The following is a 144,179-nucleotide window of genomic DNA, read 5'->3' as shown; positions in this document are numbered from 1 at the left end:
ATTCCCCAGTGTGAAAATCCCCCTAGTGTGAAACTCCCCCCAGTGTGAAACTCCCCCCAGTGTGAAACTCCTCCCCAGTGCGAAACTCACCCCGTGTGAAATTCCTCCCAGTGTGAAACTCGCCCACCTGTGTGAAACTCCCCCAGTGTGTGAAACTACCCCCAGTGTGAAACTCCCCCAAGTGTGAAACTCCCCCAAGTGTGAAACTCCCCCCAGTGTGAAACTACCCTGTGTGAATCTCCCCCAGTGTGAAACACCCCCCAGTGTGAAACTACCCTGTGTGAATCTCCCCCAGTGTGAAACTCCCCCCAGTGTGAAACTACCCTGTGTGAATCTCCCCCAGTGTGAAACTACCCCTTGTGTGAAAAACCCCGCCAGTGTGAATCTCCCACACCGTGTGAAACTCCCCCGCAGTGTGAAACTCCCCCCTCAGCGTGAATCTACCCCCCGTGTGAAACTGCCCCCCGTGTGAAACTGCCCCCCGTGTGAAACTCCCCCCCAGTGTGAAACTCTCACACTGGGGGGGAGTTTAACAGTGGGGGGGGGAGTTTCACACTGGGGGGAACTGCCCCCCAGTGTGAAACTCCACCCCCAGTGTGAAACCCCCCCACAGTGTGAAACTGCCCCCAATGTGAAACTCACCTCCAGTGTGAAACTCACCCACAGTGTGAAACTCCCCACAGTGTGAAACTCCCCGCAGTGTGGAACTCCACCCCTCAGTGTGAAACTCCCCGAGTGTGAAACTCCCCGCGTGTGAAACTCCACCCCAGGGAGAAACTCATGCACAATGTGAAACTCACCCCCAGTGTGAAACTCCCCGCAGTGTGAAACTCCCCGCAGTGTGGAACTCCACCCCCCAGTGTGAAACTCCTCGAATGTGAAACTCACCCCCCAGTGTGAAACTGCCCGAGTGTGAAACTCCCCCCCAGTGTGAAACTCCCCCCCCAGTGTGAAACTCCCCCCCAAGTGTGAAACTCAACCCCAGTGTGAAACTCCCCGAGTGTGAAACTCCCCCGCAGTGTGAAACTCCCCGACTGTGAAACTCAAACCCAGTGTGAAACATCCCCCATGTGAAAAACCCCGCCAGTTTGATATTCCCCCGTGTGAAACTCCCCCTCAGTGTGAAACTCCCCCTCAGTGTGAATCTCGCACCCCCAGTGTGAAACTCGCCCCCCCAGTGTGAAATTCCCCCTCAGTGTGAAACGCCCTCTCAGTGTGAAACTCCCCCCCAGTGTGCAACTCCCCTCCAGTGTGAAAGCCCCCCCATGTGAAACTTCCCCCAATGTGTGAAAGCCCCACTGTGTGGAACTCCCCACTCAGTGTGAAACACCCACCTCATTGTGAAATCCCCCCCAGTGAGAAACACCCCCCGAGTGTGAAACTACCCCTCAATGCGAAACTCTCCCGTCAGTGTGAAATGCCCCCAGTGTGAAACTCCCCCACAGTGTGAAGCTCACCCCGTGTTAAATGCCCCCCTCAGTGTGAAAATCCCCCACAGTGTGAAAATCCTCGAGTGTGAAACTCAACCCTCAGTGTGAAACTTTCCCCAGTGTGAAAATCCCCCACCAGTGTAAATCTCCCGCCATGTGAAACTCCCCCAGTGTGAAACTCCCCCCCAGTGTGAAACTCCCCCCCAGTGTGAAACTCGCCCCCAGTGTGAAACTCCCCCCCAGTGTGCAATTCCCTCCAGTGTGAAACTCACCCCCCAGTGTGAAACTCCCCCCAGTGTGAAACTCCCCCCAGTGTGAAATTCCCCACTGAGTGTGAACTTCCCACCGTGCGAAACTCCACCCCAGTGTGAAACTCCCCCTAGTGCGAAACTCCCCCCCACTGTGAAATGCCGCCTCAGTGTGAAACTCCCCCCCGTGTGAAACTCCCCCACCGTGTGAAACTCCCCCCAACTGTGAAACTCCCCCCCCAGTTTGAAACACCCCCCCAGTGTGAAACTCCCCCCAGTGTGAAACTCCCCCCAGTGTGAAACTCCACGAAGTGTGAAACTCCTCCCCAGTGCGAAACTCCCCCCGTGTGAAATTCCGCCCATTGTGAAACTCGCCCACCTGTGTGAAACTCCCCCACTGTGTGAAACTACCCCCAGTGTGAAACTCCCCCAAGTGTGAAACTCCCCCCAGTGTGAAACTCCCCCCAGTGTGAAGCTCCCCCCAGTGTGAAACTACCCCCAGTGTGAAACTCCCCCAGTGTGAAACTACCCCTTGTGTGAAAAACCCCGCCAGTGTGAATCTCCACCACCGTGTGTAACTCCCCCCCAGTGTGAAACTACCCCCCAGTGTGAAACTCCCCCGCAGTGTGAAACTCCCCAACACTGTGAAATGCCTCCTCAGTGAGAAACTCCCCCCGCAGTGTGAAACACCCCCCAGTGTGAAATTCACCCCGAGTGTGAAACTCACACCGAGTGTGAAACTCCCCGAGTGTGAATCTCCCCCCCAGTGTGAAACTCACCCCCAGTGTGAAACTCACCCGCAGTGTGAAACTCCCCGCAGTGTGGAACTCCACCCCAGTGTGAAACTCCTCGAGTGTGAAACTCCCCACCAGTGTGAAACTCCCCGAGTGTGAAACTCCCCCAGTGTGAAACTCCCCCCAGTGTGAAACTCCCCGAGTGTGAAACTCCCCCCCAGTGTGAAACTCTCACCCAGTGTGAAACTCCCCCAGTGTGAAACTCCCCCAGTGTGAAACTCACCCCCAGTGTGAAACTCACCCCCAGTGTGAAACTCCACCTCAGTGTGAAACTCCCCGCGTGTGAAACTCCACCCCAGTGTGAAACTCATGCACAATGTGAAACTCACCCCCAGTGTGAAACTCCCCGCAGTGTGAAACTCCCCGCAGTGTGGAACTCCACCCCCCAGTGTGAAACTCCTCGAATGTGAAACTCACCCCCCAGTGTGAAACTGCCCGAGTGTGAAACTCCCCCCCAGTGTTAAACTCCCCGAGTGTGAAACTCCCCCCCAGTGTGAAACTCCCCCCCCAGTGTGAAACTCCCCCCCAAGTGTGAAACTCACCCCCAGTGTGAAACTCCCCCCCCAGTGTGAAACTCCCCCCCAAGTGTGAAACTCCCCCCCCAGTGTGAAACTCCCCGAGTGTGAAACTCCCCCGCAGTGTGAAACTCCCCGCAGTGTGAAACTCCCCGACTGTGAAACTCAAACCCAGTGTGAAACATCCCCCATGTGAAAAACCCCGCCAGTTTGATATTCCCCCGTGTGAAACTCCCCCTCAGTGTGAAACTCCCCCTCAGTGTGAATCTCGCACCCCCAGTGTGAAACTCGCCCCCCCAGTGTGAAATTCCCCCTCAGTGTGAAACGCCCACTCAGTGTGAAACTCCCCCCCAGTGTGCAACTCCCCTCCAGTGTGAAAGCCCCCCCATGTGAAACTTCCCCCAATGTGTGAAAGCCCCACTGTGTGGAACTCCCCACTCAGTGTGAAACACCCACCTCATTGTGAAATCCCCCCCAGTGAGAAACACCCCCCGAGTGTGAAACTACCCCTCAATGCGAAACTCTCCCGTCAGTGTGAAATGCCCCCAGTGTGAAACTCCCCCACAGTGTGAAGCTCACCCCGTGTTAAATGCCCCCCTCAGTGTGAAAATCCCCCACAGTGTGAAAATCCTCGAGTGTGAAACTCAACCCTCAGTGTGAAACTTTCCCCAGTGTGAAAATCCCCCACCAGTGTAAATCTCCCGCCATGTGAAACTCCCCCAGTGTGAAACTCCCCCCCAGTGTGAAACTCCCCCCCAGTGTGAAACTCGCCCCCAGTGTGAAACTCCCCCCCAGTGTGCAATTCCCTCCAGTGTGAAACTCACCCCCCAGTGTGAAACTCCCCCCAGTGTGAAACTCCCCCCAGTGTGAAATTCCCCACTGAGTGTGAACTTCCCACCGTGCGAAACTCCACCCCAGTGTGAAACTCCCCCTAGTGCGAAACTCCTCCCCACTGTGAAATGCCGCCTCAGTGTGAAACTCCCCCCCGTGTGAAACTCCCCCACCGTGTGAAACTCCCCCCAACTGTGAAACTCCCCCCCCAGTTTGAAACACCCCCCCAGTGTGAAACTCCCCCCAGTGTGAAACTCCCCCCAGTGTGAAACTCCACGAAGTGTGAAACTCCTCCCCAGTGCGAAACTCCCCCCGTGTGAAATTCCGCCCATTGTGAAACTCGCCCACCTGTGTGAAACTCCCCCACTGTGTGAAACTACCCCCAGTGTGAAACTCCCCCAAGTGTGAAACTCCCCCCAGTGTGAAACTCCCCCCAGTGTGAAGCTCCCCCCAGTGTGAAACTACCCCCAGTGTGAAACTCCCCCAGTGTGAAACTACCCCTTGTGTGAAAAACCCCGCCAGTGTGAATCTCCACCACCGTGTGTAACTCCCCCCCAGTGTGAAACTACCCCCCAGTGTGAAACTCCCCCGCAGTGTGAAACTCCCCAACACTGTGAAATGCCTCCTCAGTGAGAAACTCCCCCCGCAGTGTGAAACACCCCCCAGTGTGAAATTCACCCCGAGTGTGAAACTCACACCGAGTGTGAAACTCCCCGAGTGTGAATCTCCCCCCCAGTGTGAAACTCACCCCCAGTGTGAAACTCACCCGCAGTGTGAAACTCCCCGCAGTGTGGAACTCCACCCCAGTGTGAAACTCCTCGAGTGTGAAACTCCCCACCAGTGTGAAACTCCCCGAGTGTGAAACTCCCCCAGTGTGAAACTCCCCCCAGTGTGAAACTCCCCGAGTGTGAAACTCCCCCCCAGTGTGAAACTCTCACCCAGTGTGAAACTCCCCCAGTGTGAAACTCCCCCAGTGTGAAACTCACCCCCAGTGTGAAACTCACCCCCAGTGTGAAACTCCACCTCAGTGTGAAACTCCCCGCGTGTGAAACTCCACCCCAGTGTGAAACTCATGCACAATGTGAAACTCACCCCCAGTGTGAAACTCCCCGCAGTGTGAAACTCCCCGCAGTGTGGAACTCCACCCCCCAGTGTGAAACTCCTCGAATGTGAAACTCACCCCCCAGTGTGAAACTGCCCGAGTGTGAAACTCCCCCCCAGTGTTAAACTCCCCGAGTGTGAAACTCCCCCCCAGTGTGAAACTCCCCCCCCAGTGTGAAACTCCCCCCCAAGTGTGAAACTCACCCCCAGTGTGAAACTCCCCGAGTGTGAAACTCCCCCGCAGTGTGAAACTCCCCGCAGTGTGAAACTCCCCGACTGTGAAACTCAAACCCAGTGTGAAACATCCCCCATGTGAAAAACCCCGCCAGTTTGATATTCCCCCGTGTGAAACTCCCCCTCAGTGTGAAACTCCCCCTCAGTGTGAATCTCGCACCCCCAGTGTGAAACTCGCCCCCCCAGTGTGAAATTCCCCCTCAGTGTGAAACGCCCTCTCAGTGTGAAACTCCCCCCCAGTGTGCAACTCCCCTCCAGTGTGAAAGCCCCCCCATGTGAAACTTCCCCCAATGTGTGAAAGCCCCACTGTGTGGAACTCCCCACTCAGTGTGAAACACCCACCTCATTGTGAAATCCCCCCCAGTGAGAAACACCCCCCGAGTGTGAAACTACCCCTCAATGCGAAACTCTCCCATCAGTGTGAAATGCCCCCAGTGTGAAACTCCCCCACAGTGTGAAGCTCACCCCGTGTTAAATGCCCCCCTCAGTGTGAAAATCCCCCACAGTGTGAAAATCCTCGAGTGTGAAACTCAACCCTCAGTGTGAAACTTTCCCCAGTGTGAAAATCCCCCACCAGTGTAAATCTCCCGCCATGTGAAACTCCCCAGTGTGAAACTCCCCCCCAGTGTGAAACTCCCCCCCAGTGTGAAACTCGCCCCCAGTGTGAAACTCCCCCCCAGTGTGCAATTCCCTCCAGTGTGAAACTCACCCCCCAGTGTGAAACTCCCCCCAGTGTGAAACTCCCCCCAGTGTGAAATTCCCCACTGAGTGTGAACTTCCCACCGTGCGAAACTCCACCCCAGTGTGAAACTCCCCCTAGTGCGAAACTCCCCCCCACTGTGAAATGCCGCCTCAGTGTGAAACTCCCCCCCGTGTGAAACTCCCCCCCCGTGTGAAACTCCCCCCCACTGTGAAACTCCCCCCCCAGTTTGAAACACCCCCCCAGTGTGAAACTCCCCCCAGTGTGAAACTCCCCCCAGTGTGAAACTCCACGAAGTGCGAAACTCCCCCCGTGTGAAATTCCGCCCATTGTGAAACTCGCCCACCTGTGTGAAACTCCCCCACTGTGTGAAACTACCCCCAGTGTGAAACTCCCCCAAGTGTGAAACTCCCCCCAGTGTGAAACTCCCCCCAGTGTGAAACTACCCCCAGTGTGAAACTCCCCCAGTGTGAAACTACCCCTTGTGTGAAAAACCCCGCCAGTGTGAATCTCCACCACCGTGTGTAACTCCCCACCAGTGTGAAACTACCCCCCAGTGTGAAACTCCCCCGCAGTGTGAAACTCCCCAACACTGTGAAATGCCTCCTCAGTGTGAAACTCACCCCAGTGTGAAACACCCCCCAGTGTGAAACTCTCACACTGGGGGGGAGTTTCACAGTGGGGGGGAGTTTCACACTGGGGGGAACTCACCCCCAGTGTGAAACTTCCCCGCAGTGAGAAACTCCCCCCGCAGTGTGAAACACCCCCCAGTGTGAAATTCACCCCGAGTGTGAAACTCACACCGAGTGTGAAACTCCCCGAGTGTGAATCTCCCCCCCAGTGTGAAACTCACCCCCAGTGTGAAACTCACCCGCAGTGTGAAACTCCCCGCAGTGTGGAACTCCACCCCAGTGTGAAACTCCTCGAGTGTGAAACTCCCCACCAGTGTGAAACTCCCCGAGTGTGAAACTCCCCCAGTGTGAAACTCCACCCCAGTGTGAAACTCCTCGAGTGTGAAACTCCCCACCAGTGTGAAACTCCCCGAGTGTGAAACTCCCCCAGTGTGAAACTCCCCCAGTGTGAAACTCCCCCCAGTGTGAAACTCCCCGAGTGTGAAACTCCCCCCCCAGTGTGAAACTCTCACCCAGTGTGAAACTCCCCCAGTGTGAAACTCCCCCAGTGTGAAACTCACCCCCAGTGTGAAACTCACCCCCAGTGTGAAACTCCACCTCAGTGTGAAACTCACCCCCAGTGTGAAACTCCCCCCAGTTTGAAACTCACCCCCAGTGTGAAACTCCACCTCAGTGTGAAACTCACCCCCAGTGTGAAACTCCACCTCAGTGTGAAACTCACCCCCAGTGTGAAACTCCACCTCAGTGTGAAACTCACCCTCAGTGTGAAACTCCCCGCAGTGTGAAACTCCCCGCAGTGTGAAACTCCCCGCAGTGTGAAACTCCCCGCAGTGTGAAACTCCCCGCAGTGTGAAACTCCCCGCAGTTTGAAACTCCCCCAGTGTGAAACTCCCCGAGTGTGAATCTCCCCCCCAGTGTGAAACTCCCCGCAGTGTGGAACTCCCCGACTGTGAAACTCTCCCCCAGTGTGAAACATCCCCCATGTGAAAAACCCCGCCAGTGTGAAATTCCCCCGTGTGAAACTCCCCCTCAGTGTGAAACTCCCCGTCAGTGTGAAAGTCGCCCCCCCAGTGTGAAACTCGCCCCCCCAGTGTGAAACTCGCCCCCCCAGTGTGAAACTCGCCCCCCCAGTGTGAAACTCGCCCCCCAGTGTGAAACGCCCCCTCAGTGTTAAACGCCCCCTCAGTGTTAAACGCCCCCCCAGTGTGAAACTCCCCCCCATTGTGAAACACCCGCCCAGTGTGAAACTCTCACACTGGGGGGGAGTTTCACAGAGGTGGGGAATTTCACACTGGGGGGAACTCCCCCCGACTGTGAAACGCCCCCCCAGTGTGAAACTCCCCCCCAGTGTGCAACTCCCCTCCAGTGTGCAACTCCCCTCCAGTGTGCAACTCCCCTCCAGTGGGCAACTCCCCCCCAATGTGAAACTACCCCCGTGTGAAACTCCCCCTCAGTGAGAAACTACCTCCCCAGTGTGAAAGCCCCCCGTGTGAAACTCCCCCCAGTGTGAAAGCCCCACTGTGTGAAACGCCCCACTCAGTGTGAATCACCCACCTCAGTGTGAAATCCCCCCCAGTGAGAAACTCCCCCCGAGTGTGAAACTCCGCCTCAATGCGAAACTCTCCCATCAGTGTGAAATGCCCCCAGTGTGTAACTCCCCCATAGTGTGAAACTCACCCCGTGTTAAATGCCCCCCCTCAGTGTGAAAATCCCCCCCGTGTGAAAATCCTCGAGTGTGAAACTCAACCCTCAGTGTGAAACTCCCCCCAGTGTGAAAATCCCCCACCAGTGTGAATCTCCTGCCATGTGAATCTCCCCCAGTGTGAAACTCCCCAGTGTGAAAATCTCCCTAGTGTGAAACTCCCCTTAGTGTGAAACTCACCCCACAGTGTGAAACTCTCCCTCAGTGTGAAAATCCCCCCAGGATGAAACTCCCCCCCCATGTGAAAATACCCCCCGTGTGAAATTCCCCCCAGTGTGAAACTCCCCCCCAGTGTGAAACTACCCCTTGTGTGAAAAACCCCGCCAGTGCGAAACTCCCCCGTGTGAAATTCCACCCAGTGTGAAACTCCCCACAATGTGAACTGTTGTGTATGTAATATGTGTGCTACTTGAACCTATGGACAGGACTGCACTACTTGTAGGGCGTAGTGATACGCAGTACCACTCCTGGCCATAGGGGTATAAATAGTACTGTGGGTACTGATCTCCCCTCAGTTCCCGCCTGTGGGCATGAAGTAAAGACCTACGTGCAGTCCCTACCTCCAACCAGTAAAGGCCTGTTTGAGTTATACGTTTAAGTCTTTGTGTTAATTGTTCAATACAATACACACACTTAACACTGGCGACGAGTCGGTTCGAACCCTGCGGCAGTTATTCCACGGCGGCTTCGTCCAAAGACAGGACGTTGAAGAGAGGTTTCAATCCTCAACACCCCACTCAAAACTGAAGGGCAGCAGAAATCCTGACAGCTTCCAGCGACTGGAAGCGACAGGCATTAGGACCCTGAAGCCTCCATAACCTCGTGGGTAAGCCAGAGCCCGGGAGGGAGCGAGCAAGAGCCGCGCGAGCGGGTGAGCCAGAGGCCGGGAGCCGCTTCAAGTGCGAGGCGCAGCGCGGGCCAGCGATCGGGACCAAAGATAAGGGCCGCACTCGGACTGAAAGGCGCGGCGGCTGCAGAAGCTCAAGGTGCGAGAGCCGCTTCGGTCGGGAGCCACTTCACGATCCAGCGATCGCACCCGCTGATAAGGGCCGCACTCGGGGGCTGAAGGGAGACAGCGTCGGGGGACGGGTGAAAACCGCCAAGCACGGGAAAACCGCCATTTTGTGGGCGGAGGACGACGGCAAGAGCGGGAAGCCGCCATCTTTGATAACAAGTAAAGAAAAGAAAATCTGAGAAATTGCAAATCTACAATGCCTAAACACGGGAATATTAGCACCTTTGATAGTGATCTCGAAGATTGGGCCATATATGTTGAAAGAGTAAAAAATTATTGTAAGGCCAATAAAATTCGTGACCAAGATAAAGCTCTAACATTATTAAATTTAATGGGTGCGAAGACATACGGGCAATTGAAACACCTGTTATCACCAGATGAATCGGCGGATAAGGCGTTCGATGAGATTGTTACTGTCCTGAAAGATCATCTAAACCCCACGCCGCTGATGCTAGCGGAACGATTTAAATTTTACGACAGAAGGCAGCTACAGCATGAAAGCAATGCTGAATATTTGCTGGAATTGCGTAAATTAGCGAAATATTGCCAGTTTGGAACGGGAATGACAGATGCACTACGAGACAATTTTGTGTGTGGTTTATTGAAACAGGATACACAAAAGCGACTGCTCGAGGAGAATGAGCTGACGCTTGAGAAGGCGGTCACTATGGCAGCAGCACACGAAGCCGCAGCGAGAGGCACGGCAGTAATGCAGCTACGGTCACCGGAGCTCAGTGCACACAAATTGGGTGTGAGTTCTGGCAAATGTTATCGTTGTGGAAAGACAACGCATGATCAGAACCAGTGTTGGTTTAAAAACCAAGAATGTAGAACTTGTGGTAGGCTTGGACATATAGCTAGAGTATGCAGGTCAGGGAAGAAGACCAGCAACAAGAAGTCACCGCAAGGAAAATACGCAAAGGTACACAAGGTGACCGAACAGGAGTCCGATTCAGACGCTAGCAGTAATGAACTGGCTAGCTTAAGCTGTAATGAACTGGCTAGCTTAAGAGTACTCAACGCTGGTAAGGGTGCAGACCTCCAGACAATTTGGGTCACTCTTCAGATAGAAGGAGTCCAAGTAAAACTGGAATTGGACACTGGATCGGCATTGACGGTCATAAATAAGAAAGATTACGGAAAGTTATTCCAACATATTCCCCTACAGGATACGGGGATTATATTGAAAACATACACGGGGCAAAGAGTGTACCCCATCGGGAAAATAGAGGTTGCAGTGGTCCACAAGGGCGAAGACAGTCAAATAATGGACTTATATGTGATATCTGAAGGAGGTCCTCCACTACTAGGACGGGAGTGGATTAGGAAAATGAATATGGACTGGCATTTCCTACAAACAATAACGAGTGAGAACTCGGTGAAGATAGTCGGCCCAGACTCTGGAACGGATGATGGTAAGCCCAACTCAGGTGCAAAAGACAAAGTTTCAGCACAGAATTCCACTGAGCAACAACAACATAGTTTAACTGTGGATTCTGAGTCTGGCAAGTCTACTGATGTGCCCATTTCTGAGGGACACCGGGCTCGAACTCAACTCCATTTCAAACTACAACAGCAATTAGAACAAATGCTTCGCCGTTTTGAGCAAGAGTTGAATGCAACGAAAGAGTTCTTTGATATAGAGTTGGAGAACCTGGAAAGACAACAGAAGCAGCTGATGGAGAAAATGGAGCAGGAGCACACAAAACGTCTGATGTCAGAGGAGTTAACGGTCAGCCAACTCCTGCATATGCTGAAGGACAGGACTCTGAAATGGGAAAAACTTGAACACGAACTTCAATATTCAAACGAAAGGGGTTTGGAGCTCTCAAAGGTTATTGGAAGAGCTGAGGTGGCAACACAGACTGAGATGACTGCAACAGAGCAGCCCTTGGATGCCAAAAGTACGCTGACTCACGTCAACGTAGAACAACAGACCGCTGAAACAGCTGCTCCGGTAGAGGGATTGAATAGTCCGATCAATCAATCTCCAAAAGAAGTTGAAGTAGTAAAATCTCAAATGAGGTCATTAGTAAACGACTTGCTGAAAGCCCAGAAAAAGCTGGATGCAGAGGTACACATGAAGAAGTCTCTTCAGGAAAGATGTCTGGATTTGGAACAAGAGCTGGCTAACGTCCAGCTGGGTATGGAGGAAATAGACGACCCTCTCGCTGGTCTAGCTCAGGACGACACCGAATATTACCATGATCTGGTGGACGACACCGAATATTACGATGTCCTGTCCTGCCCAGCTTGTAACTTCGACTCCCAAAGTGCAGAAATCATGGAGGAGCACCAAAAGTCTACGGAACATCGGGAGAAGCTGGCTCTACGACGGAAACAGGAGGAAGAGAAGGAGGAACTGCGCATGCAGCTGGCAGCTGTGGCAGCTGACAATGGAGCCCAGAGAGTCTCCAAGAAGCAGAAAAGGAAAAGTCGAAACAGAAGATGACCCATCTGAACCATTATTACCTCTACCAGATCACACACGTGGTCCCTCCGAACGGAGCCAATTCAGTTCGGAAGTTCAAACTGTTAAATCCATGGAAGGACTATTGAATGAGTCACTCCAGCAACGTGAACCGACTACACCACAGAGATTGAATCTGTGAACTGTTTCCCGCAGAGACTGAATCTGTGATCTGTTTTGACATGAAGTTATCTATGTATCTATGTTATTCTGTTATGTAAACCTGAAGTTATATATGTATATATGTTATTACGTTATGTTAAATGGGGAGATGACTGTAAAGCTAAGAAGGGAGGAATGTTGTGTATGTAATATGTGTGCTACTTGAACCTATGGACAGGACTGCACTACTTGTAGGGCGTAGTGATACGCAGTACCACTCCTGGCCATAGGGGTATAAATAGTACTGTGGGTACTGATCTCCCCTCAGTTCCCGCCTGTGGGCATGAAGTAAAGACCTACGTGCAGTCCCTACCTCCAACCAGTAAAGGCCTGTTTGAGTTATACGTTTAAGTCTTTGTGTTAATTGTTCAATACAATACACATACTTAACACGAACCACCCCTATGTGAAATTCCCCAGTGTCAAAACCCCCCCAGTGTGAAACTCCCCCCAGTGTGACACTCCACCTAGTGTGAAACTCCTCCCCAGTGCGAAACTCCCCCCGTGTGAAATTCCTCCCAGTGTGAAACTCACCCACCTGTGAGAAACTCCCCCACTGTGTGAAACTACCCCCAGTGTGAAACTCCAACACAGTGTGAAACTACCCCCAATGTGAAACTACCCCTTGTGTGAAAAACCACGCCAGTGTGAATCTCCCCCCGTGTGAAACTCCACCCAGTGTGAAACTCCCGCCCAGTGTGAAACTCCCCCCCCAGTGTGAAACTCCCCCCAAGTGTGAAATTCCCCGCAGTGTGAAATTTCCACTTCTGTGTGAAACACCCCCGCAGTGTGAATCTCCCCCTCAGTGTGAAACTCGCCCCCCCAGTGTGAAATATGAGTGTGAAACACCCCCTAGTGTGAAACTCCCCCCCAGTGTGAAACTCCCCCCAGTGTGTAACTCCCCCACCAGTGTGAAAACCCCCCCGTGTGAAACTCCCCCCTCAGTGTGAAACACCCACCTCAGTGCGAAACTCTCCCATCAGTGTGAAATGCCCCCAGTGTGAAAATCCCCCCCAGTGTGAAAATCCTTGAGAGTGAAACTCAACCCTCAGTGTGGAACTGCCCCCAGTGTGATAATCCTCCACCAGCGTGAATCTCCCGCCATGTGAAACTCCCCCAGTGTGACACTCACCACAATGTGAACCACCCGTGTGATATTCACCAGTGTGAAAATCCTCCTAGTGTGAAACTACTCCCCAGTGCGAAACTCCCCTCAGTGTGAAACTACCCCCAGTGTGAAATTACCCCCCCACAGTGTGAAACTCCCCCCATGTGAATCTACCCCAGTGTGAAACTCCCCCATGTGAAACTACCCCCAGTGTGAAACTACCCCCCCACAGTGTGAAACTACCCCCAGTGTGAAACTACCCCCAGTGTGAAACTCCCCCACAGTATGAAACTCCCCCACAGTGTGAAACTCCCCCACAGTGTGAAACGATCCCCAATGTGAAACTACCCTCACATTGTGAAACTCCCTCACAGTGTGAAAATACCCCCAATGTGAAATCTCCCCAAGTGTGAACCTACCCCCAGTGCGAAACTACCCCCAGTGTGAAACTCCCCCCACAGTGTGAAAATCCCCCAATGTGAAATCCCCCGCAGTGTGAAACTACCCCCCAGTGTGAAACTCCCCCCACAGTGTGAAACTACCCCCAACGTGAAATCTCCCCAAGTGTGAAACTCCCCCAAGTGTGAAACTCCCCAAAGTGTGAAACTACCCCCAGTGTGAAACTCCCCCCCAGTGTGAAGCTCCTATCCCAGTGTGAAACTCCCCCAACCAGTGTGAAACTCACCCCAAGTGTGAAACTCCAGCCCAGTGTGAAACACCACACCGTGTGAAGCTCCTAGCCCAGTGTGAAACTCCCCCAGCCAGTGTGAAACTCACCCCAAGTGTGAAACTCCCCCCAAGGTGAAACTCCTCCCCAGCGTGAAACTCCCCACAGTGTCAAACTCCACCAGTGTGAATCTCCACCCAGTGAGAAACTGCCTCCCAATGTGAAACTCCCACTTCAGTTTGAAAATTCCCCAGAATGAAACTCACCCCCAGTGTTAAATCCCCCTCGGTGTGGAAACTCCCGGAGAGTGAAACTCCCACCCAGTGTGAAACTCCCCCTCAGTGTGAAACTCCCCCTCAGTGTGAAACTTTCTGCAGTGTGTAAACACCCCCCAGTGTGAAACATCCCCCCCAGTGTGAAACTCCCCCCAGTGTGAAACACCCCCAGTGCGAAACTCCCCACAATGTGAACCACCCCGCTGTGTGAAATTCCCCAGTGTGAAAATCCCCCCAGTGTGAAACTCCCACTGCATGTGAAAATACCCACCGTGTGATGTTCCCCCCAGTGTGATACTCCTCCCCAGTGGGAAACTCCCTCCCCAGTGTGAAGCTCCTACCCCAGTGTGAAACTTTACCCAGAATGAAAATCTTCCCCAGCGTGAAACTCAGCCCAGTGTGAAATTCCCCCCATGTGAAACTCCCCCCAGTGTGAAATTCACCCCCAGTGTGGAAACTCCCCCACCAGTGTGAAACTCCACCCCCAGTGTGAATCTACTCCCCAGTGTGAATCTCCTCCCCAGTGTGAAACTCCCCCCTCAGTGTGAAACTCCCCCAATGTGAAACTCCTCCCCAGTGTGAAACTCTCCAAAGTTTCAAACAAACCCCCCTCAGAGCGAAACTGCCCCACGGTGTGAAACTCCACCCAGTGTGAATCTCCACCCAGTGTGAATCTCCACCCCAGTGTGAATCTCCCCCTCAGTGAGAAACTGCCCCTCAGTGAGAAACTGCCCCTCGGTGTGAAATCCCCCCGCAGTGTGGAAACTCCACCCCAGTGTGAAACTCCCCCACAGTGTGAAACTCCCCCTCAGTGTGAAATCCCCCCAGTGTGAAACTCCGCCCAGTGTGAAACTCCGCCCAGTGTGAAACTCCCCATCAGTGTGAAACTCCCCCCAGTGTGAAACTCCCCCCAGTGTGAAACTCCGCCCAGTGTGAAACTCCCCCATCAGTGTGAAACTCCCCGCAGTGTGAAACTCCCCCCAGTGTGAAACTCCGCCCAGTGTGAAACTCCCCCATCAGTGTGAAACTCCCCGCAGTGTGAAACTCCCCCACAGTGTGAAACTCCCCCTCAGTGTGAAATCCCCCCAGTGTGAAACTCCGCCCAGTGTGAAACTCCGCCCAGTGTGAAACTCCCCATCAGTGTGAAACTCCCCCCAGTGTGAAACTCCCCCCAGTGTGAAACTCCGCCCAGTGTGAAACTCCCCCATCAGTGTGAAACTCCCCGCAGTGTGAAACTCCCCCCAGTGTGAAACTCCGCCCAGTGTGAAACTCCCCCATCAGTGTGAAACTCCCCGCAGTGTGAAACTCCCCCCCAGTGTGAAACTCCCCGCAGTGTGAAACTCCCCCCAGTGTGAAACTCCCCCATCAGTGTGAAACTCCCCGCAGTGTGAAACTCCCCCATCAGTGTGAAACTCCCCGCAGTGTGAAACTCCCACATCAGTGTGAAACTCCCCGCAGTGTGAAACTCCTCCCAGTGTGAAACTCCCCCCAGTGTGAAACTCCCCCATCAGTGTGAAACTCCCCCCAGTGTGAAACTCCCCGCAGTGTGAAACTCCCCCCAGTGTGAAACTCCCCCATCAGTGTGAAACTCCCCCATCAGTGTGAAACTCCCCCCAGTGTGAAACTCCCCCCAGTGTGAAAATCCCCCATCAGTGTGAAACTCCCCCCAGTGTGAAACTCCCCCCAGTGTGAAAATCCCCCGCAGTGTGAAACTCCCCCATCAGTGTGAAACTCCCCCATCAGTGTGAAACTCCCCCCAGTGTGAAACTCCCCCCAGTGTGAAAATCCCCCGCAGTGTGAAACTCCCCGCAGTGTGAAACTCCTCCCAGTGTGAAACTCCCCCATCAGTGTGAAACTCCCCCATCAGTGTGAAACTCCCCCCAGTGTGAAACTCCCCCCAGTGGGAAAATCCCCCGCAGTGTGAAACTCCCCGCAGTGTGAAACTCCTCCCAGTGTGAAAGTCCCCCCAGTGTGAAACTCCCCCCTCAGTGTGAAACTCCCCCTCAGTGTGAAACTACCCCTCAGTGTGAAACTACCCCCCCAGTGTGAAACCCCCCGCCGTATGAAACTACCACTCAGTGTGAATCTACACCCCAATGTGAAACCCCCACCGTGTGAAACATCCACCTCAGTGTGAAACTACTCACCCAGTGTGAAATCCACCACAGTGTGAAACTACTCACCCAGTGTGAAATCCACCACAGTGTGAAACTCCCCCCAGCGTGAAACACCCCGCAGTGCGAAACACCTCCGTGTGAAACTCCCCCAGTGTGAAAACCCCACAGTGTTAAACGCCCCCCTCAGTGTGACACCCACCGCCCAGTGTGAAACTTGCCCCTCAGTGTGAAAATCCCCCCCAGTGTGAATATCCTCCACCATTGTGAATCTCCCGCCGTGTGAAATTCCCCACAATGTGAACCACCCCACAGTGAGAAATTCCCCAGTGAGAAAATCCCCCTAGTGTGAAAATCCCCCCAGTGTGAAACTCACCCACCCAGTGTGAAACTCCCTCCCCAGTGTGAAGCTCCTACCCCAGTGTGAAACTTTACCCAGAATGAAAATCCTCCCCAGCGTGAAACTCCCCGCAGTGTGAAATTCCCCCCGTGTGAAATTCCCCCCGTGTGAAATTCCCCCCGTGTGAAATTCCCCCCGTGTGAAACTCCCCCAGTGTGAAACTCCAGCCCAGTGTGAAACTCCAGCCCAGTGTGAAACTCCAACCCGTATGAAACTCACCCCCCAGTGTGAAACTCCCTCCCAGTGTGAAACTCCCCCTCAGTGTGAAACTCCCCAAGTGTGAAACTCCCCCACAGTGTGAAACTCACCCCCAGTGTGAAACTCACCCCCAGTGTGAAACTCCCCCTCAGTGTGAAACTCCCCGCAGTGTGAAACTCCCCCTCAGTGTGAAACTCACCCCCAGTGTGAAACTCCCCTCCAGTGTGAAACTCCCCCAGTGTGAAACTCCCCGCAGTGTGAAACTCCCCCAGTGTGAAACTCCCCGCAGTGTGAAACTCCCCGCAGTGTGAAACTCCCCGCAGTGTGAAACTCCCCGCAGTGTGAAACTCCCCGCAGTGTGAAACTCCCCGAGTGTGAAACTCGCCCTCCCAGTGGGAAATTCCCCTGTGTGAAACGCCCCCCCAGTGTGAAACGCCCCCCCAGTGTGAAACTCCCCGCAGTGTGAAACTCCCCCCCAGTGTGAAACTCTCACACTGGGGGGGAGTTTCACAGAGGTGGGGAATTTCACACTGGGGGGAACTCCCCCCCCAGTGTGAAACTCCCCCCCCCAGTGTGAAACTCCCCCCCACAGTGTGAAATTCACCCCGAGTGTGAAACTCCCCGAGTGTGAAACTCCCCCCCAGTGTGAAACTCCCCGCAGTGTGGAACTCCCCCCCCAGTGTGAAACTCCTCCAGTGTGAAACTCCCCCCAGTGTGAAACTCCCCGACTGTGAAACTCGCAACCAGTGTGAAACATCCCCCATGTGAAAAACCCCGCCAGTGTGAAATTCCCCCGTGTGAAACTCCCCCTCAGTGTAAAACTCCCCCCCGTGTGAAACTCGCCCCCCAGTGTGAAATTCGCCCCCCCAGTGTGAAACTCGCCCCCCCAGTGTGAAACTCCTCCCAGTGTGAAACTCCCCCCTCAGTGTGAAACGCCCCCTCAGTGTTAAACGCCCCCCCAGTGTGAAACGCCCCCCAGTGTGAAACTCCCCCCCAGTGTGCAACTCCCCTCCAGTGTGCAACTCCCCTCCAGTGAGCAACTCCCCCCAGTGTGAAACTCCCCCCATTGTGAAACTCCCCCCAGTGCGAAACTCCCCCCAGTGCGAAACTCCCCCCAGTGTGAAACTCCCCCGTGTGAAACTCCCGCCCCACTGTGAAACTCCCCCTCAGTGTGACACGCCCCCCCGTGTGAAACTCGCCCCCCCAGTGTGAAACTCCCCCTCAGTGTGAAACTCCCCCCCCAGTGTGAAATTCCCCCCCTCGCTTTAAAATCCCCATAGTGTGAAACTCCCCCCATTGTGAAACTCCCCCATCAGTGTGAAACTCCCCCCTGTGTGAAACTCCTCCCAGTGTGAAAATCCCCCCCAGTGTGAAACTCCTCCCAGTGTAAACATCCCCCCCAGTTTGAAACACCCCCAATATGAAAGTCCACCATCTGTGTGAAGCGCTGCAGTGTGAAACTCCCCCTCAGTGTGAAACTCCCCCTCAGTGTGAAACTCCCCCCAGTGTGAAACTCCCCCCAGTGTGAAACTCCACCTCAGTGTGAAACTCCCCCCAGTGTGAAACTCCCCCCAGTGTGAAACTCCCCCTCAGTGTGAAACTCCCCCCAGTGTGAAACTCCCCCCAGTGTGAAACTCCCCCTCAGTGTGAAACTCCCCCCCAGTGTGATACTCCCCCCCAGTGTGAAACTCCCCCGCAGGATGAAACTCCCCTCCAGTGTGAAACTCCCCGAGTTTGAAACTTACCCCCAGTGTGAAACTCCCCTCAGTGTGAAACTCCCCCCCGTGTGAAACTCCCCCAGTGTGAAACTCCCCCATCAGTGTGTAACTCCCCCCAGTGTGAAAATCCCCCCCAGTGTGAAAATCCCCCCCAGTGTGAAACTCCCCCCCGTGTGAAACTCCCCCAGTGTGGAACACCCCCATCAGTGTGAAACTCTTCCCAGTTTGAAAATCCCCCCCAGTGTGAAACACCCCCTCCGTGTGATACTCCCCCCGAGTTTGAAACTCCCCCCAGTTTGAAACTCCCACCAAGTGTGAAACACCACCCAGTGTGAAACTCCCCCCAGTGTGAAACTCCCCCAGTGTGAAACTCCCCCCAGTGTGAAACTCCCCCCCGTGTGAAACTCCCCCTCAGTGTGAAACTACCCCAGTGTGAAACCCCCCCATGTGAAATTCCCCCCTCAGTGTGAAACTCCCCCAGTGTGAAACTCCCCCCCAGTGTGAAATAACCCCCCAGTGTGAACCCCACCGTGTGAAACACCCACCTCAGTGTGAAACTACCCACCCAGTTTGAAAATCCTCCACCAGTGTGAATCTCCCGCCGTGTGAAAGTCCCCCAGTGTGAAACTCCCCACAATGTGAACCACTCCCCAGTGTGAAATTCCCCAGTGTGAAAATCCCCCTAGTGTAAAAATCCCACCAGTGTGAAACTCCCCCCATGTGAAAATACCCCCCGTGTGAAATTCCCCCAAGTGTGAAACGCCCCCAGTGTGAAACTCCCCCCGTGTAAACCCCCCCCAGTGCAAAACTCCCCCCCGTGTGAAACTCCTCCCCTCAGTGTGAAACTCCCCTCCGTGTGAATCTCCTCCCCTCAGTGTGAAACTCCACGCAGTGTGAAACTCCCCCCAGTGTGAAACTCCTCCCCCCAGTGTGAAACTCCCCCCAGTGTGAAACTCCCCCCAGTGTGAAACTCCCCTCAGTGTGAAACTCCCCTCAGTGTGAAACCCACCCCCGTGTGAAACTCCCCCCCTGTGTGAAACTCCCCCCCCAATGTGAAACTCCCCCACCAGTGTGAAACTCCCCCCAGTGTGAAACTCCCCCATCAGCGTGAAACTCCCCCATCAGTGTGAAACTCCCCCCAGTGTGAAACACCTCCCAGTGTGAAAATCCCCCCCAGTGTGAAAATCCCCCCAGTGTGAAACTGCAACCCCCCGTGTGAAACTCCCCCAGTGTAAAATTCCCCCCAGTGTGAAACTCCGCCCGCCGTGTGAAACTCCCCCAGTGTGAAACTCCCCCATCAGTGTGAAACTGCTCCCAGTGTGAAAATCCCCCCCCCCGAGTGTGATACTCCCCCCAGTGTGAAACTCCCCCCAGTGTGAAACTCCCCCTCTGTGTGATACTCCCCCCGAGTGTGAAACTCCCCCCAGTTTGAAACTCCCCCCAGTGTGAAACACCACCCAGTGTGAAACTCCCCCCAGAGTCCATTATTAAGGAGACAGTAACAGGACATTTGGATAATCATGATTTAATAGGACAAAGTCAGCATGATTTTTTGAAGGGGATGTCATGTTTGACAAATTTGCTGGAGTTCTTTGAGGAAGTAAGATATAGGGTGGATAAAGGGGAACCAGTGGACGTAGTGTATTTAGACTTCCAAAAGGCATTTGACAAGGTGCCACACAAAAGATTATTGCTTAAGATAAAAATCACGGGATTGGGGGTAATATTCTGGCATGGATAGAGGATTGGCTATCTAACAGAAGGCAGAGAGTTGGGATAAATGGTTCATTCTCAGACTGGCAATCAGTAACTAGTGGTGTTCCGCAGGGGTCAGTGCTGGGTCCCCAACTCTTTACAATCTATATTAACGATTTGGAGGAGGGGACCGAGTGTAACATATCAAAGTTTGCAGATGATACTAAGATGGGAGGGAAAGTAGTGAGTGAGGAGGACATAAAAAACCTGCAAGGGGACATAGACAGGCTAAGTAAGTTGGCAGAGATTTGGCAGATGGAATACAATTCTGGAAAGTGTGAGGTTATGCACTTTGGCAGGAAAAATCGTAGAGCAAGTTATTGGGCCAGAAATTCCAGGCCAGAAGCGTGAGTGCGCTCGGGGTACTCACGCTTCTGGCCGTTGGAAATGCCGGCGTTCAGCAGGAACAGCGCATGCGGGGAACGCCGGCATTTCCAGACCTCGAGCGCGTGCGACTGCACAGGCAGCGCTTGCGCAGTGAACTTCGTGGATTTCATTCATGAAATCCGTGAGGGTAAGTCCTCAGAACTTACACTGAAAAAAAGCAAGTGTAAAGTGGTTCATTGGCTGCGGAGGAAGATATATTTTATCGTGGAGCTTTTGAAATGCAATATTTTTGTTTGGGAAAGGGAGGGAAGTTATTTTAAGAAATTTTAAGTAAGTTTTAAAGTTAAAATTTTTTTTTTTTTTTAAAGGGTTTTCAGAACGGTAGGTAGAAGGAGCAATTGTGGCTGTGTGAATGGAATGTGAGAATGAGTTATGTATGTATGTCCACATATATTCCTTTACGTATATGTATGTATGTTTTATATTCCTTTACTATGAATGTATGTTTTTAATTATGATTTTCCAATAAGTTACTTTCTCTGAAAGTCATAATTAAATAATACATTCATACACATAAGTAAAGGAATATATACATAACACGCAAAGGAATATATACAGACATACATACTTTCAGAAGCTCCACGATAAGAAATATCTTCCTCCGCAGCCTCTGTAGCAACTGTACCCATGCTTTTTTCATGTGTAAGTTGTAATGACTGGACCTCACTGAAAGCATTAATGAAAGCGGCGAATTATACTGCGCACGCGCTGCATGTGCAGTCGTACGCGTTCTGCCTCTGAACCCCTTCGTTCAGAGGACAGGAAATGCCGGTTTTCCCCACATGCACTGTGCATGCTGAAAACCGGCATTTCATCCGGCCAGATGTGTAAGTACCCCGACCGTACTAGAGCATTTGGAAGGGAATTATTGGGCCAACATTTTACATGTCAATAAAATAAAAAATTTAACACTTGCACCACTTGCCCCCTCGCACCTGCGACTGAGGGTCCAAGGAGGTGCATTGCGCAAGAGGTCATCATCGGACGTATCCTCACACTGTTCCCTTTGGGGAACTGTATGAAGTGGTGGAAAGATTTATGGCCGTGATTAACGCTCATTCCGTGACCGTAACCATCTTTGAACCAGCCATTAGGGTGGTTAGTCCTATGGCGGGAGGGTTTTACGGGCTCCCACATCCCATCTGAGGGTGGGGGGGGCGGCCACCAACACCCACGGACGCAAGTATCCCGCTGGATGTCCACCCAGAATTTAAAGTTGGAGCTCCGACTCCACTTGCCGGGACTGTCTGGAGTGGGGTTCAAAACCCTACTCCTTCTGGCCCAGCGGCGGGGATGCTTACTGCTACGCAAAAGGCCCACTCCGCACAAGAGGTGACACCCATACGTTTCCTGCGCCTTTTCCCTCCCCGTGACTGGAGCCCTATGCTGCCATTTCACGTTGCTAATCGGATTGTGCCTTTGTCATAGCGGTAGGATCCCTGCCGCTGGGCCAGATCAGGGTAGGGTTTCGAACCCCGCTCCAGACAGTCCCGGCAAGTGGAGTCGGAGCTCCGGCTCTAAATTCTGGGTTGACATCCAGTGGGATATTTGCGTCCGTGGGTGTGGGTGGCCCCCCCTCCTTGTATAGCTTGTGGGAGCTCGTAAAACCCTCCCGCCATAGGACTAACCGCCCTAATGGCTGGTTCAAAGATGGTTACGGTCACGGAATGAGCGTTAATCACGGCCATAAATCCTTCCACCACTTCATACAGTTCCCCAAAGGGAACAGTGTGAAGACACGTATGACGACGACTTTGCTAAATAAATAAATGGAATTTTAAAAATTCTTTTAGGGCTTTTAAAAGTCTTTAAATTGCTTTAATTCTCTTTAAAACTACTTCAGATTACTCAAAATAATGTAAACATTTTAAAAAGTTTATAAAAGTTACCAAAATCTTCAAAAAACTTCCAAAAACCTATTTAAACTGCTGCTTTGCATGTAAAAAAGCAAAGCAGCTTGACAGAAACATTGGGGGCGTGTCCAGTGAAACTGAGACCTCAAGGGGCGTGTCTCACTTACACTGCACGCTCCTGGGTCCGCGCTGGCTGCGCTCCTGGGCGGCGTGACGTCATACGCTGCCCGGGATTCTTGCTTCAGTTTCTGGAAGTGCAGGCGTCCCTGGAGCTGATCGGCAGGAGCGCGGGGTAAGTGCAAATACGGGGCTTGCACGCGCTGCAAGCCCCGTTCTGGAATTTCTGGCCCACTATCTTAATGGCAAGAAACTGGAAAGTACTGAAGTACAAAGGGATCTGGGGGTCCTGGTGCACGAAACTCAAAAGGTTAGTATGCAGGTGCAGCAAGTGATTAAGAAGGCCAATGGAATGTTGGCTTTCATTGCTAGGGGGATAGAATATAAAAATAGGGAGGTATTGCTTCAGTTGTACAAGGTATTGATGAGACCGCACCTGGAATACTGCATACAGTTTTGGTGTCCATACTTAAGAAAAGACATACTTGCTCTCGAGTCAGTACAAAGAAGGTTCACTCGGTTAATCCCGGGGATGAGGGGATGGACATATGAGGAGAGGTTGAGTAGATTGGGACTCTACACATTGGAGTTCAGAAGAATGAGAGGCGATCTTATTGAAACATATAAGATTGTGAAGGCGTTGGATCGGGTGGATGCGGGGAAGATGTTCCCGATGATGGGTGAAACAAGAACTAGGGGGCATAGTCTTAGAATAAGGGGCTGCTCTTTCAAAACTGAGATGAGGAGGAACTACTTCACTCAGAGTGTGGTAGGTCCATGGAATATGCTGCACCAAAAAGCTGTAGAAGCTACATCGTTAAATAAATTTAAAACAGAAATAGACAGTTTCCTAGAAGTAAAGGGAATTAAGGGTTACGGGGAGCGGGCAGGAATTTGGACATGAGTCTAGGTTCGGATCGGTCATGGCCCTGTGGGTAGCGGAGCGGGCCCAGGGGCCGTGTAGCCTGATCCTGCTCCTATTTTGTGGGTCTAAATCTGTTAGATTCAGGAGATGGTTCTGTGATAGTGGATTGGCGGTTAGGATCAGATCAGCCATGATCTTATTGAATGGCGGAGCAGGCTCGAGGGGACGATTGGCCTACTCCTGCTCTTATTTCTTATGTTCTTATGAAACTCCCCCCACAGTGTGAAACTCCCCCCCCGTGTGAAACTCCCCCTCAGTGTGACACTACCCCCACAGTGTGAAACCCCCTCCGTGTGAAACTCCCCCCTCAGTGTGAAACTCCCCCAGTGTGAAACTCCCCCTCAGTGTGAAACTACCCCCCCAGTGTGAAACCTCCCCCCGTGTGAAACACCCACCTCAGTGTGAAACTACCCCCCCAGTGTGAAATCCACCCGAGTCTGAAACTACCCCCGCAGTGTGAAATCCACCCCAGTGTGAAACTCCCCCCAGCGTAAAACACCCCGCAGTGAGAAACACCCCCGTGTGAAACTCCCCCAGTGTGAAAACACCAGTGTTAAACGCACCCCCTCAGTGTGACACCCACCGCCCAGTGTGAAACTCCCCTCTCAGTGTGAAAATCCCCCCAGTTTGAAAATCCTCCACCAGTGTGAATCTCCTGCCGTGTGAAACTCCCCACAATGTGAACCACCACCCAGTGTGAAATTCCCCAGTGTGAAAATCCCCCTAGTGTGAAAATCCCCCCAGTGTGAAACTCCCCCCATGTGAAAATATCCCCCGTGTGAAATTCCCCCAAGTGTGAAACTCCCCCCAGTGTGAAACTCCCCACAGTGTGAAACTCCTCCCAAGTGGGAAACACCCCCCCAGTGTGAAACACCCCCAATATGAAAGTCCACCATCTGTGTGAAGCCCCCCAGTGAGAAATTCCCCAAGTGTGATACTTCCCCCAGTGTGAAACTCCTCCCCAGTGGGAAACACCCCCCAGTGTGAAACTCCCCCCAGTGTGAAACTTCCACCCATATGAAATTCCTCCCCTCATTATGAAACCCCCCGTGTGAAACTCCTCCCTTCAGTGTGAAACTCCCCGCAGTATGAAACTCCTCCCCTCAGTGTGAAATTCGCCGCAGTGTGAAACTCCCCCCAGTGTGAAACTCCCCCCAGTGTGAAACTCTCCCCAGTGTGAAACTCTCCCCTCAGTGTGAAATTCACCCCCCAGTGTGAAATACCCCCAATATGAAAGTCCATCATCTGTGTGAAGCCCCCCAGTGTGAAACTCCCCCTGTGTGAAACTCCACCCAGTGTGAAACACCCCCTCAGTGTGAAACTCCCCCCCGTGTGAAACTCCCCCCGGGAAACTCCCCCTCAGTGTGAAACTCCCCCTCAGTGTGAAACTCCCCCCAGTGTGAAACTCCCCCATCAGTGTGAAACTCCCCCCAGTGTGAAACTCCTCCCAGTGTGAAAATCCCCCCGCCGTGTGAAACTCCCCCCCAGTGTGAAACTCCTCCCAGTGTGAAAATCCCCCCCCAGTGTGAAACTCCCCCTCCGTGTGATACTCCCCCCGAGTGTGAAACTCCCCCAGTTTGAAACTCCCCGCCAGTGTGAAACTCCACCCAGTGTGAAACTCCCCCCAGTGTGAAACTCTCCCCTCAGTGTGAAATTCACGCCCCAGTGTGAAATACCCCCAATATCAAAGTCCACCATCTGTGTGAAGCCCCCCAGTGTGAAAATCCCCTCCGTGTGTAACCCACCCCCGTGTGAAAGTCCTCCCCCCAGTGAGAAACTCCCCCCCAGTGTGAAACTCCCCCCCAGTGTGAAGCTCCCGACAGTGTGAAACTCCCCCATCAGTGTGAAACTCCCCCATCAGTGTGAAACTCCTCCCAGTGTGAAACTCCTCCCAGTGTGAAAATCCCCCCAGTGTGAAACTCCCCCCATGTGAAACTCCCCCCAGTGTGAAACTCCTCCCAGTGTAAAAATCCCCCCGTGAGAAACTCCCCCCGCCGTGTGAAACTCCCCCAGTGTGATAATCCCCCACAGTGTGAAACTCCCCCCAGTTTGAAACTCCCCCCCAGTGTGAAACACCACCCAGTGTGAAACTCCCCCACCAGTGTGAAGCTCCCAACAGTGTGAAACTCCCCCCAGTGTGAAACTCCCCCATCAGTGTGAAACACCCCGCAGTGTGAAAATCCCCCCCAGTGTGAAACTCCCCCTCCATGTGATACTCCCCCCGAGTGTGAAGCTCCCGACAGTGTGAAACTCCCCCCAGTGTGAAACTCCCCCCTCAGTTTGAAACTCCCCCCTCAGTGTGAAACTCCCCCCTCGGTGTGAAGCTCCCCCCTCAGTGTGAAACACCCCCAGTGTGAACCCCCCCCCCCGTGTGAAACCCCCACCTCAGTGTGAAACTACCCCCCCAGAGTGAAATCCACCCGAGTGTGAAACTACCCCCGCAGTGTGAAATCCATCCAAGTGTGAAACTCTCCCCAGCGTAAAACACCCCGCAGTGCGAAACACCCCCGTGTGAAACTACCCCAAATCCCCCCAGTTTGAAAATCCTCCACCAGTGTGAATCTCCTGCCGTGTGAAACTCCCCCAGTGTGAAACTCCCCACAATGTGAACCACTCCCCAGTGTGAAATTCCCTAGTGTGAAAATCCCCCTAGTGTGAAAATCCCCCCAGTGTGAAACTCCCCCCCCATGTGAAAATATCCCCCGTGTGAAAGTCCCCCCAGTGTGAAACTCCTCCCCAGTGGGAAACACACCCCAGTATGAAACTCCCCCCAGTGTAAACCCCCCCAGTGCGAAACTCCCACCCGTGTGAAACTCCTCCCCTCAGTGTGAAACTCCCCGCAGTGTGAAACTCCTCCCCTCAGTGTGAAACTCGCTGCAGTGTGAAACTCCCCCCAGTGTGAAACTCCCCCCCAGTGTGAAACTCCCCCCCAGTGTGAAACTCCTCCCCTCAGTGTGAAACTCCTCCCTTCAGTGTGAAACTCCCCCAGTGTGAAACTCCCCCAGTGTGAAACTACCCCAGTGTGAAACTACCCCAGTGTGAAACTCCCCCCAGTGTGAAACTCCCCCATCAGTGTGAAACTCCTTCCAGTGTGAAAATACCCCCCAGTGTGAAACTCCCCCCGTGTGAAACTCCCCCCGTGTGAAACTCCCCCCGTGTGAAACTCCCCCAGTTTGAAACTCCCCCCAGTGTGAAACTCCTCCCAGTGTGAAAATCCCCCCCAGTGTGAAACTCCCCCCGCCGTGTGAAGCTCCCCCAGTGTGAAACTCCTCCCAGTGTGAAACTCCCCCCAAGTGTGAAACACCACCCAGTGTGAAACTCCCCCCCATGTGAAACTCCCCCTCAGTGTGAAACTACCCCCACAGTGTGAAACCCCCCCTTGTGAAACTCCCCCCAGTGCGAAACTCCCCCAGTGTGAAACTCCCCCTCAGTGTGAAACTACACCACCAGTGTGAAACCGCCCCCCCCGTGTGAAACACCCAGCTCAGTGTGAAACTACCCACCCAGTTTGAAAATCCTCCACCAGTGTGAATCTCCCGCCGTGTGAAATTCCCCCCAGTGTGAAACTCACCCCAGTGTGAAACTCCTCCCCAGTGGGAAACAACCCCCAGTTTGAAACTCCCCCCAGTGTAAACCCCCCCAGTCCGAAACTCCCCCCCGTGTGAAACTCCTCCCCGCAGTGTGAAACTCCCCGCAGTGTGAAACTCCTCCGCTCAGTGTGAAACTCCCCGCAGTGTGAAACTCCCCCCAGTGTGAAACTCCTCCCCTCAGTGTTAAACTCCTCCCCTCAGTGTGAAACTCCCCCCAGTGTGAAACTCCCCCCCAGTGTGAAACTGCCCCACCCGTGTCCCACCAGTGTGAAACTCCCCCACCAGTGTGAAACTCCCGACAGTGTGAAAATCCCCCATCTGTGAGAAGCCCCCAAGTGTTAAACTCCCCCAGTGCGAAACTCCCCGCAGTGTGAAACACATCGCAGTGTGAAACTCCCCCCTCAGTGTGAAACTCCATCCCCCAGTGTGAAGTGCCCCCAGTGTGAAACTCTTCCCTCAGTGTGAAACTCCCCTTGGTCTGAAACTCACCCCCAGTGTGAAACTCACCCAGTGTGAAATTCCCCCCAGTGTGAAACTCCCCCCAGTGTGAAACTCCCCCCAGTCTGAAACTCCTCCCCAGTGGGAAACACCCCCGAGTGTGAAATCCCCCCAGTGTAAACCCCCTCAGCATGAAACTCTCCCCCAGTGTGAAACTCCCCCCCCAGTGTGAAACTTCCCCCCCAGTGTGGTACTCCCCCCAGTGTGAAACTCCCCCCCAGTGTGAAACTCCCCCCCCCAGTGTGAAACTCCCCCCCCAGTGTGAAGCTCCCCCCAGTGTTTAACTCCCCCCCAGTGTGAAACAACCCCCCCAGTGTGAAACTCCCCTCAGCGTGAAACTCTTCAAGTGTGAAACTCCCCCCACAGTGTGAATCTTCCCCCCCAGTGTGAAACACCCCCCAGTGTGAAACTCCCCCCAGTGTCAAACTCCCCGGGGAAGTTACAACAATGAACCGGGTAAATTTCAGTAATTTACCGGGTAAGCTCAGTAATTCACCGGGTACGTGTCAACAATTAACCGGGTAAGTAGCAGCAATTTGCCGGGTATGTGTCAGCAATTTACCAGGTAAATTTCAGCAATTTACTGGGTACGCCGCAGCAATTTACCGGGTAAGCGCCAGCAATTTACTGGGTAAATTTCAGCAATTTATTGGGTAAGTTTCACAATTTACCGGGTAGGATTCAGCAATTTACCAGGTAAGTATCAGCAATTTACCGGGGAAGTTACAACAATTAACCAGGTAATTTTCAGCAATTTACCAGGTAAGTTTCAGCAATTTACCGGGGAAGATACAACAATTAACCAGATAAATTTCAGCAACTTACTGGGTAAACTTCAGCAATTTACCGGGTAAGTTTCAGTAATGTACTCGGTAAGTTTCAGTAATTCACCGGGTAAGTTTCAGCAATTTACTGGGTAAGTTTCAGCAATTAACCTGGCAACTGTCTGCACTTTACCGGGTAAGTTTCAGTAATTCACTGGCGAAGGTACAACAATTAACTGGGTAAATTTTAGTAATTTACCGGGTAAGATCATAAATTCACTGGGTAAGTTTCAACAATTAAGCGGGTAAGTAGCAGCAATTTAACGGGTAAGTTTCAGTAATTAACCGGGTAAGTTTCAGCAATATACGGGTAAAGTTTCAGCAATTTACTGGGCAAGCTTCAATAATTTACTGGGTAAGTCTCAACATTTTACCGGGTATGTAGCAGCAATTTACCGGGTAAGTTTCAGATATTTAACGGGTATGTGTCAGCAATTTACTGGGTAAATGTCAGCAATTTACCGGGTAAGTTACAGCAATTTACCGGGTATGTGTCAGCAATTTACCGGTTAAGTTTCAGTAATTTACCGGTTAAGTTTCAGTAATTCACCGGGGAAGTTACAACAATTAACCAGGTAGGTTTTAGCAATTTACCTGTTAAACTTCAACAATTTACCAGGTAAATACCGGGTAAGCTTCAGTAACTTACCGGGTATGGTCAGTAATTCACTGGGTAAGTTTCAACAATTAACCAGGTAAGTAGCAGCATCTTACCGGGTAAATGTCAGCAATTTACCGGGTATGTTTCAGCAATCTACCGGTTAGATTTCAGCAAATTACTGGATAAGTTTCAGCAATTTACCAGGTAAGTGTCATTAATTTACCGGGTAAGTGTCATTAATTTACCGGGTATCTGTCAGCAATTTACCAGGTAAATTTCAGCAATTTACCAGGTAAGTAGCAGCAATTTATCAGCTATGAAGCATCAATTTACTGGGTAAACTTCAGCAATTTACCGGGTAAGTTTCAGTAATTTACCGGTAATGTTTCAGTAATTCACCGGGTAATTTGCAACAATTAACCAGGTAAGTTTCAGCAATTCACCGGGTAAGTTTCAGCAATATACCTGGTAAGTGGCAGCAATTTACCAGGTATGTGTCAGTAATTTACCGGGTAAATGTCAGCAATTTCCCGGGAAAATTTCACCAATTTACCGGGTAAGTTTCAGCAATTAACCTGGTAAGTGTCAGCAATTTACCGGTTAAGTTTCAGTAATTTACCGGGTAAGTTTCAGTAATTAATCGGGGAAGTTACAACAATTAATCGGGTAAATTTCAGTTATTTACCGGGTAAGCTCAGTAATTCACCGGTAAGTTTCAACATTAACTGGGCAAGTAGCAGCAATTTACTGGGTAAGTGTCAGCAATTTACTGGGTAAGGTGCAGCAATTTACCGGGTAAACTTCAGCAATTTACCAGGAAAGTTTCAGTAATTTACCAGTTATGGTCAGTAATTCACTGGGTAAGCTTCAACAATTAACTGGGTAAGTAGCAGCAAGTTACCGGGTAAGTTACAGCAATATACCGGGTAAGGTGCAGCAAATTACTGGGTAAACTTCAGCAATTTACCGGGAAAGTTTCAGCAATTTACAGGGTAAATTTCAGCAATTTACCAGGTAAATACCGGGTAGGTTTCAGTAATTTACCAGTTATGGTCAGTGATTCACTGGGTAAGCTTCAACAATTAACCGGGTAAGTAGCAGCAATTTACCGGGTAAGTTTCAGCAATTTACCAGGTAAGTAACAGCAATTTAACGGAAATGAAGCAGCAAATTACTAGGTAAATTTCAGCAATTTACCAGGTAAGATTCAGTAATTTACCGGGTATGTTTCGGTAATTCACCAGGTAAGTTTCAACATTTAACCAGGTAAGTTCCAGCAATTTACCGGGGAAGATACAACAATTAACCAGCCAAGTTTCAGCAATTTACCGGGTAAGTTTCAGCAATATACCTAGTAAGTGGCAGCAATTTACCAGGTAAGTTTCAGCTATTTACCGGGTATGTGTCAGCAATTTACTGGGTAAATTTCAGCAATTTTTCGGGTAAGAGTCAGCAATTTACCAGGTATGTGTCAGTAATTTACTGGGTTAACTTCAGTAATTTCCCGGGTAATTGTCAGCAATTTACCGGTTAAGCTTCAGTAATTTACCGGGTAAGTTTCAGTAATTCACCAGGGAAGTTACAACAATTAATCAGGTAAATTTCAGTTATTTACCGGGTAAGCTCAGTAATTCACTGGGTAAGTTTCAACAATTAACCGGGTAAATTTCAGTAATTTACCGGGTAAGCTCAGTAATTCACCGGGTACGTGTCAACAATTAACCGGGTAAGTAGCAGCAATTTGCCAGGTATGTGTCAGCAATTTACCAGGTAAATTTCAGCAATTTACTGGGTAAGTCGCAGCAATTTACCGGGTAAGCGCCAGCAATTTACTGGGTAAATTTCAGCAATTTATTGGGTAAGTTTCACAATTTACTGGGTAAGATTCAGCAATTTACCAGGTAAGTATCAGCAATTTACCGGGGAAGTTACAACAATTAACCAGGTAAGTTTCAGCTATTTAACGGGTAACATTCCGCAATTTACCAGGTAAATACCGGGTAAGTAGCAGTAACTTTCCAGGTATGGTCAGTAATTCACTGGGTAAGTTTCAACAATTAACCAAGTAAGTAGCAGCAACTTACCGAGTAAGTGTCAGTAATTTACCGGGTACGTTTCAGCAATTTACCCGGTAGGTTTCAGCAATTTACCGGGTAAGTTTCAGCAATTTACCAGGTAACTTGCAGCAATTTACCGGGCAAGTTTCAGCAAATTACCGGGTAATTTTCAACAATTTACCGGGTGAGTTTCAACAATTTACCGTGTAAGTTTCAACAATTTACTGGGTAAGTAGCAGCAATTTACCAGGTAAGTGTTAGCAATTTACCGGGTAAATTTCAGCAATTTATCGGGTAAGTTTCAGCAATTTACCAGGTAAGTTTCAACAAGTTACCGGGTAAGTTTCAGAAATTTACTGGGCAAGTGTCAGCAATTTACCGGTTATGTGTCAACAATTTACTGGGTAAACTTCAACAATTTACCGGGTAAGTAGCAGCAATTTACTGGGTAAGAAGCAGAAATTTACCGGGTAAACGTCAGCAGTTTTCCAGGTAACTTTCAGTAATTTACCAGGTAAGTTTCAGTAATTTACCAGGTAAAATTCAGCAATTGCCAGGGAAAGTTTCATCAATTTACCGGGTAAGTTTCAGTAATTCACCGGGGAAATTACAACAATTTACCGGGTAAGTAGCAGCAATTTACCGGGTAAGCGCCAGCAATTTACCGGGTAAATTTCAGCAATTTATTGGGTAAGTTTCACAATTTACCGGGTAAGATTCAGCAATTTACCAGGTAAGTATCAGCAATTTACCGGGGAAGTTACAACAATTAACCAGGTAAGTTTCAGCTATTTAACGGGTAACATTCCGCAATTTACCAGGTAAATACCGGGTAAGTAGCAGTAACTTTCCGGGTATGATCAGTAATTCACTGGGTAAGTTTCAACAATTAACCAAGTAAGTAGCAGCAACTTACCGAGTAAGTGTCAGTAATATACCGGGTACATTTCAGCAATTTACCGTGTAGGTTTCAGCAATTTACCAGGTAAGTAGCAGCAATTTACCGGGTAAGAAGCAGAAATTTACCGGGTAAACGTCAGCAATTTTCCGGGTAACTTTCAGTAATTTACCAGGTAAGTTTCAGTAATTTACCAGGTAAAATTCAGCAATTGCCAGGGAAAGTTTCAGCAATTTACCGGGTAAGTTTCAACAATTAACCAGGTATGTTGCAGCAATTTACCGGGGAAGATTCAACAATTAACCAGGTAAGTTTCAGCATTCCTGGCCAACCAAGAAAACAGCAGGGTTACAATAGATTACAATAGGAAACTATACACAGGTAGAATAAGGTATATACTTATAAGACTAATTTCACCACAGTTTCACAATTTACCGGGTAAGATTCACAATTTACCAGGTAAGTATCAGCAATTTACCGGGGAAGTAGCAGCAATTTACCGGGCAAGTTTCAGCAAATTACCGAGTAATTTTCAACAATTTACCGGGTGAGTTTCAAAAATTTACCGTGTAAGTTTCAACAATTTACTGGGTAAGTAGCAGCAATTTACGAGGTATGTGTTAGCAATTTACCAGGTAAATTTCAGCAATTTATCAGGTAAGTTTCAGCAATTTACCGGGTAAGTAGCAGCAACTTACCGAGTAAGTGTCAGTAATTTACCAAGTACGTTTCAGCAATTTACCGGGTAAATTTCAGCAATTTACCGGGTATGTAGCAGCAATTTACCGGGCAAGTTTCAGCAAATTACCGGGTAATTTTCAACAATTTACCGGGTGATTTTCAACAATTTACCGTGTAAGTTTCAACAATTTACTGGGCAAGTGTCAGCAATTTACCGGTTATGTGTCAGCAATTTACCGGGTAAACGTCAACAATTTACCGGGTAAGTAGCAGCAATTTACCGGGTAAGAAGCAGAAATTTACCGGGTAAACATCAGCAATTTCCCGGGTAACTTTCAGTAATTTACCAGGTAAGTTTCAGTAATTTACAAGGTATAATTCAGCAATTGCCAGGGAAGGTATCAGCAATTTACCGGGTAAGTTTCAACAATTAGCCAGGTATGTTGCAGCAATTTATCGGGGAAGATTCAACAATTAACCAGGTAAGTTTCAGCAATTTACCTGGTAAACTTCTGCAATTTACTGGGTAGGTTTCAGCAATTTACTGGGTATGTTTCAGCAATGTACCAGTTAAGTAGCAGCAATTTACTGGGTATGTTTCAGCAATTTACCAGGTATGTTTCAGCAAATTACAGGCTAATTTTCAACAATTTACCGGGTGAGTTTCAACAATTTACCGTGTAAGTGACAGCAAATTTACTGGGCAAGTGTCAGCAATTGACCGGATATGTGTCAGCAATTTACCGGGTAAATTTCAGCAATTTACTGGGTAAGAGTCAGCAATTTACAAGGTATGTGTCAGTAATTTACCGGGTAAACTTCAGCAATTTCCTGGGTAAGTTTCAGCAATTTATCGGGTAAGAATCAGCAATTAACCTGGTAAGTGTCAGCAATTTACCGGTTAAGTTTCAGTAATTTATTCGGTAAGTTTCAGTAATTCACCGGGGAAGTTACAACAATGAACCGGGTAAATTTCAGTAATTTACCGGGTAAGCTCAGTAATTCACCGGGTACGTGTCAATAATTAACCGGGTAAGTAGCAGCAATTTGCCGGGTATGTGTCAGCAATTTACCAGGTAAATTTCAGCAATTTACCGGGTAAGTCGCAGCAATTTACCGGGTAAGCGCCAGCAATTTACCGGGTAAATTTCAGCAATTTATTGGGTAAGTTTCACAATTTACCGGGTAAGATTCAGCAATTTACCGTGTAAGTGTCAGCAATTTACCGGCGAAGTTACAACAATTAAACAGTTAAGTTTCAGCAATTTATGGGGTAAGATTCCACAATTTACCAGGTAAATACCGGGTAAGAATCAGTGGGCTAGATTTTCAGTATAGGCAGTTTTGGGGCGCTAACCTTAGCGCCCGCCCGAAGTTAGCGCCCGCCCCAAAGTAGCGCCCCGTTGCCGGGAATTCAGTGGCTTCGCCCTAAGAGGTTGGTGGAGCGCTAAAAGATGCGTTCCACTACTCTCTTTAGGCGCTAAGCCGGCGGTCCAGAGGGATAGCGCCCAGGCGGGGCGCAGCACGGGTGCGGTCATTTTTGCACTGACAGCAGACCCCGTGGTGCCGACCAGCTCTTAAAGGGGGAAGGGACGAATTGGTCTGCTGCCACGCCCTGCACACTGCAGCCTTGCAAAGAGGCCTCAACACTACTGCTCAGCCCCAGGGAGTCATGGCAACGCCAGAGAAGGCCCGTCAGCGTGCCCTGCGCTTCTCAGAGGGTGATCTGGACATCATGGTCACAGCTCTGGAGGTGAGGCGCAAGATCTTGTTTCCAGACAGTGGGAGGAATCCAACCCACCACGACTACACCAAAGCCTGGAAGCAGATCGCCCAGAGGGTGACGTTCACCGGCGAGGCCCCCAGGACCCACACACAATGCCGTAAGAAATACAACGATCTGACCAGGATTGTGAGGGTGAGTAGCCTTTCCAGTCTCCTCCTCATTCTTGCATGTACACCTGACATGATGGGCAAAGGGACCTGAAAGTCCTTTTGGCCAGCCCTCAGCCAGCAGCATTGGGACAGTCATGAGCATCAAATGGCCATTCGGCACTCTACACTTTGGCCAAGCTATTCCACCATGGGAGGCAGTGGACAGTACATCAGGGCTTCACTCTGTCCAAGCTATTCCACCATGGGAGGCAGTGGACAGTACATCAGGGCTTCACTCTGTCCAAGCTATTCCACCATGGGAGGCAGTGCTCACTACATCAGGGCTTCACTCTGTCCAAGCTATTCCACCATGGGAGGCAGTGCACACTACATCAGGGCTTCACTCTGTCCAAGCTATTCCACCATGGGAGGCAGTGCACACTACATCAGGGCTTCACTGCGCACTTACAGCCCGTCCTTTCTCTTGCAGGCTAAAGTAGCGTTTAATCGCCAGGCCCGTGCCAGGGGTGGCCGCGCCAAGCTGCAGAAGCTCACTCAGCTGGAGGAGCGCGTGTGTGTGCTCATGGGAGCACGTGTGATTGTCCCCACAGCGTGCGGTGTATCCGACCCTCCACTGCCCGGCAATGGTAAGGACCTCGCCTTTTGGCCCTCTCGCGTCACACTGGCCCATCCGAGCTACCTCCTTTGCCACTGTCCCACCAATGCGCTGAATCCCACCAGTCCTAACTCCCTCGCTGTCGCCGTCTCCTCACTCTGAAGCTACTCTTGTGCATTCCTGCTTTCAGCTGGTGACGACCAGGACCCTGAGGCTGCCAGTGACAGCACCTCCAACCAGGAGGAGGAGGAGGAGCAAGCCGGACCTTCGGGGGAACAGTCACGTCCCGCAGGAGAGGAGGAAATGCTCGACACCTCCTCACTGGACGAGTGCCTGGAGGAACTGTCGCAGGGCAATGCAGCTTCTGGGACCAGTGGCGTCCAGCCACCCAGCAGCCGTGCGCGTGGCCCGCGGCCTTCCCCCCAAAGGGGGGAAGGATCAGAGGGGAGTGCTGCTGCTCGGCACACTCGCCGTCACCAACGCGGCAAGGGTCCCCTAGTTCGGCCCCCTCCTCCCCAGCGGGAGAGTCGCGACTCCAGTCCGGACACCTTCACTTCGGAGGAGGTGCGGAAGCTCGATCAGATGGCCGACGACTCGGACCGGCGCCACACGGAGCTCATGAGCGTGGTGGGGCGCATGCCTGAGGCCATCGAGTCGCTGGCGACCAGTGTGCGCGAGTTCGGGGCAGCAACTGCCGCGACTGGCCGCATGCTAACTGATGCCGTCAAGACCCTGGCGGATGTGATGCGCGCGCACACCAGGACCACAGGGCCACTCACTGCTGCCACACGCGCTGTCTCAGGCAGGCATCGCCAGGGCAGGCGCCGCGCTGGACCATCCCAGCAAGCCGGCCGTCGGCTGATTGCTGCGGATCCTGCAGTGCGGGCCCGGCCGAGTGCCACCGCGCCACAGCACCAGCCAGCGCATCCCAGACGCCTGCTGGCCCACATTGCGCCATCCCTCGCCGCCATTCCCCCTCTGGGCCGTCAAGGGCAAGCGGCTGCAGCTGATGGTGGCCAGGCTCAGGTGCGCCACTCAGGAGACGGCCCCTCGAGGCCCAAACGCCGTGTAGGCCGCCCCCCAGCGGCATCTGGCGGAAGGGCATCTGAGCCTCAGGCGCCTTCCCCCAGCCTCGCAGCAGCCACTGGGCAGAGCTTGCGAAGGAGCAGCAGGCAGGGCAGGGGAGGCAAAATGCTGGCCAAGGTCTCGCCCTCGCGGGCCACTCAGTAGAGGGTGTGGCCAGCTTTCCTTTAATATGGCGGTGGCCATCTTTATTTTGCCCATGGTTGTGCTTTTGGAGGGCTTTTTTTTTGCGTTAGGCCGACGTTGAGGCCCGGTTTCAATAAAGGTGGAGTGGCTCCTCCCCAGTTTGTGGGAGTGAGTCGTTTGTTGGGCTTTTTGTGGGGCCCGTTTATTGTTTTTGGGGATTCATGTGGGAAGGGCTTTTCATTTTTGTTTAATAAAAAATTATCTTTATTCATGCAGTCTCCATGGTTGTTCTTCTTAGTGTTTGTTGGCTTCGCCGGCTGAGGGCTTGCGGAGCGGCTGCATTCATCTTCCCTCATGGCCCCTGGCCATTCCCTGACAGGGGGCTTAGAAGTACCGTGTAATAAGGTGGCGTCGTGCGGCCCTTGGCCCTGGTCGCTCCCTCCTGGGAACGTACTCCTGCTCCTCCTCCTCCTCCTCCTCATGCTCCTCCTGCTCCTCCTCCTGAGGTGCTGGTCCAACGTCAGGTGGCAGTGCCTGAGTCCTGCGGATAGCCAGGTTGTGTAGCATGCAGCAAACCACCACAAATTGGGAGACCCGGTCCGGCGAATACTGGAGAGCTCCTCCGGAGCGATCAAGGCAGCGGAACCGCTGCTTGAGGACCCCAATAGTTAGCTCGATGATGTTGCGGGTGGTTTGATGGCTCTCGTTGTAGGCCTCTTCAGCAGCGGTCCTGGGCGCGCGGAGCGGGGTCATGAGCCAGGTGCACAAAGGATAGCCTTTGTCCCCGAGTAGCCATCCTCTTGGGGGAGGCTGTGCCTGGAACATGTCATGCACAGTACTCTGCCGCAGGATAAAGGCATCGTGGCTGCTGCCTGGGAAGCTGGCATTGACTGCCATGATGCGCTGCTTGTGGTCACAGACCAGCTGCACATTCAGAGAATGGTAGCCCTTCCTGTTGCGATACTGCTCGCCATGCTCCAGAGGGGCCCGCAAAGCCACATGCGTACAGTCAATGGCGCCCTGCACCAAGGGGAATTCCCCGAGTCTGGAAAATCCCAATGCGCGCTGATGCTGGCTCTCCAGGGCCATGGGGAAGGAGATGAATTGGCTTCTCCTTCTGAACAGTGCTTCGGTCACCTGGCGGATGCAGCGATGCGCGCCGTACTGGGAGATGTTTGCTATGTCCCCAGCAGCGTATTGGAAGGAGCCGGTGGCATAGAAGTTCAATGCCACTGTCACCTTCACTTCCACCGACAGAGACGTCCTGCACCTGAGCTTTGGCCGCAGATCTCGGCGAAGCAGGTGGCAGATCTCTGCAATCACCCCCTTCCGGAATCGGAGCCTTTTAACACATCGCGCGGCACTCATGTTTAGGTAGGAGCGCTGCTGGCGGTATAGCCTGACTGGGTAAGGCCTACGTGGCCGACGCCTGTAGCCCCCTCTGCCTCTAGCCAGGGCTGCCCCTCTCACAATGCGTCTGCGAGCCCTACGGACATGGAGCTGCAGCTCCGCGTTGGCACCCCATGCAACCCCCATCAAATCCTGGCAAACACTCTAATTTCCAAATGGCCACTTGCAGCGCTGTTGCCTGAGTCCAAAAATACCTGGCTCTTGCTGCTTGAAACCAGTTAGCTATCCTCCTTGTTGTGTCTCCAGAAATGCGTTGCACAAGACTGTTTTCTGAAATAATGGATGGCCTTTATACTGGAGAGGACGTTCCCTTTAATTAGCGCCCCCCGGGGCCCGCGCTGTTTGTGTTGCGTTCCTTTTTCCAAACGCTCCGGCCGCCCGCCGCACAATGGGGCGGTCCGACTGAAGTTTGCAATCGGGGCGGCCAAAGGGCGTTGCACGAGGATGTGACGTCATTTTCTGCGCGCGCATCCGGGCGGGCGCTAAACTTTGCGCCGGCGCTAACGGGCAACTTAATTTGGGGCGGGGCGCAAACTGCGCTGCGCCCGGGCGCTACACGCATAGCGCCCGGAAATCACTTCTCTTAAGGCGCTAACTGCTGGCGCAAGCAACTGAAAATCTAGCCCAGTAACTTACTGGGTATGGTCAGTAATTCACTGTGTAAGTTTCAACAATTAACCGGGTAAGTGTCAGCAACTTACCGGGTAAGTGTCAGCAATTTACCGGGTACGTTTCAGCAATTTACCGGGTAGGTTTCAGCAATTTACTGGGTAAACTTCAGCAATTTTCCGAGTAACTTTCAGTAATTTACCGGGTAAGTTTCAGTAATTCACCGGGTACGTTTCAACAATTAACCAGGTAAGTTGCAGCAATTTACCAGGGAAGATACAACAATTAACCAGGTAATTTCAGCTATTTACCGGGTAAACGTCAGCAATTTACCGGGTAAGTTTCAGTAATTTACCGGCTAAATTTCAGCAATTTACCAGGTAAGTTTCAGCAATATGCCTAGTAAGTGTCTGCAATTTACCAGGTATGTTTCAGCAATTTACCAGGTAAATTTCAGCAATTTACCGGGTAAGTCGCAGCAATTTAACGGGTAAGCGCCAGCAATTTAACGGGTAAATTTCAGCAATTTATTGGGTAAGTTTCACAATTTACCGGGTAAGATTCAGCAATTTACCAGGTAAGTATCAGCAATTTACCGGGGAAGTTACCACAATTAACCAGGTAAGTTTCAGCTATTTACCGGGTAAAATTCCGCAATTTACCAGGTAAATACCCGGTAAGTAGCAGTAACTTTCCGGGTATGGTCAGTAATTCACTGGGTAAGTTTCAACAATTAACCGAGTAAGTAGCAGCAACTTACCGAGTAAGTGTCAGTAATTTACCGGGTACGTTTCAGCAATTTACCGTGTAGGTTTCAGCAATTTACCGGGTAAGTAGCAGCAATTTACCGGGTAAGAAGCAGAAATTTACCGGGTAAACGTCAGCAATTTTCCGGGTAACTTTCAGTAATTTACCAGGTAAGTTTCAGTAATTTACCAGGTAAAATTCAGCAATTGCCAGGGAAAGTTTCAGCAATTTACCGGGTAAGTTTCAACAATTAACCAGGTATGTTGCAGCAATTTACCGGGGAAAATTCAACAATTAACCAGGTAAGTTTCAGCATTCCTGGCCAACCAAGAAAACAGCAGGGTTACAATAGGAAACTATACACAGGTAGAATAAGGTACATACTTATAAGACTTATGTAATAATAATAAATAACTTCCGGTTGAAGTTATGTGCACATCATTTCCTGTGAACTGTGAACTGTGAACTCTGTGCATACCTCACTTCCTGTGCATACGTCACTTCCTGTGTTTGGACTAGTATAAATACTGAACTGCTCAGTATGTAAAAGGGCTTCTCCTAGAGGCATGGTGAAGACCGCTCTTGTATATAGTATAATTATAAGTTGCTTAAAGCTTACTTTAAAGTTCCTTGATGTGTGAGACTTTTTATTACATCAATTTAAGCAACTTAGTATTTACACTCACAAATACTAGACCTTCGGACAAACTCGGAGTTAAGGATCCAGGGAACCACCCATCATGGAAAACATCCTTAAACCTACTCGTCTGGACTTGGACCCAAACACACCAGCAGCTGGCAGGGTATGGAAGCATTGGTACCGTACTTTTGAGAATTTTCTTGATGAATGTAAAGCGAATGCTTCTACTAAACTGAGGATATTATCAACTATGTGACCCCAACAGTGTTTGAATATGTTGATGAATGGGATAATTACAATGAGGTGATCCGGGCACTTAAACAAAACTATATGCCAAGACCGCAAATGAGGTCTATGCTAGACATCTACTGGCCACAGCCCGACAAGGGCCAGGGGAATCGATTAACGAATTCCTACAAGAACTTCGCAGGCTCAGCGTAGATTGTAACTTTCAGGCAGCCTCGGCTGAGCTGTACCGCGAAGAAATGATTCGTGATGCTTTCATCTGCGGGATTACCTCTCCATTTATACGCCAGCGTCTACTAGAAAGTAAAACACTTGAGCTACAAAAGGCTTTTGACCTGGCCTGTTCTCTGGATTTGGCAAAGAAAAATGCAGACCTCTATCAGCTGCCCCGATCTCGATCTGCTGCTGTAACTGCAACCAGACGATTCAAGTGGCCTCAGGTGAACCCTATCATGGAGGAATCTAATCCTGATGATAATTCTGATGAAGAAGAGGAGGATGACCCCACTTTAGCAGCCTCTTGGCAATCTAGGAAGGAATGCTTCTTTTGTGGAGATTCTTTTCACCCTAGGAAATTCTGCCCTGCTCGCAATGCGATCTGCAGTCATTGCGATAAAAAGGGACACTTTGCAAAAGTTTGCCAATCAAGAGCCTCTATGAGGGCCTATCCAGCTAAGGCCTACCGAACTGCCCCAATTAGGGCCTATCAAGATGCTCCGGCTAGGACCTATCAAGCTTCCTCTTGAGCTCTCTCCCGAAGAAGCACACCTAGAGTTTCAGCCACTCTCTGTGCAACCACACCAATTACAGCTGCTTGCCCACAGAACCTGTTTCATGCAGCTACAAAAGTTTCAATTAATGGGCATACCTTAGATGCCTTAATTGACTCAGGAGGTACTGATAGTTTCATTAGAGAACAGATTGTTGCGAAATTGAAACTACATATCTTCCCATCGGACCAGGCAATTGCGATGGCTCAGTCATCACTTAATACCAGAATCTCCGGCTTTTGTATTATTGATATGACACTTAATGGTCGCATGTATCCCTCCACCCGACTTTCGGTGCTCAAGGACTTATGTAGTGATCTCATCTTAGGGCTGGATTTTCAAAAACAGCATAAGAAACTCACCATTGAGTTCGGCGGATCCAAACCTGGACTTACTATTTCTAATATACTGTCTAAATTACCGTTTTGTGCATTATCAGCAGCTTCACTTGATGAACCCTCATTATTTGCCAGTATTCCTCCTCGATGCAAACCAATAATAACGAAATCGCGGCGCTTTAGTCAGGAAGATCAATCTTTTATTGAGACTGAAATCTCTCGACTTTTAGCAGAGGATATCATCGAACCATGTTCGTCGCCCTGGCGGGCTCAAATCGTCATCATCAAGAACCCTCTAAAACCTCACAAACAATGACTATGCATTGATTATTCGCAAACCATCAATCAATATACTGACTTGGACGTCTACCCATTGCCACGCATTGGTGATATGGTTAATAACCTGGCCGAATACAAAGTGTTCTCAACTTACGATTTAAAAAAGTGCCTATCATCAGGTACCCTTGAAGGTCTCAGATAAGCAGTACACGGCCTTTGAGGCTAATGGACGGCTGTACCAATTTTGTCGCCTCCCATTCGGGGTTACTAATGGAGTGGCTGTCTTCCAACGGGCAATGGATGGCCTGGTTAAGCAGGAAAACTTAAGGGACACTTTTCCCTATCTTGATAACATTACTATTGCAGGTCACGATCAACAGGAACACGACGCCAACCTCCAAAAATTTCGGGATGCTCTCCATCACCGTAACTTAACTTTGAATGAATCTAAATCTGTTGAGTTGCAACCGACCATCAATATCCTTGGCTACTGCGTAGGCAATGGTATCATTAAGCCAGACCCAGAAAGACTTCGCCCGCTCCAAGAGCTCCCGTCACCTAAGAATCCGGCTTCTTTACGTCGGGCTCTCGGTCTGTTTGCATACGACGCTAAATGGATGCCTCATTTTTCAGACAAAATCCAACCCTTGCTGCGTGCTAGATCATTTCCATTGGAAACAGCGGCTGTTGCAGCATTTAACCTTCTCAAAAAACAGTTGGAGAAAGCGGCTCTTCACTCCATCGATGAGAATCTCCCTTTCATAGTCGAATGTGATGCCTCGGAGGTGGCGATCTCGGCTACTCTAAATCAGGAAGGTCGTCCTGTAGCATTTATGTCCAGGACCTTACAAGGTGCCGAGCTACATTATCCTCCAGTTGAGAAGGAAGCCACAGCCATCATAGAGGCGGTACAGAAGTGGAACCATTTCCTAGCTCGCCAGCACTTTACATTAATCATGGACCAGCGATCACTCGCCTTCATGCTCGATAATCGAAAACGAACCAAAATTAAGATTAATAAAATACAGCTTTGGAGGATGGCGCTGGCCTCTTTTGGTTACACCATTCACTATCGACCTGGCAAGGAGAATGTGGCCCCGGATACCCTCACACGAGCATTCTGCTCCACTATGTCGTCCTCTACTCTCATAGATGTCCATAATGGATTGTGTCATCTTGGCGTTACGCTCATGCTACATTTCGTACGATCACGGAATCTCCCTTTTTCTACTGGAGATGTAAAGAAAATGTGCTCAGAATGCCGGCTTTGTGCAGAATTAAAACCTCAGTTCTTCCGCCCCTCAGATGGTATGCTCATACACGCAACCCAACCGATGCAACGACTTAGCATCGATTTTAAGGGCCCAGTGCCCTCTTCAACTCGGAACACATATTTGCTCACCATAATTGATGTATATTCATGTTTTCCGTTTGCCTTCCCCTGCTCCAATATGCTGGCGTCCACAGTAATCTGCTGCCTTGAGCAGGTATTTTCTCTCTGTGGCATGGCGGCTTACATTCACTCAGATCGGGGTCCATCCTTTATGTCAAGGGAACTCAAGGACTACCTCTCAGAACGGGGAATTGCTACAAGCAAAATGGCGCCATATCATCCCATCGGAAATGGGCAGGTAGAGAGGTATAACGGTGTCATCTGGAATTCCGTACATCTTGCTTTAAGATCTCTGGGCCTACCAAACCAGCAATGGGAAGCAGTGCTTCCGGATGCATTGCACTCTATACGGTCCCTTCTTTCTACAGCCACAAATACTACACCTCATGAGCGGTTCTTTGGATTCCAGCGTCGCTCATCTTATGGGACATCCGTCCCATCATGGCTAACTACTCCTGGACCTGTACTACTCCGAAGATACGTTCGGACGTCTAAAAATGACCCTCTCGTAGACGAGGTCGAACTAACTGATGCCAACCCCACCTATGCATACATACGATATCCCGATGGACGAGAATCTACCGTATCATTACGGGATCTGGCTCCCTGCCCACCAGGACCTAGTGGGACATCGAGTGATGGTATTTTACCAGGAGCCTCTTGGAACCTACCGGGTACCCCTCTCCAGGATCCTGATCTGACACCAACTAGCTTGGTGCCGGTAGAACCCCGTACTCAAAGTTGCGACCCTCCCAGTACTGCGCACCAAAGTACTGATCCGCCACAGACCAGCTCTGCACCTCCCTCTGAACAGAGACAGACCGACTCTGCACCTATTGGGGCTCGTACACGAAGCCATGATCTCCCCGACCCTTCACAGGGTAATCCAGGCCACACAGAATCTGACCAATGGCCAACAGCATGCAAGCGGACCAGTGACCCTCTACGACGGGAACCCAAACGGGTGCGACTCTTCCTCGTTCGGCGGCTGCGGACTAAAAGGAAGACCACAGCCTTCTAATCTCGCAGGAGGGAAGAATGTAATAATAATAAATAACTTCCGGTTGAAGTTATGTGCACATCATTTCCTGTGAACTGTGAACTCTGTGCATACCTCACTTCCTGTGCATACATCACTTCCTGTGTTTGGGCTAGTATAAATACTGAACTGCTCAGTATGTAAAAGGGCTTCTCCTAGAGGCATGGTGAAGACCGCTCTTGTATATAGTATAATTATAAGTTGCTTAAAGCTTACTTTAAAGTTCCTTGATGTGTGAGACTTTTTATTACATCAGTCAGTAATTCACTGGGTAAGTTTCAACAATTAACCGGGTAAGTAGCAGCAACTTACCGGGTAAGTGTCAGCAATTAACCAGGTAAGCTTCCGCAATTTACCGGGTAAACTTCAGCAAATTACCGGGTAAGTTTCTGCAATTTAACGGGTAAGTTTCAACAATTTACTGGGTAAGTGGCAGCAATTTACCGGGTATGTTTCAGCAATTTACCAGGTATGTGTCAGCAATTTACCGGGTAAACTTCAGCAATTTCCCGGGTAAGTTTCAGCAATTTACCGGGTAAGTTTCAGCAATTAACCTGGTAAGTGTCAGCAATCTACAGGTTAAGTTTCAGTAATTTACCGAGTAAGTTTCAGTAATTCACCGGGGAAGTTACAAGAATGAACTGGGTAAATTTCAGTAATTTACCGGGTAAGTTCAGTAATTCCCCGGGTAAGTTTCAACACTTAACCAGGTAAGTAGCAGCAATTTAATGGGTATGTTTCAGTAATTAACCGGGTAATTTTCAGCAATTTACGGGTAAAATTTCAGCTATTTACCGGGTAAGTTTCAGTAATTTACTGGGTAAGTTTCAACAATTTACCAGGTAAGTTTCAGCAGCTTACCGGGTAATTAGCAGCAATTTACCAGGTATGTTTCAGCAATTTACCGGGTAAGTTTCAGCAATTTACCAGGTCAGTAGGAGCAATTTACTGGGTAAGTGTCAGCAATTTATCAGGTAAGTTTCAACAATTTACCGGGTAAGTTTCAGCAAGTTACCGGGTAAGTTTCAGCAATTTACCGGGTAAGTGTCAGTAATTTACCGGGGATGTGTCAGCAATTTACCAGGTAAATTTCAGTAATTTACTGGGTAAGTTTCAGTAATTTACCGGGTAAGTTTCAGTAATTCACCGGGAAAGTTACAGCAATTAACCGGGTAAATTTTAGTAACTTACTGGGTAAGGTCAGTAATTCACTGGGTAAGTTTCAACAATTAACTGGGTAAGTAGCAGCAATTTAACGGGTAATTTTCAGTAATTAACCGGGTATGTTTCAGCAATTTACCGGGTAAGTTTCAGCAAATTACTGGGTAAATTTCAGCAATTTATCGGGTAAGTTTCAACAAGTTACCGGGTAAGTTTCAGCAATTTACCGGGTAAGTAGCAGCAATTTACCGGGCAAGTTTCAGCAAATTACCGGGTAATTTTCAACAATTTACCGGGTGAGTTTCAACAATTTACCGTGTAAGTTTCAGCAATTTACCAGGTAAGTGTTAGCAATTTACTGGATAAATTTCTGCAATTTATCGGGTAAGTTTCAGCAATTTACCGGGTAAGCTTCAACAAGTTACCGGGTAAGTTTCAGAAATTTACTGGGCAAGTGTCAGCAATTTACCGGTTATGTGTCAGCAATTTACCGGGTAAACTTCAACAATTTACCGCGTAAGTAGCAGCAATTTACCGGGTAAGAAGCAGAAATTTACCGGGTAAACGTCAGCAATTTTCCGGGTAACTTTCAGTAATTTACCAGGTAAAATTCAGCAATTGCCAGGGAAAGTTTCAGCAATTTACCGGGTAAGTAGCAGCAATTTACCGGGTAAACTTCAACAATTTACCGGGTAAGTAGCAGCAATTTACCGGGTAAGAAGCAGAAATTTACCGGGTAAACGTCAGCAATTTTCCAGGTAACTTTCGGTAATTTACCAGCTAAAATTCAGCAATTGCCAAGGAAAGTTTCAGCAATTTACCGGGTAAGTTCCATCAATTTACCGGGTAAGTTTCAGTAATTCACAGGGGAAATTACAACAATTAACCGGGTATGTAGCAGCAATTTACCGGCTATGTGTCAGCAATTTACCACATAAATTTCAGCAATTTACCGGGTAAGTCGCAGCAATTTACCGGGTAAGCGCCAGCAATTTACCAGGTAAGTATCAGCAATTTACCGGGGAAGTTACCACAATTAACCAGGTAAGTTTCAGCAATTTACCAGGTAAATACCCGGTAAGTAGCAGTAACTTTCCGGGTATGGTCAGTAATTCACTGGGTAAGTTTCAACAATTAACCGAGTAAGTAGCAGCAACTTACCGAGTAAGTGTCAGTAATTTACCGGGTACGTTTCAGCAATTTACCGTGTAGGTTTCAGCAATTTACCGGGTAAGTAGCAGCAATTTACCGGGTAAGAAGCAGAAATTTACCGGGTAAACGTCAGCAATTTTCCGGGTAACTTTCAGTAATTTACCAGGTAAGTTTCAGTAATTTACCAGGTAAAATTCAGCAATTGCCAGGGAAAGTTTCAGCAATTTACCGGGTAAGTTTCAACAATTAACCAGGTATGTTGCAGCAATTTACCGGGGAAAATTCAACAATTAACCAGGTAAGATTCAGCATTCCTGGCCAACCAAGAAAACAGCAGGGTTACAATAGGAAACTATACACAGGTAGAATAAGGTACATACTTATAAGACTTATGTAATAATAATAAATAACTTCCGGTTGAAGTTATGTGCACATCATTTCCTGTGAACTGTGAACTGTGAACTCTGTGCATACCTCACTTCCTGTGCATATGTCACTTCCTGTGTTTGGACTAGTATAAATACTGAACTGCTCAGTATGTAAAAGGGCTTCTCCTAGAGGCATGGTGAAGACCGCTCTTGTATATAGTATAATTATAAGTTGCTTAAAGCTTACTTTAAAGTTCCTTGATGTGTGAGACTTTTTATTACATCAATTTAAGCAACTTAGTATTTACACTCACAAATACTAGACCTTCGGACAAACTCGGAGTTAAGGATCCAGGGAACCACCCATCATGGAAAACATCCTTAAACCTACTCGTCTGGACTTGGACCCAAACACACCAGCAGCTGGCAGGGTATGGAAGCATTGGTACCGTACTTTTGAGAATTTTCTTAATGAATGTAAAGCGAATGCTTCTACTAAACTGAGGATATTATCAACTATGTGACCCCAACAGTGTTTGAATATGTTGATGAATGGGATAATTACAATGAGGTGATCCGGGCACTTAAACAAAACTATATGCCAAGACCGCAAATGAGGTCTATGCTAGACATCTACTGGCCACAGCCCGACAAGGGCCAGGGGAATCGATTAACGAATTCCTTCAAGAACTTCGCAGGCTCAGCGTAGATTGTAACTTTCAGGCAGCCTCGGCTGAGCTGTACCGCGAAGAAATGATTCGTGATGCTTTCATCTGCGGGATTGCCTCTCCATTTATACGCCAGCGTCTACTAGAAAGTAAAACACTTGGGGCTAGATTTTCAGTATAGGCAGTTTTGGGGCGCTAGCTTTAGCGCCCGCCCGAAGTTAGCGCCCGCCCCAAAGTAGCGCCCCGTTGCCGGGAATTCAGTGGCTTCGCCCTAAGAGGTTGGTGGAGCGCTAAAAGAGGCGTTCCACTACTCTCTTTAGGCGCTAAGCCGGCGGTCCAGAGGGATAGCGCCCAGGCGGGGCGCAGCACGGGTGCGGTCATTTTTGCACTGACAGCAGACCCCGTGGTGCCGACCAGCTCTTAAAGGGGGAAGGGACGAATTGGTCTGCTGCCACGCCCTGCACACTGCAGCCTTGCAAAGAGGCCTCAACACTACTGCTCAGCCCCAGGGAGTCATGGCAACGCCAGAGAAGGCCCGTCAGCGTGCCCTGCGCTTCTCAGAGGGTGATCTGGACATAATGGTCACAGCTCTGGAGGTGAGGCGCAAGATCTTGTTTCCAGAGAGTGGGAGGAATCCAACCCACCACGACTACACCAAAGCCTGGAAGCAGATCGCCCAGAGGGTGACGTTCACCGGCGAGGCCCCCAGGACCCACAAACAATGCCGTAAGAAATACAACGATCTGACCAGGATTGTGAGGGTGAGTAGCCTTTCCAGTCTCCTCCTCATTCTTGCATGTACACCTGAAAGTCCTTTTGGCCAGCCCTCAGCCAGCAGCATTGGGACAGTCATGAGCATCAAATGGCCATTCGGCACTCTACACTTTGGCCAAGCTATTCCACCATGGGAGGCAGTGGACAGTACATCAGGGCTTCACTCTGTCCAAGCTATTCCACCATGGGAGGCAGTGCACACTACATCAGGGCTTCACTCTGTCCAAGCTATTCCACCATGGGAGGCAGTGCACACTACATCAGGGCTTCACTCTGTCCAAGCTATTCCACCATGGGAGGCAGTGCACACTACATCAGGGCTTCACTCTGTCCAAGCTATTCCACCATGGGAGGCAGTGCACACTACATCAGGGCTTCACTGCGCACTTACAGCCCGTCCTTTCTCTTGCAGGCTAAAGTAGCGTTTAATCGCCAGGCCCGTGCCAGGGGTGGCCGCGCCAAGCTGCAGAAGCTCACTCGGCTGGAGGAGCGCGTGTGTGTGCTCATGGGAGCCCGTGTGATTGTCCACACAGCGTGCGGTGTATCCGACCCTCCACTGCCCGGCAATGGTAAGGACCTCGCCTTTTGGCCCTCTCGCGTCGCACTGGCCCATCCGAGCTACCTCCTTTGCCACTGTCCCACCAATGCGCTGAATCCCACCAGTCCTAACTCCCTCGCTGACGCCGTCTCCTCACTCTGAAGCTACTCTTGTGCATTCCTGCTTTCAGCTGGTGACGACCAGGACCCTGAGGCTGCCAGTGACAGCACATCCAACCAGGAGGAGGAGGAGGAGCAAGCCGGACCTTCGGGGGAACAGTCACGTCCCGCAGGAGAGGAGGAAATGCTTGACACCTCCTCACTGGACGAGTGCCTGGAGGAACTGTCGCAGGGCAATGCAGCTTCTGGGACCAGTGGCGTCCAGCCACCCAGCAGCCGTGCGCGTGGCCCGCGGCCTTCCCCCCAAAGTGGGGAAGGATCAGAGGGGAGTGCTGCTGCTCGGCACACTCGCCGTCACCAACGCGGCAAGGGTCCCCTAGTTCGGCCCCCTCCTCCCCAGCGGGAGAGTCGCGACTCCAGTCCGGACACCTTCACTTCGGAGGAGGTGCGGAAGCTCGATCAGATGGCCGACGACTCGGACCGGCGCCACACGGAGCTCATGAGCGTGGTGGGGCGCATGCCTGAGGCCATCGAGTCGCTGGCGACCAGTGTGCGCGAGTTCGGGGCAGCAACTGCCGCGACTGGCCGCATGCTAACTGATGCCGTCAAGACCCTGGCGGATGTGATGCGCGCGCACACCAGGACCACAGGGCCACTCACTGCTGCCACACGCGCTGTCTCAGGCAGGCATCGCCAGGGCAGGCGCCGCGCTGGACCATCCCAGCAAGCCGGCCGTCGGCTGATTGCTGCGGATCCTGCAGTGCGGGCCCGGCCGAGTGCCACCGCGCCACAGCACCAGCCAGCGCATCCCAGACGCCAGCTGGCCCACATTGCGCCATCCGTCGCCGCCATTCCCCCTCTGGGGCGTCAAGGGCAAGCGGCTGCAGCTGATGGTGGCCAGGCTCAGGTGCGCCACTCAGGAGACGGCCCCTCGAGGCCCAAACGCCGTGTAGGCCGCCCCCCAGCGGCATCTGGCGGAAGGGCATCTGAGCCTCAGGCGCCTTCCCCCAGCCTCGCAGCAGCCACTGGGCAGAGCTTGCGAAGGAGCAGCAGGCAGGGCAGGGGAGGCAAAATGCTGGCCAAGGTCTCGCCTGTTAAGTATGTGTATTGTATTGAACAATTAACACAAAGACTTAAACGTATAACTCAAACAGGTCTTTACTGGTTGGAGGTAGGGACTGCACATAGGTCTTTATTTCATGCCCACAGGCGGGAACTGAGGGGAATCAGTACCCACAGTACTATTTATACCCCTATGGCCAGGAGTGGTACTGCGTATCACTACGCCCAACAAGTAGTGCAGTCCTGTCCATAGGTTCAAAGTAGCACACATATTACATACACAACATTCCTCCCTTCCTAGCTTTACAGTCATCTCCCCATTTAACATAACGTAATAACATATATACATATATAACTTCAGGTTTACATAACAGAATAGCATAGATACATAGATAACTTCATGTCAAAAACAGATCACAGATTCAGTCTCTGCGGAAAACAGTTCACAGATTCAATCTCTGTGGTGTAGTCGGTTCACGTTGCTAGAGTGACTCATTCAATAGTCCTTCCATGGATTTAACAGTTTGAACTTCCGAACTGAATTGGCTCCGTTCGGAGGGACCACGTGTGTGATCTGGTAGAGGTGATAATGGTTCAGATGGGTCATCTTCTGTTTTTACTTTTCCTTTTCTGCTTCTTGGAGACTCTCTGGGCTCCATTGTCAGCTGCCACAGCTGCCAGCTGCATGCGCAGTTCCTCCTTCTCTTCCTCCTGTTTCCGTCGTAGAGCCAGCTTCTCCCGATGTTCCGTAGACTTTTGGTGCTCCTCCATGATTTCTGCACTTTGGGAGTCGAAGTTACAAGCTGGGCAGGACAGGACATCGTAATATTCGGTGTCGTCCTGAGCTAGACCAGTGAGAGGGTCGTCTATTTCCTCCATACCTAGCTGGATGTTAGCCAGCTCTTGTTCCAAATCCAGACATCTTTCCTGAAGAGACTTCTTCATGTTTACCTCTGCATCCAGCTTTTTCTGGGCTTTCAGCAAGTCGTTTACTAGTGACCTCATTTGTGATTTTAATACTTCAACTTCCTTTGGAGATTGATTGATCGGACTATGCAATCCCTCTACCGGAGCAGCTGTTTCAGCGGTCTGTTGTTCTACGTTGACGTGAGTCAGCGTACTTTTGGCATCCAAGGGCTGCTCTGTTGCAGTCATCTCAGTCTGTGTTGCCACCTCAGCTCTTCCAATAACCTTTGAGAGCTCCGAACCCCTTTCGTTTGAATATTGAAGTTCATGTTCAAGTTTTTCCCATTTCAGAGTCCTGTCCTTCAGCATATGCAGGAGTTGGCTGACCGTTAACTCCTCTGACATCAGACGTTTTGTGTGCTCCTGCTCCATTTTCTCCATCAGCTGCTTCTGTTGTCTTTCCAGATTCTCCAACTCTATATCAAAGAACTCTTTCGTTGCATTCAACTCTTGCTCAAAACGGCGAAGCATTTGTTCTAATTGCTGTTGTAGTTTGAAATGGAGTTGAGTTCGAGCCCGGTGTCCCTCAGAAATGGGCACATCAGTAGACTTGCCAGACTCAGAATCCACAGTTAAACTATGTTGTTGTTGCTCAGTGGAATTCTGTGCTGAAACTTTGTCTTTTGCACCTGAGTTGGGCTTACCATCATCCGTTCCAGAGTCTGGGCCGACTATCTTCACCGAGTTCTCACTCGTTATTGTTTGTAGGAAATGCCAGTCCATATTCATTTTCCTAATCCACTCCCGTCCTAGTAGTGGAGGACCTCCTTCAGATATCACATATAAGTCCATTATTTGACTGTCTTCGCCCTTGTGGGCCACTGCAACCTCTATTTTCCCGATGGGGTACACTCTTTGCCCCGTGTATGTTTTCAATATAATCCCCGTATCCTGTAGGGGAATATGTTGGAATAACTTTCCGTAATCTTTCTTATTTATGACCGTCAATGCCGATCCAGTGTCCAATTCCAGTTTTACTTGGACTCCTTCTATCTGAAGAGTGACCCAAATTGTCTGGAGGTCTGCACCCTTACCAGCGTTGAGTACTCTTAAGCTAGCCAGTTCATTACAGCTTAAGCTAGCCAGTTCATTACTGCTAGCGTCTGAATCGGACTCCTGTTCGGTCACCTTGTGTACCTTTGCGTATTTTCCTTGCGGTGACTTCTTGTTGCTGGTCTTCTTCCCTGACCTGCATACTCTAGCTATATGTCCAAGCCTACCACAAGTTCTACATTCTTGGTTTTTAAACCAACACTGGTTCTGATCATGCGTTGTCTTTCCACAACGATAACATTTGCCAGAACTCACACCCAATTTGTGTGCACTGAGCTCCGGTGACCGTAGCTGCATTACTGCCGTGCCTCTCGCTGCGGCTTCGTGTGCTGCTGCCATAGTGACCGCCTTCTCAAGCGTCAGCTCATTCTCCTCGAGCAGTCGCTTTTGTGTATCCTGTTTAAATAAACCACACACAAATTTGTCTCGTAGTGCATCTGTCAGGCCCGTTCGAAACTGGCAATATTTTGCTAATTTACGCAATTCCAGCAAATAATCAGCATTGCTTTCATGCTGTAGCTGCCTTCTGTCGTAAAATTTAAATCGTTCCGCTAGCATCAGCGGCGTGGGGTTTAGATGATCTTTCAGGACAGTAACAATCTCATCGAACGTCTTATCCGCCGGTTCATCTGGTGATAACAGGTGTTTCAATTGCCCGTACGTCTTCGCACCCATTAAATTTAATAATGTTAGAGCTTTATCTTGGTCACGAATTTTATTGGCCTTACAATAATTTTTTACTCTTTCAACATATATGGCCCAATCTTCGAGGTCACTATCAAAGGTGCTAATATTCCCGTGTTTAGGCATTGTAGATTTGCAATTTCTCAGATTTTATTTTCTTTACTTGTTATCAAAGATGGCGGCTTCCCGCTCTTGCCGTCGTCCTCCGCCCACAAAATGGCGGTTTTCCCGCGCTTGGCGGTCTTCACCCGTCCCCCGACGCCGTCTCCCTTCAGCCCTCGAGTGCGGCCCTTATCTTCGCCGCGATCGATAGCCCGCACTGTGCACCGCGACTCTCGCACCTTGAGCTTCTGCAGCCGCCGCGCCTTTCAGTCCGAGTGCGGCTCTTATCTTTGGTCCCGATCGCTGGCCCGGCTGCGCCCCTCACTTCAAAGCGGCCCGGCCCTTAGCTGCCGATCGCTATCGCCCTACCTCTCTCTCTTCCCCAGTCCTGTCTTTACTCCGGTTCACAAGCTGATGGAGGCTTCAGGGTCCTAATGCCTGTCAATTCCAGTCGCTGGAAGCTGTCAGGATTTCTGCTGCCCTTCAGTTTTGAGTGGGGTGTTGAGGATTGAAACCTCTCTTCAACGTCCTGTCTTTGGACGAAGCCGCCTGGAATAACTGCCGCAGGGTAAGAGCCTGACTCGTCGCCAGTGTTAAGTATGTGTATTGTATTGAACAATTAACACAAAGACTTAAACGTATAACTCAAACAGGCCTTTACTGGTTGGAGGTAGGGACTGCACATAGGTCTTTACTTCATGCCCACAGGCGGGAACTGAGGGGAATCAGTACCCACAGTACTATTTATACCCCTATGGCCAGGAGTGGTACTGCGTATCACTACGCCCAACAAGTAGTGCAGTCCTGTCCATAGGTTCAAAGTAGCACACATATTACATACACAACATCGCCCTCGCGGGCCACTCAGTAGAGGGTGTGGCCAGCTTTCCTCTAATATGGCGGTGGCCATCTTTATTTTGCCCATGGTTGTGCTTTTGGAGGGCTTTTTTTTTGCGTTAGGCCGACGTTGAGGCCCGGTTTCAATAAAGGTGGAGTGGCTCCTCCCCAGTTTGTGGGAGTGAGTCGTTTGTTGGGCTTTTTGTGGGGCCCGTTTATTGTTTTTGGGGATTCATGTGGGAAGGGCTTTTCATTTTTGTGTAATAAAAAATTATCTTTATTCATGCAGTCTCCATGGTTGTTCTTCTTAGTGTTTGTTGGCTTCGCCGGCTGAGGGGTTGCGGAGCGGCTGCATTCATCTTCCCTCATGGCCCCTGGCCATTCCCGGACAGGGGGCTTAGAAGTACCGTGTAATAAGGTGGCGTCGTGCGGCCCTTGGCCCTGGTCGCTCCCTCCTGGGAACGTACTCCTGCTCCTCCTCCTCCTCCTCCTCCTCCTCCTCATGCTCCTCCTGCTCCTCCTCCTGAGGTGCTGGTCCAACGTCAGGTGGCAGTGCCTGAGTCCTGCGGATAGCCAGGTTGTGTAGCATGCAGCAAACCACCACAAATTGGGAGACCCGGTCCGGCGAATACTGGAGAGCTCCTCCGGAGCGATCAAGGCAGCGGAACCGCTGCTTGAGGACCCCAATAGTTAGCTCGATGATGTTGCGGGTGGTTTGATGGCTCTCGTTGTAGGCCTCTTCAGCAGCGGTCCTGGGCGCGCGGAGCGGGGTCATGAGCCAGGTGCACAAAGGATAGCCTTTGTCCCCGAGTAGCCATCCTCTTGGGGGAGGCTGTGCCTGGAACATGTCATGCACAGTACTCTGCCGCAGGATAAAGGCATCGTGGCTGCTGCCTGGGAAGCTGGCATTGACTGCCATGATGCGCTGCTTGTGGTCACAGACCAGCTGCACATTCAGAGAATGGTAGCCCTTCCTGTTGTGATACTGCTCGCCATGCTCCAGAGGGGCCCGCAAAGCCACATGCGTACAGTCAATGGCGCCCTGCACCAAGGGGAATTCCCCGAGTCTGGAAAATCCCAATGCGCGCTGATGCTGGCTCTCCAGGGCCATGGGGAAGGAGATGAATTGGCTTCTCCTTCTGAACAGTGCTTCGGTCACCTGGCGGATGCAGCGATGCGCGCCGTACTGGGAGATGTTTGCTATGTCCCCAGCAGCGTATTGGAAGGAGCCGGTGGCATAGAAGTTCAATGCTACTGTCACCTTCACTTCCACCGACAGAGACGTCCTGCACCTGAGCTTTGGCCGCAGATCTCGGCGAAGCAGGTGGCAGATCTCTGCAATCACCCCCTTTCGGAATCGGAGCCTTTTAACACATCGCGCGGCACTCATGTTTAGGTAGGAGCGCTGCTGGCGGTATAGCCTGACTGGGTAAGGCCTACGTGGCCGACGCCTGTAGCCCCCTCTGCCTCTAGCCAGGGCTGCCCCTCTCACAATGCGTCTGCGAGCCCTACGGACATGGAGCTGCAGCTCCGCGTTGGCACCCCATGCAACCCCCATCAAATCCTGGCAAACACTCTAATTTCCAAATGGCCACTTGCAGCGCTGTTGCCTGAGTCCAAAAATACCTGGCTCTTGCTGCTTGAAACCAGTTAGCTATCCTCCTTGTTGTGTCTCCAGAAATGCGTTGCACAAGACTGTTTTCTGAAATAATGGATGGCCTTTATACTGGAGAGGACGTTCCCTTTAATTAGCGCCCCCCGGGGCCCGCGCTGGTTGTGTTGCGTTCCTTTTTCCAAACGCTCCGGCCGCCCGCCGCACAATGGGGCGGTCCGACTGAAGTTTGCAATCGGGGCGGCCAAAGGGCGTTGCACGAGGATGTGACGTCATTTTCTGCGCGCGCATCCGGGCGGGCGCTAAACTTTGCGCCGGCGCTAACGGGCAACTTAATTTGGGGCGGGGCGCAAACTGCGCTGCGCCCGGGCGCTACACGCATAGCGCCCGGAAATCACTTCTCTTAAGGCGCTAACTGCCGGCGCAAGCAACTGAAAATCTAGCCCTCGAGCTACAAAAGGCTTTTGACCTGGCTTGTTCTCTGGATTTGGCAAAGAAAAATGCAGACCTCTATCAGCTGCCCCGATCTCGATCTGCTGCTGTAACTGCAACCAGACGATTCAAGTAGCCTCAGGTGAACCCTATCATGGAGGAATCTAATCCTGATGTTAATTCTGATGAAGAAGAGGAGGATGACCCCACTTTAGCAGCCTCTTGGCAATCTAGGAAGGAATGCTTCTTTTGTGGAGATTCTTTTCATCCTAGGAAATTCTGCCCTGCTCGCAATGCGATCTGCAGTCATTGCGATAAAAAGGGACACTTTGCAAAAGTTTGCCAATCAAGAGCCTCTATGAGGGCCTATCCAGCTAAGGCCTACCGAACTGCCCCAATTAGGGCCTATCAAGATGCTCCGGCTAGGACCTATCAAGCTTCCTCTTGAGCTCTCTCCCGAAGAAGCACACCTAGAGTTTCAGCCACTCTCTGTGCAACCACACCAATTACAGCTGCTTGCCCACAGAACCTGTTTCATGCAGCTACAAAAGTTTCAATTAATGGGCATACCTTAGATGCCTTAATTGACTCAGGAGGTACTGATAGTTTCATTAGAGAACAGATTGTTGCGAAATTGAAACTACATATCTTCCCATCGGACCAGGCAATTGCGATGGCTCAGTCATCACTTAATACCAGAATCTCCGGCTTTTGTATTATTGATATGACACTTAATGGTCGCATGTATCCCTCCACCCGACTTTCGGTGCTCAAGGACTTATGTAGTGATCTCATCTTAGGGCTGGATTTTCAAAAACAGCATAAGAAACTCACCATTGAGTTCGGCGGATCCAAACCTGGACTTACTATTTCTAATATACTGTCTAAATTACCGTTTTGTGCATTATCAGCAGCTTCACTTGATGAACCCTCATTATTTGCCAGTATTCCTCCTCGATGCAAACCAATAATAACGAAATCGCGGCGCTTTAGTCAGGAAGATCAATCTTTTATTGAGACTGAAATCTCTCGACTTTTAGCAGAGGATATCATCGAACCATGTTCGTCGCCCTGGCGGGCTCAAATCGTCATCGTCAAGAACCCTCTAAAACCTCACAAACAACGACTATGCATTGATTATTCGCAAACCATCAATCAATATACTGACTTGGACGCCTACCCATTGCCACGCATTGGTGATATGGTTAATAACCTGGCCGAATACAAAATGTTCTCAACTTACGATTTTAAAAAGTGCCTATCATCAGGTACCCTTGAAGGTCTCAGATAAGCAGTACACGGCCTTTGAGGCTAATGGACGGCTGTACCAATTTCGTCACCTCCCATTCGGGGTTACTAATGGAGTGGCTGTCTTCCAACGGGCAATGGATGGCCTGGTTAAGCAGGAAAACTTAAGGGACACTTTTCCCTATCTTGATAACATTACTATTGCAGGTCACGATCAACAGGAACACGACGCCAACCTCCAAAAATTTCGGGATGCTCTCCATCACCGTAACTTAACTTTGAATGAATCTAAATCTGTTGAGTTGCAACCGACCATCAATATCCTTGGCTACTGCGTAGGCAATGGTATCATTAAGCCAGACCCAGAAAGACTTCGCCCGCTCCAAGAGCTCCCGTCACCTAAGAATCCGGCTTCTTTACGTCGGGCTCTCGGTCTGTTTGCATACGACGCTAAATGGATTCCTCATTTTTCAGACAAAATCCAACCCTTGCTGCGTGCTAGATCATTTCCATTGGAAACAGCGGCTGTTGCAGCCTTTAACTGTTGTGTATGTAATATGTATGCTACTTTAACCCTATGGCCAGGGCAGCACTACTTTGTAGGGCGTAGTGATACCGTAGTACCACTCCTGGCCATAGGGGTATAAATAGTACTGCGGGTACTGATCTCCCCTCAGTTCCCGCCTGTGGGTATGAAGTAAAGACCTAAGTTAAACCCTTCCAAGCTGTCTGTTCCTTTTTGTATCAAGTATATGCGCATACTTTACACTGGCGACTAGGAACGTTCGAACTCACCAGTACAAGGTGCAACAAAGGATCGGTAGCAGTACGGGGAGAGAAGCTTCTTACCAGCCTGCAGAGTCCAGCGTCGACCGAAGGAGGCCACCCAGTTCAGGAGGAGCGGCAGCAACGGAGCGAGAGAGAGAGGTTCCAGCGAAGGCTGCGGCAGCTGAGAGAAGAGGCTGAACGGGCGTTCCAGCCACGGGGCAAAAGTCCACCCAGGGTCAGGTAAACTGCAATCCTTCCTGGGGAACGCGAGCTGCAAGGGCCAGAACGGGCAGGCGATCTGGGGAACAAACGGAGCCACGAGGACTAGCGGGCCACGAGAGGGGAAGGTCGTTGTAATAGCGGCGGTGGCAATAACGGGAGCTGCAAGAAAAAAAAAATTAACGAACCTGGAGAGACGTCGTTGACAGCAGAGGGAGAAAAGGCGGGAAAAGCGCCATCTAGTGGACAAAGGGGAAAGTTTTTCTCTTCAGCAGTTTAAAATGAACAGCGCCATCTAGTGGACAAAAGGGGGAAAGTTTTTCTCTTAGAAAAAAAAATAACAGCGCCATCTAGTGGAAAAAGGCGGGAAAACCTCTTCAGTACTTTTAAAAATGGCTAAAGAAGCTCGGTTGTCAGAATTTGTTGCCGACATAGAAGATTGGGACGCATATGTAGAAAGGCATGAGCTTTATTGCATAGTAAACAAGGTGAAAGATGACGAAAAGGCAGCAACCTTATTAAATTCTATGGGGGCAAAAACATACAGTCTGCTGAGGAATCTTCTTACTCCAGAAAAGCCAGCAGACAAAACGTATGCCCAAATTGTTGATACGTTAAAGGAACATTTAAACCCTAAGCCACCATTTATAGCGGAAAGGTACCGCTTTTACAGACGCGACCAAAGGAATGATGAGTCGCAGGCAGCCTATTTAGCTGAGCTCAGACGGTTGTCCAAACATTGCCAGTTTGGAGCCTTTTTGGCGGAAGCGATCAGAGACAGATTTGTCTGTGGCATGTTAAATGAGAGTACACGAAAACGGTTGCTGGCCAAGAAACAGCTCAGCCTAGATCAGGCGATAGAAATAGCATTGGCACATGAAGCAGCAGCACAGGGTGCTGCCCAAATACGACAAAATACAACCGGCTATGACACCCATGAGGTGACATTTCACAAAGGTAAATGCTACCGTTGTGGCAAAACCACCCACGACCAAAGTAATTGTTGGTTTCGTGATAAAATATGCCGGCAGTGTGGGAAAAAGGGGCATATAGCGAAAGTTTGTCGGTCGGGTACGAAACCCAATAGTGGGGGCAATCCGAGCAGTACCAAGGCAAGGACAAAAATACATAAGATATCTGAGAGTAGCTCAGACGAGTCACAGGAAGGCACAAAAGCAGAGCCTAAAGGTCTGGGATGTCTCAAGTTATATGGTGTAGACAAAACGGAGGACCACAGCACAATGTGGGTTAAAATGAAGGTAGCAGGCGTCGAAGTTAATATGGAGCTGGACACGGGTTCAGCCCTATCAGTAATTAATGAACAAGATTATAACAGGCTGTTCAAACGCATTCCCTTAAAGGATACCGAAATCAAATTAAAAACATATACGGGACAAAAAGTTTACCCGAAGGGAAAAATGCAAGTAACAGTTAAATACAATGGCAGAAAAGTGCCAGGACTTTATTTATACGTCCTACCAAACGGCGGACCACCACTTTTGGGTAGGGAATGGATAAGAAAAATCCATTTCGACTGGAAGTCGATACACGAGATAAAAGTAGAGACCACCAAGGATGATGCAACCATTACAAGCAGGCTGTCGAAAATATTGGCAAAAACGCCAGAGGTGTTCCAACAAGGGCTGGGGACCTTAAAGGACATTAGAGCAAAAATAACTATTGCTCAAGACGCAAACCCCAAGTTTTGTAAGGCCAGACCGGTGCCTTACGCCATCCGGCCAGCTGTGGAAGCAGAACTGGATGCCTTAGAGAGTGCAGGTGTCCTTACAAAGATTGAGTGGAGTGAGTGGGCCACGCCCATCATCCCAGTTATAAAGAAATCTGCAAATAACACGCCGGGGGAACCAAAGAAGGTTCGCATTTGCGGGGATTTTAAAATAACTATTAACCCAGTCCTGCACACGGTACAGTATCCGCTGCCGCGGATAGAGGACATATTCGCATCGTTAGCTGGGGGTAGACACTTTACGAAGATTGACCTTTGTCAAGCTTATTTACAGATGGAGGTGGAGCAGGACTCGAAAAAGCTCCTAACGATTAACACCCACAAGGGATTGTACCAGTACAATCGCCTGGTATTTGGTGTGGCGTCCGCCCCAGCCATATGGCAGAGGACCATGGAACAGGTCCTACAGGGCATTCCAGGAACGCAGTGCTACCTGGATGAAATCCTGGTGACAGGACAAACGGATAACGACCACCTCGCTAACCTGGAGCGAGTACTTCTGCGGTTGCAACAATACGGACTCAGGGCGAACAAGCAGAAATGTGAGTTTTTCCAGGAACGTATCTCATACTGTGGTCACATTATAGATAAGGAAGGCCTGCATAAGTCCCCAGAAAAGATCGAGGCAGTAGTGAAGGCCCCGCCCCCTGAGAATGTATCTCAGTTACGATCATTCTTAGGCCTTATAAACTATTACCATAAGTTCCTCCCGAACTTATCGTCCATTTTACATCCACTAAATTCATTGCTGCAAAAGGGAGTCTCCTGGAATTGGGATGAAGCGTGTGAGGCTGCTTTTAAAAAGGGTAAACAACTCATTACATCAAAGGAAGTGCTCGCACACTTTGACCCAAAAATGCCAATGAGGTTGGCATGTGACGCCTCCCCGTATGGTATAGGGGCAGTGTTGTCACACAAATTTCCCAATGGGATGGAGAGGCCAATAGCATTTGCCTCAAGGTCGTTAACTACAGCCGAAAGAAACTATGCGCAAATCGACAGGGAGGCCCTCAGTCTGGTGTGGGGTGTAAAAAAATTCCACCACTATCTACATGGACAACGTTTCACACTACTGACGGATCATCAACCGTTGGTGTCCATATTTAATCCAACAAAAGGGGTGCCCCTGATGACGGCCCAAAGGCTACAGAGATGGTCACTGTTCTTAGGAGCACACCAGTACCTTATCGAATATAAGGGTACCAAACAGCATGGCAATGCGGATGGCCTGTCGCGGCTACCATTGCCTGCAGAGATCGAAGAGATAGTACAGGACCCCGTGGAAATATATCATACGGTGGTTATGGAACACTTGCCCATCACCAGCCAATGTATCGAGCGGGAAACACAGAATGACCCGACACTGGCAAGGGTTTACGAATTGACCGTGAAAGGCTGGCCGGCGCAGGGTGACGCATCATTGCCGGCGTTTTCGGCAAGGAAGGACCAGTTGTCCGTATGCCGGGGCACATTGATGTGCGGAGCCAGGGTGGTGGTCCCTCAAAAATTACAACATAAAGTGTTGCGGGACTTACACGAAGGTCATCTGGGGGGTGTCAAAATGAAAAGCCTCGCCAGAGCCTACGTCTGGTGGCCCGGCATTGACAGGGACATCGAGGAAGTAGCAAAAGCATGCCAAGGGTGCCAGATGGTACAGAACGTACCACCCCAAGCCCCACTACATCCGTGGGAGTGGCCCTCAACGCCGTGGCAAAGGATCCACGTGGACTTCGCTGGGCCCTTCATGGATGCGATGTTCCTTATTGTAGTGGACGCCCACTCAAAATGGCCGGAGGTCATAAAGATGTCATCAACGACAGCCGAAAAGACGGTCGCAGCCTTAAGGACCATTTTTGCCCGAAATGGGGTGCCCGAGCAAGTCTGTTCGGACAATGGGCCACAATTTGTGGCAGAAGAATTTCAAGCATTCCTAAAAAGGAATGGAGTGCGACATTATACGTCCGCACCATATCATCCGTCTACAAATGGGCTGGCAGAGCGCTTTGTACAGACTTTTAAAAAGGCCATCAAGGCGATGGGGGAGGAAAGGTTGCCACTACAACACAAGGTGGACAATTTCCTATTCGCGTACCGTAATGCTGCACATACGGTGACCAACCAGGCCCCCGCCGTCATGTTCTTTAATAGAAGGTTAAGGTCTCGCCTCGAATTGCTCAGACCAAACATCCGGAGAGATGTGGAAAACCGAGTATTTCGTAGGGCTCCTGACAGACAGACACGGAGCTTCGAGGTGGGGCAGCAAGTGTTGGCCCGTGATTATAGAAATGAAAAGTGGCGGTCTGGTACGATAAAGGCCCGCCAGGGACCTTTGATGTACACAGTGGAGACAGGGGACGGCATAATCAGACGACATGCTGATCAACTTGTGGAGTCCAGAAACCCAACTGATTCACTACCTCAAATGTCTCAGCACATTGTTCCAGCGGAATCACGGCCCAGCTCGTCGCTACAGAAGTCTCAGGATGGCGAGGAGTTCAGCACTCCAGTGAGCTCCACGGCACAGGATGTGCCATCAGACACCGACGACTCCAGCGATGAAGTGGTGACGGAAGTACCGCCGCCTACACCGAGACCGACTAGAGAAAGACGTTATCCTAGTCGAGACAGGAGGCCTCCTCAGAGACTGAATCTATAACATGTTTCTTTTTATATATATATAGGTAGACAACTCTGATGTAAATATGTTATGTATGTTGTGTTACCAAATGTTATTAGCCCTAGTTATGGTGCATCTGTTGACTTAATTGCACGGGTACGTTTTAATTAAAAGGGGAGGAATGTTGTGTATGTAATATGTATGCTACTTTAACCCTATGGCCAGGGCAGCACTACTTTGTAGGGCGTAGTGATACCGTAGTACCACTCCTGGCCATAGGGGTATAAATAGTACTGCGGGTACTGATCTCCCCTCAGTTCCCGCCTGTGGGTATGAAGTAAAGACCTAAGTTAAACCCTTCCAAGCTGTCTCTTCCTTTTTGTATCAAGTATATGCGCATACTTTACATTAACCTTCTCAAAAAACAGTTGGAGAAAGCGGCTCTTCACTCCATCGATGAGAATCTCCCTTTCATAGTCGAATGTGATGCCTCGGAGGTGGCGATCTCGGCTACTCTAAATCAGGAAGGTCGTCACAGAATCACAGAATCACAGAAACCCCACAGTGCAGATAGAGGCCATTTCGGCCCATCGAGCCTGCATCAACACATATCCCACCCTATCCCCGTAACCCCACGTATTTAATCCCCCTAACACTAGGTCAATTTATCATAGCCAATCAACCTAACCCGCACATCTTTGGACTGTGGGAGGAAACCGGAGCACCCGGAGGAAACCCACGCAAACACGTGGAGAATGTGCAAACTCCACACAGACAGTCACCCGAGGCCGGATTTGAACCCGGGTCCCTGGCGCTGTGAGGCAACAGTGCTAACCACTATGCCACTGTAGCATTTATGTCCAGGACCTTACAAGGTGCCGAGCTACATTATCCTCCGGTTGAGAAGGAAGCCACAGCCATCATAGAGGCGGTACAGAAGTGGAACCATTTCCTAGCTCGCCAGCACTTTACATTAATCATGGACCAGCGATCACTCGCCTTCATGCTCGATAATCGAAAACGAACCAAAATTAAGATTAATAAAATACAGCTTTGCAGGATGGAGCTGGCCTCTTTTGGTTACACCATTCACTATCGACCTGGCAAGGAGAATGTGGCCCCGGATACCCTCACACAAGCATTCTGCTCCACTATGTCGTCCTCTACTCTCATAGATGTCCATAATGGATTGTGTCATCTTGGCGTTACGCTCATGCTACATTTCGTACGATCACGGAATCTCCCTTTTTCTACTGGAGATGTAAAGAAAATGTGCTCAGAATGCCGGCTTTGTGCAGAATTAAAACCTCAGTTCTTCCGCCCCTCAGATGGTATGCTCATACACGCAACCCAACTGATGCAACGACTTAGCATCGATTTTAAGGGCCCAGTGCCCTCTTCAACTCGAAACACATATTTGCTCACCATGATTGATGAATATTCACATTTTCCGTTTGCCTTCCCCTGCTCCAATATGCTGGCGTCCACAGTAATCTGCTGCCTTGAGCAGGTATTTTCTCTCTGTGGCATGGCGGCTTACATTCACTCAGATCGGGGTCCATCCTTTATGTCAAGGGAACTCAAGGACTACCTCTCAGAACGGGGAATTGCTACAAGCAAAACGACACCATATCATCCCATCGGAAATGGGCAGGTAGAGAGGTATAACGGTGTCATCTGGAATTCCATACATCTTGCTTTAAGATCTCGGGGCCTACCAAACCAGCAATGGGAAGCAGTGCTTCCGGATGCATTGCACTCTACACGGTCCCTTCTTTCTACAGCCACAAATACTACACCTCATGAGCGGTTCTTTGGATTCCAGCGTCGCTCATCTTATGGGACATCCGTCCCATCATGGCTAACTACTCCTGGACCTGTACTATTCCGAAGATACGTTCGGACGTCTAAAAATGACCCTCTCGTAGACGAGGTCGAACTAACTGATGCCAACCCCACCTATGCATACATACGATATCCCGATGGCCGAGAATCTACCGTATCATTACGGGATCTGGCTCCCTGCCCACCAGGACCTAGTGGGACATCGAGTGATGGTATTTTACCAGGAGCCTCTTGGAACCTACCGGGTACCCCTCTCCAGGATCCTGATCTGACACCAACTAGCTTGGTGCCGGTAGAACCCCGTACTCAAAGTTGCGACCCTCCCAGTACTGCGCACCAAAGTACTGATCCGCCACAGACCAGCTCTGCACCTCCCTCTGAACAGAGACAGACCGACTCTGCACCTATTGGGGCTCGTACACAAAGCCATGATCTCCCCGACCCTTCACAGGGTAATCCAGGCAACACAGAATCTGACCAATGGCCAACAGCATGCAAGCGGACCAGTGACCCTCTACGACGGGAACCCAAACGGGTGCGACTCTTCCTCGTTCGGCGGCTGCGGACTAAAAGGAAGACCACAGCCTTCTAATCTCGCAGGAGGGAAGAATGTAATAATAATAAATAACTTCCGGTTGAAGTTATGTGCACATCATTTCCTGTGAACTGTGAACTGTGAACTCTGTGCATACCTCACTTCCTGTGCATACATCACTTCCTGTGTTTGGGCTAGTATAAATACTGAACTGCTCAGTATGTAAAAGGGCTTCTCCTAGAGGCATGGTGAAGACCGCTCTTGTATATAGTATAATTATAAGTTGCTTAAAGCTTACTTTAAAGTTCCTTGATGTGTGAGACTTTTTATTACATCAGTCAGTAACTCACTGGGTAAGTTTCAACAGTTAACCGGGTAAGTAGCAGCAACTTACCGGGTAAGTGTCAGCAATTAACCAGGTAAGCTTCCGCAATTTACCGGGTAAACTTCAGCAAATTACCGGGTAAGTTTCTGCAATTTAACGGGTAAGTTTCAACAATTTACTGGGTAAGTGGCAGCAATTTACCGGGTATGTTTCAGCAATTTACCAGGTATGTGTCAGCAATTTACCGGGTAAACTTCAGCAATTTCCCGGGTAAGTTTCAGCAATTAACCTGGTAAGTGTCAGCAATCTACAGGTTAAGTTTCAGTAATTTACTGAGTAAGTTTCAGTAATTCACCGGGGAAGTTACAAGAATGAACTGGGTAAATTTCAGTAATTTACCGGGTAAGTTCAGTAATTCCCCGGGTAAGTTTCAACACTTAACCAGGTAAGTAGCAGCAATTTAATGGGTATGTTTCAGTAATTAACCGGGTAATTTTCAGCAATTTACGGGTAAAATTTCAGCTATTTACCGGGTAAATTTCAGTAATTTACTGGGTAAGTTTCAACAATTTACCAGGTAAGTTTCAGCAGCTTACCGGGTAATTAGCAGCAATTTACCAGGTATGTTTCAGCAATTTACCGGGTAAGTTTCAGCAATTTACCAGGTCAGTAGGAGCAATTTACTGGGTAAGTGTCAGCAATTTATCAGGTAAGTTTCAACAATTTACCGGGTAAGTTTCAGCAAGTTACCGGGTAAGTTTCAGCAATTTACCGGGTAAGTGTCAGTAATTTACCGGGGATGTGTCAGCAATTTACCAGGTAAATTTCAGCAATTTACTGGGTAAGTTTCAGTAATTTACCGGGTAAGTTTCAGTAATTCACCGGGAAAGTTTCAGCAATTAACCGGGTAAATTTTAGTAACTTACTGGGTAAGGTCAGTAATTCACTGGGTAAGTTTCAACAATTAACTGGGTAAGTAGCAGCAATTTAACGGGTAATTTTCAGTAATTAACCGGGTATGTTTCAGCAATTTACCGGGTAAGTTTCAGCAAATTACTGGGTAAATTTCAGCAATTTATCGGGTAAGTTTCAACAAGTTACCGGGTAAGTTTCAGCAATTTACCGGGTAAGTTTCAGCAACTTACCAGGGAAGTTACAACAATTAACCAGGTAAGTTTCAGCAATTTACCGGGTACGTGTCAGCAATTTACCGGGGATGTGTCAGCAATTTATCAGGTAAATTTCAGCAATTTACCGGGTAAGTTTCAGTAACTTACCGGGTAAGTTTCAGTAATTCACCGGGGAAGTTACAACAATTAACCGGGTAAATTTTAGTAACTTACTGGCTAAGTTCAGTAATTCACCGGGTAAGTTTCAACAATTAACTGGGTAAGTAGCAGCAATTTAACGGGTAATTTTCAGTAATTAACCGGGTAGGTTTCAGCAATTTACCGGGTAAGTTTCAGCAATTTACCAGGTAAGTTTCAGCAATTTACCGGGTAATTTTCAGCAATTTACCGGGTAAGTAGCAGCAAATTACCAGGTATGATTCAACAATTTACCGGGTAAGTTTCAGGAATTTACCAGGCAAGTTCCGGTAATTCACCGGGTAAGTTTCAACAATTGACCTGGTAAATTTCAGTAATTTACCGGGTAAGCTCAGTAAAGCTCAGTAATTCACTGGGTAAGTTTCAACAATTGACCGGGTAAGCAGCAGCAATATACCGGGTAAGTGTCAGCAATTTACTGAGTAAGGTGCAGCATTTTACTGGGCAAACTTCAGCAATTTACTGGGTAAATTTCAGCAATTTACCAGGTAAATACCGGGTATGTTTCAGTTATTTACCAGGTATGGTCAGTAATTCACTGGGTAAGTTTCAATAATTAAACTGGTAAGTAGCAGCAATTTACCGGGTAAGTTTCAGCAATTTAACGGGCAAGTTTCAGCAATTTACCGGGTATGTGTCAGCAATTTACCGGGTATGTGTCAGCAATTTACCAGGTAACTTTCAGCAATTTTCCAGGGAAGTGACAACAATTAACCGGGTAAATTTTTGTAATATACCGGGTAAGTTTCAGCAAGTTACCGGGGAAATTACAACAATTAACCAGGTAATTTTCAGCAATTTACCGGGTAAATTACTGTGAGCTGAGCATGCGTGGGAGTGACTGATTGTTGGGCAGTGTGAGCTGGACCTGGGTGAGAGCAGCGAGGAGCGGTGGCAGTAAAAAACCGGCGGCAGCGAACGAGGACCGACCACAGCGGCTGGACCTGGGTGAGAGCAGCGAGGAGCGGCAGCAGTATAAAACCGGCGGCAGCGAACGAGGACCGACCGCAGCGGCTGGACCTGGGTGAGAGCAGCGAGGAGCGGCAGCAGTATAAAACCGGCGGCAGCGAACGAGGCCTGACCACAGTGGTTGGACTTGGGTGAGAGCAGCGAGGAGCGAGGCGGAGTAGAAAACCGGCGGCAGCGAACGAGGCCTGGCCACAGCGGTTGGACCTGGGTGTCAGCAATTTACCGGGTAAATTTCAGCAATTTATCGGGTACGTTTCAACAATTTACCGGGTAAGTTTCAGCAATTTACCGGGTATGCTTCAGCAATTTACCGGGTATGTTTCAGCAATTTACCGGGGAAGTTACAACAATTAACCAGGTAAGTTTCAGCAATTTACCGGGTAAACATGAGCAATTTATCAGGTAAATACCGGGTATATTTCAGTTACTTACCGGGTATCTTCTGTAATTTCCCCGGTACATTTCATCAATTTACCGGTTAGGTTTCTTCAATTTACTGGCTAAGTTTCAGCAATATATGCGGTTAAGTTTCAGCAAATTACCGGGCAAATTTCAGCAGTTTTCCGGGTAAGTTTCAACAATTTACCGGGTTAGTTTCAACAATTTACCGGGAATGTTTCAGCAATTTACCTGGTAAGTAGCAGCAATTTACCGGGTAAGTGTCAGCAATTTACCGGGTAAAGTTTCAACAATTTACCAGGGAAGATACTACAATTAACCATGTAAGTTTCAGCAATTTACCGGGTAAACTTCAGCAATTTACCAGGTAAATACCGGGTCAGTTTCAGTAACTTACCGGGTATTCAATTCAATTTCAATTTAAATTTTATTTGTCACATAACCAAATACAACAAGTGAAATCCAGTCAGTGAAATGCTTTTTTCTTAACGAGCCGAGCGCACCAAGCAGCAAAGGACACTTAGCTGCTGGTACGCACGGAGCCCGCAAGGACGGCAGCCATCTTCATCGGCGCCATCACAATAGGGTCCGCTCTCGCCTCGCTCCGCCTTTCCCGCACTCCTGCCCAACAGTCTTCAGCCGCCGTGGTACTGACGTCCCGGGGCCTGCTTCTCCCTGGCTCTCCTTCCACCCGGTATGACCTCTGAGCCTCCCGCAGTTTCCGACCTTACAGGGCCTGCTTTTCCCGCACTTGGTCCGCTGGCCGCCTCCCCTCCTACCGGTTCGACCTCTGAGCCTCCCGCCGAGGAGCTGCCGTAAGTTTCAACTGGGTAAGTTTCAACAATTAGCCGGGTAAGTAGCAGCAACTTACCAGCTAAGTGTCAGCAATTAACGAGGAAAACTTCAGCAATTTACTGGGTAACCTTCAGCAAATTACCGGGTAAGTTTCCGCAATATACCGGGTAAGATTCAGCAATTTACCGGGTAAGTTTCAGCAAATTACCGGGTAATTAGCAGCAATTTACCAGGTAATTTTCAGCAATTAACCAGGTAATTTTCAGCAATTTACCGGGTCAGTAGCAGCAATTTACCGGGTAAGTAGCAGCAATTTACCGGGTGTGTTTCAGCAAATTACCGGGTAAATTTCAGCATTTACCGGGTAAGTTTCAGTAATTATCCAGGTGAGTTTCAGCAATTTACTGGGTAAGTTTCAGCAATTTACCGGGTAAGTTTCAGCAATTTACCGGGTAAGTTTCAGCAATTTATCGGGTAAGTTTCAACAATTTACCGGGTAAGTTTCAGCAATTTACCGGGTAAGTGTCAGTAATTTATTAGGTAAATTTCAGCAATTTACCTAGTAAGTGTCAGCAATTTACCGGGTATGTTTCAGTAACTTACCGGATATGGTCAGTAATTCACTGGGTATGTTTCAACAATTAACCGGGTAAGTAGCAGCAACTTACCGGGTAAGTGACAGCAATTAACCAGGAAAGCTTCCGCAATTTACCGGGTAAACTTCAGCAAATTACCGGATAAGTTTCTGCAATTTAACGGGTAAGTTTCAACAATTTACTGGGTAAGTAGCAGCAATTTACCGGGTATGTTTCAGGAATTTACCAGGTATGTGTCAGCAATTTACCGGGTAAACTTCAGCAATTTCCCGGGTAAGTTTCATCAATTTACCGGATAAGTTTCAGCAATTAACCTGGTAAGTGTCAGCAATCTACCAGTTAAGTTTCAGTAATTTACCGAGTAAGTTTCAGTAATTCACCGGGGAAGTTACAAGAATGAACCGGGTAAATTTCAGTAATTTACCGGGTAAGGTCAGTAATTCCCCGGGTAATTTTCAACATTTAACCAGGTACGTAGCAGCAATTTAATGGGTATGTTTCAGTAATTAACCGGGTAATTTTCAGCAATTTACGGGTAAAGTTTCAGCTATTTACCGGGTAAGTTTCAGTAATTTACTGGGTATGTTTCAATAATTTACCAGGTAAGTTTCAGCAGCTTACCGGGTAATTAGCAGCAATTTACCAGGTAAGTTTCAGCAATTTACCGGGTATGTTTCAGCAATTTACCAGGTAAGTTTCAGCATATTACCGGGTAAATTTCAGCAATTTACCGGGTAAGTTTCGGCAATTTTCTGAGTGAGTTTCAACAATTTGCCAGGTAAGTTTCAGCAATTTACCAGTTATGTGTCAGCAATTTACTGGGTAAATTTCAGCAATTTACCAGGTCAGCAGGAGCAATTTACCGGGTATGTGTCAGCAATTTACCGGGTAAGTTTCAGCAATTTATCGGGTAAGTTTCAGCAAATTACCGGGTAAATTTCAGCAATTTACCGGGTAAGTTTCAACAATTTACCAGGTGAGTTTCAACAATTTACCGGGTGAGTTTCAGCAATTTACCGGGTAAGTGTCAGCAAATTACCTGTTATATGACAGCAATTTACTGGGTAAATTTCAGCAATTTACCAGGTAAGTAGCAGCAATTTACCGGGTAATTGTCAGCAATTTACTGGGTAAATTTCAGCAATTGATCAGGTAAGTTTCAACAATTTACCGGGTAAGTTTCAGCAAGTTACCGGGTAAGTTTCAGCAATTTACCGGGTAAGTGTCAGTAATTTACCGGGGATGTGTCAGCAATTTAACAGGTAAATTTCAGCAATTTACTGGGTAAGTTTCAGTAATTTACCGGGTAAGTTTCAGTAATTCACCGGAAAATTACAGCAATTAACCGAGTAAATTTTAGTAACTTACTGGGTAAGGTCAGTAATTCACTGGGTAAGTTTCAACAATTAACTGGGTAAGCAGCAGCAATTTAACAGGTAATTTTCTGTAATTAACCGGGTATGTTTCAGCAATTTACCGGGTAAGTTTCAGCAAATTATTGGGTAAATTTCAGCAATTTACCGGGTAAGTTTCAACAATTAACCAGGGAAGTTGCAGCAATTTACCAGGGAAGATACAACAATTAACCAGGTAAGTTTCAGCAATTTACTGGGTAAACATCAGCAATTTACCGGGTAAATTTCAGCAATTTATCGGGTAAGTTTCAGCAATTTACCGGGTATGTTTCAGCAATTTACCGGGTAAATTTCAGCAATTTACCGGGTATGTTTCAGCAATTTACCGGGGAAGTCACAACAATTAACCAGGTAAGTCAGCAATTTACCGGGTAAACATCAAGGCCTAGAAATTCAGTGGTGTTAGCGCCCACTTAGCGCCTAAAGAGGTCTTTTGCGCCGGCGCTGTTGGTAGCCTGGAATTCAGTGTAGCGCAAATGGTGGCGTTAGCCAGTAGCGCTGCGCCGGCAACGATGACGTCATCAGTGTGCGCAGCGCCCCGGTTCCAACGCGATGGCCGGGCTCATTTGCCGGGGGAATCCAGCGGTGATCTCACGGCTGCAGGCAGCTCCTCCTTAAGAGAAGGAGGAGGCCTGCAGTACCCCAGCCTGCCGCACCGCATCGGGTGGCGCTGCGGCAGCTGGACGCCTGAAATTGACTTTCAGCGCCCCAAGCGGAGGCGGCCAAACCCTGCAATAGCGCCCGCCTCTGTCTTGGGGCGCTGCAACTGAATTTCAGGCGGGCGCTACGGGAATCCGGGCGTGTGCTAACTTTCGGGCGCTAAAGAGCTGGCGCGGCGATAGCGAATTTCTAGGCCCAACAATTTACCAGGTAAATACCGGGTAAATTTCAGTAACTTACCGGGTATGTTCTGTAATTTACCAGGTACATTTCATCAATTTACCGGTTATGTTTCAGCAATTTACTGGCTAAGTTTCAGCAATATATGTGGTTAAGTTTCAGCAAATTACCGGGCAAATTTCAGCAGTTTTCCGGGTAAGTCTCAACAATTTACCGGGTTAGTTTCAACAATTTACCGGGTTAGTTTCAACAATTTACCGGGTTAGTTTCAACAATTTACCGGGTTAGTTTCAACAATTTACCGGGTAAGTTACAGCAATTTACCGGGTAAATTTCAGCAATTTACCAGTTATGTGTCAGCAAATTACCGGGTAAATTTCAGCAATTTACTGGGTAAGTTTCGGTAATTCACCGGGTAAGTATCAACAATTAACCAGGGAAGTTGCAGCAATTTACCGGGGAAGATACAACAATTAACCAGGTAAGTTTCAGCAATTTACCGGGTAAGTTTCAGCAATTAACCGGGTAAGTTTCAGCAATTTACCGGGTAAGTTTCAGCAATATACCTAATAAGTTTCAGTAATTTACCGGGTAAGTTTCAGCAATTCACAGGGGAAGTTACAACAATTAACCGGGTAAATGTCAGTAATTTATCGGGTAAGCTCAGTAATTCACCGGGCAACTTACCGGGGAAGGTACTACAATTAACCAGGTAAGTTTCAGCAATTTACCGGGTAAAATTTCAGCAATTTACCGGGGAAGATACTACAATTAACCATGTAAGTAGCAGCAATTTACTGGGTAAGTTTCAGCAATTTACCAGGTAAATGCCGGGTAAGTTTCAGATTTTCCCAGGTATGGTCAGTAATTCACTGGGTAAGTTTCAACAATTAAATGTGTAAGTAGCAATAATTTACCGGGTAAGTGTCAGCAATTTACCGGGTAAGTTTCAACAATTTACCGGGTAAGTTTCAGCAATTTACCGGGTAAGTTTCAGTAATTTACCGGGTAAGTTTCGGTAATTCACCGGGTAAGTATCAACAATTAACCAGGGAAGTTGCAGCAATTTACCGGGGAAGATACAACAATTAACCAGGTAAGTTTCAGCAATTTACCGGGTAAATGTCAGCAATTTACCAGGTAAGTGTCAGCAATTTACCAGTTATGTGTCAGCAATTTACCGGGTAAGTTTCAGTAATTTACCGGGTAAGTTTCGGTAATTCACCGGGTAAGTATCAACAATTAACCAGGGAAGTTGCAGCAATTTACCGGGGAAGATACAACAATTAACCAGGTAAGTTTCAGCAATTTACCGTGTAAATGTCAGCAATTTACCGGGTAAGTTTCAGCAATTTACCGGGTAAGTTTCAGCAATATACCAAGTAAGTTTCAGTAATTTACCGGGTAAGTTTCAGCAATTCACAGGGGATGTTACAACAATTAACCGGGTAAATGTCAGTAATTTACCGGGTAAGCTCAGTAATTCACTGGGCAACTTACCGGGGAAGATACTACAATTTACCGGGTAAGTTTCAGCAATTTACCGGGTAAAGTTTCAGCAATTTACCGGGGAGGATACTACAATTAACCATGTAAGTAGCAGCAATTTACTGGGTAAGTTTCAGCAATTTACCAGGTAAATACCGGGTAAGTTTCAGTAATTTATCAGGTATGGTCAGTAATTCACTGGGTAAGTTTCAACAATTAAATGTGTAAGTAGCAGTAATTTACCGGGTAAGTGTCAGCAATTTACCGGGTAAGTGTCAGCAATTTACCGGGTAAGTGTCAGCAATTTACCGGGTACTTGTCAACAATTTACCGGGTAACTTTCAGCAATTTACCGGGTAAGTAGCAGAAATTTACTGGGTTAGTGTCAGTAATATACTGGGTAAATTTCAGCCATTTATCGGGTAAGTTTCAACAATTTACCGGGTAAATTTCAGCAATTTACCGGGTAAAGTTTCAACAATTTACCAGGGAAGATACTACAATTAACCATGTAAGTTTCAGCAATTTACCGGGTAAACTTCAGCAATTTACCAGGTAAATACCGGGTAGGTTTCAGTAACTTACCGGGTATTCAATTCAATTTCAATTTCAATTTTATTTGTCACAAGTGAAATCCAGTCAGTGAAATGCTTTTTTCTTAACGAGCCGAGCGCACCAAGCAGCAAAGGACACTTAGCTGCTGGTACGCACGGAGCCCGCAAGGACGGCAGCCATCTTCATCGGCGCCATCACAATAGGGTCCGCTCTCGCCTCGCTCCGCCTTTCCCGCACTCCTGCCCGACAGTCTTCAGCCGCCGTGGTACCGACGTCCCGGGGCCTGCTTCTCCCTGGCTCTCCTTCCACCCGGCATGACCTCCGAGCCTCCCGCGGTTTCCGACATTACAGGGCCTGCTTTTCCCGCCCTTGGTCCGCTGGCCGCCTCCCCTCCTACCGGTTCGACCTCTGAGCCTCCCGCCGAGGAGCTGCCGTAAGTTTCAACTGGGTAAGTTTCAACAATTAGCCGGGTAAGTAGCAGCAACTTACCAGCTAAGTGTCAGCAATTAACCAGGAAAACTTCAGCAATTTACTGGGTAACCTTCAGCAAATTACCGGGTAAGTTTCCGCAATATACCGGGTAAGATTCAGCAATTTACCGGGTAAGTTTCAGCAAATTACCGGGTAATTAGCAGCAATTTACCAGGTAATTTTCAGCAATTTACTGGGTAAGTTTCAGCAATTTACCGGGTAGGTTTCAGCAATTTACCGGGTAAGTAGCAGCAATTTACCGGCTGTGTTTCAACAATTTAAAGGGTAAGTTTCAGCAATTTACCGGGTAAGTTTCAGTAATTTACTAGGTAAATTTCAGCAATTTACCTAGTAAGTGTCAGCAATTTACCGGGTATGTTTCAGTAACTTACCGGATATGGTCAGTAATTCACTGGGTAAGTTTCAACAATTAACCGGGCAAGTAGCAGCAACTTACCGGGTAAGTGTCAGCAATTAACCAGGTAAGCTTCCGCAATTTACCGGGTAAACTTCAGCAAATTACCGGGTAAGTTTCTGCAATTTAACGGGTAAGTTTCAACAATTTACTGGGTAAGTAGCAGCAATTTACCGGGTATGTTTCAGCAATTTAACAGGTATATGTCAGCAATTTACCGGGTAAACTTCAGCAATTTCCCGGGTAAGATTCAGCAATTTACCGGGTAAGTTTCAGCAATTAACCTGGTAAGTGTCAGCAATCTACCGGTTAAGCTTCAGTAATTTACCGAGTAAGTTTCAGTAATTCACCGGGGAAGTTACAAGAATGAACCGGGTAAATTTCAGTAATTTACCGGGTAAGTCAGTAATTCCCCGGGTAAGTTTCAACATTTAATCAGGTAAGTAGCAGCAATTTAATGGGTATGTTTCAGTAATTAACCGGGTAATTTTCAGCAATTTACGGGTAAAGTTTCAGCTATTTACCGGGTAAGTTTCAGTAATTTACTGGGTAAGTTTCAACAATTTACCAGGTAAGTTTCAGCAGCTTACCGGGTAATTAACAGCAATTTACCAGGTAAGTTTCAGCAATTTACTGGGTAAGTAGCAGCAATTTACCGGGTATGTTTCAGCAATTTACCGGGTAAGTTTCAGCAATTTTCTGGGTGAGTTTCAACAATTTACCAGATAAGTTTCAGCAATTTACCGGGTAAGTGTTAACAATTTACCAGTTATGTGTCAGCAATTTACCGGGTAAATTTCAGCAATTTACCAGGTCTGTAGGAGCTATTTACCGGGTAAGTGTCAGCAATTTCCGGGTAAGTTTCAGCAATTTACCGGGTAAGTAGCAGCAATTTACCAGGTGTGTTTCAGCAATTTACCGGGTAAGTTTCAGCAATTTACCGGGTAAGTTTCAACATTTAACTGGGTAAGTAGCAGCAATTTAACGGGTAATTTTCAGTAATTAACCGGGAATGTTTCAGCAATTTACCGGGTAAGTTTCAGCAAATTACTGGGTAAATTTCAGCAATTTACCGGGTAAGTTTCAACAGTTTACCGGGTAAGTTTCAGCAATTTACCGGGTAAGTGTCAGCAATTTACTTGTTATGTGACAGTAATTTAACGGGTAAATTTCAGCAATTTACTGAGTGAGTGTCAGCAAATTACTGGGTAAATTTCAGCAATTTATCGGGTAAGTTTCAACAATTTACCGGGTAAGTTTCAGCAATTTACCGGTTAGGTTTCAGCAATTTACTGGCTAAGTTTCAGCAATATATGTGGTTAAGTTTCAGCAAATTACCGGGCAAATTTCAGCAGTTTTCCGGGTAAGTTTCAACAATTTACCGGGTTAGTTTCAACAATTTACCGGGTTAGTTTCAACAATTTACCGGGTTAGTTTCAACAATTTACCGGGTAAGTTACAGCAATTTACCGGGTAAATTTCAGCAATTTACCAGTTATGTGACAGTAATTTAACGGGTAAATTTCAGCAATTTACTGAGTAAGTGTCAGCAAATTACCGGGTAAATTTCAGCAATTTATCGGGTAAGTTTCAACAATTTACCGGGTAAGTTACAGCAATTTACCGGGTAAATTTCAGCAATTTACCAGTTATGTGTCAGCAATTTACCGGGTAAGTTTCAGTAATTTACCGGGTAAGTTTCGGTAATTCACCGGGTAAGTATCAACAATTAACCAGGGAAGTTGCAGCAATTTACCGGGGAAGATACAACAATTAACCAGGTAAGTTTCAGCAATTTACCGGGTAAGTTTCAGCAATTTACCGGGTAAGTGTCAGCAATTTACTTGTTATGTGACAGTAATTTAACGGGTAAATTTCAGCAATTTACTGAGTAAGTGTCAGCAAATTACTGGGTAAATTTCAGCAATTTATCGGGTAAGTTTCAACAATTTACCGGGTAAGTTTCAGCAATTTACCGGGTAAGTTTCAGCAATTTACCAGGGAAGTTACAACAATTAACCAGGTAAGTGTCAGCAATTTACCGGGTAAGTGTCAGCAATTTACCGGGTAAGTGTCAGCAATTTACCGGGGATGTGTCAGCAATTTATCAGGTAAATTTCAGCAATTTACTGGGTAAGTTTCAGTAACTTACTGGGTAAGTTTCAGTAATTCACCGGGGAAGTTACAACAATTAACCGGGTAAATTTTAGTAACTTACTGGCTAAGTTCAGTAATTCACCGGGTAAGTTTCAACAATTAACTGGGTAAGTAGCAGCAATTTAACGGGTAATTTTCAGTAATTAACCGGGTAGGTTTCAGCAATTTACCGGGTATGTTTCAGCAATTTACCGGGTAAGTAGCAGCAAATTACCAGGTATGTTTCAGCAATTTACCGGGTAAGTTTCAGTAATTTACCAGGCAAGTTTCGGTAATTCACCGGGTAAGTTTCAACAATTGACCGGGGTAGTTACAACAATTAACTGGGTAAATTTCAGTAATTTACCGCGTAAGCTCAGTAATTCACTGGGTAAGTTTCAACAATTGACCGGGTAAGCAGCAGCAATTTACCGGGTAAGTGTCAGCAATTTACTGATTAAGGTGCTGCATTTTACTGGGTAAATTTCAGCAATTTACCAGGTAAATCACAGAAATCACAGAAATCACAGAAACCCCACAGTGCAGATAGAGGCCATTTCGGCCCATCGAGCCTGCACCGACACATATCCCACCCGATCCCCGTAACCCCTACACCAACACATATCCCACCCTATCCCCGTAACCCCACGTATTTAATCCCCCCCTAACACTAAGGGTCAATTTATCATAGCCAATCAACCTAACCCGCACATCTTTGGACTGTGGGAGGAAACCGGAGCACCCGGAGGAAACCCACGCAAACACGGGGAGAATGTGCAAACTCCACACAGTCGCCCGAGGCCGGATTCGAACCCGGGTCCCTGGCACTGTGAGGCAACAGTGCTAACCACTATGCCACCGTGCTACCGGGTATGTTTCAGTAATTTACCAGGTATGGTCAGTAATTCACTGGGTAAGTTTCAATAATTAAACGGGTAAGTAGCAGCAATTTACTGGGTAAGTTTCAGCAATTTAACGGGCAAGTTTCAGCAATTTACCGGGTATGTGTCAGCAATTTACTGAGTAAGGTGCAGCATTTTACTGGGCAAACTTCAGGGTCTAGAAATTCAGTATAGCCACTTTTGGGGCGGTAAAGTTGGGCGGGCGCTAAAGTCAGCGCCCGCCGGAAAGTGGAGGCCACTTCGCCGAAATTCAGTAGCTTTGGCCAAGGAGTTTGGGCGAGCGCTGAAACTGGCGTTGCACTCCTATCTTTAGGCGCTAAGCCGGCGGTGCGGACTGATAACGCCGAGGCCGGGTGCAGCGCAGGTGCGGTCATGTTTTGATTGACAGCAGACACCCTGACGCCGGCCAGCCCTTAAAGGGGGAAGGGTCGACTTTGTGTGCAGCCACGCCCTGGATAGTGGAGCCCTGCAGCTAGGCCTGAGCACTGCTGGTGGACCCAAATAGCGCCTGAAGCCATGCAGAAGGCCCGTGAATGAGCGCAGCGCTTCTCAGAGCATGCTTTGAGGGTGCTGCTTAGGGGGTTGGAAAAGAACAGAGAGATCTTGTGCCCGGACAGTGGCAAGAAGGCTCCCAGGAGGCAGTACAGGAGAGCTTGGAGGGAAATCGCCCAGAGGGTGTCAGCCAACAGCGATGTCCCCAGGACTGGTGACCAATGCCGCAAGAAGTACAACGACCTCAGTCGGTTGGTCAGGGTGAGTACCCTTTCCAGTGTCCTCCTCATCCTTGCATGTGCACCTCACATTATGGGCAAAGGGACCTCAAAGGCCTAATGGCCAGCCCTCCTCCCGCAGCTATGGCACTGGCATGATCATCAATAGCACTCTCTGCACTTAACACACTGGCCAAGCTATTCGACCATGGGAGGCAGTGCACACAACAACAGGGCAACACACTGTACTTAGAGGCCGTCCTTTCTCTTGCAGGCCAAGCTGGTGCGGAATTTGAAGAGCCAGACTGTCACCGGGGGAGGCCGTGCCCAGTTCCAGGAGCTCAGTCAGCTGGAGGAGAGTGTGGCTCGACTCATGCGTGGCCGGGTGACTGGCCCCGTTGCTACTGGAGATGCCGACCCTGTGCTGGGACCCAATGGTAAGGACATGACCGTTTGGACCTCTCTGGTTCCCCTTGCGCTTCAGATCTACATCCTTTGCCACTGTCCCACCAATGCGCATAATGGCACTACTCATGCCTTCCTCGCTGATGCCCTGTCCTCACTCTAAAGCTACTCTTGTGCCTTCCTGCTTTCAGCTGGTGAGGAGGAGGTCCCTGAAGCTGAGAGTGCCAGTCCCTCGGAAGAGGAGGACGACGAGGACCAAGAGGAAGGCGGCACATCGGGGGAACCCTCATCCGCGCCAGGGGATGGCAATGGAGGGGACACGTCTTGCCTGGAGGAGAGCCAGGGGGAAGTGTTTCAGGGGGGTGTAGCTCCTGGGCCCAGTGGCGTCCAGGCACGCGGGAAGGGTCGGGCAGCATGGCTGCCTTCTCCCCAGAGGGGGGAAGTGTTGCAGGGGAGGGCAGTTCCTGGGCCCAGTGGCGTCCAGGCACGCGGGAAGGGTCGGGCAGCACGGCTGCCTTCTCCCCAGAGGGGGGAAGTGTTGCAGGGGAGGGCAGTTGCTGGGCCCAGTGGCGTCCAGGCATGCGGGAAGGGTCGGGCAGCTCGGCGGCCTTCTCCCCAGAGGGAGAGTTCGCCCTCCAGTCCGGAGACGGTCCTCGCCCAGGAGGTGCACCTCCTTGATGAAATGTCCGCGGCCTCGGAGCGGCACCACAACGAGTTCATGGGGGTTGTGGGACAGTTGCCTCAGGCCATTGAGTCCCTGGCTCATAGTGTGGCCAATTTCGGGGACTCACAGGTCAGTGGTGTCGAGCAACTCGCGGCAGCACAGGCCAGGGGTGTCAAACAACTCGCGGCAGCACAGGACGCGAGTCGCGAGTTCATGAGTGGTGCCGTCCAGACACTGGCTGATCTGATGCAGGCACAGACCAGGGCAGTTCGCGCACTCACTTCTGCCACACTCGCTGTGTCACGGAAGCATCGCCAGGGCACCCGCCGCCCTGCTGCAGCACAGCGGTCTGGCCTTCACCAGATTGCTGCGCTTGCTGCAGTGCCAGCCCGGCCGAGTGCCAGTGTCTCTGGCGACCAGCGAGCGCCTGGCATCAGCCAGCTTGCCCCCATTGCTGCAGCCGCCACTGCCACTCCCCCAGCCAAGGTGCGACGAGCTGCTGGAGAGACTGATGCTGGCCAGCCACAGCTGCAGCAGTCAGCAGCCGGCCCCTCCAGGGCCGGACCTCGTCTAGGCCGACCCCCAAGGGCATCTGCCGTCATGCATTGTGCCCCTCAGGAGCCTTCCCCCAGCCTTGCAACACCCACAGGGCCCAGGTTGAGGCGGAGCAACAGGTCGGGCAGGGGCCGGAGAAGCCTGCACAAGGTCTCGCCCTCTCGGCACACCAAGTAGAGTGTGTTGCCAACTGTTTTTTTTATATGGGGGTGTTTGTGTTCTGGAGGGGGGGAGGCTTATTTTGGTAAGGCCGAAGATGAAGGCCAATTGGATGGACGATTTTTGTTATTCCTCCCCAGTTTGTGGGAGTGAGAGATGTTTTTGACTGTCTTTTGGGGGTCTTGTCTGTTTTTCTGTTTCATGTGGGAAGGGCCCTGAGTTTGTTAAATAAAGCTTTTTATTTATTCAGCTTGTCCAGGTGTCATGTTTCAAGTGGTTGTTGCGTTAACCGGCTGAGGGCTTGCGGAGCGGCTGCATTCAGGTGCGTTCATTGCCACAAGCCATTCCCTGACAGGGGGCCTAGAAGTGTCGTTCAATAAGCCGCCGGCGGACGGCCCTTGGACCTTGTGGCTCCCTCCTGGGCTGGTACTCCTCCTCCTCCTCCTCCTCCTCATGGTCCTCCTGCTCGTCCTCCTGAGGTGGTGGTCCAACGCGAGGTGGCAGTGCCTGAGTCCTGCGGATAGCCAGGTTGTGCAGCATGCAGCATACGACGACTAACTGGGAGACTCTATCCGGCGAATACTGTAGAGATCCGCCGGAACGATCCAGGCAGCGGAACCGTTGCTTGAGGACGCCAATCGTTTGCTCTATGATGTTCCTTGTGGCTTGATGGCTTTCGTTGTATGCCTCCTCCGCAGGGGTCCTGGGCGCGCGGAGCGGGGTCATGAGCCATGTACACAAAGGGTAGCCCTTGTCCCCAATAAGCCATCCCCTTGGTGGAGGCTGTGCCTCGAACATGTCAGCCACAGTAGTCTGGCGCAGGATAAATGCTTCCTGGAAAGCGGGCATTGACAGCTAGGACGCGCTGCCTGAGGTCACACACCAGCTGTACATTGAGGGAATGGTAGCCCTTCTGGTTGCGGTAATCCTCGGCATTGTCGATAGGTGCCCGCATAGCCACATGCGTGCAGTCAATGGCGCCCTGCACCATGGGGAAGTTGGCGATCCTGGCAAATCCGACTGCACGCTGCTCCTGCCTCTCTAGGGTCATGGGGAAGGAGATGAATTGGTGTCTCCTTGCGAAAAGGGCATCGGTGACCTGCCGGATGCAGCGATGCACGGCGAACTGGGAGATGTTCGCTATGTCCCCAGCAGCGGCTTGGAAGGAGCCGCTTGCATAAAAGTTCAGAGCCACCGTGACCTTCACTTCCACCGACAGAGACGTCCTGCACAGCAGCTGTGGACGCAGATCTCTGTGAAGCAGCTGGCAGATCTCTGCAACCACCTCCCTTCTGAAGCGCAGCCTCAACACAATGCGCGGCAGTCATGGTGAGATAGGACACCTGCTGCCGGTATTCCCTGAGTGGGTAAGGCCTACATTGCCGACGCCTGATGGCCCCTCTGCGTCTAGGCATGGCTGGCCCTCTCACACGGCGTCTGCGAGCCCTTCGCACATAATGCTGGAACTGAGGGTTGGAACCCCATGCAGCCCCCATAATAAACTTGCAAACAGTGAAATCACAATGAGTCAAATTTCCAAGCTCTGGCCAGAAGCCAAAAATACCTCTCCTATGTTGTCCCAAATCAGTAAGGTCTGTTCCTTGGTCTCTGTCCAGAAATCCAAAGCAGCAAAATGGCTGGCCTTTATAGTTCAGTGTAAGTGTCCTTTAATTAGCGCTCCCCGAGGCCCGCAGGGCCTCTGCTGCGTTCCACTTCACAGTTCTTAACAGCGCCACGCCCACATTGGGCGGGCGCCACTGAATTTCCGGTTTGGGGCGCACAAACAGCGTTGCACGACGAAATGACGTCATAAGCTGCGCGCGCAGCTGAGCGGGCGCAAACACTTTGCGCCGGCGCTAAATGTCAACTGAAGTTGGGCGTAGGCGCAGATCGGCCTGCGCCCGGGCGCTAAGTGACGAGCGCTGGAAATCTACCCCTCTTATGGCGTTAACGGCTGGCGAACGCAACTGAATTTCTCGGCCCAGCAATTTACTGGGTAATATTCAGCAATTTACCGGGTAAATTTCAGCAATTTACCAGGTAAATACCGGGTATGTTTCAGTAATTTACCAGGTATGGTCAGTAATTTACTGGGTAAGTTTCAAACTTAAACGGGTAAGTAGCAGCAATTTACCGGGTAAGTGTCAGCAATTTACCGGGAAAGTTTCAGCAATTTACCGGGTATGTGTCATCAATTTACCGGGTATGTGTCAGCAATTTACCAGGTAACTTTCAGCAATTTTCCAGGGAAGTGACAACAATTAACCGGGTAAATTTTTGTAATTTACCGGGTAAGTTTCAGCAAGTTACCGGGGAAGTTACAACAATTAACCAGGTAATTTTCAGCAATTTACCGGGTAAATTACTGTGAGCTGAGCATGCGTGGGAGTGGCTGATTGTTGGGCAGTGTGAGCTGGACCTGGGTGAGAGCAGCGGGGAGCAGTGGCAGTAAAAAACCGGCGGAAGCGAACGAGGACCGACCACAGCGGCTGGACCTGGGTGAGAGCAGCGAGGAGCGGCGGCAGTATAAAACCGGCGGCAGCGAACGAGGCCCGACCACAGCGGCTGGACTTGGGTGAGAGCAGCGAGGAGCGAGGCAGAGTAGAAAACCAGCGGCAGCGAACGAGGCCCGACCACAGCGGCTGGACCTGGGTGAGAGCAGCGAGGCGGAGTATAAAACCGGCGGCAGCGAACGAGACCCGACCACAGCGGCTGGACCTGGGTGTCAGCAATTTACCGGGTAAATTTCAGCAATTTATCGGGTAAGTTTCAACAATTTACCGGGTAAGTTTCAGCAATTTACCGGGTATGTTTCAGCAATTTACCGGGGAAGTTACAACAATTAACCAGGTAAGTTTCAGCAATTTACCGGGTAAACATCAGGGCCTAGAAATTCAGTGCCCTTAGCACCGATTTTGCGGCGCTAGAGGGCCTAGCGCTGCAATTGGCGCCGGTTCCTAAATTGCCTGGCGCCCTTCCGCGGCGGTAGACCGGTAGCGCTGCGCCGGCACCAATGACGTCATCGGTGTGCGCAGCGTCCCGGTTGCCGTGGTAACCCGGCCCCAAGCCGAAATTCAGTTGCGGCCACCTCGCCAGTGGCAGCCGCAACTAAGACTCCGGCAAACGAGTGTTGCCGGAGTCTGCGCCGGCGCTTTAAGGAGGTGCGGCGGCCGGCCGCTTTCCCGCCGGTCGCCTGCCCGCAGCTCCCTCCCCGGACTTCTCCCCCCCCCCCCCCCCCACCCTCCCCCGGAACAGATGCAAGCCCGGCACTTGTCCGAGGTGCCGGGCTCATTTTTGATGAGATTTGCGCGGGCCGCGGCCGGGTGCAGGCAGCTCCTCCTTAACGGAAGGAGGAGGCCTGCACTTCCCGAGCCTGCCGCACCGCAGCGGGCGCCGCAGCACCGGGATAGCGATGCAATGCGGCGCGTTGCACCAGTTTTCAGGCGCTAAAACCCTTCAGTAGCGCCGGCAGCCGTTTGGGCGCGGCGCTACTGAATTTTTGGCGTGCGCAAAGGGCTTTAGCGCCGGCGGTAACTTCCGGCGCTAAAGCCCTGGCGCAGCGCAAACTCAATTTCTAGGCCCAGCAATTTACCAGGTAAATACCGGGTAAATTTCAGTAACTTACCGGGTATGTTCTGTAATTTACCAGGTACATTTCATCAATTTACCGATTAGGTTTCAGCAATTTACTGGCTAAGTTTCAGCAATATATGCGGTTAAGTTTCAGCAAATTACCGGGCAAATTTCAGCAGTTTTTCGGGTAAGTTTCAACAATTTACCAGGTTAGTTTCAACAATTTACCGGGTCTGTTCCAGCAATTTACCTGGTAAGTGTCAGCAATTTACCAGTTATGTGTCAGCAATTTACCGGGTAAGTAGCAGAAATTTACCGGGTAAGTGGCAGCAAATTACCGGGTAAATTTCAGCAATTTATCGGGTAAGTTTCAACAATTTACCGGGTAAGTTACAGCAATTTACCGGATAAATTTCAGCAATTTACCAGGTAAATACCAGGTAAGTTTCAGCAATTTACCGGGTAAGGTTCATCAATTTACCAGGTAAGTTTCAGTAATTTACTGGGTAAGTATCAGCAATTATCCGGGTGAGTTTCAACAATTTACCAGGTAAGTTTCAGCAATTTACCGGGTAAGTTTCGGTAATTCACCGGGTAAGTATCAACAATTAACCAGGGAAGTTGCAGCAATTTACAAGGGAAGATACAACAATTAACCAGGTAAGTTTCAGCAATTTACCGGGTAAACATCAGAAATTTACCGGGTATGTTTCAGCAATTTACCGGGGAAGTTACAACAATTAACCAGGTAAGTTTCAGCAATTTACCGGGTAAACATCAGGGGCTAGATTTTCAGTTTAGGCAGTTTTGGGGCGCTAGCTTTAGCGCCCGCCCGAAGTTAGCGCCCGCCCCAAAGTAGCGCCCCGTTGCCGGGAATTCAGTGGCTTCGCCCTAAGAGGTTGGTGGAGCGCTAAAAGAGGCGTTCCACTACTCTCTTTAGGCGCTAAGCCGGCGGTCCAGAGGGATAGCGCCCAGGCGGGGCGCAGCACGGGTGCGGTCATTTTTGCACTGACAGCAGACCCCGTGGTGCCGACCAGCTCTTAAAGGGGGAAGGGACGAATTGGTCTGCTGCCACGCCCTGCACACTGCAGCCTTGCAAAGAGGCCTCAACACTACTGCTCAGCCCCAGGGAGTCATGGCAACGCAAGAGAAGGCCCGTCAGCGTGCCCTGCGCTTCTCAGAGGGTGATCTGGACATCATGCTCACAGCTCTGGAGGTGAGGCGCAAGATCTTGTTTCCAGACAGTGGGAGGAATCCAACCCACCACGACTACACCAAAGCCTGGAAGCAGATCGCCCAGAGGGTGACGTTCACCGGCGAGGCCCCCAGGACCCACACACAATGCCGTAAGAAGTACAACGATCTGACCAGGATTGTGAGGGTGAGTAGCCCTTCCAGTCTCCTCCTCATTCTTGCATGTACACCTGACATGATGGGCAAAGGGACCTGAAAGTCCTTTTGGCCAGCCCTCAGCCAGCAGCATTGGGACAGTCATGAGCATCAAATGGCCATTCGGCACTCTACACTTTGGCCAAGCTATTCCACCATGGGAGGCAGTGCACACTACATCAGGGCTTCACTCTGTCCAAGCTATTCCACCATGGGAGGCAGTGCTCACTACATCAGGGCTTCACTCTGTCCAAGCTATTCCACCATGGGAGGCAGTGCTCACTACATTAGAGCTTCACTCTGTCCAAGCTATTCCACTATGGGAGGCAGTGCACACTACATCAGGGCTTCACTGCGCACTTACAGCCCGTCCTTTCTCTTGCAGGCTAAAGTAGCGTTTAATCACCAGGCCCGTGCCAGGGTGGCCGCGCCAAGCTGCAGAAGCTCACTCGGCTGGAGGAGCGCGTGTGTGTGCTCATGGGAGCACGTGTGATTGTCCCCACAGCGTGCGGTGTATCCGACCCTCCACTGCCCGGCAATGGTAAGGACCTCGCCTTTTGGCCCTCTCGCGTCGCACTGGCCCATCCGAGCTACCTCCTTTGCCACTGTCCCACCAATGCGCTGAATCCCACCAGTCCTAACTCCCTCGCTGACGCCGTCTCCTCACTCTGAAGCTACTCTTGTGCATTCCTGCTTTCAGCTGGTGACGACCAGGACCCTGAGGCTGCCAGTGACAGCACCTCCAACCAGGAGGAGGAGGAGGAGCAAGCCGGACCTTCGGGGGAACAGTCACGTCCCGCAGGAGAGGAGGAAATGCTCGACACCTCCTCACTGGACGAGTGCCTGGAGGAACTGTCGCAGGGCAATGCAGCTTCTGGGACCAGTGGCGTCCAGCCACCCAGCAGCCGTGCGCGTGGCCCGCGGCCTTCCCCCCAAAGGGGGGAAGGATCAGAGGGGAGTGCTGCTGCTCGGCACACTCGCCGTCACCAACGCGGCAAGGGTCCCCTAGTTCGGCCCCCTCCTCCCCAGCGGGAGAGTCGCGACTCCAGTCCGGACACCTTCACTTCGGAGGAGGTGCGGAAGCTCGATCAGATGGCCGACGACTCGGACCGGCGCCACACGGAGCTCATGAGCATGGTGGGGCGCATGCCTGAGGCCATCGAGTCGCTGGCGACCAGTGTGCGCGAGTTCGGGGCAGCAACTGCCGCGACTGGCCGCATGCTAACTGATGCCGTCAAGACCCTGGCGGATGTGATGCGCGCGCACACCAGGACCACAGGGCCACTCACTGCTGCCACACGCGCTGTCTCAGGCAGGCATCGCCAGGGCAGGCGCCGCGCTGGACCATCCCAGCAAGCCGGCCGTCGGCTGATTGCTGCGGATCCTGCAGTGCGGGCCCGGCCGAGTGCCACCGCGCCACAGCACCAGCCAGCGCATCCCAGACGCCAGCTGGCCCACATTGCACCATCCGTCGCCGCCATTCCCCCTCTGGGGCGTCAAGGGCAAGCGGCTGCAGCTGATGGTGGCCAGGCTCAGGCGCGCCACTCAGGAGACGGCCCCTCGAGGCCCAAACGCCGTGTAGGCCGCCCCCCAGCGGCATCTGGCGGAAGGGCTTCTGAGCCTCAGGCGCCTTCCCCCAGCCTCGCAGCAGCCACTGGGCAGAGCTTGCGAAGGAGCAGCAGGCAGGGCAGGGGAGGCAAAATGCTGGCCAAGGTCTCGCCCTCGCGGGCCACTCAGTAGAGGGTGTGGCCAGCTTTCCTTTAATATGGCGGTGGCCATCTTTATTTTGCCCATGGTTGTGCTTTTGGAGGGCTTTTTTTTTGCGTTAGGCCGACGTTGAGGCCCGGTTTCAATAAAGGTGGAGTGGCTCCTCCCCAGTTTGTGGGAGTGAGTCGTTTGTTGGGCTTTTTGTGGGGCCCGTTTATTGTTTTTGGGGATTCATGTGGGAAGGGCTTTTCATTTTTGTTTAATAAAAAATTATCTTTATTCATGCAGTCTCCATGGTTGTTCTTCTTCGTGTTTGTTGGCTTCGCCGGCTGAGGGCTTGCGGAGCGGCTGCATTCATCTTCCCTCATGGCCCCTGGCCATTCCCTGACAGGGGGCTTAGAAGTACCGTGTAATAAGGTGGCGTCGTGCGGCCCTTGGCCCTGGTCGCTCCCTCCTGGGAACGTACTCCTGCTCCTCCTCCTCCTCCTCCTCCTCCTCCTCATGCTCCTCCTGCTCCTCCTCCTGAGGTGCTGGTCCAACGTCAGGTGGCAGTGCCTGAGTCCTGCGGATAGCCAGGTTGTGTAGCATGCAGCAAACCACCACAAATTGGGAGACCCGGTCCGGCGAATACTGGAGAGCTCCTCCGGAGCGATCAAGGCAGCGGAACCGCTGCTTGAGGACCCCAATAGTTAGCTCGATGATGTTGCGGGTGGTTTGATGGCTCTCGTTGTAGGCCTCTTCAGCAGCTGTCCTGGGCGCGCGGAGCGGGGTCATGAGCCAGGTGCACAAAGGATAGCCTTTGTCCCCGAGTAGCCATCCTCTTGGGGGAGGCTGTGCCTGGAACATGTCATGCACAGTACTCTGCCGCAGGATAAAGGCATCGTGGCTGCTGCCTGGGAAGCTGGCATTGACTGCCATGATGCGCTGCTTGTGGTCACAGACCAGCTGCACATTCAGAGAATGGTAGCCCTTCCTGTTGCGATACTGCTCGCCATGCTCCAGAGGGGCCCGCAAAGCCACATGCGTACAGTCAATGGCGCCCTGCACCAAGGGGAATTCCCCGAGTCTGGAAAATCCCAATGCGCGCTGATGCTGGCTCTCCAGGGCCATGGGGAAGGAGATGAATTGGCTTCTCCTTCTGAACAGTGCTTCGGTCACCTGGCGGATGCAGCGATGCGCGCCGTACTGGGAGATGTTTGCTATGTCCCCAGCAGCGTATTGGAAGGAGCCGGTGGCATAGAAGTTCAATGCCACTGTCACCTTCACTTCCACCGACAGAGACGTCCTGCACCTGAGCTTTGGCCGCAGATCTCGGCGAAGCAGGTGGCAGATCTCTGCAATCATCCCCTTCCGGAATCGGAGCCTTTTAACACATCGCGCGGCACTCATGTTTAGGTAGGAGCGCTGCTGGCGGTATAGCCTGACTGGGTAAGGCCTACGTGGCCGACGCCTGTAGCCCCCTCTGCCTCTAGCCAGGGCTGCCCCTCTCACAATACGTCTGCGAGCCCTACGGACATGGAGCTGCAGCTCCGCGTTGGCACCCCATGCAACCCCCATCAAATCCTGGCAAACACTCTAATTTCCAAATGGCCACTTGCAGCGCTGTTGCCTGAGTCCAAAAATACCTGGCTCTTGCTGCTTGAAACCAGTTAGCTATCCTCCTTGTTGTGTCTCCAGAAATGCGTGGCACAAGACTGTTTTCTGAAATAATGGATGGCCTTTATACTGGAGAGGACGTTCCCTTTAATTAGCGCCCCCCGGGGCCCGCGCTGGTTGTGTTGCGTTCCTTTTTCCAAACGCTCCGGCCGCCCGCCGCATAATGGGGCGGTCCGACTGAAGTTTGCAATCGGGGCGGCCAAAGGGCGTTGCACGAGGATGTGACGTCATTTTCTGCGCGCGCATCCGGGCGGGCGCTAAACTTTGCGCCGGCGCTAACGGGCAACTTAATTTGGGGCGGGGCGCAAACTGCGCTGCGCCCGGGCGCTACACGCATAGCGCCCGGAAATCACTTCTCTTAAGGCGCTAACTGCTGGCGCAAGCAACTGAAAATCTAGCCCCAGCAATTTACCAGGTAAGTTTCAGCAATTTACCGGGTAAACATCAGCAATTTACCGGGTAAGTTTCAGCAATTCACAGGGGAAGTTACAACAATTAACCGGGTAAATGTCAGTAATTTACCGGGTAAGCTCAATAATTCACCAGGCAACTTACCGGGGAAGAAACTACAATTTACCGGGTCAGTTTCAACAATTTACCGGGTAAGTTTCAGCAATTTACCGGGTAAAGTTTCAGCAATTTACCAAGGAAGATACTACAATTAACCATGTAAGTAGCAGCAATTTACTGGGTAAGTTTCAGCAATTTACCAGGTAAATACCGGGTAAGTTTCAGTAATTTACCAGGTATGGTCAGTAATTCACTGGGTAAGTTTCAACAATTAAATGTGTAAGTAGCAGTAATTTACCGGGTAAGTGTCAGCAATTTACCGGGTAAGTGTCAGAATTTACCGGGCATTTGTCAACAATTTACCGGGTAACTTTCAGCAATTTACCGGGTAAGTAGCAGAAATTTACTGGGTTAGTGTCAGTAATATACTGGGTAAATTTCAGCAATTTATCGGGTAAGTTTCATCAATTTACTGGGTAAATTTCAGCAATTTACCGGGTAAAGTTTCAACAATTTACCAGGGAAGATACTACAATTAACCATGTAAGTTTCAGCAATTTACCGGGTAAACTTCAGCAATTTACCAGGTAAATACCGGGTAAGTTTCAGTAACTTACCGGGTATTCAATTCAATTTCAATTTCAATTTTATTTGTCACAAGTGAAATCCAGTCAGTGAAATGCTTTTTTCTTAACGAGCCGAGCGCACCAAGCAGCAAAGGACACTTAGCTGCTGGTACGCACGGAGCCCACAAGGACGGCAGCCATCTTCATCGGCGCCATCACAATAGGGTCCGCTCTCGCCTCGCTCCGCCTTTCCCGCACTCCTGCCCGACAGTCTTCAGCCGCCGTGGTACCGACGTCCCGGGGCCTGCTTCTCCCTGGCTCTCCTTCCACCCAGTATGACCTCCGAGCCTCCCGCGGTTTCCGACATTACAGGGCCTGCTTTTCCCGCCCTTGGTCCGCTGGCTGCCTCCCCTCCTACTGGTTCGACCTCTGAGCCTCCCGTCGAGGAGCTGCCATAAGTTTCAACTGGGTAAGTTTCAACAATTAGCCGGGTAAGTAGCAGTAACTTACCAGCTAAGTGTCAGCAATTAACCAGGAAAACTTCAGCAATTTACTGGGTAACCTTCAGCAAATTACCGGGTAAGTTTCCGCAATATACCGGGTAAGATTCAGCAATTTACCGGGTAAGTTTCAGCAAATTACCGGGTAATTAGCAGCAATTAACCAGGTAATTTTCAGCAATTTACCGGGTAAGTAGCAGCATATTACCGGGTGTGTTTCAGCAAATTACCGGGTAAGTTTTAGCAAATTACCGGGTAAATTTCAGCAATTTACTGGGTAAGTTTCAGCAATTTTCCGGGTGTGTTTCAACAATTTAACGGGTAAGTTTCAGCAATTTACCGGGTAAGTAGGAGCAATTTACCAGGTAAGAGTCAGCAATTTACCGGGTAAGTTTCAGCAATTTACCGGGTAAGAGTCAGCAATTTACCGGGTAAGTTTCAGCAATTTATCGGGTAAGTTTCAACAATTTACCGGGTAAGTTTCAGCAATTTACCGGGTAAGTGTCAGTAATTTACCAGGTAAATTTCAGCCATTTACCTAGTAAGTGTCAGCAATTTACCGGGTATGTTTCATTAACTTACCGGATCTGGTCAGTAATTCACTGGGTAAGTTTCAACAATTAACCGGGTAAGTAGCAGCAACTTACCGGGTAAGTGTCAGCAATTAACCAGGAAAGCTTCCGCAATTTACCGGGTAAACTTCAGCAAATTACCGGGTAAGTTTCTGCAATTTAACGGGTAAGTTTCAACAATTTACTGGGTAAGTAGCAGCAATTTAACGGGTAAATTTCAGTATTTAACCGGGTAGGTTTCAGCAATTTACCGGGTAAGTTTCAGGAATTTACCAGGCAAGTTTCGGTAATTCACCGGGTAAGTTTCAACAATTGACCGGGGTAGTTACAACAATTAACTGGGTAAATTTCAGTAATTTACCGGGTAAGCTCAGTAATTCACTGGGTAAGTTTCAACAATTGACCGGGTAAGCAGCAGCAATTTACTGGGCAAACTTCAGCAATTTACTGGGTAAATTTCAGCAATTTACCAGGTAAATACCGGGTATGTTTCAGTAATTTACCAGGTATGGTCAGTAATTCACTGGGTAAGTTTCAATAATTAAATGGGTAAGTAGCAGCAATTTACCGGGCAAGTTTCAGCAATTTACCGGGTATGTGTCAGCAATTTATCGGGTATGTGTCAGCAATTTACCAGGTAACTTTCAGCAATTTTCCAGGGAAGTGGCAACAATTAACCGGGTAAATTTTTGTAATTTACCGGGTAAGTTTCAGCAAGTTACCGGGTAATTAGCAGCAATTAACCAGGTAATTTTCAGCAATTTACCGGGTAAGTAGCAGCAATTTACCGGGTAAGTAGCAGCAATTTACTGGGTGTGTTTCAACAAATTACCGGGTAAATTTCAGCAATTTACCGGGTAAGTTTCAGTAATTTTCCAGGTGAGTTTCAGCAATTTAACGGGTAAGTTTCAACAATTAACCGGGTAAGTGTCAGTAATTTACTAGGTAAATTTCAGCAATTCACCTAGTAAGTGTCAGCAATTTACCGGGTATGTTTCAGTAGCTTACCGGATATGGTCAGTAATTCACTGGGTAAGTTTCAACAATTAACCGGGTAAGTAGCAGCAACTTACCGGGTAAGTGACAGCAATTAACCAGGTAAGCTTCCGCAATTAAGCGGGTAAACTTCAGCAAATTACCGGGTAAGTTTCTGCATTTTAACGGGTAAGTTACGGTGGCATAGTGGTTAGCACTGTTGCCTCACAGCGCCAGGGACCCGGGTTCGAATCCGGCCTCGGGCGACTGTCTGTGTGGAGTTTGCACATTCTCCCCGTGTTTGCGTGGGTTTCCTCCCACAGTCCAAAGATGTGCAGGTTAGGTTGATTGGCTATGATAAATTGACCCTTAGTGTTAGGGGGATTAAATACGTGGGGTTACAGGATAGGGTGGGATATGTGTTGGTGTAGGGGTTACGGGGATCGGGTGGGATATGTGTCGGTGCAGGCTCGATGGGCCGAAATGGCCTCTATCTGCACTGTGGGGTTTCTGTGAATTTACCAGGTGAGTTTCAACAATTTACCGGGTGAGTTTCAGCAATTTACCGGGTAAGTTTCAGCAATTTACCGGGTAATTGTCAGCAAATTACTGGGTAAATTTCAGCAATTTACCGGGTAAGTTTCAACAATTTACCGGGTAAGTTTCAGCAAGTTACCGGGTAAGTTTCAGCAATTTACCGGGTAAGTGTCATTAATATACCGGGGATATGTCAGCAATTTAACAGGTAAATTGCAGCAATTTACTGGTTAAGCTTCAGTAATTTACCGGGTAAGTTTCAGTAATTCACCGGGAAAGTTACAGCAATTAACCGGGTAAATTTTAGTAACTTACTGGGTAAGGTCAGTAATTCACTGGGTAAGTTTCAACAATTAACTGGGTAAGCAGCAGCAATTTAACTGGTAATTTTCAGTAATTAACCGGGTATGTTTCAGCAATTTACCGGGTAAGTTTCAGCAAATTACTGGGTAAATTTCAGCAATTTACCGGGTAAGTTTCAACAATTAACCAGGGAAGTTTCAGCAATTTACCGGGTATGTTTCAGCAATTTCCCGGGTATGTTTCAGCAATTTACCGGGGAAGTTACAACAATTAACCAGGTAAGTTTCAGCAATTTACCGGGTAAACATCAAGGGCTAGATTTTCAGTATAGGCAGTTTTGGGGCGCTAACCTTAGCGCCCGCCCGAAGTTAGCGCCCGCCCCAAAGTAGCGCCCCGTTGACGGGAATTCAGTGGCTTCGCCCTAAGAGGTTGGTGGAGCGCTAAAAGAGGCGTTCCACTACTCTCTTTAGGCGCTAAGCCGGCGGTCCAGAGGGATAGCGCCCAGGCGGGGCGCAGCACGGGTGCGGTCATTTTTGCACTGACAGCAGACCCCGTGGTGCCGACCAGCTCTTAAAGGGGGAAGGGACGAATTGGTCTGCTGCCACGCCCTGCACACTGCAGCCTTGCAAAGAGGCCTCAACACTACTGCTCAGCCCCAGGGAGTCATGGCAACGCCAGAGAAGGCCCGTCAGCGTGCCCTGCGCTTCTCAGAGGGTGATCTGGACATAATGGTCACAGCTCTGGAGGTGAGGCGCAAGATCTTGTTTCCAGAGAGTGGGAGGAATCCAACCCACCACGACTACACCAAAGCCTGGAAGCAGATCGCCCAGAGGGTGACGTTCACCGGCGAGGCCCCCAGGACCCACACACAATGCCGTAAGAAATACAACGATCTGACCAGGATTGTGAGGGTGAGTAGCCTTTCCAGTCTCCTCCTCATTCTTGCATGTACACCTGACATGATGGGCAAAGGGACCTGAAAGTCCTTTTGGCCAGCCCTCAGCCAGCAGCATTGGGACAGTCATGAGCATCAAATGGCCATTCGGCACTCTACACTTTGGCCCAGCTATTCCACCATGGGAGGCAGTGGACAGTACATCAGGGCTTCACTCTGTCCAAGCTATTCCACCATGGGAGGCAGTGCACACTACATCAGGGCTTCACTGCGCACTTACAGCCCGTCCTTTCTCTTGCAGGCTAAAGTAGCGTTTAATCGCCAGGCCCGTGCCAGGGGTGGCCGCGCCAAGCTGCAGAAGCTCACTCGGCTGGAGGAGCGCGTGTGTGTGCTCATGGGAGCCCGTGTGATTGTCCCCACAGCGTGCGGTGTATCCGACCCTCCACTGCCCGGCAATGGTAAGGACCTCGCCTTTTGGCCCTCTCGCGTCGCACTGGCCCATCCGAGCTACCTCCTTTGCCACTGTCCCACCAATGCGCTGAATCCCACCAGTCCTAACTCCCTCGCTGACGCCGTCTCCTCACTCTGAAGCTACTCTTGTGCATTCCTGCTTTCAGCTGGTGACGACCAGGACCCTGAGGCTGCCAGTGACAGCACCTCCAACCAGGAGGAGGAGGAGGAGCAAGCCGGACCTTCGGGGGAACAGTCACGTCCCGCAGGAGAGGAGGAAATGCTCGACACCTCCTCACTGGACGAGTGCCTGGAGGAACTGTCGCAGGGCAATGCAGCTTCTGGGACCAGTGGCGTCCAGCCACCCAGCAGCCGTGCGCGTGGCCCGCGGCCTTCCCCCCAAAGGGGGGAAGGATCAGAGGGGAGTGCTGCTGCTCGGCACACTCGCCGTCACCAACGCGGCAAGGGTCCCCTAGTTCGGCCCCCTCCTCCCCAGCGGGAGAGTCGCGACTCCAGTCCGGACACCTTCACTTCGGAGGAGGTGCGGAAGCTCGATCAGATGGCCGACGACTCGGACCGGCGCCACACGGAGCTCATGAGCGTGGTGGGGCGCATGCCTGAGGCCATCGAGTCGCTGGCGACCAGTGTGCGCGAGTTCGGGGCAGCATGCTAACTGATGCCGTCAAGACCCTGGCGGATGTGATGTGCGCGCACACCAGGACCACAGGGCCACTCACTGCTGCCACACGCGCTGTCTCAGGCAGGCATCGCCAGGGCAGGCGCCGCGCTGGACCATCCCAGCAAGCCGGCCGTCGGCTGATTGCTGCGGATCCTGCAGTGCGGGCCCGGCCGAGTGCCACCGCGCCACAGCACCAGCCAGCGCATCCCAGACGCCAGCTGGCCCACATTGCGCCATCCGTCTCCGCCATTCCCCCTCTGGGGCGTCAAGGGCAAGCGGCTGCAGCTGATGGTGGCCAGGCTCAGGTGCGCCACTCAGGAGACGGCCCCTCGAGGCCCAAACGCCGTGTAGGCCGCCCCCCAGCGGCATCTGGCGGAAGGGCATCTGAGCCTCAGGCGCCTTCCCCCAGCCTCGCAGCAGCCACTGGGCAGAGCTTGCGAAGGAGCAGCAGGCAGGGCAGGGGAGGCAAAATGCTGGCCACGGTCTCGCCCTCGCGGGCCACTCAGTAGCGGGTGTGGCCAGCTTTCCTTTAATATGGCGGTGGCCATCTTTATTTTGCCCATGGTTGTGCTTTTGGAGTGCTTTTTTTTTGCGTTAGGCCGACGTTGAGGCCCGGTTTCAATAAAGGTGGAGTGGCTCCTCCCCAGTTTGTGGGAGTGAGTCGTTTTTTGGGCTTTTTGTGGGGCCCGTTTATTGTTTTTGGGGATTCATGTGGGAAGGGCTTTTCATTTTTGTGTAATAAAAAATTATCTTTATTCATGCAGTCTCCATGGTTGTTCTTCTTAGTGTTTGTTGGCTTCGCCGGCTGAGGGCTTGCGGAGCGGCTGCATTCATCTTCCCTCATGGCCCCTGGCCATTCCCTGACAGGGGGCTTAGAAGTACCATGTAATAAGGTGGCGTCGTGCGGCCCTTGGCCCTGGTCGCTCCCTCCTGGGAACGTACTCCTGCTCCTCCTCCTCCTCCTCCTCCTCCTTCTCATGCTCCTCCTCCTGAGGTGCTGGTCCAACGTCAGGTGGCAGTGCCTGAGTCCTGCGGATAGCCAGGTTGTGTAGCATGCAGCAAACCACCACAAATTGGGAGACCCGGTCCGGCGAATACTGGAGAGCTCCTCCGGAGCGATCAAGGCAGCGGAACCGCTGCTTGAGGACCCCAATAGTTAGCTTGATGATGTTGCGGGTGGTTTGATGGCTCTCGTTGTAGGCCTCTTCAGCAGCGGTCCTGGGCGCGCGGAGCGGGGTCATGAGCCAGGTGCACAAAGGATAGCCTTTGTCCCCGAGTAGCCATCCTCTTGGGGGAGGCTGTGCCTGGAACATGTCATGCACAGTACTCTGCCGCAGGATAAAGGCATCGTGGCTGCTGCCTGGGAAGCTGGCATTGACTGCCATGATGCGCTGCTTGTGATCACAGACCAGCTGCACATTCAGAGAATGGTAGCCCTTCCTGTTGTGATACTGCTCGCCATGCTCCAGAGGGGCCCGCAAAGCCACATGCGTACAGTCAATGGCGCCCTGCACCAAGGGGAATTCCCCGAGTCTGGAAAATCCCAATGCGCGCTGATGCTGGCTCTCCAGGGCCATGGGGAAGGAGATGAATTGGCTTCTCCTTCTGAACAGTGCTTCAGTCACCTGGCGGATGCAGCGATGCGCGCCGTACTGGGAGATGTTTGCTATGTCCCCAGCAGCGTATTGGAAGGAGCCGGTGGCATAGAAGTTCAATGCCACCGTCACCTTCACTTCCACCGACAGAGACGTCCTGCACCTGAGCTTTGGCCGCAGATCTCGGCGAAGCAGGTGGCAGATCTCTGCAATCACCCCCTTTCGGAATCGGAGCCTTTTAACACATCGCGCGGCACTCATGTTTAGGTAGGAGCGCTGCTGGCGGTATAGCCTGACTGGGTAAGGCCTATGTGGCCGACGCCTGTAGCCCCCTCTGCCTCTAGCCAGGGCTACCCCTCTCACAATGCGTCTGCGAGCCCTACGGACATGGAGCTGCAGCTCCGCGTTGGCACCCCATGCAACCCCCATCAAATCCTGGCAAACACTCTAATTTCCAAATGGCCACTTGCAGCGCTGTTGCCTGAGTCCAAAAATACCTGGCTCTTGCTGCTTGAAACCAGTTAGCTATCCTCCTTGTTGTGTCTCCAGAAATGCGTTGCACAAGACTGTTTTCTGAAAAAAGGATGGCCTTTATACTGGAGAGGACGTTCCCTTTAATTAGCGCCCCCCGGGGCCCGCGCTGGTTGTGTTGCGTTCCTTTTTCCAAACGCTCCGGCCGCCCGCCGCACAATGGGACGGTCCGACTGAAGTTTGCAATCGGGGCGGCCAAAGGGCGTTGCACGAGGATGTGACGTCATTTTCTGCGCGCGCATCCGGGCGGGCGCTAAACTTTGCGCCGGCGCTAACGGGCAACTTAATTTGGGGCGGGGCGCAAACTGCGCTGCGCCCGGGCGCTACACGCATAGCGCCCGGAAATCACTTCTCTTAAGGCGCTAACTGCTGGCGCAAGCAACTGAAAATCTAGCCCCAACAATTTACCAGGTAAATACCGGGTAAATTTCAGTAACTTACCGGGTATGTTCTGTAATTTATCAGGTACATTTAATCAATTTACCGGTTAGGTTTCAGCAATTTACTGTCTAAGTTTCAGCAATATATATGGTTATGTTTCAGCAAATTACCGGGCAAATTTCAGCAGTTTTCCGGGTAAGTTTCAACAATTTACCGGGTTAGTTTCAACAATTTACCGGGTTAGTTTCAACAATTTACCGGGTTAGTTTCAACAATTTACCGGGTATGTTTCAACAATTTACCTGGTAAGTTTCAGCAATTTACCGGTTATGTGTCAGCAAATTACCAGGTAAGTTTCAGTAATTTACCGGGTAAGTTTCGGTAATTCACCAGGTAAGTATCAACAATTAACCAGGGAAGTTGCAGCAATTTACCGGGGAAGATACAACAATTAACCAGGTAAGTTTCAGCAATTTACCGGGTAAGTTTCAGCAATATACCTAGTAAGTTTCAGCAATTTACCGGGTAAGTTTCAGCAATAAACCTAGTAAGTTTCAGTAATTTACCGGGTAAGTTTCAGCAATTCACAGGGGAAGTTACAACAATTAACCGGGTAAATGTCAGTAATTTACCGGGTAAGCTCAGTAATTCACCGGGCAACATACCGGGGAAGATACTACAATTAACCAGGTAAGTTTCAGCAATTTACCGGGTAAAGTTTCAGCAATTTACCAGGGAAGATACTACAATTAACCATGTAAGTAGCAGCAATTTACTGGGTAAGTTTCAGCAATTTACCAGGTAAATGCCGGGTAAGTTTCAGATTTTCCCAGGTATGGTCAGTAATTCACTGGGTAAGTTTCAACAATAAATGTGTAAGTAGCAATAATTTACTGGGTAAGTGTCAGCAATTTACCGGGTAAGATTCAACAATTTACCGGGTAAGTGTCAGCAATTTACCAGTTATGTGTCAGCAATTTACCGGGTAAGTTTCAGTAATTTACCGGGTAAGTTTCGGTAATTCACCGGGTAAGTATCAACAATTAACCAGGGAAGTTGCAGCAATTTACCGGGTAAACGTCATCAATTTACCGGGTAAGTTTCAGCAATATACCTAGTAAGTTTTTGTAATTTACCGGGTAAGTTTCAGCAATTCACAGGGGAAGTTACAACAATTAACCGGGTAAATGTCAGTAATTTACCGGGTAAGCTCAGTAATTCACCGGGCAACTTACTGGGGAAGAAACTACAACTTACCGGGTAAGTTTCAGCAATTTACCGGGTAAATTTTCAGCAATTCACAAGGGAATTTACAACAATTTACCGGGTAAGTTTCAGCAATTTACCAGGTAAAGTTTCAGCAATTCACAGGGGAAGTTACAACAATTAACCGGGTAAATGTCAGTAATTTACCGGGTAAGTTTCAGCAAATTACCAGGTAATTAGCAGCAATTAACCAGGTAATTTTCAGCAATTTACCGGGTAAGTAGCAGCAATTTACCGGGTAAGTAGCAGCAATTTACTGGGTGTGTTTCAGCAAATTACCGGGTAAATTTCAGCAATTTACCGGGTAAGTTTCAGTAATTTTCCAGGTGAGTTTCAGCAATTTAACGGGTAAGTAGGAGCAATTTACCGGGTAAGAGTCAGCAATTTACCGGGTAAGTGTCAGTAATTTACTAGGTAAATTTCAGCAATTCACCTAGTAAGTGTCAGCAATTTACCGGGTATGTTTCAGTAGCTTACCGGATATGGTCAGTAATTCACTGGGTAAGTTTCAACAATTAACCGGGTAAGTAGCAGCAACTTACCGGGTAAGTGACAGCAATTAACCAGGTAAGCTTCCGCAATTAAGCGGGTAAACTTCAGCAAATTACCGGGTAAGTTTCTGCATTTTAACGGGTAAGTTACGGTGGCATAGTGGTTAGCACTGTTGCCTCACAGCGCCAGGGACCCGGGTTCGAATCCGGCCTCGGGCGACTGTCTGTGTGGAGTTTGCACATTCTCCCCGTGTTTGCGTGGGTTTCCTCCGGGTGCTCCGGTTTCCTCCCACAGTCCAAAGATGTGCGGGTTAGGTTGATTGGCTATGATAAATTGACCCTTAGTGTTAGGGGGATTAAATACGTGGGGTTACAGGATAGGGTGGGATATGTGTTGGTGTAGGGGTTACGGGGATCGGGTGGGATATGTGTCGGTGCAGGCTCGATGGGCCGAAATGGCCTCTATCTGCACTGTGGGGTTTCTGTGAATTTACCAGGTGAGTTTCAACAATTTACCGGGTGAGTTTCAGCAATTTACCGGGTAAGTTTCAGCAATTTACCGGGTAATTGTCAGCAAATTACTGGGTAAATTTCAGCAATTTACCGGGTAAGTTTCAACAATTTACCGGGTAAGTTTCAGCAAGTTACCGGGTAAGTTTCAGCAATTTACCGGGTAAGTGTCATTAATATACCGGGGATATGTCAGCAATTTAACAGGTAAATTGCAGCAATTTACTGGTTAAGCTTCAGTAATTTACCGGGTAAGTTTCAGTAATTCACCGGGAAAGTTACAGCAATTAACCGGGTAAATTTTAGTAACTTACTGGGTAAGGTCAGTAATTCACTGGGTAAGTTTCAACAATTAACTGGGTAAGCAGCAGCAATTTAACTGGTAATTTTCAGTAATTAACCGGGTATGTTTCAGCAATTTACCGGGTAAGTTTCAGCAAATTACTGGGTAAATTTCAGCAATTTACCGGGTAAGTTTCAACAATTAACCAGGGAAGTTTCAGCAATTTACCGGGTATGTTTCAGCAATTTCCCGGGTATGTTTCAGCAATTTACCGGGGAAGTTACAACAATTAACCAGGTAAGTTTCAGCAATTTACCGGGTAAACATCAACAATTTACCAGGTAAATACCGGGTAAATTTCAGTAACTTACCGGGTATGTTCTGTAATTTATCAGGTACATTTCATCAATTTACCGGTTAGGTTTCAGCAATTTACTGTCTAAGTTTCAGCAATATATATGGTTATGTTTCAGCAAATTACCGGGCAAATTTCAGCAGTTTTCCGGGTAAGTTTCAACAATTTACCGGGTTAGTTTCAACAATTTACCGGGTTAGTTTCAACAATTTACCGGGTTAGTTTCAACAATTTACCGGGTATGTTTCAACAATTTACCTGGTAAGTTTCAGCAATTTACCGGTTATGTGTCAGCAAATTACCAGGTAAGTTTCAGTAATTTACCGGGTAAGTTTCGGTAATTCACCAGGTAAGTATCAACAATTAACCAGGGAAGTTGCAGCAATTTACCGGGGAAGATACAACAATTAACCAGGTAAGTTTCAGCAATTTACCGGGTAAACATCAGGGGCTAGATTTTCAGTTGCTTGCGCCAGCAGTTAGCGCCTTAAGAGAAGTGATTTCCGGGCGCTATGCGTGTAGCGCCCGGGCGCAGCGCAGTTTGCGCCCCGCCCCAAATTAAGTTGCCCGTTAGCGCCGGCGCAAAGTTTAGCGCCCGCCCGGATGCGCGCGCAGAAAATGACGTCACATCCTCGTGCAACGCCCTTTGGCCGCCCCGATTGCAAACTTCAGTCGGACCGCCCCATTGTGCGGCGGGCGGCCGGAGCGTTTGGAAAAAGGAACGCAACACAACCAGCGCGGGCCCCGGGGGGCGCTAATTAAAGGGAACGTCCTCTCCAGTATAAAGGCCATCCATTATTTCAGAAAACAGTCTTGTGCAACGCATTTCTGGAGACACAACAAGGAGGATAGCTAACTGGTTTCAAGCAGCAAGAGCCAGGTATTTTTGGACTCAGGCAACAGCGCTGCAAGTGGCCATTTGGAAATTAGAGTGTTTGCCAGGATTTGATGGGGGTTGCATGGGGTGCCAACGCGGAGCTGCAGCTCCATGTCCGTAGGGCTCGCAGACGTATTGTGAGAGGGGCAGCCCTGGCTAGAGGCAGAGGGGGCTACAGGCGTCGGCCACGTAGGCCTTACCCAGTCAGGCTATACCGCCAGCAGCGCTCCTACCTAAACATGAGTGCCGCGCGATGTGTTAAAAGGCTCCGATTCCGGAAGGGGGTGATTGCAGAGATCTGCCACCTGCTTCGCCGAGATCTGCGGCCAAAGCTCAGGTGCAGGACGTCTCTGTCGGTGGAAGTGAAGGTGACAGTGGCATTGAACTTCTATGCCACCGGCTCCTTCCAATACGCTGCTGGGGACATAGCAAACATCTCCCAGTACGGCGCGCATCGCTGCATCCGCCAGGTGACCGAAGCACTGTTCAGAAGGAGAAGCCAATTCATCTCCTTCCCCATGGCCCTGGAGAGCCAGCATCAGCGCGCATTGGGATTTTCCAGACTCGGGGAATTCCCCTTGGTGCAGGGCGCCATTGACTGTACGCATGTGGCTTTGCGGGCCCCTCTGGAGCATGGCGAGCAGTATCGCAACAGGAAGGGCTACCATTCTCTGAATGTGCAGCTGGTCTGTGACCACAAGCAGCGCATCATGGCAGTCAATGCCAGCTTCCCAGGCAGCAGCCACGATGCCTTTATCCTGCGGCAGAGTACTGTGCATGACATGTTCCAGGCACAGCCTCCCCCAAGAGGATGGCTACTCGGGGACAAAGGCTATCCTTTGTGCACCTGGCTCATGACCCCGCTCCGCGCGCCCAGGACCGCTGCTGAAGAGGCCTACAACGAGAGCCATCAAACCACCCGCAACATCATCGAGCTAACTATTGGGGTCCTCAAGCAGCGGTTCCGCTGCCTTGATCGCTCCGGAGGAGCTCTCCAGTATTCGCCGGACCGGGTCTCCCAATTTGTGGTGGTTTGCTGCATGCTACACAACCTGGCTATCCGCAGGACTCAGGCACTGCCACCTGACGTTGGACCAGCACCTCAGGAGGAGGAGCAGGAGGAGCATGAGGAGGAGGAGGAGGAGGAGGAGGAGGAGCAGGAGTACGTTCCCAGGAGGGAGCGACCAGGGCCAAGGGCCGCACGACGCCACCTTATTACACGGTACTTCTAAGCCCCCTGTCAGGGAATGGCCAGGGGCCATGAGGGAAGATGAATGCAGCCGCTCCGCAAGCCCTCAGCCGGCGAAGCCAACAAACACTAAGAAGAACAACCATGGAGACTGCATGAATAAAGATAATTTTTTATTAAACAAAAATGAAAAGCCCTTCCCACATGAATCCCCAAAAACAATAAACGGGCCCCACAAAAAGCCCAACAAACGACTCACTCCCACAAACTGGGGAGGAGCCACTCCACCTTTATTGAAACCGGGCCTCAACGTCGGCCTAACGCAAAAAAAAAGCCCTCCAAAAGCACAACCATGGGCAAAATAAAGATGGCCACCGCCATATTAAAGGAAAGCTGGCCACACCCTCTACTGAGTGGCCCGCGAGGGCGAGACCTTGGCCAGCATTTTGCCTCCCCTGCCCTGCCTGCTGCTCCTTCGCAAGCTCTGCCCAGTGGCTGCTGCGAGGCTGGGGGAAGGCGCCTGAGGCTCAGATGCCCTTCCGCCAGATGCCGCTGGGGGGCGGCCTACACGGCGTTTGGGCCTCGAGGGGCCGTCTCCTGAGTGGCGCGCCTGAGCCTGGCCACCATCAGCTGCAGCCGCTTGCCCTTGACGCCCCAGAGGGGGAATGGCGGCGACGGATGGTGCAATGTGGGCCAGCTGGCGTCTGGGATGCGCTGGCTGGTGCTGTGGCGCGGTGGCACTCGGCCGGGCCCGCACTGCAGGATCCGCAGCAATCAGCCGACGGCCGGCTTGCTGGGATGGTCCAGCGCGGCGCCTGCCCTGGCGATGCCTGCCTGAGACAGCGCGTGTGGCAGCAGTGAGTGGCCCTCTGGTCCTGGTGTGCGCGCGCATCACATCCGCCAGGGTCTTGACGGCATCAGTTAGCATGCGGCCAGTCGCGGCAGTTGCTGCCCCGAACTCGCGCACACTGGTCGCCAGCGACTCGATGGCCTCAGGCATGCGCCCCACCACGCTCATGAGCTCCGTGTGGCGCCGGTCCGAGTCGTCGGCCATCTGATCGAGCTTCCGCACCTCCTCCGAAGTGAAGGTGTCCGGACTGGAGTCGCGACTCTCCCGCTGGGGAGGAGGGGGCCGAACTAGGGGACCCTTGCCGCGTTGGTGACGGCGAGTGTGCCGAGCAGCAGCACTCCCCTCTGATCCTTCCCCCCTTTGGGGGGAAGGCCGCGGGCCACGCGCACGGCTGCTGGGTGGCTGGACGCCACTGGTCCCAGAAGCTGCATTGCCCTGCGACAGTTCCTCCAGGCACTCGTCCAGTGAGGAGGTGTCGAGCATTTCCTCCTCTCCTGCGGGACGTGACTGTTCCCCCGAAGGTCCGGCTTGCTCCTCCTCCTCCTCCTGGTTGGAGGTGCTGTCACTGGCAGCCTCAGGGTCCTGGTCGTCACCAGCTGAAAGCAGGAATGCACAAGAGTAGCTTCAGAGTGAGGAGACGGCGTCAGCGAGGGAGTTAGGACTGGTGGGATTCAGCGCATTGGTGGGACAGTGGCAAAGGAGGTAGCTCGGATGGGCCAGTGCGACGTGAGAGGGCCAAAAGGCGAGGTCCTTACCATTGCCGGGCAGTGGAGGGTCGGATACACCGCACGCTGTGGGGACAATCACACGTGCTCCCATGAGCACACACACGCGCTCCTCCAGCCGAGTGAGCTTCTGCAGCTTGGCGCGGCCACCCCTGGCACGGGCCTGGCGATTAAACGCTACTTTAGCCTGCAAGAGAAAGGACGGGCTGTAAGGGCGCAGTGAAGCCCTGATGTAGTGTGCACTGCCTCCCATGGTGGAATAGCTTGGACAGAGTGAAGCCCTGATGTAGTGTGCACTGCCTCCCATGGTGGAATAGCTTGGACAGAGTGAAGCCCTGATGTAGTGTGCACTGCCTCCCATGGTGGAATAGCTTGGACAGAGTGAAGCCCTGATGTAGTGTGCACTGCCTCCCATGGTGGAATAGCTTGGCCAAAGTGTAGAGTGCCGAATGGCCATTTGATGCTCATGACTGTCCCAATGCTGCTGGCTGAGGGCTGGCCAAAAGGACTTTCAGGTCCCTTTGCCCATCATGTCAGGTGTACATGCAAGAATGAGGAGGAGACTGGAAAGGCTACTCACCCTCACAATCCTGGTCAGATCGTTGTACTTCTTACGGCATTGTGTGTGGGTCCTGGGGGCCTCGCCGGTGAATGTCACCCTCTGGGCGATCTGCTTCCAGGCTTTGGTGTAGTCGTGGTGGGTTGGATTCCTCCCACTGTCTGGAAACAAGATCTTGCGCCTCACCTCCAGAGCTGTGAGCATGATGTCCAGATCACCCTCTGAGAAGCGCAGGGCACGCTGACGGGCCTTCTCTGGCGTTGCCATGACTCCCTGGGGCTGAGCAGTAGTGTTGAGGCCTCTTTGCAAGGCTGCAGTGTGCAGGGCGTGGCAGCAGACTAATTCGTCCCTTCCCCCTTTAAGAGCTGGTCGGCACCACGGGGTCTGCTGTCAGTGCAAAAATGACCGCACCCGTGCTGCGCCCCGCCTGGGCGCTATCCCTCTGGACCGCCGGCTTAGCGCCTAAAGAGAGTAGTGGAACGCCTCTTTTAGCGCTCCACCAACCTCTTAGGGCGAAGCCACTGAATTCCCGGCAACGGGGCGCTACTTTGGGGCGGGCGCTAACTTCGGGCGGGCGCTAAAGCTAGCGCCCCAAAACTGCCTAAACTGAAAATCTAGCCCCAGCAATTTACCGGGTAAGTTTCAGCAATTTACCAGGTAAGTTTCAGCAATATACCTAGTAAGTTTCAGCAATTTACCGGGTAAGTTTCAGCAATATACCTAGTAAGTTTCAGTAATTTACCGGGTAAGTTTCAGCAATATACCTAGTAAGTTTCAGTAATTTACCGGGTAAGTTTCAGCAATTCACAGGGGAAGTTACAACAATTAACCGGGTAAATGTCAGTAATTTACCGGGTAAGCTCAGTAATTCACCGGGCAACTTACCGGGGAAGATACTACAATTAACCAGGTAAGTTTCAGCAATTTACCGGGTAAAGTTTCAGCAATTTACCAGGGAAGATACTACAATTAACCATGTAAGTAGCAGCAATTTACTGGGTAAGTTTCAGCAATTTACCAGGTAAATGCCGGGTAAGTTTCAGATTTTCCCAGGTATGGTCAGTAATTCACTGGGTAAGTTTCAACAATTAAATGTGTAAGTAGCAATAATTTACCGGGTAAGTGTCAGCAATTTACCGGGTAAGATTCAACAATTTACCGGGTAAGTTTCAGCAATTTACCAGGTAAGTGTCAGCAATTTACCAGTTATGTGTCAGCAATTTACCGGGTAAGTTTCAGTAATTTACCGGGTAAGTTTCGGTAATTCACCGGGTAAGTATCAACAATTAACCAGGGAAGTTGCAGCAATTTACCGGGTAAACGTCATCAATTTACCGGGTAAGTTTCAGCAATATACCTAGTAAGTTTTTGTAATTTACCGGGTAAGTTTCAGCAATTCACAGGGGAAGTTACAACAATTAACCGGGTAAATGTCAGTAATTTACCGGGTAAGCTCAGTAATTCACCGGGCAACTTACTGGGGAAGAAACTACAACTTACCGGGTAAGTTTCAGCAATTTACCGGGTAAATTTTCAGCAATTCACAGGGGAATTTACAACAATTTACCGGGTAAGTTTCAGCAATTTACCGGGTAAAGTTTCAGCAATTCACAGGGGAAGTTACAACAATTAACCGGGTAAATGTCAGTAATTTACCGGGTAAGCTCAGTAATTCACCAGGCAACTTACCGGGGAAGATACTACAATTTACCGGGTAAGTTTCAGCAATTTACCGGGTAAAGTTTCAGCAATTTACCAGGGAAGATACTACAATTAACCATGTAAGTAGCAGCAATTTACTGGGTAAGTTTCAGCAATTTACCAGGTAAATACCGGGTAAGTTTCAGTAATTTACCAGGTATGGTCAGTAATTCACTGGGTAAGTTTCAACAATTAAATGTGTAAGTAGCAGTAATTTACCGGGTAAGTGTCAGCAATTTACCGGGTAAGTGTCAGCAATTTACCGGGTATTTGTCAACAATTTACCGGGTAACTTTCAGCAATTTACCACGTAAGTAGCAGAAATTTACTGGGTTAGTGTCAGTAATATACTGGGTAAATTTCAGCAATTTATCGGGTAAGTTTCAGCAATTTACCGGGTAAATTTCAGCAATTTACCGGGTAAAGTTTCAACAATTTACCAGGGAAGATACTACAATTAACCATGTAAGTTTCAGCAATTTACCGGGTAAACCTCAGCAATTTACCAGGTAAATACTGGGTAAGTTTCAGTAACTTACCGGGTATTCAATTCAATTTCAATTTCAATTTTATTTGTCACATAACCAAATACAACAAGTGAAATCCAGTCAGTGAAATGCTTTTTTCTTAACGAGCCGAGCGCACCAAGCAGCAAAGGACACTTAGCTGCTGGTACGCACAGAGCCCGCAAGGACGGCAGCCATCTTCATCGGCGCCATCACAATAGGGTCCGTTCTCGCCTCGCTCCGCCTTTCCCGCACTCCTGCCCGACAGTCTTCAGCCACCGTGGTACCGACGTCCCGGGGCCTGCTTCTCCCTGGCTCTCCTTCCACCCGGTATGACCTCCGAGCCTCCCGCGGTTTCCGACATTACAGGGCCTGCTTTTCCCGCCCTTGGTCCGCTGGCCGCCTCCCCTCCTACTGGTTCGACCTCTGAGCCTCCCGCCGAGGAGCTGCCGTAAGTTTCAACTGGGTAAGTTTCAACAATTAGCCGGGTAAGTAGCAGCAACTTACCAGCTAAGTGTCAGCAATTAACCAGGAAAACTTCAGCAATTTGCTGGGTAACCTTCAGCAAATTACCGGGTAAGTTTCCGCAATATACCGGGTAAGATTCAGCAATTTACCGGGTAAGTTTCAGCAAATTACCGGGTAATTAGCAGCAATTTACCAGGTAATTTTCAGCAATTTACTGGGTAAGTTTCAACAATTTACCGGGTAAGTTTCAGCGAATTACCGGGTAATTAGCAGCAAGTAACCAGGTAATTTTCAGCAATTTACCGGGTAAGTTTCAGCAATTTACCGGGTAAGTAGCAGCAATTTACCGGCTGTGTTTCAGCAAATTACCGGGTAAGTTTTTAGCAAATTACCGGGTAAATTTCAGCAATTTGTCGGGTAAGTTTCAGCAATTTTCCGGGTGAGTTTCAACAATTTAACGGGTAAGTTTCAGCAATTTACCAGGTAAGTAGGAGCAATTTACCGGGTAAGAGTCAGCAATTTACCGGGTAAGAGTCAGCAATTTACCGGGTAAGTTTCAGCAATTTATCAAGTAAGTTTCAACAATTTACCGGGTAAGTTTCAGCAATTTACCGGGTAAGTGTCAGTAATTTACTAGGTAAATTTCAGCAATTTACCTAGTAAGTGTCAGCAATTTACCGGGTATGTTTCAGTAACTTACCGGATATGGTCAGTAATTCACTGGGTAAGTTTCAACAATTAACCGGGTAAGTAGCAGCAACTTACCGGGTAAGTGTCAGCAATTAACCAGGTAAGCTTCCGCAATTAACCGGGTAAACTTCAGCAAATTACCGGGTAACTTTCTGCAATTTAACGGGTAAGTTTCAACAATTTACTGGGTAAGTAGCAGCAATTTACCGGGTATGTTTCAGCAATTTACCAGGTATGTGTCAGCAATTTACCGGGTAAACTTGAGCAATTTCCCGGGTAAGTTTCAGCAATTTACCGGGTAAGTTTCAGCAATTAACCTGGTAAGTGTCAGCAATCTACCGGTTAAGTTTCAGTAATTTACCGGGTATGTCAGTAATTCCCCGGGTAAGTTTCAACATTTAACCAGGTAAGCAGCAGCAATTTAATGGGTATGTTTCAGTAATTAACCGGGTAATTTTCAGCAATTTACGGGTAAAGTTTCAGCTATTTACCGGGTAAGTTTCAGTAATTTACTGGGTAAGTTTCAACAATTTACCAGGTAAGTTTCAGCAGCTTACCGGGTAATTAGCAGCAATTTACCAGGTAAGTTTCAGCAATTTACCGGGTAAGTAGCAGCAATTTACCGGGTATGGTTCAGCAATTTACCGGGTAAGTTTCAGCATATTACCGGGTAAATTTCAGCAATTTACCGGGTAAGTTTCAGCAATTTACCAGTTATGTGTCAGCAATTTACCGGGTAAATTTCAGCAATTTACCAGGTCAGTAGGAGCAATTTACCGGGTAAGTGTCAGCAATTTACCGGGTAAGTTTCAGCAATTTACTGGGTAAGTAGCAGCAATTTACCAGGTATGTTTCAGCAATTTACCGGGTAAGTTTCAGCAATTTACCGGGTAAATTTCAACAATTTACCAGGTGAGTTTCAACAATTTACCGGGTAAGTGTCAGCAATTTACCTGTTATATGACAGCAATTTACCGGGTAAATTTCAGCAATTTACCGGGTAAGTAGCAGCAATTTACCGGGTAATTGTCAGCAAATTACTGGGTAAATTTCAGCAATTTATCAGGTAAGTTTCAACAATTTACCGGGTAAGTTTCAGCAAGTTACCGGGTAAGTTTCAGCAATTTACCGGGTAAGTGTCAGTAATTTACCGGGGATGTGTCAGCAATTTACCAGGTAAATTTCAGCTATTTACTGGGTAAGTTTCAGTAATTTACCGGTTAAGTTTCAGTAATTCACCGGGAAATTTACAGCAATTAACCGGGTAAATTTTAGTAACTTACTGGGTAAGGTCAGTAATTCACTGGGTAAGTTTCAACAATTAACTGGGTAAGTAGCAGCAATTTAACGGGTAATTTTCAGTAATTAACCGGGTATGTTTCAGCAATTTACCGGGTAAGTTTCAGCAAATTACTGGGTAAATTTCAGCAATTTACCGGGTAAGTTTCAGCAAGTTACTGGGGAAGTTACAACAATTAACCAGGTAATTTTCAGCAATTTACCGGGTAAATTACTGTGAGCTGAGCATGCGTGGGAGTGGCTGATTGTTGGGCAGTGTGAGCTGGACCTGGGTGAGAGCAGCGAGGAGCGGTGGCAAAAAAAAATCCAGCGGCAGCGAACGAGGACCGTCCACAGCGGCTGGACCTGGTTGAGAGCAGCGAGGAGCAGCGGCAGTATAAAACCGGCGGCAGCGAATGATGCCCGACCACAGCGGCTGGACTTGGGTGAGAGCAGCGAGGAGCGAGGCGGAGTAGAAAACCGGCAGCAGCGAACGAGGCCCGACCACAGCGGCTGGACCTGGGTGGGAGCAGCGAGGAGCGGCGGCAGTATAAAACCGGCGGCAGCGAACGAGGCCCGACCACAGCGGCTGGACCTGGATGTCAGCAATTTACCGGGTAAATTTCAGCAATTTATCGGGTAAGTTTCAACAATTTACCGGGTAAGTTTCAGCAATTTACCGGGTATGTTTCAGCAATTTACCGGGGAAGTTACTACAATTAACCAGGTAAGTTTCAGCAATTTACCGGGTAAACATCAGCAATTTGCCAGGTAAATACCGGGTAAATTTCAGTAACTTACCGGGTATGTTTTGTAATTTACCAGGTACATTTCATCAATTTACTGGTTAGGTTTCAGCAATTTACTGGCTAAGTTTCAGCAATATGTGCGGTTAAGTTTCAACAAATTACCGGGCAAATTTCAGCAGTTTTCCGGGTAAGTTTCAACAATTTAGCGGGTTAGTTTCTGTAGTGTATGTAACCGTTCCACCTTTAAGAGAACTATTGTATGTAACCGTTCCACCTTTAAGAGAACTATTTTAAGAGTTGCACTACTTTATCTTGGCTGCTGTATACTGTAATACCGGCGGTGACCACACCGGTATATAAGTGCTGTGTAATGATTTATTGGGCAGTTCCGCCCTGACCTTCAACCAGTAAAGTCCTGTTAAAGTTTACTCTTGTGGTCTGTGTAGTAATTCGCAATATAACACACAGACTTATCAGTGGCGACGAGTTCGATCTTACCCTGCGGCAGAGATACATCCAAGGCAGTTAACGGGCGTCGAGAAGAGGCATCCGCCCTCGTCATTCTGCTGAGAGAAGACTCGAGTCTGCAGAGCAAAGGAAGAAGGAAGAATTCTGACACGAAGCCTTCCATCAGCAACAGGCAGTGATCGTTCCTTCTATCATGGTGGTGGGTGAGCTGATCAGCGACGAAAAGCAAGTCGGCCACGTTGACTGTGAGTAGGGGAGAAAATTAAAAAAAACGGAGGATATAAGGGCGGAGAACTCGACCACGGCCGGGGAAAGGAGCCGGACAGAAGTCGGGGTCAGAGGTGCTGAGACTGGGGCAGCGTAGGGCACGGAAGCCGCGGTACAAGCGGGAATGCAGCCGGTGTGAGAGACCGGGCTACAAGCGGGAACGCAGCCGGTGTGAGAGACCGGGCTACAAGCGGGAATGCAGCCGGTGTGAGAGATCGGGCTACAAGCGGGCTGGGAGAGGCAACAGCGTCGAGAGACAGCTCGACCGCGACCGGTGAAAAAGGCCGGGCAGCTACCGAGGCCGCGAGGCGCTGTGACCGGGATCGTAAGGTGCAGGAGGATATAAAAAAAAAAAAAAACGTGGAGAACTCAGCCGCAGCCGGGGGAGGGAAAGGACCGGACTGCGAGAGGGGCTGGGAGGCACGATTGAAAACCGCTGAGGGAGAGACAGAGCCCGAGCGAGCGGGAGAGCGAGGGAGACCAAGTGCGGGGAACCGCCATTTTCAGAGGCGGGGAAGAAGACAAGCGCGGGAAACCGCCATTTTGAAAGTAGGCGGGGAAGAAGACAAGCGCGGGAAACCACCATTTTTGAAAAAAAAAAAAAAATTAGTTGTTTCTCAAAAAGATTGCGAAGATGCCTAAGCGTGGTAACATCAACGATTTCGATCCCGATGTGGAAGATTGGGCCACGTATGTAGAACGCATAGAGATATATTGTAAGGCAAATAAAATATCAAATGATGATAAAGCACTAACCTTACTAAACTCAATGGGTGCGAAGACATACGGGCTATTGAAGCATCTTCTATCAACAGCTAAACCGGCGGATCAGACTTTCGCTAATATTGTTGCTGTCCTGAAGGGTCATTTGAACCCCACACCGCTGATGTTAGCGGAACGATTTAAATTTTATGCGAGAATGCAACTGAAAGAGGAAAGCAACGCGGAGTACTTGGTTGAACTGCGTAGACTAGCGAAATACTGTCAGTTTGGGGAAAATCTGACAGAGGCACTGAGAGACAAGTTCGTGTGTGGGTTGTCGAAGGAAGGAACACAAAGGCGACTGCTCGAAGAGAACGATCTTACACTTGATAAGGCTGTCCTTATTGCAGCATCGCACGAAGCCGCAGCGAGAGGCACTGCGGAAATGCAGCTGAAGGCAGCGGTACTCAGCGTGGATCAAATGGCTTCGGGTAGAATGAAATGTTATCGTTGTGGAAAGACAACGCACGATCAGAACCAATGCTGGTTTAAAAACCAGGAATGTAGAAAATGTGGCAAGCTTGGCCACATAGCTAAAGTATGCCGGTCAGGAAAGAAGACCAGCAACAAAAAAAAGTCACCGCAGGAAAAGTGCAGCAAGGTACACAAGGTGGCTGAGAAGAGTTCGGATGAACAGAATTCGGATTCAGACTCCAACAGCAAGGAACTGGGTAGTCTGAGAATTCACAATGTGAGTAAGGAAGCTGACCGACAAGCTATCTGGGTCGCACTGCAGATAGCAGGAGTCCACGTGAAGATGGACTTGGACACCGGATCGGCGTTGATGGTCATGAATAAACAAGATTACAAAATGTTATTCACACATATTCCCCTACGGGATACGAAGATAGTATTGCAAACATACACGGGGCAAAGATTATACCCCATCGGAAAGATAAAAGTAAAGGTGAGACACAAGGGCAAAGATCACCAAGGAATGGACTTATATGTACTACCTGAGGGAGGTCCACCACTTCTGGGACGGGAGTGGATCAGGAAAATCAATATGGACTGGCACTCCCTAAAAGCAATAACGGTAGATTCCGGAAAGAAAAATGTCAAACCTGCACGATTGTCCAGAATATTGAATGAGGACATATGCAACAGTGACCGTGACAAAGCAGAGAGTGAGAACTCGGTGAAGACAATCAGCTCAGACTCTGGAACTGATGATGGTAAGACCAGCCCATGTGCAAAAGACAAGTCTAAAATGGACTTGCAGACTAATGATGGAAAAACGAAGGAGTGCATAAATGCTTCAGAAGAGAACAAAGTATCAGAACAGATTTCCACAGAACAACAACAACATAGTTTGACAGAGAATTCTGAGTCTGTCCAGTCTACAGACATGCACAATTCTGAGGAACACCGGGCTCGAACTCAACTCAATTTCAAACTACAACAGCAATTGGAACAAATGATTCGCCGTTTTGAGCAAGAGATGAATGCGAAGAAAAAGTTCTTTGACACAGAGTGGGAGAATCTGGAAAGACAGCTGAAGCAGCTGATTGAGAAAATGGAGCAGGAACACACAAACCGTCTGTGCGAGGAGGCCAAACGAATCAAAGCTGAGCAAGAAAGGGAATATGTCGAATTCATCGATCAGTTGAAAGCTAAGAAGAAAGAGCACCCTTTTGTGAGCAGTGTCAGCAGTAATAAGCCACTCAGGGAATTGGGGGCAGAGGCAAAAACTGAAGATGCTGCAGAGATCAAGTTTGTTGCTGAAAGCGCTACTTCCAGAGCTTTGCTTCGAATTAAAGAATTGCCAGTTAAAATTGTGAAACCCTTGAAAGAGAAGATTGACATGGAGAAACATCGTGTCATTTTCGAATGCAAGGTTTCCAGGTCAAATGCTGCTGTCAAGTGGTATTACAAAGACAAAGAGATTCATCCCAGTAATAAATATGAGATTGTGAGTGAAGATGTGTACAGGAAGCTCGTTATTAATAATGTCGCTTTTGAAGATGAAGGCAACTACATGTGCGACGCCATAGATGACCAAAGCACAGCAAAGTTATATGTAGAAGAGCAATCAATTGCCATCATTAAACCCATATGTGATGTGGAAGTGTCAGAGCCAAGTGACGCCATTTTTGAGTGTGAACTTTCAGTTGCTGACGTGAAGTCTCCAAAATGGATACTAAATGGTGAAATTCTTCATGCTTCTGAAGATGTGGACATTGAACATCGTGGCACTATTCATCGTCTCACTCTGATAAAAACAACTTGTAAGATGACCGGCTTGCTGCAGTTTATTGCAGGGAAATCAGAATCTGAGGCAAGGCTGACTATTAAAGAGCCTCCGTCAAGGGTAGTCAAAGAACTACAGAACATTACAGTGGAAGAGAAGCATTCTGCTACTTTAAACTGTGAGTTTACACTTATTCCTAAGATGGTCAGATGGTACAAAGACCAGAGCTTAATCGAATCTTCTGACCGTTACAAATTTGAACAAAATAAGAATGTGATAGAACTTACCATTACAAATATCACCCCCAAAGACTATGGTGAATATAGCTGCAAATCAAGTAATGCACAGACCGCAGCCACACTCACGGTTGGAGCTCCAAAAATAGAAATAATAAAACATTTGGAGGACGTAGATACTGAGGAGGACAGCAAGCTAGTATATTCATGTGAGTTGTCCCGTGATGATGAAGATGATGACTCATCTGAACCATTATCACCCCTTCCAGGTCACGCATGTGGTCCCTCTGAACTGAGCCAAATCAGTCTGGAAGTAGGAAAACTTCCCAAGGTACTTGAGCCTTTAGAAGTCAGCAAGGCTGGTTCTGAAGTTACGAAAGTGCAAGCTGTTAAGTCCAGTGAAGGACTATTGGATGAGTCACCCCAGCAACGTGAACCTACTACACCACCGAGAACTACTACACCACCGAGGCGTTATCCGGACCGAGTCAGGAAGCGCAGGAGGCGCCTCCGCAGAGGCTGAATCTGTGAACTGTTTTCCGCAGAGACTGGATCTGTGAACTGTTTATACATGAAGTTGGATATATATGTTTAATGGGGAATAGGTATATTGTAAGCTAAAAAGGGAGGATTGTAGTGTATGTAACCGTTCCACCTTTAAGAGAACTATTGTATGTAACCGTTCCACCTTTAAGAGAACTATTTTAAGAGTTGCACTACTTTATCTTGGCTGCTGTATACTGTAATACCGGCGGTGACCACACCGGTATATAAGTGCTGTGTAATGATTTATTGGGCAGTTCCGCCCTGACCTTCAACCAGTAAAGTCCTGTTAAAGTTTACTCTTGTGGTCTGTGTAGTAATTCGCAATATAACACACAGACTTAACAGTTTCAACAATTTACCGGGTATGTTTCAGCAATTTACCTGGTAAGTGTCAGCAATTTACCAGTTATGTGTCAGCAAATTACCGGATAAGTAGCAGCAATTTACCGGGTAAGTGGCAGCAAATTACCGGGTAAATTTCAGCAATTTATCGGGTAAGTTTCAACAATTTACCGGGTAAGTTACAGCAATTTACCGGGTAAATTTCAGCAATTTACCAGGTAAATACCGGGTAAGTTTCAACAATTTACCGGGTAAGATTCATCAATTTACCAGGTAAGTTTCAGTAATTTACTGGGTAAGTTTCAGCAATCTTCCGGGTGAGTTTCAGCAATTTACCGGGTAAGTGTCAGCAATTTACCAGTTATGTGTCAGCAATTTAGCGGGTAAGTTTCAGTAATTTACCGGGTAAGTTTCGGTAATTCACCGGGTAAGTATCAACAATTAACCAGGGAAGTTGCAGCAATTTACCAGGGAAGATACAACAATTAACCAGGTAAGTTTCAGCAATTTACCGGGTAAACATCAGCAATTTACCAGGTAAATACCGGGTAAATTTCAGTAACTTACCGGGTATGTTCTGTAATTTCCCCGGTACATTTCATCAATTTACCGGTTAGGTTTCAGCAATTTACTGGCTAAGTTTCAGCAATATATGTGGTTAAGTTTCAGCAAATTACCGGGCAAATTTCAGCAGTTTTCCGGGTAAGTTTCAACAATTTACCGGGTTAGTTTCAACAATTTACCGGGTTAGTTTCAACAATTTACCGGGTATGTTTCAGCAATTTACCTGGTAAGTTTCAGCAATTTACCGGGTAAGTGGCAGCAAATTACCGGGTAAATTTCAGCAATTTATCGGGTAAGTTTCAACAATTTACCGGGTAAGTTACAGCAATTTACCGGGTAAATTTCAGCAATTTACCAGTTATGTGTCAGCAATTTACCGGGTAAGTTTCAGTAATTTACCGGGTAAGTTTCGGTAATTCACCGGGTAAGTATCAACAATTAACCAGGGAAGTTGCAGCAATTTACCGGGGAAGATACAACAATTAACCAGGTAAGTTTCAGCAATTTACCGGGTAAACATCAGCAATTTACCGGGTAAGTTTCAGCAATTTACCGGGTAAGTTTCAGCAATTTACCGGGTAAGTTTCAGCAATATACCTAGTAAGTTTCAGTAATTTACCGGGTAAGTTTCAGCAATTCACAGGGGAAGTTACAACAATTAACCGGGTAAATGTCAGTAATTTACCGGGTAAGCTCAGTAATTCACCGGGCAACTTACCGGGGAAGATACTACAATTTACCGGGTAAGTTTCAGCAATTTACCGGGTAAAGTTTCAGCAATTTACCAGGGAAGATACTACAATTAACCATGTAAGTAGCAGCAATTTACTGGGTAAGTTTCAGCAATTTACCAGGTAAATACCGGGTAAGTTTCAGTAATTTACCAGGTATGGTCAGTAATTCACTGGGTAAGTTTCAACAATTAAATGTGTAAGTAGCAGTAATTTACCGGGTAAGTGTCAGCAATTTACCGGGTAAGTGTCAGCAATTTACCGGGTATTTGTCAACAATTTACCGGGTAACTTTCAGCAATTTACCGGGTAAGTAGCAGAAATTTACTGGGTTAGTGTCAGTAATATACTGGGTAAATTTCAGCAATTTATCGGGTAAATTTCAACAATTTACCGGGTAAGTTTCAGCAATTTACCGGGTAAAGTTTCAACAATTTACCAGGGAAGATACTACAATTAACCATGTAAGTTTCAGCAATTTACCGGGTAAACTTCAGCAATTTACCAGGTAAATACCGGGTAAGTTTCAGTAACTTACCGGGTATTCAATTCAATTTCAATTTCAATTTTATTTGTCACATAACCAAATACAACAAGTGAAATCCAGTCAGTGAAATGCTTTTTTCTTAACGAGCCGAGCGCACCAAGCAGCAAAGGACACTTAGCTGCTGGTACGCACAGAGCCCGCAAGGACGGCAGCCATCTTCATCGGCGCTGTGGTGTATGTAACCTGTTCCACCTTAAGAGAACTACCTTAAGAGATGTACTACTTTCTCTTGGCTGCTGTATACTGTAATACCGGTGGTGACCACACCGGTATATAAACGTTGTGTAGGGTGTAGGTTTTTTTTTCCTGATCTCTTGCCCGTTCTGGCCTCCTGCCAGGCTTTGTGCAAGAATTACCCTTGAGTGGTTCGACCCACTCCCCCTACGGTTCTAGACCTTGGACTTAGATGCAGAGAACAGTAGTGCAGAGAAAAGAACTCAATAGACCAGGCTGGATAGCACGAAATGGATGCTTTTATTTTTAAACAGTTTGAAGCATTACAAAATACATGTCATAGGCACAGATTAAAGTAACTACAATCATGCACAAATTTATGAACTTGACTCTATGGAAATGGGGAACACACGGCACGTCGTAAAAGGGGAAACACATTACGATTTCCCTTAACTCCCTCCCCTATACCTAAACTAAGTTTCGACCTGGGGAACCTGGGATCATGCTCACCACTCTCGAAATCGCGAGAAAGGGGGTTCGCAGCCTTTTTGGCACCGCTTTCCGTCGTCACGTGGATTTGGAAACTTCTGGTGCAGTCGATATTCTCTCTCTCTCTCGAAGCGGTGGGGTAGACACAGCCTCGATGAGCGCTCGTTAAGGTTGAGATCCACTAAGTCGATTTGGGTTCATGGAGCAGACCCAGATGCAGGCTATGCACATGGGAGAATCTTGTGGCCTAGATCGCCAGTCCTCCAGAGGGTTTCTTCTCCGTCGGCCTGGGTCGTCGATGATCTCCCGACCCCAGTACCCGGGCCACCCTCGTCGTCTTCTCGTCGTGGCCGAGCCTTGTTTGGCTGAACACCGACCACGTTGTCCTTTTACCGAAACCGTCCATCTTTAAAAAGACGAAAACGTTTTCATCGATTCTGCATCTGCCGAAGTGGAAGAGGCGCCGATCCTGGCCCCGTCCGAAGAAGTTGAAGTCGTCCAAGAAGAAGAAGCAGCCGCCGTCCAGTCAAGTGAAGTTGTTCAAGTAACCCGAAGTCCGAAGTAACTTAGATGGACTTTCAATCCATAGTTATACTCTTTTGGGACAGTCTTATCTCCCGCCAAATCATAGTCCTGTCTTTGTATTAATTTTGGCGGGCAGAAATCTCTGCAGGGGCGCTTTGTCTTGTAACGGAGCCGGTGATAACTTAAACTGGCCTTCCTGGCCGATAATGTCTTTTAATGTCTTTTGCATTGTCACCGCGGCTCGGTTCGCATATTGATCGGTCCGGAGATTTTCCTTGATGGCTGCTAAACGGTTTTTCCTTTGTACAATAAATGGGTATGAGTGATTTTGCATTGTCCGCCCATATCTTGATGGGCCCCATCCTGTACTTGTAATCCATTGAATATGTATGCTGTTCCTCTGAGTTTCGGTTCCCAGATACTGGCTTTCGCGGGCTCGCTGTCTTCAATCCACAAGCCTGTCTGGCTTGCAGTAACAGAAATAAAATGGTTCAGAAACTGATCACGGGGCCTGGCGGCCATTTTGTATGCCCTTTTATCAAAGGTTTTTCTGTGCAAGCTTACTTTGGTCAATAAACAGTCTTATTTTATCCAGTTTTCTTGCGTGATTTTTGCTGAAAATTGCGAATCTTACAAGGGATTTGCTGGGCAGTTCAGCCCTGACCTCCGAATAGTAAAGACCTGTTAAAAGTTATTCTTGTGGTCTGTGTCCAGTGATTATAATAAGCATAACTGGGACACACAGACTTAACAGTGGCGACGAGTCCGATCTTACCCTGTGGCAGTTTTACATCCAAGGCAGCTTCATCCTCAGAACGGGCGTCGAGAAGAGGCATCCGCCCTCATCATCCTGCTGAGCACCATCGCACGGGAGGCATCGAGAACCCGGGTTAGAAAGAAAAATTCTGACCACGAAGCCCTCCATCAGCGACAGGCAGTGATCATCCCTTCTACCACGGTGGTGGGTAAGCCGATCAGCGACACGGGCAGAAAGCCGGCAGCGTTGACTGTGGAGTGGGGGAGGGAAAACGGAGGAAAAAGAGCGGAGAACTCGACCACGGCCGGTGAAAAGGGCCGGGCTGCAATCGAGGCCAAGAGGCGCAGCGACTGGGGCAGCTTAAGGCACGAGAGCTGCGGAGAACTCAAACGCAGCCGGTGTAAAGGACCGGGCTGCATGCGGGGCTGAGAGGCGCAACAGCAGGGGAAGCGTGAATGCCCACGGGAACCGCGGGGGAGTAAAAGCAGCGTCGGGGAATTGAGAACCGCTGGGGAGGCGAGAACGGCAGCAGCACGGCAATCGCCATTGCAGCCAGCGGGGGAAGAAGGCAAACGCGGGAATCCGCCATTATAGTTGGCGAGGGAAGAAGACGAGCGCGTGAAAGACCGCCAAGCGCGGGAAGCCGCCATTTTAGTAGGCGGGGGAAGAAGACAAGCGCGGGAAGCCGCCATTTTGAGAAAAAGAAAAATTTTAAAACTTGCAAGGATGCCTAAACATGGGAACATTAATACCTTTGATAGCGATATCGAAGATTGGACCACGTATGTAGAACGCATGGAAGTTTATTGTAAAGCAAATAAGGTAACAGATGATGAGAAAGCACTAACCTTATTAAGCTCAATGGGTGCGAAGACATACGGGCTATTGAAGCACCTTCTATCACCAGATAAACCGGCGGATCAGACTTTCGCGAATATTGTTACTGTCCTGAAAAATCATTTAAACCCCACGCCGCTGATGATAGCGGAACTATTTAAATTTTACAGAAGAACGCAGCTGAAAGACGAAAGTAACGCTGAATTTTTAATTGAACTGTGTAAGCTATCAAAGTACTGTCAGTTTGGAACAGGACTAACAGATGCGCTGAGTGATAAATTTGTGTGTGGATTGTTAAAAGAAGGAACACAAAAGCGACTGCTTGAGGAGAATGATCTTACGCTTGATAAAGCTGTCACTATTGCAGCATCGCACGAAGCCGCAGCGAGAGGCACTGCGGAAATGCAGCTACGGTCACCGGAACTCAGCACCAATCAAATGGTCTTGGGTACAGTAAAATGTTATCGTTGTGGAAAGACAACGCACGATCAGAACCAGTGCTGGTTCAAAAATCAGGAATGCAGAAAATGTGGCAGGCTTGGTCACATAGCTAAAGTATGCCGGTCAGGAAAGAAGACCAGCAACAAAAAGTCACCGCAGGAAAAGTACAGAAAGGTACACAAGGTGACAGAGAACAGTTTGAAATAACAGAAGTCAAATTCAGACTCCAGCAGTAATGAACTGGGTAGTCTAAGAGTACACAATGTTGGTAATGAAGCAGACCGCCAAACAATCTGGGTCGCACTTCAGATAGCAGGAGTCCAAGTGAAGATGGAATTGGACACTGGATCGGCATTGACGGTCATGAATAAGCAAGATTACAAAAGGTTATTCCCACATATTCCCCTACGGGATACGGAGATTGTATTGAAAACATACACGGGGCAAAGAGTATACCCCATCGGGAAGATAGAGGTAAAGGTGGTCCACAAGGGCAAAGAAAGTCGAGGAATGGACTTATATGTGCTACCTGAGGGAGGTCCACCACTACTGGGACGGGAGTGGATTAGGAAAATAAATATGGACTGGCATTCCTTAAAAGCACTAACGATAGATTCCGGTAAAAAAGATGTCAAACCTAAACGATTGTCCAGAATATTGGACGATGCTAAAGAGGTGTTCCAACAGGGACTGGGAACACTGAGAGGAATTACGTCAAACATCAAGGTTGAAGAACATGCAAACCCAAAATTTTTCAAAGCCAGACCGGTACCTTATGCGATACGACCTGCTGTGGAAGCTGAGCTGGAAGGGCTAGAACGTTCAGGAGTACTGTCTAAGGTAGACTGGAATGAGTGGGCCACGCCCATTGTTCCCGTCATGAAGCGTTCATCAAGCAACAAGCCGGGGGAACCGGGGAAGGTTCGCATCTGTGGAGATTTCAAGATCACTGTTAATCCGGTGCTTCACACGGTGCAGTATCCGCTTCCACGGATTGAGGATATCTTCACTTCGTTGTCTGGCGGGAAACACTTCACCAAGATAGACCTGGCGCAGGCGTACTTACTGATGGAAATTGAGGAAGAGTCACGCCAGTATCTCACGATCAACACGCATAGAGGCTTGTACCGGTATAATAGACTGGTTTTTGGAGTGGCATCGGCTCCAGCCATTTGGCAGAGGGCCATGGAGCAGGTATTACAGGGAATTCCAGGCACACAATGTTACCTGGATAATATTCTGATTACAGGAGATGATGACGAGGAACACCTTGCAAATTTGGAACTGATGCTCACCAGATTGAAAGAATATGGACTTCGAGTTAATCGCCAGAAATGTGAGTTCTTTCAGAAGCAGATCTCATACTGTGGTCATGTCATTGACCAGGAGGGGCTTCATAAGTCTCCTGACAAGATTGAAGCTGTTGTGAAGGCTCCCGCTCCGGATAATGTATCCCAGTTGAGGTCGTTCCTAGGGTTGATTAACTATTACCATAAGTTTCTGCCAAATTTATCCATGGTGCTGCACCCACTGAACGCTCTTTTGTAGAAGGGAGTACCATGGAAGTGGAGCGAGGACGGTAAGAGGGCCTTTCGCAAAAGCAAGGCATTGATCACCTCAGAGGAAGTGATGGCTCACTTCAACCCAACGCTGCCTATTCGTTTGGCTTGTGATGCTTCTCCATATGGTATTGGGGCAGTACTCTCACACAAGTTGCCAAATGGCCTGGAGAGGCCAGTTGCGTTCGCATCCAGATCATTGGCCTCCGCTGAGCGCAACTATGCTCAGATAGGTAGGGAGGCTCTCAGCCTTGTGTGGGGAGTAAAGAAGTTTAATCATTGCCTGCAGGGCCAAAAGTTTACGCTTCTGATAGACCACCAGCCATTGGTATCCATTTTTAACCCTAAGAAGGGTGTTTCGGTGATGACAGCACAGAGACTCCAGAGATGGTCCCTTTTCCTAGGGGCACATCAATATCAGATCGAATTCAAAGGTACAAAGCAGCATGGTAATGCTGATGGGCTGTCGCGCCTGCCACTACCTACAGAGGAGGAGGCACCGACGGTTGACCCTGTTGAGTTATTTCACTCGACCATCATCGAATGTTTACCAGTCACCAATGCAAGTATTGAAAGAGAAACCAGGAACGACCCGACACTGTCCCGGGTCTACGAAGTGACAGTGAAGGGATGGCCAGCACATGGTGATCCACTGTTACCGGCATTCTCAGCAAGACGAGAACAGCTGTCCGTCTGTCAAGGAACATTGATGTATGGAACAAGGGTGATTATTCCTCCTAAGTTAAGAGAGAGAGTTCTAAAGGAACTGCATGAGGGTCATCTGGGGGGAGTCAAGATGAAAAGCCTTGCTAGGGCTTATGTGTGGTGGCCGGGTATCGACCAACAGATAGAGGATCTGACGAAAAGCTGCTCAGGGTGCCAAAAAGTGCAAAATGCACCTCCGATTGCACCGCTGCATCCATGGGAATGGCCTTCAACCCCATGGCAACGTGTACATATTGACTTTGCTGGTCCATTCATGGACTCCATGTTTTTAATTGCGGTGGACGCACATTCTAAATGGCCAGAAGTGATTAAGATGACTACCACTACCTCGGAAAAGACGATCGTGGTGCTAAGAACGATATTTGCAAGAAATGGATTGCCAGAACAAATATGTTCAGACAACGGACCGCAGTTCGTGTCAGAAGAATTCCAGAAATTCATGAAGAAGAATGGGGTGAAACATTATACCTCTGCCCCATATCATCCGGCTACAAACGGGTTGGCCGAGAGATTTGTACAAATGTTCAAAAAAGCAATAAAGGCCATGAGCGAAGATCAGATTCCACTACAACACAAGGTGGACAAATTCCTACTGGCATATCGAAACGCCACTCATGCAGTGACAAACCAAAGTCCTGCCATGATGTTCTATAACAGGAGGTTGCGGTCCAGGTTGGACTTGTTAAAACCAAATGTGCGGAGGGAAGTTGAAAACAAACAGTTCCAGCATATAAATAACAAGACCACTCGGAGTTTCGAAATAGGACAACCAGTGTTAGCCCGGGACTATAAAAATGAGAAATGGCAATCTGGAACAATTCGGGCCAGACAAGGACCCCTGATGTACACGGTAGATATTGGTGAAAATGTAATACGGCGTCATGCTGACCAACTGGTAGAATCGAGAACAAGGGTCGAACCCAGGGTTACAGCAGAGACAACCGTGGAAGAAGTTAGTGAACCTGAAGCATCTACCTCAGAAGTGAATGTACCTGAGGATGATGTCCAGTCCATAAGAGGTCAACTAGGTGAGTCACCCCAGCAACAAGAATCAGAGACCCCTGAAAGGCGTTATCCAACTCGAATCAGGAGGCCTCCTCAGAGACTGAATCTTTGAACTGTTTTGCATGAAGTTGTATATATATATATCTATATGTTATTATGTTATGTTAAATGGGGATATAACTGGTAAGCTAAAAAGGGAGGATTGTGGTGTATGTAACCTGTTCCACCTTAAGAGAACTACCTTAAGAGATGTACTACTTTCTCTTGGCTGCTGTATACTGTAATACCGGTGGTGACCACACCGGTATATAAACGTTGTGTAGGGATTTGCTGGGCAGTTCAGCCCTGACCGCCGAATAGTAAAGACCTGTTAAAAGTTATTATTGTGGTCTGTGTCCAGTGATTATAATAAGCATAACTGGGACACACAGACTTAACAGGCGCCATCACAATAGGGTCCGCTCTCGCCTTGCTCCGCCTTTCCCGCACTCCTGCCCGACAGTCTTCAGCCACCGTGGTACCGACGTCCCGGGGCCTGCTTCTCCCTGGCTCTCCTTCCACCCGGTATGACCTCCGAGCCTCCCGCGGTTTCCGACATTACAGGGCCTGCTTTTCCCGCCCTTGGTCCGCTGGCCGCCTCCCCTCCTACCGGTTCGACCTCTGAGCTTCCCGCCGAGGAGCTGCCGTAAGTTTCAACTGGGTAAGTTTCAACAATTAGCCGGGAAAGTAGCAGCAACTTACCAGCTAAGTGTCAGCAATTAACCAGGAAAACTTCAGCAATTTACTGGGTAACCTTCAGCAAATTACCGGGTAAGTTTCCGCAATATACCGGGTAAGATTCAGCAATTTACCGGGTAAGTTTCAGCAAATTACCGGGTAATTAGCAGCAATTTACCAGGTAGTTTTCAGCAATTTACTGGGTAAGTTTCAACAATTTACCGGGTAAGTTTCAGCAAATTACCGGGTAATTAGCAGCAATTAACCAGGTAATTTTCAGCAATTTACCGGGTAAGTTTCAGCAATTTACCGGGTAAGTAGCAGCAATTTACCGGGTGTGTTTCAGCAAATTACCAGGTAAGTTTTAGCAATTTTCCGGGTGAGTTTCAACAATTTAACGGGTAAGTTTCAGCAATTTACCGGGTAAGTAGGTGCAATTTACCGGGTAAGGGTCAGCAATCTACCGGGTAAGTTTCAGCAATTTATCGGGTATGTTTCAACAATTTACCGGGTAAGTTTCAGCAACTTACCGGGTAAGTGTCAGTAATTTACTAGGTAAATTTCAACAATTTACCTAGTAAGTGTCAGCAATTTACCGGGTATGTTTCAGTAACTTACCGGATATGGTCAGTAATTCACTGGGTAAGTTTCAACAATTAACCGGGTAAGTAGCAGCAACTTACCGGGTAAGTGTCAGCAATTAACCAGGTAAGCTTCCGCAATTTACCGGGTAAACTTCAGCAAATTACCGAGTAAGTTTCTGCAATTTAATGGGTAAGTTTCAACAATTAACCGGGTAAGTAGCAGCAACTTACCGGGTAAGTGTCAGCAATTAACCAGGTAAGCTTCCGCAATTTACCGGGTAAACTTCAGCAAATTACCGAGTAAGTTTCTGCAATTTAATGGGTAAGTTTCAACAATTTACTGGGTAAGTAGCAGCAATTTACCGGGTATGTTTCAGCAATTTACCAGGTATGTGTCAGCAATTTACCGGGTAAAATTCAGCAATTTAATGGGTAAGTTTCAGCAATTTACCGGGTAAGTTTCAGCAATTAACCGGTAGGTTAAGTTTCAGTAATTTACCGAGTAAGTTTCAGTAATTCACCGGGGAAGTTACAAGAATGAACCGGGTAAATTTCAGTAATTTACCGGGTAAGGTCAGTAATTCCCCGGGTAAGTTTCAACATTTAACCAGGTAAGTAGCAGCAATTTAATGGGTATGTTTCAGTAATTAACCGGGTAATTTTCAGCAATTTACGGGTAAAGTTTCAGCTATTTACCGGGTAAGTTTCAGTAAATTACTGGGTAAGTTTCAACAATTTACCAGGTAAGTTTCAGCATCTTACCGGGTAATTAGCAGCAATTTACCAGGTAAGTTTCAGCAATTTACCGGGTAAGTAGCAGCAATTTACCGGGTATGTTTCAGCAAATTATCGGGTAAGTTTCAGCATATTACTGGGTAAATTTCAGCAATTTACCGGGTAAGTTTCAGCAATTTTCTGGGTGAGTTTCAGCAATTTACCGGGTAAGTGTCAGCAATTTACCAGTTACCTGTCAGCAATTTACCGGGTAAATTTCAGCAATTTAACAGGTCAGTCGGAGCAATTTACCGGGTAAGTGTCAGCAATTTACCGGGTATGTTTCAGCAATTTACCGGGTAAGTAGCAGCAATTTACCAGGTATGTTTCAGCAATTTACCGGTTAAGTTTCAGCAATTTACCGGGTAAGTTTCAGCAAATTACCGGGTAAATTTCAGCAATTTACCGGGTAAGTTTCAGCAATTTACCAGGTGAGTTTCAACAATTTACCTGTTATATGACAGCAATTTACCGGGTAAATTTCAGCAATTTACCGGGTAAGTAGCAGCAATTTACTGGGTAATTGTTAGCAAATTACTGGGTAAATTTCAGCAATTTACCGGGTAAGTTTCAGCAAGTTACCGGGTAAGTAGCAACAATTTACCGGGTAAGTGTCAGTAATTTACTGGGGATGTGTCAGCAATTTACCGGGTAAGTTTCAGTAATTTACCGGGTAAGTTTCAGTAATTCACCGGGAAAGTTACAGCAATTAACCGGGTAAATTTTAGTAACTTACTGGGTAAGGTCAGTAATTCACTGGGTAAGTTTCAACAATTACAGGGTAAGTAGCAGCAATTTACCGGGTAAGTGTCAGCAATTTACCGGGCAAGTTTCAGCAATTTACCGGGTATGTGTCAGCCATTTACCGGGTATGTGTCAGCAATTTACCAGGTAACTTTCAGCAATTTTCCAGGGAAGTGACAACAATTAACCGGGTAAATTTTTGTAATTTACCGGGTAAGTTTCAGCAAGTTACCGGGGATGTTACAACAATTAACCAGGTAATTTTCAGCAATTTACCGGGTAAATTACTGTGAGCTGAGCATGCGTGGGAGTGGCTGATTGTTGGGCAGTGTGAGCTGGACCTGGGTGAGAGCAGCGAGGAGCGGTGGCAGTAAAAAACCGGCGGCAGCGAACGAGGCCCGGCCACAGCGGCTGGTCCTGGGTGGGAGCAGCGAGGAGCGGCGGCAGTATAAAACCGGCGGCAGTGAACGAGGCCCGACCACAGCGGCTGGACCTGGGTGGGAGCAGCGAGGAGCGGCGGCAGTATAAAACCGGCGGCAGTGAACGAGGCCCGACCACAGCGGCTGGACCTGGGTGTCAGCAATTTACCGGGTAAATTTCAGCAATTTATCGGGTAAGTTTCAACAATTTACCAGGTAAGTTTCAACAATTTACCGGGTATGTTTCAGCAATTTACCGGTTATGTTTCAGCAATTTACCGGGGAAGTTACAACAATTAACCGGGTAAATTTTAGTAATTTACTGGGTAAGTTCAGTAATTCACCGGGTAAGTTTCAACAATTAACTGGGTAAGTAGCAGCAATTTAATGGGTAATTTTCAGTAATTAACCGGGTAGGTTTCAGAAATTTACCGGGTAAGTTTCAGCCATTTACTGGGTAAGTTTCAGCAATTTACCGGGTAAGTTTCAGCAATTTACCGGGTAAGTTTCAGCAATTTACTGGGTAAGTTTCTGTAATTTACAGGGTAAGTTTCAGCAATTTACTGGGTATGTTTCAGCCATTTACTGGGTAAGTGTCAGCAATTTACCGGGGAAGTTTCAGCAATTCACAGGGTAAGTTTCAGCTATTTACTGGGTGTGTTTCACCAATTTACTGGTTAAGTTTCAGCAATTTACCAGGTAAGTTTCAGCAATTTACCGGGTATGTGTCAGCAATTTACTGGGGATGTTTCTGTAATTTACAGGGTAAGTTTCAGCAATTTACTGCGTATGTTTCAGCCATTTATTGGTAAGTGTCAGCAATTTACCGGGGAAGTTTCAGCAATTTACCGGGTAAGTGTCAGCAATTTACCGGGTAAATATCTGTAATATACCGGCTAAGCTTCAGCAATTTACTCCGTATGTTTCAGCCATTTACCGGGTAAGTTTCCGCAATTTACCGGGTACGTTTCAGCAATTTACCGGGTAAGTTTCAGCAATTTACTGGGTAAGTTTCAGCAATTTACCAGGTAAGTGTCTGCAATTTACCGGATAATTTTCACTGATTTACCGGGTAAATTTCAGCAATTTACCGGGTAAGTTTCAGTAAATTTTCCAGGTATGTATCAGGAATTTACAGGGTAAGAAGCAGCAATTTACAGGGTAAGAAGCAGCAATTTACAGGGTAAGAAGCAGCAATTTACTGGGTAAGAAGCAGCAATTTACAGGGTAAGAAGCAGCAATTTACTGGGTAAGAAGCAGCAATTTACAGGGTAAGAAGCAGCAATTTACTGGGTAAGAAACAGCAATTTACAGGGTAAGAAGCAGCAATTTACAGGGTAAGAAGCAGCAATTTACTGGGTAAGAAGCAGCAATTTACTGGGTAAGAAGCAGTAATTTACTGGGTAAGAAGCAGCAATTTACTGGGTAAGAAGCAGCAATTTACTGGGTAAGAAGCAGTAATTTACTGGGTAAGAAGCAGCAATTTACAGGGTAAGAAGCAGCAATTTACTGGGTGAGAAGCAGCAATTTACAGGGTAAGAAGGAGCAATTTACTGGGTGAGAAGCAGCAATTTACATGGTAAGAAGCAGCAATTTACTGGGTAAGGAGCAGCAATTTACAGGGTAAGAAGCAGCAATTTACTGGGTAAGAAGCAGCAATTTACAGGGTAAGAAGCAGCAATTTACTGGGTAAGAAGCAGCAATTTACTGGGTAAGAAGCAGCAATTTACAGGGTAAGAAGCAGTAATTTACTGGGTAAGAAGCAGCAATTTACTGGGTAAGAAGCAGCAATTTACTGGGTAAGATGCAGTAATTTACTGGGTAAGAAGCAGCAATTTACAGGGTAAGAAGCAGCAATTTACTGGGTAAGAAGCAGCAATTTACAGGGTAAGAAGCAGCAATTTACTGGGTAAGAAGCAGCAATTTACAGGGTAAGAAGCAGCAATTTACTGGGTAAGAAGCAGCAATTTACAGGGTAAGAAGCAGCAATTTACTGGGTAAGAAACAGCAATTTACAGGGTAAGAAGCAGCAATTTACAGGGTAAGAAGCAGCAATTTACTGGGTAAGAAGCAGCAATTTACTGGGTAAGAAGCAGCAATTTACTGGGTAAGAAGCAGTAATTTACTGGGTAAGAAGCAGCAATTTACTGGGTAAGAAGCAGCAATTTACTGGGTAGGAAGCAGCAATTTACTGGGTAAGAAGCAGCAATTTACTGGGTACGAAGCAGCAATTTACTGGGTAAGAAGCAGCAATTTACTGGGTAAGAAGCAGCAATTTACTGGGTAAGAAGCAGTAATTTACTGGGTAAGAAGCAGTAATTTACTGGGTAAGAAGCAGCAATTTACAGGGTAAGAAGCAGCAATTTACTGGGTAAGCAGCAGCAATTTACTGGGTAAGAAGCAGCAATTTACTGGGTAAGAAGCAGCAATTTACTGCGTAAGTAGCAGCAATTTACAGGGTAAGGAGCAATTTACTGGGTGAGAAGCAGCAATTTACATGGTAAGAAGCAGCAATTTACTGGGTAAGGAGCAGCAATTTACAGGGTAAGAAGCAGCAATTTACTGGGTAAGAAGCAGCAACTTACAGGGTAAGAAGCAGCAATTTACTGGGTAAGAAGCAGCAATTTACAGGGTAAGAAGCAGCAATTTACAGGGTAAGAAGCAGCAATTTACAGGGTAAGAAGCAGCAATTTACTGGGTAAGCAGCAGCAATTTACAGGGTAAGAAGCAGCAATTTAGTGGGTAAGAAGCAGCAATTTACTGGGTAAGAAGCAGCAATTTACTGGGTAAGAAGCAGCAATTTACAGGGTAAGAAGCAGCAATTTACTGGGTAAGAAGCAGCAACTTACAGGGTAAGAAGCAGCAATTTACTGGGTAAGAAGGAGCAATTTACTGGGTAAGAAGCAGCAATTTACTGGGTAAGAAGGAGCAATTTACTGGGTAAGCAGCAGCAATTTACTGGGTAAGAAGCAGCAATTTACTGGGTAAGAAGCAGCAATTTACTGGGTAAGAAGCAGCAATTTACTGGGTAAGAAGCAGCAATTTACTGGGTAAGAAGCAGCAATTTACAGGGTAAGAAGCAGTAATTTACTGGGTAAGAAGCAGCAATTTACTGGGTAAGAAGCAGCAATTTACTGGGTAAGAAGCAGCAATTTACTGGGTAAGAAGCAGCAATTTACTGGGTAAGAAGCAGCAATTTACTGGGTAAGAAGCAATAGTTTACTGGGTAAGAAGCAGCAACTTACTGGGTAAGAAGCAGCAATTTACTGGGTAAGAAGCAATAGTTTACTGGGTAAGAAGCAGCAATTTACTGGGTAAGAAGCAGCAATTTACTGGGTAAGAAGCAGCAATTTACTGGGTAAGAAGCAGCAATTTACTGGGTAAGAAGCAGCAATTTACTGGGTAAGAAGCAGCAATTTACTGGGTAAGAAGCAGTAATTTACTGGGTAAGAAGCAGCAATTTACTGGGTAAGAAGCAGCAATTTACTGGGTAAGAAGCAGCAATTTACTGGGTAAGAAGCAGCAATTTACTGGGTAAGAAGCAGCAATTTACTGGGTAAGAAGCAGCAATTTACTGGGTAAGAAGCAGCAATTTACTGGGTAAGAAGCAGCAATTTACTGGGTAAGAAGCAGTAATTTACAGGGTAAGAAGCAGCAATTTACAGGGTAAGAAGCAGTAATTTACTGGGTAAGAAGCAGCAACTTACAGGGTAAGAAGCAGCAATTTACAGGGTAAGAAGCAGCAATTTACTGGGTAAGAAGCAGCAATTTACAGGGTAAGAAGCAGCAATTTACTGGGTAAGAAGCAGCAATTTACTGGGTAAGAAGCGGCAATTTACTGGGTAAGAAGCAGTAATTTACTGGGTAAGAAGCAGCAATTTACTGGGTAAGTAGCAGTAATTTACTGGGTAAGAAGCAGCAATTTACTGGTAAGAAGCAGCAATTTACTGGGTGAGAAGCAGCAATTTACTGGGTAAGAAGCAACAATTTACAGGGTAAGAAGCAGTAATTTACTGGGTAAGAAGCAGCAATTTACTGGGTAAGAAGCAGCAATTTACTGGGAAAGAAGCAGAAATTTCCTGGGTAAGAAGCAGCAATTTACTGGGTAAGAAGCAGCAATTTACTGGGTAAGAAGCAGCAATTTACAGGGTAAGAAGCAGTAATTTACTGGTTAAGAAGCAGCAATTTACTGGGTAAGAAGCAGCAATTTACAGGGTAAGAAGCAGCAATTTACTGGGTAAGAAGCAGTAATTTACTGGGTAAGAAGCAGTAATTTACTGGGTAAGAAGCAGCAATTTACTGGGTAAGAAGCAGCAATTTACTGGGTAAGAAGCAGCAATTTACTGGGTAAGAAGCAGCAATTTTCTGGGTGAGAAGCAGCAATTTACAGGGTGAGAAGCAGCAATTTACAGGGTAAGAAGCAGCAATTTACTGGGTAAGAAGCAGCAATTTACTGGGTAAGAAGCAGCAATTTACTGGGTAAGTGTCTGCAATTTACTGGATAATTTTCTCTGATTTACTGGGTAAATAACCCTAACCCCAAGTTTCAGCAATTTACTGGATATGGTTCTATAATTTACCGGGTGAGTTTCAGCAATTTAGTGGATACGTTTCAGCAATTTACCTGGTAAGTTTCAGCAATTTACTGGGTAAACGTCAGCAATTGACCGGGTAAGTTTCAGCAATTTACCGGGTAAGTTTCAGCAATATAACAGGTATTTGTCAGCAATTTACCGGGAAACTTTCAGCAATTTACCGGGTAAGAAGCAGAAATATACTGGGTTAGTTTCAGTAATATACCGGGTAAATTGCAGCAATTTACCGGGGAAGACGCAACAATTAACCAGGTAAGTTTCAGCAATTTACTGGGTAAACGTCAGCAATTTACCGGGTAAGTTTCAGCAATTTACCGGGTAAGTTTCAGCAATATACCGGGTATTTGTCAGCAATTTACCGGGTAATTTGCAGCAATTTACCGGGTAAGTAGCAGAAATTTACTGGGTTAATTTCAGTAATATACCGGGTAAATTGCAGCAATTTACCAGGGAAGATGCAACAATTAACCAGGTAAATTTCAGTAATTTACCAGGTATGGTCAGTAATTCACTGGGTAAGTTTCAACAATTAAATGGGTAATTAGCAGCAACTTACCGGGTAAGTGTCAGCAATTTCCGGGTACGTTTCATCAATTTACCGGTTAGGTTTCAGCAATTTACCGGCTAAATTTCAGCAATTTACCGGGTAAGTGTCAGCAATTTACCAGTTATGTGTCTGCAATTTACCGGGTAAATTGCAGCAATTTACCGGGTAAGTAGCAGCAACTTACCGCGAAGTGTCAGCAATTTACCTGGTAAACTTCAGCAATTTACCGGGTAAGTTTTGGTAATTTACCAGGTAAGTTTCGGTAATTCACCGGGTAAGTATCAACAATTAACCAGGTAAGTTGCAGCAATTTACCGGGGAAGATGCAACAATTAACTAGGTAAGTTTCATCAATTTACCGGGTAAACGTCAGCAATTTACCGGGTAAATTTCAGCAATTTACCGGGTAAGTTTCAGCAATATACCGGGTATTTGTCAGCAATTTACCGGGTAACTTTCAGCAATTTACCAGGTAAGTTTCAGCAATTTACTGGGTTAGTGTCAGTAATATACCGGGTAAATTGCAGCAATTTACCGGGGAAGATGCAACAATTAACCAGGTAAGTTTCAGCAATTTACCGGGTAAACGTCAGCAATTTACCGTGTAAGTGTCAGCAATTTACCGGGTAAGTTTCAGCAATTTACTGGGTAAGTGTCAGCTATTTACCTGGTAAGTGTCTGCAATTTAGCGGGCAAGTTTCAGCATTTCACCGGGTACATTTAAGCTGTTTATTGGGTAAGATTCAGCAATTTTCTGGGTAAGTTTCAGCAATTTTCCGGGTAAGTTTCAGCAATTTACCGGGTGAGTTTCTGCAATTTACCGGGTGAGTTTCAGCAATTTACCAGGTATGTTTCAGCAATATACCGGGTAAGTTTCAGCTATCTACCAGGTAATTTTCAGCAATTTACTGTGTTTGTTTCAGCAATTTACCAGGTAACTCTTTTGTTTGTACCCAAAAAACCCAAATTGGACTGTACACAAAAGTTCAACTAAAACTTAACAAATCAAATTAAAATGTGGCTTTCCGGGTTGATGATGCACTCCAGTCCCCGTGGCGCCCACCGGTCGCGGAAATACTCAAGCGCACCGGCGGACACCGCGTGCTCCATCTCCAGGTCCACCCGGGTGCGAACATGGCCGTGGAAGAGAGGCAGGCAATCCGGCTGGACGACCCCCTCGACCGCCCGCTGCCTGGACCAATTAGCAATTTACCAGGTAAGTTTCAGCAACCTACTGTTTATGTTTCAACAATTTACTGGGTATGTTTCAGCAATTTACTGGGTAAATTTCAGCAATTTACATGGTAAGTTTCAGCAATTTACCGGGTATGTTTCAGCAATTTACCGGGTAAGTGTCTGCAATTTACCAGAAAATTTTCACTGATTTACCGGGTAAATTTCAGCAATTTACCGGGTAAGTTTCAGCAATTTACCGGGTATGTGTCAGCAATTTACCGGGTATGTTTCTGTAATTTACAGGGTAATTTTCAGCAATTTACTGGGTATGTTTCAGCCATTTACTGGGTAAATGTCAGCAATTTACCCAGTAAGTTTCAGCAATTTACCGGGTAAATGTCTGCAATATACCGGGTAAGTTTCAGCAATTTACTCCGTATGTTTAAGCCATTTACCCGGTAAGTGTCAGCAATTTTCCGGGTAAGTTTCCGCAATTTACTTGGTAAGTTTCAGCAATTTACCGGGTAAGTTTCAGCAATTTACCGGGTAAATGTCTGCAATTTACCGGGTAAATATCTGCAATTTACCAGGTAAATTCAGCAATTCACCGCGTAAGTTTCAGCTATTTACTGGGTATGTTTCAGCAATTTACCGGGTAAGCTTCAGCAATTTACCAGGTAAGTTTCAGCAATCTACTGTGTATGTTTCAACAATTTACCGGGTAAGTTTCAGCAATTTACTGGGTAAATTTCAGCAATTTACCGGGTAAGTTTCAGCAATTTACCGGGTAAGTGTCTGCAATATCCCATATAATTTTCACTGATTTTACCGGGTAAGTTTCAGCAATTTCCCAGTATGTGTCAGCAATTTACCGGGTATGTGTCAGCAATTTACCGGGTAAGTGTCTGCAATTTCCCAGATAATTTTCACTGATTTACCGGGTAAGTTTCAGCAATTTACCGAGTAAGTGTCAGCAATTTACCGGGTAAGTGTCAGCAATTTACTGGGTATGTTTCTGTAATTTACAGGGTAAGTTTCAGCAATTTACTGAGTATGTTTCAGCCATTTACTGGGTAAGTGTCAGCAATTTACCGGGGAAGTTTCAGCAATTTACAGGGTAAGTTTCAGCTATTTACTGGGTGTGTTTCACCAATTTACTGGTTAAGTTTCAGCAATTTACCGGGTATGTGTCAGCAATTTACTGGGGATGTTTCTGTAATTTACAGGGTAAGTTTCAGCAATTTACGGCGTATGTTTCAGCCATTTATTGGTAAGTGTCAGCAATTTACCGGGGAATTTTCAGCAATTTACCGGGTAAGTGTCAGCAATTTACCGGGTAAATGTCTGTAATATACCGGGTAAGCTTCACCAATTTACTCCGTATGTTTCAGCCATTTACCGGGTAAGTTTCTGCAATTTTCCGGGTAAGTTTCAGCAATTTACCGGGTAAGTTTCAGCAATTTACCGGGTAAGTTTCAGCAATTTACCGGGTAAGTTTCAGCAATTTACCGGGTAAGTTTCAGCAATTTACCGGTTAAGTTTCAGCAATTTACCAGGTAAGTGTCTGCAATTTACCGGATAATTTTCACTGATTTACCTGGTAAATTTCAGCAATTTACCAGGTAAGTTTCAGTAATTTTTCCAGGTAAGTTTCAGTAATTTTTCCAGGTATGTGTCAGCAATTTACAGGGTAAGTAGCAGCAACTTACCGGTTAAGTTTCAGCAATTTACCAGGTAAGTGTTTGCAATTTACCGGATAATTTTCACTGATTTACCGGGTAAATTTCAGCAATTTACCGGGTAAGTGTCTGTAATTTACTGGATAATTTTCTCTGATTTACCGGGTAAATAACCCTAACCCTAAGTTTCAGCAATTTACTGGGTATGTTTCTGTAATTTACAGGGTAATTTTCAGCAATTTACTCTGTATGTTTCAGCCATTTACTTGGACACGATAAGAAGAAGAAGAAGAAGAAGAAGAAGAAGCCATTTACTGGGTAAGTGTCAGCAATTTACCGGGTGAGTTTCAGCAATTTAGCGGATAAGTTTCAGCAATTTACCGGGTAAGTTTCAGCAATTTACTGGGTACGTGTCAGCAATTTACCGGGTAAGGTCCTGCAATTTTCCGGGTAAGTTTCAGCAAATTACTGGGTAAGTTTCAGCAATTTACCGGGTAAGTTTCAGCAATTTACCAGGTAAGTGTTTGCAATTTACCAGATAATTTTCACTGATTTACCGGGTAAATTTCAGCAATTTACCGGGTAAGTTTCAGTAATTTTTCCAGGTATGTGTCAGCAATTTACAGGGTAAGTAGCAGCAATTTACCGGTTAAGTTTCAGCAATTTACCAGGTAAGAGTCTGCAATTTACCGGATAATTTTCACTGATTTACCGGGTAAATTTCAGCAATTTACCAGGTAAGTGTCTGCAATTTACTGGATAATTTTCTCTGATTTACCGGGTAAATAACCCTAACCCTAAGTTTCAGCAATTTACTGGGTATGTTTCTGTAATTTACAGGGTAATTTTCAGCAATTTACTGCGTATGTTTCAGCCATTTACTTGGACATGATAAGAAGAAGAAGAAGCCATTTACTGGGTAAATGTCAGCAATTTACCGGGTGAGTTTCAGCAATTTAGCGGATAAGTTTCAGCAATTTACCGGGTAAGTTTCAGCAATTTACTGGGTAAGTGTCAGCAATTTACCGGGTAAGTTTCAGCAATTTACTGTGTACATTTCCTGCTTGTATCCGAATCACATTGGATCCTCGAACACCAGCTCATGATTGAAGAATACAATTAATATCGGAGATCCCTCTCCCACTGCATGCCAATCCTTCAGTTATAACATCTCCCCGTTGTTAGTATTTAATCTTATATGATTTATAGACAATAGCACAATAAGGGCTTTAACTGATAATTTAAAAGGCAGCAAAAAAGGATCAATTCATCAATGACAGAAACAGATGTGTATTCCAAGCTGCTCGCCACTTGAGCCCAGGATTAGTGGACGTGCTTTTCGTTCTGAATGAAAGGTTTAAGACACAGAACGAATCACTGACTGTGACAAGTCGGAGATTCTTACCTCTTGAATGCCTCCTCTGTTTGGTTGGCAGGGATAATGTGCCCATCACTGCTCCCATTGTCAATGTCTTTCGTGATCCCTTCTGCTCAATTCCTTTTCGGCTTCAGCTGTAAAGGCGCACTGGACCCGCAAGTGTGCTCTGAAATGTCTGGGGCTGTTTTCACCTTCCCAAACACGCGTGCTCGTGAAGGTTGCTTTGTGACTACTGTAAGGCTGCACACTCCTGACTGTTCACTCAGCGTGAGTTCGAGGCCACTTAAATTCCCTCAGCTGAACACTGCGAGCTGTCACATCAAAGCATCTACTGACGCAGCGCCCGAATCAAGACGGCAGCTAATGCTCTCTCTTCCCCTTCTCTCTGTTCCTCCAGCTCACAGCTCTCACCACCAGCCGCTGGTCTGTATTCCACCAACGCATGCCAAACAGCTCTTTCACAGCCAGTGATAGGCCCTCGGGGGATGGAGGAGTGGGCCAGAGTACTAATATCAAATAAGATTGGCAATTCCAAATCCAATGCCTATACCAAGCGTAACTCTGCTGAAATATTCAATCGTGACACTGATAGATAACTCGCGTCAGCTGCCGACATGAGCCACACTGCTGCAGTGTTTCGGGTCACCTGTCCACATTTATATTCTGACACAGATTTGTTCGATAAAGCTGGTACCTGGTGTGAATGTGCTACAGGTATGCCGGTACAACGGGTTCATTCACTGAGAGTCCCGACCCCACTCTCTGAAATCTCAGTCTCACCACCGACCCCACTCACTGAGATCTCAATCTCACCCCTGACCCCACTCACTGAGATCTCAGCCTCACCCCCGACCCCACTCACTGAGCTCTCAGTCTCACCCCCGACCCCACTCACTGAGACCTGTCTCGGCCCCGACCCCACTCACTGAGATCTCAGTCTCACCCCGACCCCACTCACTGAGATCTCAGTCTCACCCCCGACCCCACTCACTGAGATCTGTCTCGGCCCCGACCCCACTCACTGAGTTCTCAGTCTCACCCCCGACCCCACTCACTGAGCTCTCAGTCTCACCCCTGACCCCACTCACTGAGATCTGTCTCGGCCTCGACCCCACTCACTGAGATCTCAGCCTCACCCCCGACCCCACTCACTGAGCTCTCAGTCTCACCCCCGACCCCACTCACTGAGACCTGTCTCGGCCCCGACCCCACTCACTGAGATCTCAGTCTCACCCCGACCCCACTCACTGAGATCTCAGTCTCACCCCCGACCCCACTCACTGAGATCTGTCTCGGCCCCGACCCCACTCACTGAGTTCTCAGTCTCACCCCCGACCCCACTCACTGAGCTCTCAGTCTCACCCCTGACCCCACTCACTGAGATCTTAATCTCACCCCCGACCCCACTCACTGAGATCTGTCTCGGCCCCGACCCCACTCACTGAGATCTGTCTCACCCCCGACCCCACTCACTGAGATCTGTCTCACCCCCGACCCCACTCACTGAGATCTGCCTCACCCCCGACCCCACTCACTGAGATCTGCCTCACCCCCGACCCCACTCACTGAGATCTGTCTCACCCCCGACCCCACTCACTGAGATCTGCCTCACCCCCGACCCCACTCACTGAGATCTGCCTCACCCCCGACCCCACTCACTGAGATCTGTCTCACCCCCGACCCCACTCACTGAGATCTGTCTCACCCCCGACCCCACTCACTGAGATCTGTCTCACCCCCGACCCCACTCGCTGAGACCTGTCTCACCCCCGACCCCACTCACTGAGATCTGTCTCGGCCCCGACCCCACTCACTGAGATCTGCCTCACCCCCGACCCCACTCACTGAGATCAGCCTCACCCCCGACCCCACTCACTGAGATCTGTCTCACCCCCGACCCCACTCTCTGAGATCTGTCTCACCCCCGACCCCACTCACTGAGATCTGTCTCACCCCCGACCCCACTCGCTGAGACCTGTCTCACCCCGACCCCACTCACTGAGATCTGTCTCGGCCCCGACCCCACTCACTGAGATCTGTCTCACCCCCGACCCCACTCACTGAGATCTGCCTCACCCCCGACCCCACTCACTGAGATCTGTCTCACCCCCGACCCCACTCGCTGAGATCTGCCTCACCCCCGACCCCACTCACTGAGATCTGTCTCACCCCCGACCCCACTCGCTGAGATCTGTCTCGGCCCCGACCCCACTCACTGAGATCTGCCTCACCCCCGACCCCACTCGCTGAGATCTGTCTCACCCCTGACCCCACTCACTGAGATCTGTCTCACCCCCGACCCCACTCACTGAGATCTGCCTCACCCCCGACCCCACTCACTGAGATCTGTCTCACCCCTGACCCCACTCACTGAGATCTGTCTCACCCCCGACCCCACTCGCTGAGATCTGTCTCGGCCCCGACCCCACTCACTGAGATCTGCCTCACCCCCGACCCCACTCACTGAGATCTGTCTCACCCCTGACCCCACTCACTGAGATCTGTCTCGGCCCCGACCCCACTCACTGAGATCTGTCTCACCCCTGACCCCACTCACTGAGATCTGTCTCACCCCCGACCCCACTCGCTGAGATCTGCCTCACCCCCGACCCCACTCACTGAGATCTGTCTCACCCCCGACCCCACTCACTGAGATCTGTCTCACCCCCGACCCCACTCGCTGAGATCTGCCTCACCCCCGACCCCACTCACTGAGATCTGTCTCACCCCCGACCCCACTCACTGAGATCTGTCTCACCCCCGACCCCACTCACTGAGATCTGTCTCACCCCCGACCCCACTCACTGAGATCTGTCTCACCCCCGACCCCACTCACTGAGATCTGTCTCACCCCCGACCCCACTCACTGAGATCTGTCTCGGCCCCGACCCCACTCACTGAGATCTGTCTCACCCCCGACCCCACTCACTGAGATCTGTCTCGGCCCCGACCCCACTCACTGAGATCTGTCTCACCCCCGACCCCACTCACTGAGATCTGTCTCACCCCCGACCCCACTCACTGAGATCTGTCTCACCCCCGACCCCACTCACTGAGATCTGTCTCACCCCCGACCCCACTCACTGAGATCTGCCTCACCCCCGACCCCACTCACTGAGATCTGTCTCACCCCCGACCCCACTCACTGAGATCTGTCTCACCCCCGACCCCACTCACTGAGATCTGTCTCACCCCTGACCCCACTCACTGAGATCTGTCTCACCCCTGACCCCACTCACTGAGATCTGTCTCACCCCCGACCCCACTCACTGAGATCTGTCTCACCCCCGACCCCACTCACTGAGATCTGTCTCACCCCCGACCCCACTCACTGAGATCTGTCTCACCCCCGACCCCACTCACTGAGATCTGTCTCACCCCTGACCCCACTCACTGAGATCTGTCTCACCCCCGACCCCACTCACTGAGATCTGTCTCACCCCTGACCCCACTCACTGAGACCTGTCTCACCCCTGACCCCACTCACTGAGATCTGTCTCACCCCCAACCCCACTCGCTGAGATCTGTCTTGGCCCCGACCCCACTCACTGAGATCTGTCTCGGCCCCGACCCCACTCACTGAGATCTGTCTCACCCCCGACCCCACTCACTGAGATCTGTCTCACCCCTGACCCCACTCACTGAGATCTGTCTCACCCCCGACCCCACTCACTGAGACCTGTCTCACCCCCGACCCCACTCACTGAGATCTGTCTCGGCCCCGACCCCACTCACTGAGATCTGTCTCACCCCCGACCCCACTCACTGAGATCTGTCTCACCCCCGACCCCACTCACTGAGATCTCTCTCACCCCCGACCCCACTTGCTGAGATCTGTCTCGGCCCCGAACCCACTAACTGAGCTCTCAGTCTCACCCCCGACCCCACTCAATACAATACAATACAATACAAATCGCTTTATTGGCATGATAAGGTACATCTTATGTTGCCAAAGCATCAAAATACATTTATGGTTGAACACATAAACGCGGTTCCATTCATACAGTGTATAAACAGGTATATCCCTGAGTTTATAAATATATTTTCGCCTTGTTTATATATACTCTTGTCTTAGTTTACTGGTTGTCCCTCTGTTCATGGCAAGCTGTAACATAGTGTGCCGCCAGTGTTACACAGCTTCTCTCCTCCCCCAGTAGGAATGGGAGTTTTTGGTTGTCAGTCAGATTTCTGAATTCAGGGCATATTTGTGAGAATTTTTGATAGAAATTCTCTCTGATGCCCTGATATTTTCCACAGGCTGTGAGGAAGTGCATCTCTGTCTCAACTACTCCCTGACTGCAGTGAGAGCATATCCTGTCTTCTCTTGGCAGCCTGGTCTGCCTGTGTCTGCCTTTTTCGATCGCTAGGCTATGTTCGCTAAGTCTGTACCTTGTCAAGGTTCTTCTCAGTTTGTTATCCTTTACCATGGTCAGGTAATCAGCTATGTTGTATTGTCTGTTTAGGGCCAAGTAGCAATTGAGTTTGCTTTGGGTTTTTGTTGTTTCTGCCCAATATGACAGATATTTTTCCTTTTGCTTAGCGACGATTGTGTTGGGTCGAATTCTTTGTGTTACCCTGTCACTGTCCTGGGGCTGGTTATTGTTAGTATTGTTATTAGTTACTTTATTGAGTCCCAGGACTAGTTGACTCTCAGTCCCACCGCCGACCCCACTCACTGAGATCTCAGTCTCACCCCGACCCACTCACTGAGATCTGTCTCACCCCCGACCCCACTCACTGAGATCTCAGTCTCACCCCCGACCCCACTCACTGAGATCCCAGTCTCACCCCCGACCCCACTCACTGAGATCTGTCTCGGCCCCGACCCCACTCACTGAGATCTCAGTCCCACCTCCGACCCCACTCACTGAGATCTGTCTCACACCCGACCCCACTCACTGAGATCTCAGTCAGACCCCCGACCCCACTCACTGAGGTCTCAGTCCCACCCCCGACCCCACTCACTGAGATCTGTCTCACCCCCGACCCCACTCACTGAGATCTCAGTCTCACCCCCGACCCCACTCACTGAGATCTCAGCCCCACCTCCGACCCCACTCACTGAGATCTGTCTCGGCCCCGACCCCACTCACTGAGATCTCAGTCCCACCTCCGACCCCACTCACTGAGATCTGTCTCACACCCGACCCCACTCACTGAGATCTCAGTCTGACACCCGACCCCACTCACTGAGATCTCAGTCCCACCCCCGACCCCACTCACTGAGATCTGTCTCGGCCCCGACCCCACTCACTGAGATCTCAGTCCCACCTCCGACCCCACTCACTGAGATCTGTCTCACACCCGACCCCACTCATTGAGATTTCAGTCTGACCTCCGACCCCACTCACTGAGATCTCAGTCCCACCCCCGACCCCACTCACTGAGATCTGTCTCACACCCGAACCCACTCATTGAGATCTCAGTCTGACCTCCGACCCCACTCACTGAGATCTCAGTCCCACCCCCGACCCCACTCACTGAGATCTCAATCTCAGTCCCGACCCCACTCACTGAGATCTGTCTCGGCCCCGACCCCACTCACTGAGATCTAAATCTCACCCCCTACCCCACTCTCTCAGATCTCAATCTCAGCCCCGACCCCACGTCTGGTGTATAAGGGATGGGGCGTATCACAGGCGGGGTTTATAATGGGCGGGGCATATAAAGGGCGGGGCGTATAACGGCGGGTGTATAAGGGGCGGGGCGTATAACTGGCCGTGTATAATGGGCGGGGTGTATAAAGGGCGGGTGTATAATGGGCGTGGCGTAAAATGGGCGGGGTGTATAAAGGGCGGTGTGTATAACGGATGACGTGTACAGCGGGTGGTGTATAATGGGAGGGGTGTATAACAGGCAGGGTGTATAATGGGCGGGTTTATAATGGTGGAGTGTATAACGGTGGGTATATAAGGGACCGGGCGTATAACGGGCAGGTGTATAATGGGAGGGGCATATAACCGACGGGTGTATAAGGGGCAGGGTTTATAATAGGCGGGTGTATTACAGGCCGGGTATATAACGGGCGGGTTGTATAACGGGCGGTGTATAATGGGCGGGTGTATAACGGCGGTGCATTACGGGTGGGGCGTATAACAGGTGTGTGTGTAACGGGTGGGTGTATAACCGACGGGTGTATAAGGGGCGGGGCATATAACGGGCAGGGTGTACAACAGGCGGGTGTATAACGGCTGGGAGTGTACAACAGGCGGGTGTATAACGGCTGGGAGTGTATAATGGGCGGGGTGTATAAGAGGCAGGTCTATAACTGGTGCGGTATATAATGGGCGGGTGTATAACGTGTGACGTGTATAATGGGCGGGGTGTATAATGGACGGGTGTATAACGTGCGACGTGTATAATGGGCGGGGTGTATAACGGACGGGTGTATAACGTGCGACGTGTATAATGGGCGGGGTGTATAACGGACGGGTTGTATAACGGGCAGAAGTGTATAACGGGTGGGGTGTATAACGGGCGGGGTTTATAACTGGCGTGGTGTATAACTGGTGGGGTGTATAACGTACGGGGTGTAAAACGGGCGGGAGTGTATAACAGGTGGGTGTATAATGAGCGGGAATGTATAATGGGCGGGTGTATAACGGGCAGGAGTGTATTACGGGTGGGGTGTATAACGGGAGGGTGTATAATGGGCGGGTGCATAGCGTGCGGTGTGTATAATGGGTGGGGATTATAAAGGGCGGGATGTATAACGGGCGCGGGTGCATAGGGGGCGGGTGTATAGCAGGCGCATGTATAACAGGTGGGTGTATAACGGGTGTTGTGTATAACGGGTGGGTGTATAACAGGCGGGTGTCTAACGGGCGGGATGTATATCAGGCGGGGTATATAACGGGATGGTGTAAAACGGGCGGGGTGTATAATGGGCAGGGAGATAATGGGCAGGTGTATAACGGGCGGGGTGTATAATGGGCTGGCTTATAATGAGTGGGGCATATAACAGTAGGTGTATAATGGGCAGGGCGTATAATGGGCGGGTGTCTAACGTGCGCAGTGTTTAATGAGCAGGGTGTATAATGGGTGTGTGTATAACGGACAGGTGTTTAATGGACAGGTGTATAATGGGCGGGGTGTATAACGGACGGGTGCATAATGGGCGGGGTGTATAACGGGCGGGTGTATAATAGACGGGTGTATAACAGGCGGGTGTATAATGGGAGGGGTTTATAAAGGACAGGGTTTATAACAGGCGGATGTATAACGGGCATGGTTTATAACGGGTGGGGCATATAACGGACAGGGTTTATAACAGACGGGGTTTATAACGGGTGGGTGTGTAACATGTGGGTGTATAACGGGCGGGGTATATAATGTGTGGGTATATAACAAGCGGGTGTATAACGGGTGGGGTGTATAACGTGTGGGTGTATAACAAGCGGGTGTATACTGGGCGGGGTGTATGACGGGCGGGAGTGTATAACGGGCGGGGTGTATAACTGGCAGGGTGTATAACGGGCGAGGTGTATAACATGTGTGGTGTAAAACGGCCAGGTGTATAATGGGCGGGAGTGTATAATGGGCGGGGTGTATAATGGGCTGTGTGTATAACTGGCATGGTGTATAACTGGCGGGGTGTATAACGTGCGTGGTGTAAAATGGGCGGTTGTAAAATGGGCGGGAGTTTATAATGGGCGGGTGTATAACGGGCATGGTTTATAACGGGTGAGGCGTATAACGGCATGTGTATAATGGATGGGTATATAATGGGTGGGGTTTATAATGGGCGGGGTTTATAATGGGCGGGGTTTATAATGGGCGTGTGTATAATGGGCAGGTGTATAATGGGCGTGTGTAAAAAGGGCGGGGTTTATATTGGACGGGGTTTATAACAGGCGGGTGTATAACGGGCGTGTGTATAAATGGCAGGTGTATAACAGGCGAGGTGCCTAACGGACAGGTGTATAATGGGCGTTGTATATAACGGACGGGTGTATAACGGGTGGTGTGTATAACGGGTGGGTGAATAATGGACGGGTGGATAAGAAGCTGGGCGTATAACAGGCGGGTGTATAATGGGTGGGGTGTATAACGGGCAGAGTGTATAACGGGCGGGTGTATAATGGGTGTGGTATATAACGGACGGGTGTATAACGGGGGGTGTATAACGGGCGGGTGAATAATGGACGGGTGTATAAGAAGCTGGGCATATAACAGGCGGGTGTATAATGGGCCGCGTGTATAACGGGCGGGTGTATAACGGGCATGGTGTATAACGGGCAGGGTTTATAATGGGTGGGGAATATAATCGCGGGTGTATAAGGAGCGGAGCGTATAATGGGTGGGTTGTATAACAGGTGGGGCATATAACTGACGGGTGTATAAGGGGCGGGGTGTATAATGGTGGGGTGTATAATGGTGGGGTGTATAATGGGAGGAGGTTATAATGGGAGAGATGTATAACATCGTTGTGTATAACGGGCAAGGTGTAAAGCAAGTGGGTGTATAAGGGGCGGTGTATAATGGATGGGTGTATAACGGGCGAGTATATAACGGGCGGGTGCATAACAGGTGGGAGTCTATAACCGGTGGGGAGTATAACAGGCGGGGTGTATAATGGGCGGGGTGTATAACATGTGGGGTGTAAAACGGGTGGGTGTATAACAGGCGGGAGTGTATAACGGGCGGGTGTATAATGGGCGGGAGTGTCTAACGGGCGAGTGTATAATGGGCGGGTGTATAGCGTGCGGTGTGTACAATGGACGGGGAGTATAAAGGGCGGGATGTATAATAGGCACGGTGTATAACGGGCGGGAGTATAATGTCGGGGTGTATAAAGGGCAGGGTGTATAATGGGTGGATTTATAATGGGTGGGGCATATAACGACGGGTGTATAAGGGGCGGTGCGTATAACAGGCGGGGTGTATAATGGGGGAGGGTATAACGGGCGAATGTATAACGGGCGGGGTGTATAATGGGCGGGGTGTATAAAGGGCGGTGTGTACAACGGGCGGTGTGTATAGCGGGTGGTGTATAATGGGAGGGGTGTATAACCGACGGGTGTATAAGGGGCGGGGTGTATAAGGGGCGGGTGTATGACAGGCAGGGTTTATAACGGGTGGGTATATAACGGGCGGGTTGTATAATGGACGGTGTATAACGGGCGGGTGTATAACGGGCGGTGTATACCGGGCGGGGCGTATAACGGGTGGGTGTGTAACGGGTGGGTGTTTAACCGACGGGTGTATAAGGGGCGGGGCATATAACGGGCGGGATGTACAACAGGTGGGTGCATAACGGCTGGGAGTGTATAACTGGCGGGTGTACAACGGGCAGGAGTGTATAATGGGTGGGGTGTATCAGAGGCAGTTGTATAACTGGTGCGGTATATAATGGGTGGGTGTATAACGTGCGACGTGTATAATGGGTGGGGTGTATAACGGGCGGGTTGTATAACGGGTGGGAGTGTATAACGGGCGGGGTGTATAAGGGGCAGTATGTATAACTGGCATGGTGTATAACTGGCGGGGTGTATAACATGCGGGGTGTAAAACAGGTGGTTGTAAAATGGGCGGAAGTGTATAACGGGTGGTTCTATAATGGGCGGGAATGTATAATGGGTGGGTGTGTATAACGGGCGTGTTGTATAACAGGCGGGGTGTATAACAGGCAGGTGTGTTTAATGGGCGGGTATATAGCGGGCAGGAGTGTATTACGGGTGGGGTGTATAACGGGCGGGTGTATAGCATGCAGTGTGTATAATGGGTGGGGATTATAAAGGGCAGCATGTATAGCGGGCGCGGTGAATAATGGGCAGTT

Source organism: Somniosus microcephalus, chromosome 8 (genome assembly GCF_052327205.1).
Source record: "Somniosus microcephalus isolate GS21.2 chromosome 8, FLI_Smic_1.0, whole genome shotgun sequence".
NCBI lineage: Eukaryota > Metazoa > Chordata > Chondrichthyes > Squaliformes > Somniosidae > Somniosus > Somniosus microcephalus.
This window is presented reverse-complemented; position numbering follows the sequence as displayed.